This window comes from Dendropsophus ebraccatus, chromosome 8 (genome assembly GCF_027789765.1).
Source record: "Dendropsophus ebraccatus isolate aDenEbr1 chromosome 8, aDenEbr1.pat, whole genome shotgun sequence".
NCBI lineage: Eukaryota > Metazoa > Chordata > Amphibia > Anura > Hylidae > Dendropsophus > Dendropsophus ebraccatus.
This window is the reverse complement of record NC_091461.1, coordinates 57,244,494-57,376,774: the sequence shown is the minus strand read 5'-3', so window position 1 is coordinate 57,376,774 and position 132,281 is coordinate 57,244,494. Positions and strand designations below refer to the sequence as shown.

General features: G+C 43.2%; 1 protein-coding gene across 3 annotated transcripts; it reads right to left on the bottom strand.

The window, feature by feature from the left end:
• Positions 1-26,154: 26,154 nt before the first annotated feature.
• PIK3AP1 (phosphoinositide-3-kinase adaptor protein 1) lies at positions 26,155-120,089 on the bottom strand. 3 transcript variants are annotated; one of them, XM_069980481.1, is made up of 17 exons: positions 119,753-120,089; positions 92,522-92,929; positions 89,473-89,588; positions 88,779-88,923; positions 79,417-79,559; positions 78,212-78,344; positions 74,146-74,342; positions 70,171-70,357; positions 63,323-63,415; positions 60,835-61,032; positions 58,064-58,123; positions 48,543-48,748; positions 45,293-45,365; positions 39,919-40,068; positions 38,915-38,985; positions 30,249-30,355; positions 26,155-27,833 (listed from the first exon to the last, which is right to left on the bottom strand). In XM_069980481.1, exons 1-17 carry the CDS (start codon positions 119,763-119,765, stop codon positions 27,773-27,775), a joined length of 2,361 nt encoding a protein of 786 aa, XP_069836582.1. In that variant the 5' UTR covers positions 119,766-120,089; the 3' UTR covers positions 26,155-27,772. The 3 variants fall into 3 exon arrangements, with proteins under 3 accessions (XP_069836582.1, XP_069836583.1, XP_069836584.1); XM_069980482.1 differs by having other exon boundaries at positions 48,543-48,745; XM_069980483.1 differs by having other exon boundaries at positions 48,543-48,742.
• Positions 120,090-132,281: the final 12,192 nt, after the last annotated feature.

Genomic DNA, 132,281 nt, shown 5'->3' with positions numbered 1-132,281 from the left:
ATTTTTGTGTTTTTTAGGGCAAATTTAAGGTGTGATTTTTAAGGCTGGACTCTTACTGCGTTTTTGCAATCTGTTTTGTTTTTGTTCATCCGTTTTATGCAAAAAATAGATGGATAAACAGATGCATTTGTGTCCATCCATTTCCCCATTGACTTCCATTATTAAAAACTGAATCAAGACACATATGCAAAAACGTGCATATGGGTTTTTTTTTTCATCTGTTTTTGATAAAACAGATGAAAAAAAAAACCCAGTGTGAACCCAGCCTTAATTATGAGCTGTAATCCCAGAGTGATCTCGTGTATAATCACCCTTACTGACTGCATCCTAGATCCATCAATATGGTTGGACTCATACTTCTGTTCAGGAAAGTATTTTGCAGACAAAAAAAAAAACCTGCAACTATAATTTTTTTTTTTGCTTAAATCCTGCAAAATAAATGGACACCAGAAAGAAACCCAACAGACACCATTTCACCATTTAAAGGGGTAGTGCGTCAGTAAACAATTATTCACAGAATAACACACATTACAAAGTTATACAACTTTGTAATGTATGTTATGTCTGTGAATGGCCCCCTTCCCCGTGTCCCACCACCACCACCCGTGTACCCGGAAGTGTGGTGCGCTATACATACTTGTCACGTGCCGACTTGTCTCCGATCTTGTCTCCGATCTTTAGTCAGCCGAATCCCTCCGTCCGTCCTGAGTGCGGGCCGCCCTCTTCAGCATCATCAGATGCTCAGCCGCGATTGGCTGAGCACAGTTATGCTCAGCCAATCGCGGCTGAGCAGCCGATGACGCGGCAGAGGGCGGCCGGCCTCAGGACGGACGGAGGGATTCGGCCGAAGACGACATCGCTGACTGAAGATCGGAGACGAGTCGGCACGTGACAGGTATGTATAGCGCACCACACTTCCGGGTACACGGGTGGGGGTGGTGGGACACGGGGAAGGGGGCAATTCCCAGACATAACATACATTACCAAGTTGTATAACTTTGTAATGTGTGTTATTCTGTGAATAATTGTTTACCGCCGCACTACCCCTTTAAGTCAATGGGATCTGTTGGGTATTTGTACTAGTCTGTAGCACCAAATAGTTTCTCCAGCAGAGATTCTGAACAAAGCCCTGGCAAAAGTATGAATACAGCTTAAGGCCATGTTCACATGGCGTAAGACACCGGCCGTTACGCGACCCAACCGGGTCACTGAATGGCCAGTGTCAGAGAAAATCATCCTGGCTGGTACTGCAGTACCGCCCGGATAATGCTCACTGCTGCTGAATTCGGATGCAGATACATTAGTGTGCTCCCGTATCCGAATTCCCCGCTGCTCAAAATGGAGCACACGCTCCATTGTGTGAACTGACAGGTTCTCTGCGGCCGTTATTCAATGAATAGCAACCACAGAAAACTGACGTGTCAGTTTTTTTTCGGCGCCGCTAGGGATCCCGGCTGGTGTGTATACTATGTGTATACACTCTGGCCAGGATTCCCTCAGCTGCAGCACAATGTAAGTTCAGTAGTAATCACGTCCATTGTTAAAAACTGGCAACAACGGCCGTGATTAATACTGAACTTACGTTGTGTGAACACAGCTTAAGACTGCATTCATGCATCTGTGGACTTTGCTGACCTGCCTGGCATGATGTATCAATATGCTGGTAGCTGGGAAGATGTTTAAATCTTTGCGACACTGTAATGACAGGGCTGTGCGGCTCTGTCACTAAAAAACCTGCTGCTTTATAAAACATTGTTGCTTCCTAAATGGAATGTTTAGATGGCCCAGTTATTGTAAGTTCAGGACCATACAAAAGATTTTTGTCTTGTTCTTGTAGGCCCTCACTAACATCACTGTTAACTTTGAGTCCATTGTTTACAGGGGGAGATATGCGGCCAAAAGATTTTGATTTTTAGGACCCCATAATCCCAGCAATCAGCTTGAGTCTGGGCATTTGTTTATTGCGTGACTGCTGGGTTCCTTACATGCGCCACTTATCAGCCTATTCGACCAATTATTGCTTTGTGTAATAGGACCTATAGGTAAATGATTGGTGGGGGAACTGGCTCCAAGCATCTCATCTATCAATATTTTGGCAGACCCGTTGTGCACTTTATTAAAATATATGGAGCTAGTCTGTAGCAACCCAGCATGGCCACTACACTATGATGTGCTTCCAGCTCAATTCACTGTGTACACCCGGGCTTAGCATCTCTAACGAACAACCAAATGGCTGGCATGCCGTGTGCCTGAGGATAGGTAATCAATCACAAAGTTTTGGAAAACCCTTTAAATAATTGTGAAGCCAATGGATGCACATACCAAATGTGAGCTGCTCTTTGCAGGAACTTTATCTGCAGCGTGAACAATTCTGTTGTATTTTTCATCAATAAATTCACTACTTTCAGTTCAGACGGGTGAAATCCTCCATCAAATCTACAGCAAAATCTGTATGGCATGGTATACATGTGGATTGTGCAGCAGATTTGCCTCTGGTTTCCCATGAATCTAGGTGAAAAAATCTGGATGACTTTGTAGAAAAATATTTTTGCCCTGTGTGCACTCACTCTTAGGCCCCTTTCCCACATCCAATAATTTAGTCCATATTTACAGACCCATTTATTCATTTTTATGACCCCATACACATATTTGTAGGTGTTACGGATCAGTGTCGGGGCCATGGTCAATAACACCTGTGAATTAATAGGTCCAATCTAATGTGGATGGCTAGGGGTGCACATACGTAGTCTTGTCCATAGTTATCGGACCACAGCTATAGACAGCGCAAGGGATGTGTGGATCAGGCCTTATTGTGATCAATAATATGGCTATAGGGAAAAAAAGATTGGTGTGGTGCCTGTTCATACATTTAGTTTTGCTTCTGCATATATTTAGCAATAACAAGATCAAATACAAAAATATATGAAGACAGAGCCATGTAGAAGAATATGTAACCTGTATGGTTATGTCATGCAGAATACACAAGTATAAGTATAAATAAATATATTTTAAAAACTTGGGAATAGCAAAAATAATTCAATTATACAATTTTTATAATGTTATCCATTGGAAAAAAATGGCACCAATATCATATCTGTGTTGTGCCAACACTCTTTATCCCCACCCATTTGCCTGTTGGCACACGAGCATTATGCCTTACTATTCCGTATGTCCCCAACTTTGTGCGATTTCCGTCAAGCTTTGCTTGGTTGACCTCGAACAAAAATGTGGGCTGCTGAATACACAAAATGGAGGCCTGAAAGCATTATAGCACAGATTTTGTTAACATTGAAAAGCGACCTTGATGTTGACTTATTAATTCACATTTCTCCAGTTTCTCTACAGTTGCAATATCGTCAGGGTAGTCGACATTCTAGAATGCCAATCAGTCTTCAGTTCATTTTCTGTAGCACTCTTAATACATCCTTCATGATTTCAACAAAAATTCTTGTGATGTTGGCTCATAAAGAGCCTTGACAACCCATGCCTTAAAGGAGAAGTCCGGCCAAAATTTATTTTTTATATGTTATTACTGATGGAAAGTTATACAATTTTCTAATGTACATTAATTATGGGAAATGCTCATATACTGCTATTTCCCTTAATTTAGTGTATCAGGAAGTGTTAGAATTATCTCTGAAGCAGTGACGTCACGACGAATGGTGTAATTCCTATGGAGTGTCCAGCAGGGGGCCCACTTTATATAGAAGTCAATGAGTACCATTGACTTCTATATATAGTGCGCCCCTGCTGGACACTCCATTGGAATTACAATGGATGTGTATGTAAATGTAGTATACAGTGTTTTTGATTGAATACATTTATGAAATAATTTGGGGAGCAAGTGTCCTTGCTCCCCAAAGTATTCCATAAATGTAAGCAATCAATACATAACAGTAAGCCCGCCGAACCGCTGCCGCCCGCCGCTACCGCCCGCCCACCGCTCTGGACTACTGAACTACTACTCTTCCCACCTGCTCATAGCATGCGCAGGTGATGGGAGAGTAGTAGCCGGGTTATATCTCCGAGATCGCTGATGCCGCGCAGGGGGAGCCGCCTCCTGCTGCTTCCTTACTCTCTCAGAGATATAATCCGGCTACTACTCTCCCATCACCTGCACATGCTATGAGCAGGTGGGGAGAGTAGTAGTACGCCGCCGCTGCTGATGCTGCCATGCATGGGAGCCGCACATCACTGCAGCCATCATCCCCCTCCACTCCCCCCTCCTGCTGCTTCAAAGTATTTCCAAAGTATTTCATAAATGTATTCAATCAAAAACACTGTATACTACATTTACATACACATCCATTGTAATTCCAATGGAGTGTCCAACAGGGGCGCACTATATATAGAAGTCAATGGTACTCATTGACTTCTATATATATAGTGCGCCCCCTGCTGGGCACTCCATAGGAATTACACCATTCGTCTTGACGTTACTGCTTCATAGATAATTCTAACACTTCCTGATACACTAAATTAAGGGAAATAGCAGTATATGAGCATTTCCCATAATTAATGTACATTAGAAAATTGTATAACTTTCCATCAGTAATAACATATAAAAAATAAATTTTGGCCGGACTTCTCCTTTAAGAGACATGGAAAATTCCAACCGATGACGTACAGTGCCAACTGGATCTCCAGAGGCAGTGGCCTGTTTTACCACTGCCTTCACCCTGTTCACGTTGTAGTTGTGGTCCAAAGCGGCAAGCTGTGTTCTGGCCACCATGGCGTCAATGAATAAATTTCATCTTTTTATACTACATTTTAAATAAATACTATGGTATATTCCCAGCTCTCCTGAGTGGCAAAACAAATTAAGCTGTTGCATGTCCCTCAATAGATTTTTGTTCAGAATTATGCCTTTGAGCATATCCATAGCAATGCGGTCAGAGTCAATCCATATAGAGGTAGATGGATACAGCCGGTTTCTTCATTGTTACTTCCACTCCATGTATGAGCATTGGCCACATGTTTTATTTATGACACGTGTGATTTTTTTATCGGTTGAACCCATGTTGTGAGAATAGACCCCTGCTTAGTTTTGGATGCCGTAAGAAGTTTGTTGCTGACTGATTTTGAGAGATGCCACACATCAAATTGATGGTTGATGTGGGAATACGTTAGTTTACGTATCGATTCATGATGATCTGTGGCAATCATATTGATGTCCACTTCATGATCGATTAAAAAATCAATTTTTTTCTGAACAGATTTTTTCTAAGGATACTGAGATCACTGATAGACAACTTGCTCTACAGTGAAAGCACAAATTTTGTTTTAAGTGTATTCCTTTAAAGAGTATATACAATATTTGGCTGGGAAGCCAGGACTGTCCCACTGTCCATCACCAGTCAGACATACTAATGTTTGTTTTACATCCTGTATGCATTTTTTCAGTTTTTTTTGCCATTGATTGTCGATGACTGGGAACACTAACTTTTTTGTGTGTTATAATAGGTAGATTTTCCTATCAAACACATCAGTAGAATATTAAAAAAAAATTGTTTTAATTTAAAAAAAACTTTAGCCACTTTGTAAAATTGCTGCAGAAAGTAGAATGTTACCTAATGGCCTTTTTCAATACCAAGACTGCGTTTCCCATAAGTGTATTATGAGGCCATTAGCACATTTTGCATGAATGCTTAGCTATACTTTTTTTCTATATTATAATTATAATTTTTTCTTGTAGGCTATAATTGTGGCATTACATTTTCGTTGTGCTTGGGATCAGTAATAATAATTTTCTCAGACAACATTCAAAAACTAAACATTTTTCTTCTTTAGCATGACTAAGACACAGAAATGACAGCTTCAAGTTCTGTGTCTTCATCATTCTCACTAGATGCTACAAAAATTTCATCTGGGTCTATTAAAAAAATAAACACAACAATAAACATATTTTAAAAACTTGGAAATAGCAAAAATAACAATTCAATTTGACACTTTTTACAATGTTATCCATTGAAAAAAAATGGCATCAATATCATATCTGTGTTGTGCCAACACTCTTTATCCCCACCCATTTGCCTGTTGGGACACGAGCATTATGCCTTACTTTTCCGTATGTCTCCAACTTTGTGCGATTTCCGTCAAGCTTTGCTTGGTTGACCTCAAACAAAAATGTGGGCTCCTGATTACACAAAATGGAGGCCAGAAAGCATTATAGCACAGATTTTGTGAAAACTGAAAAGCGACTTTGATGTTGACTTATTAATTCACATTTCTCCGGTTTCTCTACAGTATTGGCGGGGTAATCAACATTTTAGAATGCCAATCAGTCTTCAGTTCTTTTTCTGTAGCACTCTTAATACATCCTTCATGATTTCAACAAAAACTCTTGTGATGTGGGCTCATAAAGAGCCTTGACAACCCATGCCTTAAGGGACATGGAAAATTCCACCCGGTGACGTACAGTGCCAACTGGATTTCCAGAGGCAGTGGCCTGTTATACCACTGCCTTCACCCTGTTCACGTTGTAGTTGTGGTCCAAAGCGGCAAGCTGTGTTCTGGCCACCATGGTGTCAATGAATAAATTTAATCTTTTTGTACTACATTTTAAATAAATACCATGGTATATTCTCAGCTCTCCTGAGTGGCAAAACAAATTGAGCTGTTGCATGTCCCTCAATATATTTTTGTTCAGAATTATGCCTTTGAACATATCCATAGCAATGCGGTCAGAGTCAATCCATTTTGTGTTTTTTATCACTTTCTCATGTATAGGGTGATGGATACAGCCAGTTTCTTCATCTTTACTTCCACTCCATGTATAAACATTAGACACATTGTTTTATTAATGACTTCCAATTACTCACTAATACTTCACCATTTTCTTGACAAGTTTTTGTGCAGAACCACATGTATTTTTTTATCGGTTGAACCCATGTTGTGAGAATAGACCCCTGCTTAATTTTTTTTTTCATTAGTTTACGTATAGATACATGATGATCTGTGGCGATCATTTTGATGTCCACTTCAAATTCAATAAAAATATCAGCTTTTCAAAATAGATTTTTTCTAAGGATACTTAGTTAACTGGGGGCTAACTTGTTCTACAGTAAAAGCACAAATTTTCTTTGTAGCGTAATCCATTAAAGAGTATATACAATATTTGGCCAGGACTGTCTGACTGTCCATCCATCACCAGTTAGACATACTGATGTTTGTTTTAGGTCCTGTATGCATTTTTTCTGTTTTATTTGCCATTGATAGTGGATTACTGGGAACACTAACTCTTTTTGTGTGTTAAAATGGGTTGATTTTCCAATCGAACGCATCGGTAGAATATTATAAAACTGTTTTAATTGAAAAAAAAAAAACTTTAGCCACGTAATATAATTGCTGCAGAATGTTACCGAATGGCCTTTTTCCATGCCTAGACTGCATCTTCCATAAGGGTGTTATGTGGCCATTAGCACATTTTTCATGAATGCTTAGCATACTTCCAATGATTTTTTTTTGTTTCGTTGCGCTTGTGATCAGCGCTAATAATTTTCTCGGACAACATTCAAAAACTAAAAATGTTTCTTTAGCATGACTAAGACACTCAGAAAAGACAGCTTCAAATTCTGTGTCTTCATCATCCTCATTCTCACTAGATGCTACAAAAATTTTATCTGGGTCCTCATCCTTATCAGAAAGATGAAAAGTATCATCACTGGGATCTACAACCATAGAAGATTTTCTTCTGCAGTTTCATTGATAACATGCTTTCTTCCGCTAAAATTAGTGAAACAGGGAAATGATCCAAATCAATCTGTGTAAATTCTGCACTTGTAGATGCAGTGGACTCTTTGGTCCATATTGCTTTAAATGGTGTTGAGGTTTTTGACTGGACCCCTATATCAATAATTCGAGATCTTCTAAATTTTCTTGGCTTAAGTGAAGCTCTGCTTCACTTGCTGTTTCAGTCAGGATGGAATCGGTCAGTCTTGTCCTTTTGCTTCTCGGTGAATCTTCTCCATCAATATCACTGTGTGGCAAAACAAATTGAGCTGTTGCATGTCCCTCAATAGATTTTTGTTCAGAGTTATGCCAGTGAACATATCCATAGCAGTACAATCAGAGTCAATCCATTTTGTGTTTTTTATCGCTTCCTCTTATATAGCGAGATGGATACAGCCGGTTTCTGCATGGTTACTTCCACTCTATGTATAAAGATTGGACACATTGTTTTAGTAATGACTTCCAAATACTCACTAACACTTCACCATTTTCTCAACATGTTTTTGTGCAGAACCACGTGTGATTTTTTTTATCGGTTGAACCCATGTTGTGAGAATAGACCCCTGATTAGTTTTGGATGTCATGAAAAATTTGTTGCTGATTGATTTTGATAGATGCCACACATCAAATTGATGGTTGGTGCGGGATTACTTTTTTTTCATTCGTTTACGTACAGATACATGATGATCTGTGGTGATCATATTGATGTCCACTTCAAAATCAATAAAAATATCAGCTTTTCTAAACAGATTTTTTTCTAAGGATACTGAGGTCATTGGGGGGCTAACTTGTTCTACAGTAAAAGCACAAATTTTCTTTGTAGCGTAATCCATTAAAGAGTATATACAATATTTGGCTGAGAAGCCAGGACTGTCCGACTGTCCATCACCAGTTAGACATACTGATGTTTGTTTTAGGTCCTGTATGCATTTTTTCTGTTTTATTTGCCGTTGATAGTGGATTACTGGGAACACTAACTCTTTTTGTGTGTTAAAATGGGTTGATTTTCCAATCGAACGCATCGGTAGAATATTATAAAACTGTTTTAATTAAAAAAAACTTGAGCCACTTAATATAATTGCTGCAGAAAATAGAATGTTACCTAATGGCCTTTTTTCATGCCTAGACTGCGTCTTCCATAAGGGTGTTATGTGGCCATTAGCACATTTTTCATGAATGCTTAGCATACTTCCAATGATTTTTTTCCTTGTAGGCTATAATTGTAGCATTACATTTTCATTGCGCTTGGGATCAGTGATAATAATTTTCTCAGACATTAAAAAACTAAAAAATTTTCTTTAGCATGACTAAGACACTCAGAAAAGACAGCTTCCAATTCTGTGTCTTCATCATCCTCATTCTCACTAGATGCTACAAAAATTTTATCTGGGTCCTCAAAGTATCATCACTGTGATCTACAACCATAGAAGATGTTTTTTCTGTGGTTTCATTGATAACATTCTTTCTTCCTTCAAAACTTGTGAAACGGAAATCAATCTGTAAATTCTGCACTTGTAGATGCAGTGGACTCTTTGGTCCATATTGCTTTAAATGGGGTTGAGGTATTTGACTGGACCCCTCTATCAATAATTTCAGATCTTCTTAATTTTCTTGGCTTATATGAAGCTCTGCTTCACTTGCTGTTTCACTCAGGATGGAATCAGTCAGTCTTGTCCTTTTGCTTCTCGGTGAATCTTCTCCATCAATGTCACTGTGTGGCAAAACAAATTGAGCTGTTGCATGTCCCTCAATAGATTTTTGTTCAGAATTATGCCTTTAACCCCTTGCCTCTAAAGCCTGTTTTGGCCTTAATGACCAGGCTCATTTTTCAAAATCTGACCTGTCTCACTTTATGCTCTTATAGCTCAGTGATGCTTTAACGTATGCTAGCGATTCTGAGATTGTTTTTTCGTCACATATGACACTTTATATTAGTAGCAAAATTTGGTCACTACTTTGTGTATTTTTTGTGAAAAACATCAAAATATCAAGAAAAATTTGAAAATTTTGCATTTTATGAACTTCTGAAATTCTCTGCTTCTAAAAAAGGAAGTCATAGCACATAAATTAGTTGCTAAATCACATTACCAATATGTCCTCTTTATTCTTGCATAATTTGGGAAACATATTTTACTTTTTTAGGGTGTTACGGGGCTTAGAAATTTATGAGCAAATTATCACATTTTGTGAAAATTTCCAAAACTGATTTTTTTTAGGGACCAGTTCTTTTTTTAAATGGATTTAGAAGGCTTGTATACTGGAAACCCCCATAAGTGACCCCATTTTGGAAACTAGACACCTTAAAGAATCAATTTAGGGGTATAATGAGCATTTTAACCCTACAGGGGCTGGAGGAAAGTGTTCACAATTAGGCCGTAAAAAAAATCGAAAATTAAAATTTTCAAATAATATATACGTTTAGATTAAAGTTTCTCATTTTCAAAAGGAACATGAGAAAAAAAGCATGCCAAAATTTGTAACGCAGGTTCTCCTGAATACAACGGTACCCCAGATGTGGGCGTAAACCACTGTATGGGCACACAGCCGGGCTCAGAAGTAAAGGAGCGCCAATTAGCTTTTTTAATGCAGATTTTGCTGAAGAAGTTTCTGAGCGCCAGGTGCATTTGCAGAGCCCCTGTAGTGTCCGCAGAATAGAATCCCCCCAAAAGTCACCCCATTTTCGAAAGTACACCCCTCAAAGAAATCATCTTTGGGTAGGATGAGCATTTTGACCCCACATGCATTAGAGGAAAGTATTCAAAATTAGACAGTAAAAATGAAAAACACGAATTTTTCCAATAATATGTTTGTTTAGTTTGAAATTTCTCAATTTCACGAGGAACAAGAGAAAAAAAGTACCCCAAAATTTGTAAAGAAGGTTCTCCTGAATACAACGGTACCCCATATGTGGGCGTAAACCACTGTATGGGCACACAGCAGGGCTCAGAAGAAAAGGAGCGCCAATTAGCTTTTTCAATGCAGATTTTGCTGAAGAAGTTTCTGAGCGCCAGGTGCATTTGCAGCGCCCCTGTACTGTCCGCAGAAGAGAAACCCCCCAAAAGTCACCCCATTTTGGAAAGTACACCCCTCAAAGAATTCATCTTGGGGTGTGGTGACCATTTTGACCCCACAGGTATTAGAGGAAAGTATTTAAAATTAGACAGTAAAAATGAAAAACTTGAATTTTTCCTATAATATGTTTGTTTAGTTTGAAATTTCTCAATTTCACGAGGAACAAGAGAAAAAAAGTACCCCCAAATTTGTAAAGAAGGTTCTCCTGAATACAACGGTACCCCATGTTTGGGCATAAACCACTGTATCACCACACAGCCGGGCTCAGAAAGAAGGGAGCGCCAATTAGCATTTTCAGTTCAGATTTTGCTGAAGAAGTTTCTGAGCGCCAGGTGCGTTTGCAGTGCCCCTGTAGTGTCCGCAGAAGAGAACCCCCCCAAAAGTCCACCCATTTTGGAAAGTACACCCCTCAAAGAATTCACCTTGGGGTGTGGTGACCATTTTGACCCCAAAGGTATTAGAGGAAAGTATTCAAAATAAGACAGTAAAATTGAAAAACTAGAATTTTTCCAATAATATGTTCGTTTAGTTTGAAATTTCTCAATTTCACTAGGAACAGGGGAGAAGCTGCATGCCCATATCTGTAACGCAGGTTCTCCTGAGTAGAACGGTACCCCATATGTGGGCATAAACCACTGTATGGGCACACAGCAGGGCTCAGAAGGGAAGGAGCGCCAATTAGCATTTTCAGTGCAGATTTTTCCAAAGAAGTTTCTGAGTGCCAGGTGCGTTTGCAGCGCCCCTGTAGTGTCAGAAGAATAGAACCCCAGCAAAAGTCACCCCATTTAGGAAAGTACACCCCTGAAAGAATTCATCTTGGGGTGCAGTGAGCGGTTTGACCCCACAGGTATTAGAGGAAAGTATTCAAAATAAGACAGTAAAAATGAAAAACTCGAATTTTTCCAATAATATGTTTGTTTAGTTAAAAATTTCTTAATTTCACGAGGAACAGGAGAGAAAACGTACCCCCAAAATCTGTAACGCAGCTTCTTCTAAGTAAAACGGTATCCCATATGTGGGCATAAACCTCTGTATGGGCACACAGCAGGGCTCAGAAGGAAGGGAGCGCCAATTTGCTGGAGCAAAACCGCAGCTAGTAATAGTTATTAGAATAGCGCAGTTACTAAAATACAATAAAAAATGAGATTACAGGTAATGTGGGGTGGTCAAGGGCAACCTGGGGTGGTCACGGGCAACCTGGGGTGGTTATGGGCAACCTGGGGTGGTTATGGGCAACCTGGGGTGGTTACAGAGAATCTGGGGTGGTTACGGGCAACGTGGGGTGGTTACGGGCAACGTGGGGTGGTTACGGATAAACTAAAGTGCTTATAGGTAATCTGGGATGGATACCTGTAATTTGGGGTCGTTACAGGCAATCTGGCGTGGTTACGGGCAATCTGGAGAGGGTCACTGGCAATTTGGGGTGGTTATAGGCAACGTGCGGTGGTTATAGGCAACGTGCGGTGGTCAGGGGCAACGTGCGGTGGTCAGGGGCAACGTGCGGTGGTCAGGGGCAACGTGCGGTGGTCAGGGGCAACGTGCGGTGGTTAGGGGCAACGTGCGGTGGTTAGGGGCAACGTGCGGTGGTTAGAGGCAACGTGCGGTGGTCAGAGGCAACGTGCGGTGATTAGAGGCAACGTGCGGTGGTTAAAGGCAACGTACGGTGGTTAGAGGCAACGTGCGGTGGTCAGAGGCAGCGTGCGGTGGTCAGAGGCAGCGTGCGGTGGTCAATGGCAACGTGCGGTGGTCAGAGGCAGCGTGCGGTGGTCAGGGGCAACGTGCCGTGGTCAGAGGCAACGTGCGGTGGTCAGGGGCAACGTGCGGTGGTCAGAGGCAGCGTGCGGTGGTCAGGGGCAAGCTGCGGTGGTCAGAGGCAACGTGCGGTGATTAGAGGCAACGTGCGGTGATTAGAGGCAACGTGCGGTGGTTAGAGGCAACGTGCGGTGGTTAGAGGCAACGTGCGGTGGTTAGAGGCAGCGTGCGGTGGTCAATGGCAACGTGCGGTGGTCAGGGGCAGCGTGCGGTGGTCAGGGGCAACGTGCCGTGGTCAGAGGCAACGTGCGGTGGTCAGAGGCAGCGTGCGGTAGTGACGGGCAATCTGGAGGGGGTCACTGGCAATTTGGGGTGGTTACGGTCAAGATGTGGTGGTTATGGGCAACGTGCGGTGGTTACATGTAATCTGGCGTGTTTACGGGCAACCTGCGGCGGTTACGGGCAAACTGGGGCGGATACGGGCAACCTGTGGTGGTTACGGGCAAACTGGGGCGGATACGGGCAACCTGCGGTGGTTACGGGTAATCTGGGAGTAAACCGCAATTATTACTATAATAAAAAGTGTGTTTTATTTTGTTTGTATGTTTTTCACTTTTTCACATTTACACTTTTTCAATTGTACTTTTTTCACTTTCATTTTCACTGTATTACTATGATTACTGTGATATTTTCTATCACAGTAATCATAGTTTAGTGACAGAGACCAAATTGGTCTCTGTCACTTTAAATTTTCAGAGCTAACTGCTTCTGACGCGCATGCGCACATCAGAAGCAGTCAGGACGTCGAGGAGGACGGAGCTCCAGGATCAGGTGAGTATATGGGGAAGGGGGGGTGACTGGGGGGGTGGGGGGGCGACGTGGGGGGGGGCACGGTGACAGGGGATAAAAAGTGCCGGGCAGCACTGGGAACAGGCGATCGGCGGTATATAGTATATACCGCCGATCGCCTGTTCCGGGACCCCACAGGGGGGTCCCCGATCACTGCCCCATGCTCTCCGCTACCTCCGGTGGCGGAGAGCATGGGGTTTTCATTCATTTTTTATTTCTATCGCTGCGAACAAACATCGTTTATTCGCAGCGATGGGGGCGGCCATCTTGGATTTGATGGCCGCCCGGGGAGGGGGGGGGTAGAGATCGGCCACAAGGGGGCTGATCTGAGGTCTGATTAATACTTATTTCATCTCCCCCCACCGTGGATTCAGGAAAGACAGCTTCAAATTCTGTGTCATCATTCTCATTCTTAGTAGATGCTCCAAAAATTTAAAATGAAAATGAAGTATCATCACTGGGATCTACAACCCATCAGGAGAAAATGTTTCTTCTGCAGTTTCATTGATAACATGCTCTCTTCCTCAGAAATTTGTGAAACAGGGAAATGATTTAAATTGATCTGTGTTAATTCTGCACTTGTAGATGCAGTGGACTCTTTGCTCCGTGTTGCTTTTAATGGGGTTGAGGTATTTGTCTGACAGGATCCCTCTATCAAAGATTTCAGATCTTCTAAATTGTCTTGGCTTATTTGAAGCTCTGCTTAGCTTGCTGTTTCAGTCAGAATGGAATCAGTCAGTCTTGTCCTTTTGCTTCTCGGTGAATTTTCTCCATCAATAGACTTAGAACACACATAGGGCCATTAGCCCATAAGGTCCCCCTCTATCTTATAGCGTCCCCTCCTACTGCAGGGGTTGCCAATAGTAGTAAATAGACTTAAAATTGAAGTTTTAATTGTAATAATTAATAACTCCAAAAAATGTTTTTTGTGTGCGAGTATTTAGCATGTACTCTGTGGGTAGCTTAAACGTCCTCAATATCCACAACTGATGTCAAAAGCGATAGTATCCCAGCTAATCTGGGGTGACTGTGGGGTCCGTAGGCCACCTGGGGTCACTACCCAAGATCGCTATTGAACTCAGAGGCGTGCGATGAGGCTACAGCTCACCCAACAGAGACAAAGACCACAGCAGGTGCTGTATGTTACCAAAGTCGCTGCTGTTTAAATACTGACACACTCTGCCCCCGCGACTAGTTTCGCCCTAACACGGGCGTCTTCAGGCACAAGGCAAGTGGCGGTGTGTCCTCGGTAAGCTAGCTATTTTATATGGTCAGTTCATTACATCATGGAGGGTGTGTCGACATTCAGCCAATCAGGGATCTGTACGTCATAGAGAGTGTGTCGATGTTCAGCCAATCATGAAGCTGTACGTCATCTAGTGGGCGGGCATCAAGATTTAACATCAATTATGACTCTAGTAAGTATGATTATTGTATGTATCAATAAAAGATCCACTATGTGTCAATGTAGATCGGGCCGCAACCACACTGCATACAAGCACATACAGCGCTATTGCTGCTATAGTTACTGCTGGTATTCCGGACTCACTTTGTTTACACGCAGTGCCCCGCCTCCGGTAAATACGTAGGAATGGTTCAGTGAGCGCTAATAGCGTTAGTGCATATATATGAATAATAGAGCGTGGCTAACCCCTGTGTCCCATTCCTGCGCTTACGTGATCTCCGGACATTTTGCGCAATTAGAGTAGTACATGCGTAGACTTACCTGTGCTCCATAATATTTACTTACTATCCAGATACTTTGCACAGGTGATATGATAAATGCATAGACTCTCTTTTAATTGACGTCTCTGCTCCATATAAACACTTATATGCTAGCATCGATGTAAAAATATCTCTTACTAATAATTATAGATGAGCTTAAATATGGACCGCACTATCACAGACTACAGATCTCCATATATTCTTTGCTCATATGGATATAACAATATATATATATATCAATGTGTGCCAACCTCGTACTCCACAGATACCATCACCCACCTGGAACTGCGTGTGTGTAATAATTCATAAGAACTCATACTCACAGTTTATCTAATAAAGTAAGGTATACATAGGTAAGTAGAGCCCGAAAATGCTGGAGGTAGTAACTCAAGATAAGTGTAGAGCCCGTACCTATACATCTTATTTGAGAAACAGTATTACTCCCCAATTCATCCCTCTCACATAAAAGTGTATTTCGATCGCTTTCGCGTGCCCGTTTGTAAGCTTTTTTAAGGGGTTTATTGGGATATCCTCGTTCCCGAAATCTACGTTGAAGGTTGTCACATTCCTTTTTGAAATCTGACATATTGGAGCAATTTCGTTTGGCCCTTAAGTATTGTCCAATAGGGATGCTTCTCCGCAAGGGTGTTGGATGCCAGCTATCCCAGTGAAGGAGACTGTTGGTTGATGTGGGCTTACGAAAAATGTTAGTTTGAATAGTCAGGTCATCATCAATCCTGATGGTTAGATCCAAGAAGTTGATGCACTTCTCCTGGAACTCCGAGGTGAAGAGCTTGTGAAAGTCTTGTATGTAAGGATATCTGATTCGGGTATGGTGTCACTCTTTTGCTATTCCGACCTTGCGGACTAGTACGACCTCTATTGTTTTTACGTTTTGTCCCAAACCGTCTATGTCCACCAGGCTCCGAACCAGATTCCTCTGTACCCGAGGTCTCAGATCCTGACTGGTCAGACTGTCTATAGTGTTGTTGTTGTTGTTGTTTCTTATCCTGTTGTTGTTTTTTACATGTATAAGCCTGTCCACTGTCAAAATCCTGCCAGTCCCTGATAAACTTCTGATGTTTCTTATCTTTAATTTCACTCTTGTATTGTTCTAGGTGTCTCTGTAACCTTAGTTCCAATGATACGTATTCTGGGTGAGTATTGAAAGCCCTTATTTCCACAATTTCTTTATCCAACTGTTCCTTAATTTTAATTAGGTATGCTCTTTCGTAGTCGAGTAGATACTTAATCATACGAAGAGAGCTCGCAGTTAATAGTTGTTCCCAACCTTATAGAAAAGTTGTGTCCTCTTTATGAGACTTTGGAAAGATAGAAATACGTAGACCTTGGTGTACAATATTTTTCTGCAGATAGTTTTCAAAACTCGCCACTTCCCACCACGATCTAATGTGAGACTTAAATGTCTAAGTCAAATTTTTAAATGCTCCTTGAATATCTAGATTACTTAGGGGGAGATTTTCTGTAGTAAACACTTGATTCGCTTCAACAATATATGTGTCGCTTTCAAAATTCTGAAATAGAAAGCCTGCCATGCTGCAGGCAGAACAGCATCTAGGCAAAAACGTGGATTAACCCACTTAACGAAACAACTATACATAAATCGATGTTATACAGGGGGGGGAAGAGGGTACAATAACAGACTTAGAACACACATAGGGCCGTTAGCCCAGAAGGGCCCTCTCTATCTTATAGCGTCCCCTCCTACTGCAGGGGTTGCCATTAGTAGTAAATAGACTTAAAATTTAACTTTTAATTGTAATAATTAATAACTCCAAAAAATGTGATATTTAAAACCACAGCGACTTGATGGTAACTAGTATATATTTTTTTGTGTGCGAGTATTTAGCATGTACTCTGTGGGTAGCTTAAACGTCCTCAATATCCACAACTGATGTCAAAAGCGATAGTATCCCAGCTAATCTGGGGTGACTGTGGGGTCCGTAGGCCACCTGGGGTCACTACCCAAGATCGCTATTGAACTCAGAGGCGTGCGATGAGGCTAGAACTCACCCAACAGAGACAAAGACCACAGCAGGTGCTGTATGTTACCAAAGTCGCTGCTGTTAAAATACTGACACACTCTGCCCCCGCGACTAGTTTCGCCCTAACACGGGCGTCTTCAGACACAGGGCAAGTGGCGGTGTGTCCTCGGTAAGCTAGCTATTTTATATGGTCAGTTCATTACATCATGGAGGGTGTGTCGACATTCAGCCAATCAGGGATCTGTACGTCATAGAGAGTGTGTCGATGTTCAGCCAATCATGAAGCTGTACGTCATCTAGTGGGCGGGCATCAAGATTTAACATCAATTATGACTCTAGTAAGTATGATTATTGTATGTATCAATAAAAGATCCACTATGTGTCAATGTAGATCGGGCCGCAACCACACTGCATACAAGCACATACAGCGCGATCGCTGCTAAATAACATAGTTATATAGTTACTGCTGGTATTCCGGACTCGCTTTGTTTACACGCAGTGCCCTGCCTCTGGTAAATACGTAGTAATGGTTCAGTGAGCGCTAATAGCGTTAGTGCAAATATATGAATAATAGAGCGTGGCTAACCCCTGTGTCCCATTCCTGCGCTTACGTGATCTCCGGACATTTACGTGATCTCCATTTTTTTGTGACAATATGAATCTTTACACTGATCACATTTTATTTTGGGGACGTTTTATAGACGATGTCCTGATCCTGTGGGATGGTGACCGGGAGACATTTGATGAATTTGTGAATATTTTGAACACAAATGAGATAGGGATGCTCTTCACCTCGGAGTTCCAGGAGAAGTGCATCAACTTCTTGGATCTAACCATCAGGATTGATGATGACCTGACTATTCAAACTGACATTTTTCGTAAGCCTACATCAACCAACAGTCTCCTTCACTGGGATAGCTGGCATCCAACACCCTTGCGGAGAAGCATCCCTATTGGACAATACTTAAGGGCCAAACGAAATTGCTCCAATATGTCAGATTAAAATATGTCAGGAATGTGACAACCTTCAACGTAGATTTCGGGAACGAGGATATCCCAATAAACCCCTTAAAAAAGCTTACAAACGGGCACGCGAAAGCGATCGAAATACACTTTTATGTGAGAGGGATGAATTGGGGAGTAATACTATTTCTCAAATAAGATGTATAGGTACTTATGACGGACAAAATGAAGCCGTGAGACGTATCCTACAAAGGCATTGGAGCCTACTCACCATGGATGAGGATATTAGAGAAGCTGTGGGACCACGTCCGGCAATAACTTTTCGCAGGGGCCCAAATCTGAAGGACCTCTTGGTGCACAGCCATCAACCCCACACAGTGAGATACGAGCCTACCACACAGAATGAGTGTGGCTCGTTTCCATGTGGCAATTGCTCTTTTTGCCAACTACTCCAACCACTGAATTCACTAACCCAGTGGATGGAAAAATATACCAGATTAGACAAAGAATAACATGTAGGACTAAAAACATCATTTACTGTATACGTTGTGTATGCAGTAGATTGTATGTAGGAAAAACATCACAGGAATTCAGGAGGAGGATATCCAAACATTTAAGTGCAATTCGTACAGGACAGGAGACCCCAATAGCACGTCACATTAGATGCGAGCATGCAGGCGCATGGGAACATCTACGCTTTTGGGGCATCTGTCACTTGAATTTAGGTGAACGGAAGGGAGATATAGATAAGAAGCTGTTACGTGAGGAAGCTAAATGGATATTTAGATTGTCTACACTGAGCCCTAAGGGCCTTAACGAGGGTTTCTCCTTCGCAGCATTCTTATAATACTTGATGTCGCTATTTTGACTTTCAGCTTTTCTTACATTTATTTTACATTATTTTTTCTCTAGATATGTGTTTTGGCTACGCTGTTATGAAATATGGTCATTTAGAATTGAGGTGTGGAATTGAGGTGTGTTCGTGTTGGGGATATGAGATACATCGGGCCGATTTAGTTTGGACCTATTAAATCATACAAGAAGTAAAGTCTTCCCATGCATTTTGAGTCACTATCTCCAGTAATTTGGGCTCTTTATTCGGGCTCTACACTTATCTTGAGTTACTACCTCCAGCATTTTCGGGCTCCACTTACTTATGTATACCTTACTTTATCAGATAAACTGTGAGTATGAGTTCTTATGAATTATTACACGCAGTTCCAGGTGGGTGATGGTATCTGTGGAGTACGAGGTTGGCACACATTGATGTAATATCCATATGAGCAAAGAGTATATGGAGATCTGTAGTCTGTGTTAGTGCGGTCCATATTTAAGCTCATCTAACCACCCATTTCTAATGGGAGCGTTCAGTACTCCCTGGAGGCACATACATATAATTGATAGTAAGAGATATTTTTACATCGATGCTAGCATATAAGTGTTTATATGGAGCAGAGACCTCAATTTAAAGAGAGTCTATGCATTTATCATATCACCTGTGCAAAGTATCTGGATAGTAAGTAAGTATTATGGAGCACAGGTAAGTCTACGCATGTACTACTCTAATTGCGCAAAATGTCCGGAGATCACGTAAGCGCAGGAATGGGACACAGGGGTTAGCCACGCTCTATTATTCATATATATGCACTAACGCTATTAGCGCTCACTGAACCATTCCTACGTATTTACCGGAGGCGGGGCACTGCGTGTAAACAAAGCGAGTCCGGAATACCAGCAGTAACTATATAACTATGTTAATTAGCAGCGATCGCGCTGTATGCGCTTGTATGCAGTGTGGTTGCGGCCCGATCTACATTGACACATAGTGGATCTTTTATTGATACATACAATAATCATACTTACTAGAGTCATAATTGATGTTAAATCTTGATGCCCGCCCACTAGATGACGTACAGCTTTATGATTGGCTGAACATCGACACACTCTCTATGACGTACAGATCCCTGATTGGCTGAATGTCGACACACCCTCCATGATGTAATGAACTGACCATATAAAATAGCTAGCTTACCGAGGACACACCGCCACTTGCCCTGTGTCTGAAGACGCCTGTGTTAGGGCGAAACTAGTCGCGGGGGCAGAGTGTGTCAGTATTTTAACAGCAGCGCCTTTGGTAACATACAGCACCTGCTGTGGTCTTTGTCTCTGTTGGGTGAGCTCTAGCCTCATTGCACGCCTCTGAGTTCAATAGCGATCTTGGGTAGTGACCCCAGGTGGCCTACGGACCCCACAGTCACCCCAGATTAGCTGGGATACTATCGCTTTTGACATCAGTTGTGGATATTGAGGACGTTTAAGCTACCCACAGAGTACATGCTAAATACTCGCACAAAAAAAAATATATACTAATTACCATCAAGTCGCTGTGGTTTTAAATATCACATTTTTTGGAGTTATTAATTATTACAATTAAAACTTCAATTTTAAGTCTATTTACTACTATTGGCAACCCCTGCAGTAGGAGGGGACGCTATAAGATAGAGGGGGACCTTATGGGCTAATGGCCCTATGTGTGTTCTAAGTCTGTTATTGTACCCTCTTCCCCCCCCCCCCCCCCCTGTATAGCATCGATTTATGTATAGTCTTCTCCATCAATGTCACAATCAGATTTGTCACAAACATAAACAGTATTTTGGGTCAAGTAATGAAATTGCACAAAAGAGCCCGTGGAGCCTCATTTAAGAGTCTCAAAACACAGGACTAGTCAGATATCCCTCCGGGAAGACCCAGCCAGGGGGTAGCTCCTGTAGGAAAATGACAAGGGAAAAACCAAAGCTGGGTATCCATCCACAGACAGCTGTTTCTGAGTGTTGGCCATCATCTGTGTGGAGCAGGATTCTGGCTAGGTGAGAGCAATGCCTAGTAGAGCCATGTGGGAAACAGATCACTGATCTCAGGGAAACCAGACAAAGATAACACTGTCGGCTGCCAACCAAATCCTAGGTGCATTGCTCCCTGGGAAATACCAATATGCAAATTGGTATATTCAAATCTTAAATATGCCTCATTTAAGAGTCTCAAAACTTAGGACTAGCCAGATATGCCTCCGGGAAGGACCCAGCCAAGGGGTGGCTCCTATAGGGAAACCACCAAAACCACTATATTAAGTGGCCCTATAAGTCAATGCAATGACAAGCGAAAAAAGGCCAAGTATCCATCCACAGACGGCTGTTTATGTTTGTTGGGCCTCATCATAGTGGAGCAGGATTCTACAATTGTATTGCATATATAAGTCCCTTAGAGGACTTATATATGTAATGTTCTGATTGCATATACTGATGAATGTTATGATTGGCTGGCTAGCACCGTTCCAGCCTATCAGCATTGAGATTCATTATGGGAGGGGGGTAGCCGTCAGTGTGCCCCTTGACATAGCTGCAGCTGCTGGCAGAAGTCCGCATACCGTCCTCAGTGTGTGTGTGTGTGTGGTGGGCTTGGTTTCTGTGCAGCCACTGTTCTGTCATAAAAAAGAAGCAAAGCAGCAGCTATATGAAAGGGCACACTCTTGGCTACACCACATGCAGGCACAGTATCCCTCCATCCCCATAATGAATATCAAAGCTGTTTGGAACGCTGTGCCTGCCTGTGGTGTAGCCAAGAGTGTGCCCTTTCATATAGCTGCTGCTTTGCTTCTTTTTTATTACAGAACAGTGGCTGCACAGAAACCAAGCCCCCCCCCCCCACACACACACACTGAGGACGGTATGCGGACTTCTGCCAGCAGCTGCAGCTATGTCAAGGGGCACACTGCTAGCAGGAATCTGCATACCGTCCTCAGTGTGTGTTGGGGGGTGTAGGGGGAACGCTGCGCCTGCATGTGCTGTGGCTGTCATTGTGCCTGTTCATATAGCTGCTTCTTTTCCTCTTCTTTTTGACCCCCCCCCCCCGCATCCCTACACACACACTGAGGATGGTATGCGGACTCCTGCCAGCAGCAGCTATATGAAAGGGCACACTGACGGCTACCACACATGCAGGCACAGCGTTCCTTCGTCCCTATGAGGAATCTCATTACATGCTGATTGGCTGGCTAGCTCCGTTCCAGCCTATCAGCATTGAGATTAAGTATGGGATGGGCAAACGCTGTGCCTGTAGCGTAGCCGAGAGTCTGCCCTTTCATATAGCTGCTGCTCCTCTTCTATATGGAAAAACAGTTGCCTTCACAGAAATTATGCCCCTCTGTTTCCCCCCTTCCTACTTACCCCGGTCCTGCACAGCATTGTGTGTAGCCAATGAGGCTGCAGCAGTGCTCTGCAGCCAAAAAGAAAAGGGAGAGCTAGGCATAGGCACAGTAGGAATCCCTTTAGTTGACTTCACTGGACCGGAAGAAGAGAAGATCCAGGACGTCACAGGAAAAAGATCGGGAGCAAGAGGATCACGTGACCCCCTGCGCGCGTGATGCAATCACGATGGGGCGATTCCTTCCTACTGACTATGCCTCAGCGACATGATCAGATCAGCAATCCTTTACTCTGGGCTCCAGCAGCCCTTAGTAATTAAGCACTTATTGCAGAGATCAATGCAGTACCTATGTATTGCATTAATCTTTATGAGCAATCAGTGCATTGTTTATAGAAGTCCTACAAATTACTGTTAATTTTTTTTGTTAATAAAAAATGCCATCCCATAAATGAAAGTTTAAATCACCCCTTTATCCCATATTATAAATAAAAGTAAACATATTTGCTACTGCGACATGCGTAATCATCCAAACCATTAAATTATCACATTCCTGATCTCACATGGTAAATGGCATAAGCTCAAAATTGCTGATTTTTGGTAACATCAACGTTAGAAAAATTTGAATAAAAGTTGAAAAACATGATCAAAAAGTAGCATATAAGCAATTTAACCACTAATAGAAAGTACGGATCATAGTTCAAAAAATGATACCTCAAATAGCCCCATAGACCAAAAATATATAAGTGTTATAAGGATAGCAATAGAGCCATTTTAAACACATTAGGAGGTAAGTAGTGATTGGATATTATGTTCCCCCCTGCCGTCCTACAAATTTTAAAAATGGTAAAAAAAAATAAAAATGGCAGGGGGTGGGGGGGGGGACATAATTAACAACCTATACTTACCAGTCCCTGTGCCTTTGCAGCACCATGACCTGCTCTGAACCCCCACGGGGATTCTTTATCTCTCCCCTCCTGCTAAGTCACAATCCGGTTGATGGATGTCCCGCTCAGCCAGACAGTGGCCATGGCCCAGGTGCTAGTGCAAATGTTGTGTGAAGCTGGTGGGCTCTGGTGTTTTGGGGCTACTTGATACAGTGACCAGGAGTTGCCTGGACAAACAGACACCGAACCTTTAGTAGAACGATGGTAAGGTGCAAGCGAGGGCGCGGGTGCAGTGACAAAGATGTCCTGGACTTAAACAGTGCATATCTTTACTGAAAATACCTCTGTGCAATACAAGAATAAAAACTGTTCTGGTTACCAGTGCTAGTGCAAAAAATATACTTGGCAATACTCCTTTAGAAAAACAACCAGAGGTAGAGGTAGAGCAGCCAGTGATAAGAGAGAGTGAAGACTTGCCTTGAGAGAGAGCGTGGTATAGGGGGCGAGTAGGAGCCTTCTGCCTCTCAGTATCCTGCAATGTAGCCATCCTGCAAGATAGTACAAGTCCTGGGCCTTTGTATCTAAGTGTAGCTCCCACTGAAGCATTACACCAACACCACACCAAAGAGTGTGTCAGTAAGTTGCCACAAATCTTAGTATCTTCGACTTACTGGGAATCACTTCTCTGCCTTTTCCTTAGGGGGTGACTGTCCTGAGTAAAGAATATCCCTGACTTATGCAAGGGTGTTCCTATGATGACCAGTTACCCCACCTCTTGGGTTTAGCACTGCATCCTAGCTAGTTACTTCTTAACTTAGAAAAGAGGTGAAGTCCCTGTTTAGGGCTGTGGCCTAAGCCAGGCTAAGCCAGGAACCTGTGTCTTGTCCTAGCCACTTTAGAGAGAAACTGACCTCAACTGCCCACCTGACAGGAAATCCCTACTTTATATAGAGTGGTGTGACAGGAAGTGTGTGTGAGAGAGAAGTGAAGTGTACAGAAAGTCTGTTTGATAAAACATCACATATAAGAACATAGCTTAACCTTGCTTCATATACTGCAGCCGTGCCAGGGGGAGTGAGACACCTAGTGGCTGCAGTAGAGATTGCAGCTAAAATGACTTGGTGTAACCCCTGAACAAGCTAGTTTTACCTGGGTGTGTAAAGACAAGAAGAAACACTCGTAGTGGGACACTACACAGTGACTGGGGTGGTCACTGACTGGCTATCTTCAACCGTTTCCTGGCGTATCATTACATAGTAAGAAATGGGGAGAAGATGACATCCGGCAGGGTATGGGAGCTCAGTAAGTATAGGTTGTTTATTATGCTCCCCCACCCCCTGCCAGCCCTGTAATTATTAATCTGGACAGAGTACTCCGTTAAGTTGTTTTTCTATTTTATCAAATACTTATTTCATGCAATAAAATGCAAAATAATTATATAAAAATCAAATAATGTTACTTACTGGAATTTTTTTTATAGATTCTATTTCTCACAGGTGAAGTGTACTTATGATTATTACAGACCTTTTCATTATTTGTAGGTGGGAAAACTTGCAAAACTAGAAGTGTATGGAATACTTATTTTCCCCACTGTAGGTCTCATTAGGGTCAGAAATGTAAGCCAAGGGCTGGGTGATTATGGCCTAATTCAGCATCACGATTAATTAAACATGTATCCTCGATTACAATTATTAAACAATTATTATACATGCCCCTTTTATAAGCCACCCCCCTTTTACAAGCGACAACCATCTGGGTGTGCCAAACTGCAGAATTTTTGTTTGTTATTTCTGTCTTGTTTATTTGCACTAAATATGCAAAAAAAGGGGTCAGTGGAGCCTCAATTGTGAGTCTCAAAACACAGGAAGAGCCAGATATCCTTCCAGGGAAGGAAACCTGTTGCCAAGGGGTGCCTCCTAGTGGTGAGATCACCAAACCACGCTGATACCTAGCCCCTTAAGTCCTACTTGGTTGTGAGTATTGGAACATAAATAAGGAAATACCAGGGTATAGCGACATGACAAGGGTTTTCCAAGGCAGGCATCCATCCACAGACAGCTGTTTAGGAATATTTGCCCCTCTTCAGTGTAGAGCAGGATTCTGGCAAACGGGGGCAATGAAAAATAGACCAACAAAAGACAAGAATCAATGAGCTAAGGGAGCTCAGTTAATTGCACAAAAGCAGCACTAGTGCTGCTATCCCCTGTAATCGATGGCCTCTCTGCTGCTGCCCCTATAATGGATAACCCTCTGCTGCCCACAATAAATATGCATTGCCCCCTGCTGTCCCCAATATACATGACCCCTGCTCCCCCCAATAACCATGCATAACCCCCTGCAGTGCTGCCCCCCAATATACATGGACTGGTCCCATGATGATTTTGGAATATATAAAAAGAAGAAAAAAAACTCACCTGCCACATGCTCCCCACTGGGCTGGACTGGAGGCTGCTGTAGAGAGATTGCCCTCTCTTAGTGCTCGACTCTACTCTCGGGCAGTGCATGCTTCTAACGCTGCCAGTGCCTTAGTCCCAGTCGCCTGGAGCGAAAATTGTGTGTGTGCACAATTCAGCAGTGCACTCATGTGAGTATCCAGGCCAGGGGTAGTCCATGATTTCTGAGATGTCGCTGCTGCAGCAAATTTACTCAGGGGCTCACCGGAGAAACCTCCCCTGAGTGATGTGCTGAGTTAATTTACTAATGTGGGTGGTTTGGACAACATGGGCCCCCTCCATTAATGAATTGTTAGTTTTGTAACTGTAGTTCCCTGTATTAAAGGGGATAGCCAAGATATAATATCCAATATGGCTGCTTTCTTCCAAGAACATCACCACACCTGTATTACAACTCTCTAATACACTTCTCTAAAGAGAATAGTGTTGCTGTTTCTGGTAGAAAGCAGCTATGAGTTTCTGGCCCTAGTAGAACCCCCTTAAAATAGAAATGCTGCAGTTTAGAAACACACTATATTGATTGCACCAAAAAGTTTAATATTTCTCAGGATAAAGATATAAGTATACAGTAATTAGACATATAAATATAGATACAGATAATCTGGTATATAAAACATGGTGGTTTATCCTGTTAAAGTGGTGCCAAATTAAAAAAAGAAGCTATAACCAGTTAAATTCTCTCCTCTTCCAGCACCACCGTTCTTCCATAGGCTTTGTTTACATGGCTGCAGCAATGATGTTCCGTATAACCCATGTCAAGGCTACAGCCTATCACTGGTATCAGGGGTCTTGTTTTATACACAGGGTTAGTGAAATTAAACTTCCCCAGCTCAGACAACAGAAAGCACTTCACATGATGCATTCACCATGTATTAAAAAAAAAAAAGAAAAGAAAAATTGTTCACTGTTCAAAATGTCCACTTTGACAAAAATACTCCATTTGCATGTTTTGCCCTGCTGAACGGTAGTCAGCTTTAAACACTACAACATGCTGGTGAATGCTGACCTTCAGATCTGACACTGATGCAGGTCTGTAATGGTGCATTTACACAGACAGATTTATCTGACAGATCTTTGAAGCCAAAACCAGGAACAGACTATAAACAGGGATCAGGTCATAAAGGAAAGACTGGGATCTATCCTCTATTCAAATCCATTGCTGGCTTTGGCTTCCAAAATCTGTCAGATAAATCTTTCTGTGTAAACGCACCCTAACAATAGACCTGGTCCTTGGGGAAACCTCATAACCAGAAGTTAAATGGAGTTGTTGAGAAATGGCTGATCACCTGTGCACAGTGTCGGACTGGCCCACCAGAGAACCAGAGGATCCTCCAGTGGGCCCCCAGCTTTAGAACCTATAAAAACACTGACTGACATGTTGTTTCTAACTCGTTCTTCATTGGTGGGCCCCCAGGATCATTTCCTCTGGTGGGCCCCATATACCCTGGTCCGACACTGCCTGTGCATCTGTGAAAGACTGAATATATATGCAAAAGAAATACCCTATCGGTGACTTTTTGAACAAAAATTTTTATTGAATAAATGGCAAGTACATCTTTTAAAGTACCTGTTGTTCAATTTTTCTTCTCATTTGGAGCAGCATAACACCCTCCAACAGAGTTGGGGAAATTTAATTTTGTCAAGCCTGTACTGAAGAGATCAGCGGTAATGATCAGAAGTCATGTAAACAAAGGCAGTGTAGAGGACTAAAGCAGTGGTACTGGACGTGGTGGGAAATTACATAAGTGAGTATAGCTTCTTTTTATTATAGCACAATAACAAGCAGTAGGACAATTGTTAGTTAAGTTTTGTAAACTGCTTTAACAAGAAAATGAAAATGTTGTTAATGGTAAAGTGGTAAAACACCCCTACACAAGATATCAGGTTTTCTCTATAACTTCTGGTCTTCAACATCCTGTGATCATGTGGATATCCATTTCTGAGTAGCGGATTAGTGGCCCCTCACCCTCCTTTGGATGGTTGATCCAAATTAGATGGGAAACAAATAACTGAGTTGCCTATATAGCTCCTATGGAGTCCGTTTTTTAAGTCAGTGGCAAAGATGATACATTTGACACGTTCACACCTAAAGAATCTGTAGTCTGCTGGTGCACAATATTCTCCATGCCAATTCTCAGTTTCGGCCTCTAGGTGGCACTGGAGGGACATTTCTGTCAGATGTTGCTGGAGGTGGCCTAGAATATGGAAAAAAAAAGTTATTGCACCAAAATACTAAGCGTTTCTGTTATTTTTCACAGAAAGAATAACCTTATTCTTGAACATACTAAACCCCACAAGAAAACTGGTCTAAGCAAATTAGTCAGTTTAACCCCATCCATGAGTTTTTACTTTTTAGATTTTGCTGATTAAGGCTATGTTCACACAAAGTATCAGACCGGCCGTTCCGTGACCCCGGGTACTTTTACGTAGTGTGAACATAGCCTAATAGTAATTTGTTGCTTTTTTAATATTGACTTCGGTAGGTAAAAAAAAATTCACAATAAATCCAGTTTTCCACATTTAGCTGTGGAAACATTGAAGATCTGCAACAAGCTATGCAGGTGCAGAAAAAAGCGGCTTGGCTTTGGTTAAGGGAAGTATGGCATGGCATTAGGGTAGCGCGGGAAGAAGGACCAACTTGTAGCGCAGTAGTTGGACTAAATTTAGTATACAGTGCCTTGTGAAAGTATTTGGCCTCCTTGATCTTTTAAACCTTTTGCCACATTTCTGGCTTCAAACATAAAGACATAAAATATTTTTTTTTGTAAAGAATCAACAAGTGGGACACAATGGGGAAGTGGAACATAATTTATTGGATCTTTTAAACTTTTTTAACAAATGAAAAATTGAGTGTACAAAATTATTTGTCCCCTTGGGTTAATACTTTGTAGCGCCACCTTTTGCTGCGATTACATCTGCAAGTCGATTGGGGTATGTCTCTATCAGTTTTGCACATTCAGAGACTCTTCCTTGCAAAACATTGGAACTCATTGAAGGTTGGATGAGGTTGGTTGTCTTACTGGAACTTAAATCTCTGTCCCAATTGTAGGTCTTGTGCAGTCTCCAACAGGTTTTCTTCCAGAATGGTCCTGTATTTGGCTCCCTCCATCTTTCCATGAGTTAACCATCTTCCCTGTCCCTGCTGAAGAAAAGCAGGCCCAAACCATGATGCTACCACAACCATGTTTGACAGTGAAGATGGTGTGTTCAAGGTGATGAGCTGTGTTGCTTCTATGCCAAATATATCGTTTTGCATTGTCACCAAAAAGTTTGATTTTTGATTTCATCTGATCAGAGCACCTTCTTCCACATGTTTGGTGTGTCTCCCAGGTAGCTTGTGGCAATCTTTAAATGAGACTTTTTATGGATATCTTTGAGAAATAGCTTTCTTCTTGTCACTCTTCCATAAAGCCAGATTTGTGCAGTGTATGACTGATTGTTGTCCATGGAAAGACTCACCCACCTCAGCTGTAGATCTCTGCAGTTCATCCAGAGTGATCACGGTTCTCTTAACTGCATCTCTGATCAGTCTTCTCCTTGTTCGAGATAAAAGTTTAGAGGGACGGCTGGGTCTTGGTAGATTTGCAGAGGTCTGATACTCCTTCCATTTCAATATGATTGCTTGCTAAGTGTTCTTTGAAATGTTTAAAACTTTTTGTATCAAAATCCGGCTTTATTCTTCTCCACAACAGTATCTCGGACCTGCTTGGTGTGTACCTTGCTCTTCATGATGCTCTCTGCGCTTTAAACAGAACATACATACATGTAGATTCTATTTATCATCATCAGTCAGTTAGGACAACATTGGCTCATTCAGTGATCCTCACGGAACTTCTGGAGGGAGTTTGCTGCACTGAAAGTAAAGGGGTCAAATAATATTGCACGCTCCACTTTTCAGGTTTTTGTTTGTTAAAAAATTTAAAAGATCCAATACATTTGGTTCCACTTCACGATTGTGTCCCACCTGTTTTTCATTCTTAACAAAGAACAAAAAACTCTTATCTTTATGTTTGAAGCCTGACATGTGGCAAAAGTTTGAAAAGTTCAAGGAGGCCAAATACTGTCAGAAGGCACTGTACCTGTCATTATGAATCCTCACCTGATTGGCATGTATTTACTTCTGCTGCCAGAAGATCACATGACTATAGATAGCACCATCATGGAGGATATGGTGATTTTTAGGCATTCAGCTCAAAGATCCCCAAGATTGTCATCTTTATGACATGTCAGAAGAAACACTGGGTGAAACATCTTTTTCAATTACTAATAATAAAATATTTTTTTTCATTTTCTTCACCTCTCAACTGTGTCTAGCTACCCTATTTTCTTGTAGTTCTACTGGCGCGTGGTCTCCTACCCTCGCTTAGTTACTTGTTGGTTTTAGAAAAAGGGTCTGGAGGTTGACAGTGGGTCTTTTTTCATCTATACCTACAGTTGTGACATGTCCGCTATCAATATGTGTTTTGTATCATACTATATTTAAACTCTTTTGTGTATGGAGATGATGTTGCTGATAACTGTCCATTGGTGGGAAAATGGTTTGAATAAAAAAAAAAATATATATACTGTTTTTACAGTAGCATATGATGAGTTTTATTGTGCAGAATTACCTTCTAGTGTTTCTGGGTTGCATCCTGGGTGGTCTGGGTGGGGGTGTTTCTTCTGGCAAGGAATTCCTAGGTTTAGGTTGCTGTGGATGTTCTGAGACTTCATTATCCTATATAATTAATAATAAAATCATTTTACTATAAGGTGTTTAATTCCATAATAATAGAGTCTAATGCTGGGTTTCACAGAACGATTATCATGCGAATTTGCACGATAACGATCGAATTCGAACGATAATCGTACGTGTAAACGCAGCGAACGATCGTTCCGTGTAAACAGTCGTCGCGAAAGTCCGGCCGCCCGCAGCTCGGCCCCCCGCTCATCCGCAGCCCCCTGCGCCGGCTCAATCACCACCCCTGCCGCCCGGATTGCCACCCCCACTGCTCCAATCGCCACCCCCGCAGCCGCTGCTCCGATCGCCCCCGCTGCTCTGATCGCCCCCGCCGCCCCGGCCACGAGCATACCTTACCTGCTCGGCGTAGTGGGTGTTCGAAATTCCCGGCTCCCCTCTTCAGTGCATTGATTGGCTGAAGAGGGGAGCCGGGAATTTCAAACAGCTCCTCTTCAGCCAATCAGTGCTGAAGAGGGGAGCCGGGAATTTCTAACACCCGCTACGCCGAGCAGGTAAGGTATGCTCGTGACCGGGGCAATCGGAGCGGCGTCGGCAATCGGAGCGGCGGCGGTGGGGACGATCGGAGCGGGGGTGGCGATCGAGACGGCGCAGGGGGCTGCAGATGAGCGGGGGGCCGGGCTGCGGGCGGGCGATCTTAAAACTATCGCAAAACGATTTTTCCGTACGATATATCGTACCGTCTAAACGCTGATCGTTAGATAAAAAAAATCGTTACTCCGACATTGTTAATCGTACGATCAGGTGAATTATCGCTCCGTGTAAACTTAGCATAATGGTGCGTTTACACAGAAAGATTATCTGACAGATTATCTGCCAAAGATTTGAAGCCAAATCCAGGAGTGGATTTAAAAAGAGGAGAAATCTCAGGCTTTCCTTTTGACCTGATCTCTGTTTATAGTCTGTTCCTGGCTTTGGCTTCAAATCTTTGGCAGATAATCTGTCAGATAATCTTTCTGTGTAAATGGACTGTGTAAACAGTTTTTCAGAACTGAACTGTAGCACCATTTTTAACAAAACTTCTTTTTAAGGCTAAGCTCCCTCACAGTATTTCCGCTCAGTATTTTGCAACCAAAACTAGGAGTGGATTGCAAACAGAAAGGCTATGTTCACGCACTGTTGAAATTGAGTGGATGGCCGCCATTTAACCCCTTAACGACATCGGGCGTAAACTTACGCCCTGGCGCCCTGGTACTTAGCGCATCAGGGCGTAAATTTACGCCCGATGTTTCCCCGATCGCTGCGTGTTCACACACAGCGGTCGGGGAAGATGGCCTGCTATAAATCATAGCAGGCCATCATAGCTTCTCGGCACGGGGGGTGGTTAACACCCCCCGTGCTTACGATCGCTGCTATAGGCTGATCAATTCAGATCAGCCAATAGCAGCGATCGGAACCTTTCCGGGTCATCGGTGACCCGATGACCCGGAAAAAAATGGCGGTCGGTGCTGTCCGAGGACGGCACCGACCGCCATTACTGTAAAAAGTAATGTTGATCGCCGTGCCACCGGCCCGATCGCCGTGAACGGCCGGCCGGCCGTTCACGGCGATCGGGCCGGTGGCACGGCGATCAGAGTCCCACAAAATAGTAAATACCTGCCCTGGACCCCTCAGCTAGGTAGCCGAGGGGTCCAGAGCAGGTATTTGTACATTACTCACCTGTCCCGGGCTCCTGATCGGCGTCTTCCGGGTTTGCGGCGTCCTCCGTCATTCCGTTCGGTCTTCGGGTCTTTCCGGCGGTCCTCGTCGTCTTCTTTCGGCTATTTTCGGCTCCAGCCTCGTCATTTTCCGGATTTTGCGCTCTGCTGCCCCCTAGCGGCTGATATGTGTAATACACTTATCAGCAGCTACAGGGATATTCAGAATATAGAAAAAGTGTTTTTTTTTTTCCCCCAATTTTTTTTTTTCTATTTTCCGCACCCTATCGCCGCTGAGTGTTGATTAGCATCGCACGAAAGTGCGCTGCTAATCAGCAACTCCTCCTTTTTGGCGTAGGGTGTTTTTTTTCTATATTCTACTGCCACGGTCTGCTTATAAGTGCCGCACATAAGTGCGGCATTTATCAGCAACGCCTTTGTTGCCGTAGATTTTTTTTATACTTACTGTAAAAAAAACACGTAAAAAACACTACATTACACCACACTACATTGAATAAAGTTTGACACTACACCACTACATACCCCATATACTAGTCCCCATATAAAGATGGCCCCCAGGGTGTTTTCGGTGTCAGAGGGATACGTTATTATTGCCTCCGACACCGAAACAGCCAGTGAGGATGAATGGGGGGGATCGTTCTTTCCTCCATTCATCCTCATCATCCAGTGACGTGTCTGGGGGTAGCGTAGCGTACGCTGCCCCCCAGACACGTCTTTTCCGCCAGTACCGTCCCAATAAGAGATGACGGTATGGTGTGAAATTCTACAAACTCTGTGAGAGTACCTCTGGGTACACTTACAGATTTAGGGTACGTGCATTCCGCAGCTGGCACCCGCCGGCGGACTGATGGAGGCGCATGTCTCCACCCGTGTCATAGACTCCATGTTATGCACGGGCGGATTCCGTCGTCCATCCAAAGAATGAACACGTTGGACGGAGAGCGGAATCCGCCCGTGCATAGAATGGAGTCTATGACACGGACGGAGACGTGCGCCTGCATCAGTCCGCCGGCGGGTGCCAACTGCGGAATGCACGAAGGGTTATCTGTCGCGATTCCGCAGTGTGCATGTACCCTTAGAGTGTATGTAGGAAGGAACACCCGAATCCAGCCCCAGATGCCCCCCCCCCTCCCATCCTCGGAACAAGTGGGAAGATCGTCCGGGAACTTATCTTCCCACTGCTGGATAAAGGTTACCACCACCTGTACGGGGATAACATTTATACCAGCACCCCCTCTTCCGGTCCCTCGCTGCCCGAGCTACTGTAGCTTGCGGCACGATCCGAACATATCAGAAGTAGTAATAGCGCCCTAATATTTAGCAGCCATGGAGCGGACCCAGCGCTTCTGGATATGTGGGACCCCGTATCGCACCAGGACAACATTTTCCAGGTGACGTCCCCCACACTGGAGAACAGGAGACCCCAGAAGAAGTGCAGAGTGTGGCGTAACAGGGGGATCAGGAAGGACACCATTTCCAGTGTGACGCCTGTCCTGATCCCCCCGGCCTCTGCATACTGGATCGCTCCAAGGCGCACCACACGTCACTGGGGTTCTACATTATCTAAATTCTGTCCCTTATTCCTATTTCAGGGGTCACGTTGATCCAGGGATTATTCTGATCGCCATTATGGAGTCGGGAAGGAATTTTTCCCATTGATGAGGCTACTGTCGTCTGCCTCACGAGGGTTTTTTTCCTTCCTCTGGATCAACACAGGTTGAATTTGATGGACACCTGTCATTTCCAACCTTATAAACTAATAATTGCCCTAATACCCCCAAATAAATTAGAATTGTCCCTTTTTCCCAGCTAAATAGGTATGGCCGCCATTCCCATTAGAGGATGCCATGATGCAATTACATAGCCTCTGTGCGGCCATGACAGTAGAAACCCCCCACAAGTGACCCTATTCTGGAAACTACACCCGATAAGGAATCTAACAAGGGGGACAGTGGGGATATGGCCCCCAAGTGACGGCCACATTTGGGACGTGAAAATGAAAAAAATGGTATTTTTTATTTTCTCGGCACATGTTCTACGTAAGTGCCTGTCACCAGTGGGGTCCATATGCTCACTGCACCCCTTGTTAGATTCCTTATGGGGTGTAGTTTCCAGAATGGGGTCACTTGTCGGGGGTTTCTACTGACCTGGCAGCACAGGAGCTTTGTAATTGCGACATGGCCTCCATCCTCCATTCCAGCCTCTAAATGGCGCTCTGTCCCTTTGGTGGCTTGCCCTGTGCCCATATGGCACATTATGCCCACATATGGGGTATTTTCGTAATCAGGGGAAACTACCCTACACGTTTTGTGTTAATTTTCTTTTTTAACCCCTTGTGGAAATGGAAAAAATCAAGGCTAGACCAACATTTAGTGTAATTTTTGTAAAATTTTTACTCTAAATCATTAATCTTGTCATGATTTTTTCATTTTCACAAGGGGCTAAAAGATAAAAAAAACCACTAAATGTGTAGAGCAATTTCCCCTGAGTACGGAAATACCCCACATGTGTACATAAAGCGCCATTCGGGTGCAGGGTAAGCCTCCGAAGGGAAGGAGCGCCATTTCGTTTTTGAAGGCTGGATTTGGATGGAATGGATTTTAAGGGGCCATGTTGCATTCAAAAGGCCTCTGTGTTGCCAAGACAGTTGAACCCCCCCACAAGTGACCCCATTATGGAAACTACACCCCTCAAGGAATGTAACAAGGGGTGTAGTGAGCATATGGACCCCACTGGTGACGGGCACAAATGTGGAACAATGTGGCGTGAAAATGAAATATTACATTTTTTACACTATAATGTTGGTTTAGCCTTGAATTTATCATTTTCACAAGGGGTTAAAAGAGAAAAAAAGGGAAGGAGCGCCATTTGGATTTTGGAGGTTGGATTTGGCTAGAATGGATGATGAACGCCATGTCGCATTTACAGAGCCCTCGTGCTGCCAAAACACTGGAAACCCCCCACAAGTGACCCCATTCTGGAAACTGCACCCCTCAAGGAATCTAACAAGGGGTGCAGTGAGGATATGGACCCCTTGATGACGGGCACATTTGTGCCATGAAAGTGAAAAAATGAAATTTTTTACTTTTACGTCACATTGTTCCACATTTGTGCCCGTCACCAGTGGGGTCCATATGCTCACTGTGCCCCTTGTTAGATTCCTTGAGGGGTGTAGTTTCCAGAATGGGGTCACTTGTGGGGGGTGTCCAGTGTCTTGGCAGCACGAGGGCTCTGTAAATGCGACATGGCCCTTGAAATCCTTTCCAGTGAAATTCAGCTTCCAAAAGCCAATTGGCGCTCCTTCCCTTTGGAGGCTCGTCCTGCGCCCCCTTGGCACTTTATCGCCACATGTGTGGTATTTCCGTACTCGGGAGAAACTGCGCTACACATTTTGTGTCTTTTTTTTCCTCTTATCCCTTTAAGAAAATGAAAAATTGAAGGCTAGAACAACGTTTTAGTGTAAAAAATAAATTTTTCTTTTTTCACACCATATTGTTCGGAAAATCTGTGAAGCACCTGTGGGGTCCAAATGCTCACCGCACCCCTTGTTACATTCCTTGAGGGGTGTAGTTTTCTAAATGGTGTCCCTTTAGGGGTGTTTTTTAGGTTTTGGCACCCCAGAGCCTCTGCCAACCTGAAGTGGTACAGTCAGAAATGACCAAATATAACGGAGGCGTTGAAATTCACTAGGCGCTCCTTTGTATCTGAGGCTTGTGGTTGCGTCAAATAGCGCAATAGGGCCACATATGGGGTATTTCTATAAACTGCAGAAACGGGGCAATAATTATTGGGGTGCATTTCTCTGGTAATATGTTTATAATTATGAAAAATATTGGATTACAATAAAATCTCTGCACAGAAAATTAAAATTTTCAAATTTCTTACACACTTAGCTTTTATTTCTGTGACTCCCCTAAAGGGTTAAAACACTTTATGGATATGCTTTTGCAGAGTGTGGGGGGTGCAGTTTCTGAAATGGGGTGCTTTGTGGGGCTTTCTAACATACAGGCCCCTCAAATACACTTCCCACCTGAACAGGTCCCTAAAAATATCTGATTTTGAAATTTTACTGAAAATGTGGAAATTTGCTGCTAATGTTTTAAGCTTCCTATTGTCTAAAAAAAATTAAAGATCGTTTAATAAATGCCGCCAACATAAAGTAGACATGTTGCTAATGCTATTTAATATATAATTTATGTGGTATAACCACTTTCTGTATACGCAAAAAAGTTTCAAAGTTGGAAAAATGCAGTTTTTCACATTTTTTCACATTATTTGGGTTTTTTTCATAAAGATTTGTTATGATTATCGACTCCAATTTACCAGAAATGTAAAGTACAATATGTCACGAGAAAACAATCTCAGAATCAGCCGGATAGGTAAAAGCATCCCGAAGTTATTAATGACTAAAGTGACACTGGTCATATTCATAAAATTTGTCTCTGTCATTAAGGCCATTTCAGGCTCTGTCCTTAAGGGGTTAATGGCAAATAACTGTTTTAAATTAACGCCAATTACTTGCCATTAAATGACGACCATCCACTCAATTTCAACAGTGCGTGAACATAGCCTTTCTGTTTGTTCAATCCTTTCCTGGTTATGGTTGCAAATTACCACAATACTGACCAAAAATAATGTCTGGGAACATAGCCTAAAGGTATATGTTAGGATCAGTAGAATTGCAAATGACTAAGGCTCCTTTTAAATGTGCAGATTTGTCAGCCTCAGGGGGCACAAACAAGCTATGGACAGCGAGATCGGCGCAGTGCCAAATCGAGGGGCACGGGACTGCAGGAAGTCTCCATGTACGTTGCAAGAATGATCCTTGTATCATTTGTGCAGTCCAGAAAACTGACAGCACAGAAATGTATATACCTGTGCTGTCAGTTTAAAGATCCCAACAGTCTATACTAACATCCGCACTGCTCTTGCACGTCTCCACCAGTCCGGCATTCTGCTTTATCTTCAGGCCCTGCCTCCTCCGGCTCTAAATCATTTTGGAGGAGGCGGGGCCTGGAGATACAGCCAGCGTCTGGATTGGAGGAGGCGGGGCCTGGAGATACAGCCAGCGTCTGGATTGGAGGAGACATGCCAGATCACAAGCAGCCCGGCTTGTAAGTATGCACTGCTGCTTGTGATCTTTAAACTGACAGCACAGATATATACATATACATAGCCTGTATACATAGCCTATATACATATCTGTGCTGTCAATTTTTTTATAGCATTATCGGGCACACATAACCCGGTTTACACAGGACGATCTGTGCCTGACAACGATATATTTGAAAGCCTTCCCTAAAGACCTGATCAGACGAGGAACTGACATTTTTTCTGTCCTCGGCTAAAATGTGTCGCTTTTACATGGGCCGAGGAAAGTGAAAGTGTACATTTGGACAAATAGCACGATTGCAAATAAGCAGCGTAAAAACTGTGTTGCACAATGTTCTATTGATGTGGGAGTTGAATATTAGCTACAAAGGTGCACAAGGCAAATCAACCCATTTTCTGCTTCATTGAATGGATAGGTGTTGGCATCTGCAACCGTTTCTGGAAAAACACAAGTTGGTGGTGGCAATTTTATGGCCTGGGGAATGTTTTCATAACATTCTCTGGCCTTGCTCATCCATGTGGAAGGTAGTCTGAACCATTCATTTGGATATGAATCCATCCTTGCATTTCACATATACCCAAACATTCTGATTGGAGTGGATGGGGTTTCCCATCAAGACAGTATGATGTCACATGACTAGAAATGCCTGATCTTAGTTAGAGGAGCATGACCAAGACTTCCAACTATTACCCTGACCCCTAATTTCCCAGACTTGAACCCAGCTGATCATCTGTGTCACCACCTCGGTCATCATGTTTGCTCTATGAATCCTCCCCCATGCATCCTCCAGCAACTGTGGGGTGTACTGCGGTCAGCATGGCTCCAGATACCTGTGATAACCTGCAAAGACCTTATTAAGGCAATCCTAGCCTGTCTGGCTGCTGCCCTGACTGCATGCAATGGATACTTAGCTGCTGGTCATAATGTGACTCAACTGTGTATTAAAAAGGATTCCTATGTAAGCAAGTCAAGGCTTATCAACAAGATAGGCCATCGCTTATAGATCAACCTCGAGCATGCTCGAGTCCATCCGAACCCGAGCGTTCGGCATTTGATTAGTGGTGGCTGCTGAAGTTGGATAAAGCTCAAAGCTTGTCTGGAAAACATAGATACAGCCAATGACTATATCCATGTTTTCCACATAGCCTTAGGGCTTTATCCAACTTCAGCAGCCACCGCTAATCAAATGCCGAAAGTTCGGGTTCGGATGGACTCGAGCATGCTCAAGGTTCGCTCATCTCTAATAGGCATCTAAACACTGGGAACTTTTAGGCACTGTAGTCCTATCACGTTTTTACAAGCACAATACACACAATGTACAATGAGTGCACTATAAGATGTGAATGGTAAGTCAGACATATATAATATGCCCACAGGATGTCTGACAGATGGGAATCGCACCTCTGGGACCTGTAAATTTGTGGAGAACATGCATGAATAACACTTCAACTATTCTCTATCTGGATGTGGCAGCTGGTTTTAAGGCAGGATGGGGTATGAAGAACCCCATTCTCCAGGTAGCATATATTTGATATCTGCACCTTTCAGACAATTATGGTGTATCGTGCTATAAATGTCTAAATTAGGAAATCAGCACAATACACTTTTGGTAATATTGTTTGTGATGTAGTGAAAATATGTACAAAGGAGATTATGGATTGCATATACAAGCATATAGAAGGCCTGAAAAATGACTTTTCAATTCCACATCTATTTATTTTATCATTGAAAAAATTCAATAACTTGTCCACTTATATTTATAATTACCTCATTGTCTCCTTCCATGCCGCTACTCATGCTTAGACTGCTGCGGGTGCTGGACCGGTTACTTGCACTGCCTAGATTGCATTAAAAATATTAAACACAATAAGAAAGAAATAAAAAAATATGGATGGGCTCTTACACAAAGATTGTATTTTTTGTTGTGACTCTGTACCCACAATTTGTTCCCCCTCAAACCGCTTGTACCTTCAGCTGCTTTTTAACCAAGATCTGTCCTGGGGTCCGTTTGGCAGGTGATGCAGTTATTGTCCTAAAAAACAACTTTAAAACTTGCAGCCCCGTGCCCTACGGGCGTGGCTTAGAATTTGTGTGCCCTAACCTTGCACCACCCCACCTTCCCTCCTCCCCACCCTCTTGATCATTAGGAATGCCACTGGAACATTTTTTCCTTGCTGAACATTGCACAGGTGCCTTAACGATCCAGCCCATGTGCCGTGCTGACACTGGTGGGGAATAGGAGACAATCTGCCTGGAGGATTCCTAATGATGAAGAGGGTGGGGAGGAGGGACAGAGAGGTTGTGCCAGCCTAATGCATACACAAGCTAGGCCATGCCCATTGGGCATGGAGCTGCAAATTTGAAAGTTGCTTTTTAGTACAATAACTGCATCACCTGCCCAACGGACCCCAGGACAGATCTTGGATTAAAAGAAGCTATCATAAGGTACAAGTGGTTTTGGGGGGGTCAGATTGTGGGTACAAAGTAACTTTAATGGGGGGAACAAGGAACAAACCTGAAGGTAGAAGCAGATCCCTGTAATGGGATCTCTAACTGTGTTCCTGAAGATAAAACAGGGTAAAAGCCACAATTTAACTAAACTGCAAAAACAAGGCTATATTATGCATTGAAAACATCCCAGCAAGAAAATAATGTATCACACTCTAAAAAGATAACAAATGTGACCTAGCATTGTGTCCACATTTTCTATTCCATTGGGGGTTTTCGCTATCAAGTTGACTTTGTGTGGTATACTATGGAGTGATACCTACTTGCAGTGCTAGAGGTGCTGTCTGTTTTCCAGTTTCCCCGTTTGATGTCTCTTTTTGGAGGAAGCAAACAAGATGTTGACTCATAAATTCCAAGCTCAGGCTTCATTTCTAAATTCTGACCACGTCGAATGGGCTTTGTGATTTCTAAATCTTAAAAAGAGGGAAAAAAAATAAAACATATATGATATAGATTTATAGTGATTTTATTTTATGTATACTTGTGTTATTGTGAATGGTTAGACTGTATATTCATTTGTTTGAAACTATAGACTTGCCAAGGATTTATTTAGAACTTGGTTTATAGAATCATAGTATTTTCTAATATATATGTATGTAAAATTCTGGTCACATATTTTCCTACAGCAGTGGGATAGCGTGTGTTTAAAAAGACTCTGTTAGTCCTCTATAAAGCATCCATGGGAAATATCACATTGTATCCCACATTATATCTAATAAGTAAATGGTAGTTTATTAAACTCTTAACGACTACTGGTTGTTGGATATTACATATCAGTTTTATTGCAAAGTGGACAATACATTAGCAAAATCCCTTAATATTTGCAGAAGTGCAAGGGGGGGGGGGGTTCACAGAAATATTTTTTTCTCTTTTGCAGTTGGGGGCTAGGTTCACACTATGTAACTGTGCGGCTGTATTTTTTATGCGGCTGTAAATGTGCGGATGAAACTCCGGCCGTGGGAAAAAATAGACATGCGGCTCAAAACATACGGTCATTTACTTTGAAATCTGGTTCAACTAAAAATAACAAATAAAATCTTAAGAAAGTGATGCAAACACCTCTGGATGCATCTGGGAAAGCAGGGAACACAGTTTACATGAATTGCTATTACCGGGGTTTGCGATCCTCTGCACTAATGCCGATGTCTCTCATGGTATATTGGTCTCTCATATATATATTGATTTTTTGACAGTATATTTAATTGCACAATGATGGATTCGTTAGAATTAAATTATTGAACAACGAAACTGAATTTATTTCATCGAAAAGGTGTTTTATTAATTAAATATTAATTAGTACAGGAAGCTCCATAAGCCGTTAATTCATATTGCCGGCAATAGAGCATTCTGTACTAATCATCACTTTACTTTAATGAAAACATCAAATGTTTCTTCTAATTATGTTATCACAATAGCATTATTAGAAGAAACATTTAGAATTATATGTGCGCTCAGCTGATTGGCTGATCGGCTCAGCGCACATATAATTAGCGGGTCCGCAGCACAGTGACTTCATTGTGCTGCGGACCAGCGAAGAGGACACATCGGGGTGAGTATAGAGCTCTCCCCACCCCCTCCCCAGCACTGCACCCCTCCCAGCAAGGAAGGGGGGGTCAGTTAACCCCTTCCTTGCTGGGATGGGTGCAGTCTGACATCAGTCTGGCCCCCTAGGGGTTAAGGGGGATGCAATACATCCTCCCTTAACCCCTTGGGGGCCAGACTGTAAGCAGCGATCTGTAAAGATGCTGCATACTGTAAGGTGCACAACACCGCTCACAATGATGGGTGTTGTGCTCCTGTTTGTGTGTTTTTTGTGTGTTTCTCCCTTTTTGTTTTTCAGATATCGGTATCCTGTGGATTACGTCGGATTCCGTGGACTACGTCGATGACCAGCATTTTTTTTATGTTTTTTTTTAATAAAATGGTCAATGAGGGGTGTGGGGGTGTTTTTATTTGAATAAAAATTTTATTTAACTTGTGTCTTGTCTTTATTTCTTTATAGACTTAGTAGTGGAAGCCATCTAATAGACGGAATCCATTACTAAGTTGGGGCCTAGTGTTAGCCGGTATAAAATGGCTAACACTAACCCCCTATTATTACCCCAGTACCCAATGCCACCAGGGGTACTGGGAAGAGGCGGGTGCCAGTGGTCCCGGAGCGTCAAAATTGGCGCTCCTGGACCGGGCGGCAGCAGGCTGGTAAGATTTAGGCTGGGGAGGGCCTAAACCAATGGCTCTTCCCACCCTGGTGTTACCAGGCTGCTGTCGTTTGGTTTTTAACCCAGCTGGTTATAAAAATAGGGGGGACCCTATGTGGTTTTTTTTAAAATAAATAAATAATTTTAAAAAAACAAAGACAAAATTTTTATTCAAATAAAAACACCCCCACACCCCTCATTGACCATTTTATTAAAAAAAACATTAAAAAAACGCTGGTCATCGACGTAGTCCACGGAATCCGACGTAATCCACAGGATACCGATATCTGAAAAACAAAAAGGGAGAAACACACAAAAAACACACAAACAGGAGCACAACACCCATCATTGTGAGCGGTGTTGTGCACCTTACAGTATGCAGCATCTTTACAGATCGCTGCTTACAGTCTGGCCCCCAAGGGGTTAAGGGAGGATGTATTGCATCCCCCTTAACCCCTAGGGGGCCAGACTGATGTCAGACTGCACCCATCCCAGCAAGGAAGGGGTTAACTGACCCCCCCTTCCTTGCTGGGAGGGGTGCAGTGCTGGGGAGGGGGTGGGGAGAGCTCTATACTCACCCCGATGTGTCCTCTTCGCTGGTCCGCAGCACAATGAAGTCACTGTGCTGCGGACCCGCTAATTATATGTGCGCTGAGCCGATCAGCCAATCAGCTGAGCGCACATATAATTCTAAATGTTTCTTCTAATAATGCTATTGTGATAACATAATTAAAAGAAACATTTGATGTTTTCATTAAAGTAAAGTGATGATTAGTACAGAATGCTCTATTGCCGGCAATATGAATTAACGGCTTATGGAGCTTCCTGTACTAATTAATATTTAATTAATAAAACACATTTTCGATTAAATAAATTCAGTTTCGTTGTTCAATAATTTAATTCTAACGAATCCATCATTGTGCAATTAAATATACTGTCAAAAAATCAATATATATATAAATATACATTTATTTATATATCTATTTATTTTAACAGTATATTTAATTGCAAAATGATGGATTTGTTAGAATTAAATTATTGACCAACGAAAGGGACTTTATTACAAAGAAAATGTGTTTTATTAATTTAATATATTAACTATTAGAGGCATCGGCATTCGGCATCATTGCCGGCTATTTTTGAAGTAGTCCATACGGATCGCCTGTCAATCCTCGGCCGCATGTCCAGCCGCAAACAATGGTCTTGTTCATTTTTTACGGGTCAGTTTACGATCGGGCGGTAGATTCATACATAGTGTGCACTGTGCAGCCGTATATCCTATACTTTCCTGCGTACGCATGAACCACCAAAAATACCGCCGCACAATTACAGCCGCAAATACAGCTGCACAGTTACATAGTCTGAACCTGGCCTTATGATAAACTGGCTCATTATATAGAAAAATTGGAATGTGAGGAGTTAAAGATTTCCAGAAATCTTTTACTGGGGAAGGGGTTATAAAAGAAAAACAATGTTTTCTCAGTGTGATATTTTAAGTTAACCCTTTAAGGACAGAGCCAGTTTTCTTATTTTTCACCACGATCTGTCCTTTTTTTGGTACTTTGATTGCGTATATGCGACTTTTTGATCACTTTTTATTACATTTTTCCTGGATTTGATGTAAACAAAAATGCGCAATTTTGCACTTTGGCGGGTTTTTGCTCTGGCTGTTTACCGTGCGAGATCAGGAATGCGATAATTTAATAGTTTGGGCAATTACGCACGCGGCGATACCAAATGTGTTTATTTTTTAGTTTATTTATTTTTATTTATAAAATGGGAAAAGGGGGGTGATTTAAACTTTTATTAGGGGAGGGGATTATTTATTAATAATAAACACTTTTTTCCCCCCACATACAGTAATTAGAAGCCCCCTGGGGGACTTCTATATACACAGCACTGATCTCCCATTAAGATCAATGCTGTTTATAATATAGAGCAATGATCCATCAGATCGGTGCTCTATTATACAGGTCTGCTGCAGACCACATACATGGATTGGCGAGCTGGGATCAGCTGAGTCCCGGCCGCCTCAGTACAAGTGATCTTCCCTCCGCGATCGCATCGCGGGGGGGGAGATCCCCCACTAGACACCAGGGACAGGGGACACATACAGTATTCAAATGCAGCTGTCAGCTTTGACAGCTGCATTTGAATAGTTAATTAGCCGGCTGCGGTGATCGGCCTGCGCCGGCTAATACCTGCGGTCCCTGGCTGCAGAAAGGGCTCACGCTGGGAGGCCTCTCTGATCACCTTTAACAGCCACATGACGGGTATACCCGTCATGGGTCGATAAGGGGTTAAAGGGGTTTTCCAGTGATGCTAAGCATTTTCTTTTCCTGTCTCATCTGGTCTAATTCACTAACAGCAACCTGTCGCAATTCAGCTTTATTATCTGGTAAAATGAAATTTTAGCTGTGATTGGTTGTTATGAGCAAATTACACCATATTGTGTTTTACACAGATTGATATATCTGGGCCCATACTTTTAATTTTTCACCACTTTCGAACTCCACCTTGAGCAGGCAAGTCTGGGCCACAAGCTTTTAGGTTTGGTCCGCTAAGGAAATCTAAGAATTTCCTACAGCTGGCCCTCCTTTGATTTTTATTGACCTGCCGTAGTAAACAACAGTCTACTGTCCGACTTAATTGCAAACCACACCTGAACTGGAGTCAAGAGTGGTGCTGTTTCTTAAAGAAAGTGGCCATGTTTTTCTATTCTGGATAATTTCTTTTAACCATTTATTGCTTATAGAAGTCCTCTATGGGGGCTACAAAGGTGTATAAAAAATATGCATATGTATTTTTTATACACATAAATCCATACATTAATAAAAATTTAAATCTCCCCTTTTCCAAATAAAAAAAAATAAAAACCCAAACTACTAAATTAGTACATTCCTGATCTTGCACGGGTTGCTGGAGGTTCTCTTTTTCTCTAGCCGGCATCATAGTCCACGTCAGGAGACTCTTAGGCAACATTGATGTGTCCATAGAGCGGTAGGCAATTGCACAGGCCCATTCATAGGTGACAGGTGATCCATGGCACAACTGCTGTCTGTACTGGGGCCTTTCAGAAATGTTTTATTTTTTGCACCATGAATCACAGCTCCAGCACTGATCCATAACACCTACAGGTGTGTGTACGGGGCCATAGAAATCTGTAATCTGTCCGTAATTGCAGACAGACAATATGGATGTGACAGTGCCAGGAAAGGCACACACAGACTTCAATAAATATCAAAGTTGGACGGCAAATTAGTCCAATTTTTTTATTTTGGCCCACTGTGTATTTGAGTTTGGCACTACTGATCTAGAGACTACTAATCCACATAATCTGGAGTCATTTGAGCAATGCATTCAATTATATCTAGTATGGATTATTCTCTGTGAGCTAAATACATAGACAGAAACTCCTAGAAGTCTGATGCATAATTACCTGACGATCCTTTAGTTTTTTTATTTTCATTACGTCTTCGGTTTATACTATCTCGTAATTTTTTTAAGTTTTCCTAAAACAGAGTTGAAATAAAAGTTATTTTTTTCCAGCTAGCCTTGTTTTTCTGTGCAAAAGAAAATTGTTTCTGTAGGATCCAGGCAAAGTAACAGGTAACTTCTCTCCAGCTGCTCCAGCAACAAGCTTAAAACCTTTAAGAAGTTGTCCGAGCACAGGATAGGGAACAATCAAGAGCTTGTGGGGGGTCCGACCTCCGGACCCCCTACAATCTCTGTATCGTGCCCTGGCTTCTGTGTTATAAATAGTTTTTCCTATAAAGCCGGTGGAAAGAGCCGAGTAAGCCAGAAGAAGCTGTATACATAACACAGAAGCCGGGGGCCCGATAAGGAGGTCAGACTCCCCCCAAACAACCTCTTTAAAAACCAGGCAGTGGCTATCATGACTTGCCAAGGTACATAGGGCAAGTGCAATGCCCTTCACCCCCTGGGACCCCAGTCATCTAAAATCAGCAACATTTTCAGCTGTATTTTCTAGATGCGGGTACATTTGAAAACTATGCAATATTTACCTGGTCTGCAGGTAATTATATAGGCATCTGTGGTGGGGGAAGAAGGCTAAGTGATTGCTCAACAGTCCTTGCAGCAGCTAACCAGTTGCTGCTCAAACTCTAACAGGATGATGGGCTGATATAAGGGTCCATTTATACAAAAAGATTATCTGACAGATTATCTGCCAAAGATTTGAAGCCAAAGCCAGAAACAGACTATAAACAGAGATCAGGTCATAAAGAAAAGACTGAGATTTCTTCTCTTTTCAAAACCATTCCTGGCTTTGGCTTCAAATGTTTGGCAGATAATCTGCCCGATAATCTTTCTGTGTAAATGGACCCTAAAGCCCCTATTACACTGGGCGGCAGAGAGGAGTAAACAAGGTGAGTTGGGGTGGGGGGGCTGCCCGGGTGGTCGCTATGTCGTCCAGGCAGCCCATAGCATATGGCAGCAGTCTGCTGCCGCCGCTCCTATTCCACGGAGCGACGGCAGCAGATGGTTGCTATATGAGTTGTTTGTCTCTCAACATCGCTCATGTCGGTTGATCATTGCCTTCTATTACATGAGAAGATTATCGTCCGTAACGGACGATAATTGTTCCGTGTAATAGGGCCTTAAGAGAGCGTTTAGATAACCTACTACTCTCTGACTTGTAAATGTGCTGTCTGGGTAAGCACAGCCATCACACACAGGCAATGTCAGGTAAAGAGAGAGAAAAGGATTCACAACTGCATTGGAGGGGGTATAGTTAGTATCAGTGTCAGTATAAGTACAGGGAAGAGGCAATCTCTCGGCCCTGTATTAGAAGGGTAAATGGAGGATGCTGTGCTGATACATGATAACTAGTAATGTATTACAGGGAGGGAAGTATGCATATCAGAAAAGTCATAAATATCCCATATCTCTGGCAGTTCCTATAGAAAATAAATTGGTATTGTGCACACATGACTGCTGCTTCTTTCCAATGGGAGACGTAAATAATCAACTGGAGTCAGAAAGTTATCAAGATTTGTAAATTAAAAATCTTAAACCTTTAAACACTTTATCAGCTGATGTACAGTCACCGGCCACTTTATTAGGTACACCTGTCCAACTGCACGTTACCACTTAATTTCTAATCAGCCAATCACATGGCCGCAACTCAGTGCATTTAGGCATGTAGACATGGTCAAGACAATCTCCTGCAGTTCAAACCGAGCATCAGTATAGGGAAGAAAGGTGATTTGAGGGCCTTTGAACGTGGCATGGTTGTTGGTGCCAGAAGGGCTGGTCTGAGTATTTCAGAAACTGTTGATCTACTGGGATTTTCACGCACAACCATCTCTAGGGTTTACAGAGAATGGTCCGAAAAAGAAAAAACATCCAGTGAGCGGCAGTTCTGTGGGCGGAAATGCCTTGTTGATGCCAGAGGTCAGAGGAGAATGGGCAGACTGGTTCGAGCTGATAGAAAGGCAACAGTGACTCAAATAGCCAACCATTACAAGCAAGGTAGGCAGAAGAGCATCTCTGAACGCACAGTACGTCCAACTTTGAGGCAGATGGGCTACAGCAGCAGAAGACCACCCGTTACTAGCATGGTGTACCTAATAAAGTGGCCGGTGAGTGTATATCCTGCAGAAAAATGGTTTATTCTTTCCAGTCAAACACAGTGCTCCCTGCTGCCACCTCTGTCCATGTAGAGAACTGTCTGGAGCAGTAGCAAATCCCCTTAGAAAACCTTTCCTGCTTTAAACAGTTCCTGTTACGGACAGAGGTGGCAGCAGTAAGCACTGTGTCAGTCTGGAAAGAAAATACCACTTTCTGCAGAACATACAGCAGCTGAAGGCTTGGGATTTTCAAATAAAAATAATTTACAAATTTGTATAACTTTCTGACACCAGATGGTTTAAAAAAAGATTGTGTGTGTGTGTGTGGGGGGGGGGGGTCTCAGCAGGCAGAAGGTTTCTATATTGTTACAAAACAAACTGTGTTTCCAGTATAGGACGCCCACTAGTAACCAGAGCAAAGAGAAAAAAGAACACCTTTGGCTCATCTTGTATGACATGGTTGCTCATTAATTTGAATGGGCATCATGTAATACAATATTTTCCAGAGGCACTTTTTGCAACTAAACCTGCTGCAATGATCTGGAGTATTCTGAGTAGCACAAGGAAGCAGTTCCTACAACTGAGACACCTTGCTGGTCATGTTCATAAACATTAGATAGCAGGTGGGTAAACGCTTATTTACATACACAGGTGTAACTGTGCATGAGTCTTATATAGGAAGAGGAGATTAAGCCACTGCCAGACACCTCTGGTGATGGTCTGTCGCTCACTTGAGATCAAAATCATCCAGCATGTTAAAATCCAATTGCAGGGTAGAGTCAGACTGTCTTCCTCACCCACTCTTTAGAGCAGGGGTCTCAAACTCGCGGCCCTCCAGCTGTTGCAAAACTACAACTCCCATCATGCCTGGGACAGCCAAAGCTTTGGCTGTCCCAGGCATGATGGGAATTGTAGTTTTGCAACAGCTGGAGGGCCGCGAGTTTGAGACCCCTGCTTTAGAGAGTCTACAAAAGTCCAGCATCACTTTGATGGCTGAAGGAAATATATTGCATGCACAGTCTGCTGTTCCCAGTTTTATATTATCTTCCCCAAACTTTTTATTAAGATTTCCTCTATGATATGTTGCACACTACTTGCCTGTTGATATCTGAATGAATCTGATCTTTTCTTTTGATTCAACTTCCATTCTTTAAATTCAAGGACAGCATCATCTACAGTGATCATTCCTAGTTTTACACGTTCTTGTAATGTGATTAGTTCCCGCTGGCCGGGGGTTTTCATGCCGACAAACGGGTCATAGACACTTGACTGTTGTCGGTCTCTCCTCAGACTGGCATCTGCTTCTTAAAACATAACATATAGTTTAGGACATCTCTTGAGATACTGATATTTATGGCTTGGCAGCAGCTGGTGGAATAGCAATTAGCCCCTATATAGTTCAACGATAGGAAATTTGATGTCAGCAAAGGAAAGGGATCCCATCATGTTAACAAGGCTACCCCTGCTTACTTCAATGGACACTGTGTAGCCCTACATTTCTAACCACCAAGGCTTTTATTAATGATAAAAGTATCAAGACCAGCAGCAACCAAATAATCCATCCACGTCTGTTATCATATACTGTACGTACCATTACATTTAGAATTACTGATTTAACCCCTTAAGGACAGAGCCTGAAATGGCCTTAATGACAGAGACAAATTTTATGAATATGACCAGTGTCACTTTAGTCATTAATACCTTCGGGATGCTTTTACCTATCCGGCTGATTCTGAGATTGTTTTCTCGTGACACATTGTACTTTACATTTCTGGTAAATTGGAGTCGATACTCATAACAAATCTTTATGAAAAAAAACCCAAATAATGTGAAAAAATGTGAAAAAATGCATTTTTCCAACTTTGAAACTTTTTTGCGTATACAGAAAGTGGTTATACCACATAAATTATATATTAAATAGCATTAGCAACATGTCTACTTTATGTTGGCGGCATTTATTAAACTATCTTTCATTTTTTTTAGACGATAGGAAGCTTAAAACATTAGCAGCAAATTTCCAAATTTTCAGTAAAATTTCAAAATCAGATATTTTTAGGGACCTGTTCAGGTTTAAAGTGTATTTGAGGGGCCTGTATGTTAGAAAGCCCCACAAAGCACCCCATTTCAGAAACTGCACCCCCCAAACTCTGCAAAAGCACATCCAGAAAGTGTTTTAACCCTTTAGGGGAGTCACAGAAATAAAAGCGAAGTGTGTAAGGAATTTGAAAATTTTAATTTTCTGTGCAGAGATTTTATTGTAATCCAATATTTTTCATAATTATAAACCTATTACCAGAGAAATGCACCCCAATAATTATTGCCCCGTTTCTGCAGTTTATAGAAATACCCCATATGTGACCCTATTGCGCTATTTGACGCAACCACAAGCCTCAGATATAAGGGAGCGCCTAGTGAATTTCAATGCCTCCGTTATATTTGGTCATTTCTGACTGTACCACTTCAGGTTGGCAGAGGCTCTGGGGTGCCAAAACCTAAAAAACACCCCTAAAGGGACACCATTTAGAAAACTACACCCCTCAAGGAATGTAACAAGGGGTGCGGTGAGCATCTGGACCCCACAGGTGCTTCACAGATTTTCCGAACAATATGGCGTGAAAAAAGAAAAAATTATTTTTTACACTAAAACGTTGTTCTAGCCTTCAATTTTTCATTTTCTTAAAGGGATAAGAGGCAAAAAAAGACAAAAAATGTGTAGCGCAGTTTCTCCCGAGTACAGAAATACCCCACATGTGGCAATAAAGTGCCAAGGGGGCGCAGGACGAGCCTCCAAAGGGAAGGAGCGCCAATTGGCTTTTGGAAGCTGGATTTCACTGAAAAGGATTTCAAGGGCCATGTCGCATTTACAGAGCCCTCGTGCTGCCAAGACACTGGAAACCCCCCACAAGTGATTCCATTCTGGAAACTACACCCCTCAAGGAATCTAACAAGGGGTGCAGTAAGCATATGGACCCCACTGGTGACGGGCACAAATGTGGAACAATGTGACGTGAAAGGGAAAAATTTCATTTTTTCACTTTCATGGCACAAATGTGTCCGTCATCAAGGGGTCCATATCCTCACTGCACCCCTTGTTAGATTCCCTGAGGGGTGCAGTTTCCAGAATGGGGTCACTTGTGGGGGGTTTCCAGTGTTTTGGCAGCACGAGGGCTCTGTAAATGCGACATGGCGTTCATCATCCATTCTAGCCAAATCCAACCTCCAAAATCCAAATGGCGCTCCTTCCCTTCGGAGGCTTGCCCTGCACCCACATGGCGCTTTATGTCCACATGTGGGGTATTTACGGACTCGGGGGAAATTGCTCTACACATATTGTGTGTTTTTTTTCTCTTTTAACCCCTTGTGAAAATGATAAATTCAAGGCTAAACCAACATTATAGTGTAAAAAATGTAATATTTCATTTTCACGCCACATTGTTCCACATTTGTGCCCGTCACCAGTGGGGTCCATATGCTCACTACACCCCTTGTTACATTCCTTGAGGGGTGCAGTTTCCATAATGGGGTCACTTGTGGGGGGTTTCAACTGTCTTGGCAACACAGGGGCCTTTTGAATGCAACATGGCCCCTCGAAATCCATTCCATCCAAATCCAGCCTTCAAAAACGAAATGGCGCTCCTTCCCTTCGGAGGCTTACCCTGCACCCGCATGGCGCTTTATGTCCACATGTGGGGTATTTACGGACTCGGGGGAAATTGCGCTACACATTTTGTTTTTTTTCTCCTCTTTTAACCCCTTGTGAAAATGATAAATTCAAGGCTAGACCAACATTATAGTGTAAAAAATGTAATATTTCATTTTCACGCCACATTGTTCCACATTTGTGTCCGTCACCAGTGGGGTCCATATGCTCACTACACCCCTTGTTACATTCCTTGAGGGGTGCAGTTTCCATAATGGGGTCACTTGTGGGGGGTTTCAACTGTCTTGGCAACACAGGGGCCTTTTGAATGCAACATGGCCCCTCGAAATCCATTCCATCCAAATCCAGCCTTCAAAAACCAAATGGCGCTCCGTCCCTTCGGAGGCTTACCCTGCACCCGCATGGCGCTTTATGTCCACATGTGGGGTATTTCCGTACTCAGGGGAAATTGCTCTACACATTAAATGTTTTTTTTTATCTTTTAACCCCTTGTGAAAATGAAAAAACATGACAAGATTAATAATTTAGAGTAAAAATTTTACAAAAATTACACTAAATGTTGGTCTAGCCTTGATTTTTTTCCATTTCCACAAGGGGTTAAAAAAGAAAATGAACACAAAACGTGTAGGGTAGTGTCCCCTGAGTACGAAAATACCCCACATGTGGGCATAATGTGCCATATGGGCACAGGGCAAGTCACCAAAGGGACAGAGCGCCATTTAGAGGCTGGAATGGAGGATGGAGGCCATGTCGCAATTACAAAGCTCCTGTGCTGCCAGGTCAGTAGAAACCCCCGACAAGTGACCCCATTCTGGAAACTACACCCCATAAGGAATCTAACAAGGGGTGCAGTGAGCATATGGACCCCACTGGTGACGGGCACTTACGTAGAACATGTGCCGAGAAAATAAAAAATACAATTTTTTTCATTTTCACGTCCCAAATGTGGCCGTCACCAGGGGGCCATATCCCCGCTGACCCCCTTGTTAGATTCCATATGGGGTGTAGTTTCCAGAATGGGGTCACTTGTGGGGGGTTTCTACTGTCCTGGCTGCACAGAGGCTTTGTAATTGCATCATGGCATCCTCTAATGGGAATGGCGGCCATACCTATTTAGCTGGGGAAAAGGGACAATTATTAATTTATTTGGAGGTATTAGGCCAATTATTGGTTTATAAGGTTGGAAATGACAGGTGTCCATCAAATTCAACCTGTGTTGATCCAGAGGAAGGCAAAAAACCCTCGTAATGCAGACGACAGTAGCCTCATCACAGGGGAAAAATTCCTTCCCGAATCCATAATGGCGATCAGAATAATCCCTGAATCAACGTGACCCCTGAAATAGGAATAAGGGACAGAATTTAGATAATGTAGAACCCCAGTGACGTGTGGTGCGCCTTGGAGCGATCCAGTATGCAGAGGCCGGGGCGATCAGGACAGGTGTCACACTGGAAAATGTTGTCCTTCCTGATCCCCCTGTTACCCCACACTCTGCACTTCTTCTGGGGTCTCCTGTTCTCCAGTGTGGGGGACGTCACCTGGAGATTGTTGTCCTGGTGCGATACGGGGTCCTTCATATCCAGAAGTGCTGGGTCCGCTCCATGGCTGCTAAATATTAGGGCGCTATTACTACTTCTGATATTTACGGATCGTGCCGCAAGCTACAGGGCAGCGAGGGACCGGAAGAGGGGGTGCTGGTATAAAAGTTATCCCTGTACAGGTGGTGACCTTTATCCAGCAGTGGGAAGATCAGTTCCCGGACGATCTCCCCATTAACTCCGAGGATGGGGGGGGAGGGGGCATCTGGGGGCTGGATTCGGGTGTCCCTTCCTTCATACACTCTAAGGGTACATGCACACTGCGGAATCGCGACAGATAACCCTTCTTGCATTCCACAGCTGGCACCCGCCGGCGGACTGATGCGGGCGCACGTCTCCACACGTGTCATAGACTCCATTCTATGCACGGGCGGATTCCGCTCTCCGTCCAACGTGTTCATTCTTTGGATGGACGACGGATTCCGCCCGTGCATAGAATGGAGTCTATGACACGGATAGAGACATGCGCCCGCATCAGTCCGCCGGCGGGTGCCAGCTGCGGAATGCACAAAGGGTTATCCTTCGCCATTCCGCAGTTTGCACGTACCCGAAATCTGTAAGTGTACCCTGAGGTACTCTCACAGAGTTAGTAGAATTTCACACCATACCGCCATCTCTTATTGGGACGGTACTGGCGGAAAAGACGTGTCTGGGGGGCAGCGTACGCTACGCTACCCCCAGACACGTCACTGGATGATGAGGATGAATGGAGGAAAGAAGGATCCCCCCCATTCATCCTCACTGGCTGTTTCGGTGTCGGAGGCAATAATAACGTATCCCTCTGACACCGAAAACACCCTGGGGGCCATCTTTATACGGGGATTGGTATATGGGGTATGTAGTGGTGTAGTGTCAAACTTTATTCAATGTAGTGTGGTGTAATGTAGTGTTTTTTACGTGTTTTTTTTACAGTAAGTATAAAAAAAAACCTACGCCAACAAAGGAGTTGCTGATAAATGCCGCACTTATGTGCGGCACTTATAAGCAGACCGTGGCAGTAGAATATAGAAAAAAAACACCCTACGCCAAAAAGGAGGAGTTGCTGATTAGCAGCGCACTTTCGTGCGATGCTGATCAACACTCAGCGGCGATAGGGTGCGGAAAATAGAAAAAAAAAAATTTGGGAAAAAAAAATAATTTTTTTTTATATTCTGAATATCCCTGTAGCTGCTGATAAGTGTATTACACATATCAGCCGCTAGGGGGCAGCAGAGCGCAAAATCCGGAAAATGACGAGGCTGGAGCCGAAAATAGCCGAAAGAAGACGACGAGGACCGCCGGAAAGACCCGAAGACCGAACGGAATGACGGAGGACGCCGCGAACCCGGAAGACGCCGATCAGGAGCCCGGGACAGGTGAGTAATGTACAAATACCTGCTCTGGACCCCTCGGCTCTCTAGCTGAGGGGTCCAGGGCAGGTATTTACTATTTTGCTGGACTCTGATCGCCGTGCCACCGGCCCGATCGCCGTGAACGGCCGGATGGCCGTTCACGGCGATCGGGCCGGTGGCACGGCGATCAACATTACTTTTTACAGTAATGGCGGTCGGTGCCGTCCTCGGACAGCACCGACCGCCATTTTTTTTCCGGGTCATCGGGTCACCGATGACCCGGAAAGGTTCCGATCGCCGCTATTGGCTGATCTGAATTGATCAGCCTATAGCGGCGATCGTAAGCACGGGGGGTGTTAACCACCCCCCGTGCCGTGAAGCTAAGATGGCCTGCTATACATTATAGCAGGCCATCTTCCCCGACCGCTGTGTGTGAACACGCAGCGATCGGGGAAACATCGGGCGTACCCATACGCCCGTTTGCGTTAAAGCCCAGGCAACGGGGGCGTATGGGTACGCCCGATGTCGTTAAGGGGTTAAATAGAAAAGTTTGCCAGAAACGTAAAAATAGTTATTTTGAGTGATACAGGCCTACAGTTCCTTGTAACAAAAAGGAACTAAGTTTGTACAGACGTCACCATCTAAAAATACATTTTTATCAAAAATGACTTGCAGACACAGCCCTGTTTCACAAATCTGACATGTGGCACTTAATATGAGAATAACTCTGTACCGCTTTTACTCATCAAAGCGATTCTGAGGGTGTTTTTCTGTAACACATTGTATTTTGTGTTAATAGTACATTTTTGGGCTAGATATAGGGGGAAATTTATCATTCAGTCTAACAACTGCCATCACTTTTCTGTGTACCTTTTTTTTTTTGCCTGAAATGTATCAATTCTGTGCGAAAAACTTTGTGCAATTTTTCTCACTGGTTATGAGGTGCCGAACAGCTGGACAAAATTTTTTTAATTCAAAGATTTAGGGGGACATTTATGAAACGTATGGCAGGGGCATACGCCAAGGAGAGAGGGCAGATTCACCCATTCTCCCAGGTATACCCCTGCTGTAACCCCCGCATGCCTGATGGGCGGGAAGGGGGGGGGGCTTGAGGGGGTATAGCAAGGCGGGGAGGAGGTATGGCCTCCTCCTGCACCTAAATTATCATGATTTACGCATGCTCTCAGGTATAAATCATGATCCAAATCTGCACCCCTTAATATACAAATGGGGAGGGGGGGGTGCACAAAAAAGCAAACACACATTTACAATTGTTTTTTAATGGTATTAAAATGGTACCTATGGATGTCTGTGGAGGGAAAAAAAGCCACGAAGACGGCATGCAAGGGGGAAAAAATCGCAAACAAAAAAGAATTGTAAGTATAATGGTTTATATTTGCTGATTGACTCGCTGCTAAAATCTGTGCACAGTGTTTATGCATTGAACATGGCAACATTTTTTTTTGTTTTTTTTTTGGGGGTGTGGGGGGGTGTTTGATCTATATTGTGTTTCTGTACTTCCTTGTTGAGCAGTTTCCAAAATGCAGTAATGCAGTACTGGTTCCAGAATGCATTGCTTTCCCTCAGCTGTTCATCACAGTCCTCCACCCTGCGCATTCCGTGCCCAAATCTGTTGCAGAACATCTAGGCTGTGTTCACACATTGCAGATTCATTGTGTTACTAAATTATTTGCTGTACTTTATCATTTCATTGTAGTCCCACCCACACAGCACACTGTTATCTACCTGTAACACCACACAGCACACTGTTATCTACCTGTAACACCACACAGCACACTGTATTCTCTACCTGTAACACCACACAGCACGCTGTATTCTCTACCTGTAACACCACACACCACACTGTATTCTCTACCTGTAAAACCACACAGCACACTGTATTCTCTACCTGTAACACCACACAGCACACTGTATTCTCTACCTGTAACACCACACAGCACACTGTATTCTCTACCTGTAACACCACACAGCACACTGTATTCTCTACCTGTAACACCACACAGTACACTGTATTCTCTACCTGTAACACCACACAGCACGCTGTATTCTCTACCTGTAACACCACACAGCACACTGTATTCTCCACCTGTAACACCACACAACACACTGTATTCTCTACCTGTAACACCACACAGCACGCTGTATTCTCTACCTGTAACACTACACAGCACGCTGTATTCTCTACCTGTAACACCACACAGCACGCTGTATTCTCTACCTGTAACACCACACAGCACTGTATTCTCTACCTGTAACACCACACAGCACGCTGTATTCTCTGCCTGTAACGCTGATATTGGAATAAAGTAAAGAACTAATTTTTTTTTTTTCATTTCCACGCACATATTATGATCAAGCATCTTTTATCTTTGAGGTTGAGCCCCACAATAAAGACTTTATCCCATATTATCTTACATGGGATATACTGTTTATGTCTTGTTTTTTGTCCAGGTGGGATTGGCAGTTCTGTCTCTGATCCTCTCTGCCATTTAGTATCATTTACTTGTGTTACTGCATCATTTTTGAGAATATGCTGCAGTACTGCAATGAAACTCAAACATGTGTGAACACAGCCCTAATATCACTGCAGACTTTTGCAGCAGCTGCTTCTGGCTGGTCAGAGATGGTGAATCACTCAGGGGATTGGGGGATCCAGCCAAGCCTCCTGTGACATCACACCCTGCCCCCTGTCTGCATCATCAGCCTGATCTCAGCAAACACACACAATGTGAGATAGAGGCATGGAATATTTGTCTCCTAAGGAGGGAGAGCAGTGCGAGCAGGAGACAATGTGAATTGGCACAGAGGCCATTTTTTTTCACTTCCTGGATTCCTATCAGCTACCAGTGTGGCAGAACCGTACAGATACGGTAATACATTATAAAGACACATCTATATAACCTTTAATGTATTCTTAATAGAAAACAAGTTTTCCTTATGTGGAGTTCCCCTTTAACTTGTTAAAGAATCTAAACTGCTCATAGCCCCCTATAGCACCTGGGACGCTGAGATGGAAGGTCTTACCTTAGTGCTCCCGGACGAACATTACGCCAACTTATTGTGCGGGACCAGCACAAGGAGCAAGGTAAGACACATACCTTACTTCTCAGCGTCCTGGTGCTACAGGGGCCTATCAGTAGGTTAGATTAATCTAACCTGCTGATAGTTCCCCTTTAAGCAGATCATGAAATGGGCCTCATACATAGAAAGAGTTGTACCAAGAATTGATGGTATTGCCCTTGCAATATCAATTTTTTTTTTATTTTCAATTCTTTTATGAAAGAATAGTTCATATTCATGTACCCTGCATCTCTCTAATTAAAGAACAAGGGAGAAAAAAAGAAGAAAGCGGACACCGGCGCCTCGTGTGATACCTCAATACACCAAGGATAAGGATTATGTGAGAAGGTGCTCACCTGGATGCCACTTGGACTTTGTGCATATCACCCCTCAACAGGGTACAAATCCGAATCCAGGGTCTTGTTTGGTGACAGTCCACTGTATAGGGGCCTACTACCTCTAGGGACTGCTGAGCTGACTGTACCAAAAACACAGGATACTCCCAAAATAATGGGGCCCGTGGAGAGAATAAGTGAATAAAATAAAAAGGAATTAAGGTACTCACGGTCACCGCTGTCCACATAGAGAAGTGGACGAAAGCTTAAATAAATGAATTTAATATAGTGAAAAATATATTTAATATAGCACAAATATTGATGCACTTTGTTTTATCTGATGAAGAGGACGTATGTCTTCGAAACGCAGTCATATTTGTGCTATATTAAATATATTTTTCACTATATTGAATTCATTTATTTAAGCTTTCGGCCACTTCTCTATGTGGACAGCGCTGACCGTGAGTACCTTAATTCCTTTTTATTTTATTCTCTAATTAAAGAAGGAACTAGCTACAGGATAACTTTAAGTTCTGCTTCTGTAAATCAATAGGTTAATTATACTCATATATTAGGAAGAGATATAAATCATTCTCATCACGAGAACACTCACCCTTTGAAGGTTTTGAAGATTCCACATAAACATTCTCATTCATTGTTGGCTTTGTAAAAACTAGAATAGAATAAGTATTTAGAAATATTAACTTTGCGGTTGCCATGATTACAGGGTGTAATAGGAGAATAGCAAAATGACAATACACTGCAATACATGTGTACATATGTATTGCATTTTACTCTTTAAGTGATCAAGCAATCACATAGTGAACTCCCTTAGAGGGACTAAAAAAGTAATAATTGCAGGTAAAACCGCTGCCAGGCATGAATAGTAAAATGGACATACTTTAGAATGTTAATACAGTGGTACCTTGGTTTAAGAGTAACTTGGATTAAGAGTGTTTTGACAGAAGAGCTCACAGTTTTTCAAAATTGTATCTTGGTTTAAGAGCATTTCTTTAAGAGATCCCCGTACTGGGTGGGAGGCAGAGTGGGGGAGGGGCATGGTCTACAGCACTGTACTCTGACCCAGGAAGTCTCCCTCACCTTCCAAATCATAGCAGATACACTTCAGGCTGAAGCTTGCATCAGGGGACAGGACTGTGGAGGTAATCTCTCCATAGCTGTAACCCCTCTCTCCCTGGACAGAGAGTGCTGCATGTATGTGTCCACATCCAGGGGCGGATTAACTTTACCATAGGCCCCGGGCTGTTCACCAAGCCTGCCCCCCCCCCCCCCCACCCCACTGTAACTATAGCAGCACTAGCCTGGCGTTCATAGTACAGGATAGATAATGTCATGATGTCCTGATTTGTGCAAAATTGCCATAAAAAAAAACTGTGATTTTTGCAAATCATGGCGGAAGTGTAGCCAGGAGACAGTACACCGCTGAAAGTATAAGTCTTTTTGGGTGGTCATGGGCCCCCCAGGAGCTCAGGGCCCCGGGCTGCCGCCCGAAACGCCCCTATTATAATCCACTACTGTCCACATCTGTCCTGCTCATTCCTTCATGCTCCCTGTAATCTGTCAGCCCTTGTGTTTCCAATCTCCTCCATTCCTGCTGTAATGTGCCTGCACTTACACTCTTACACACTGCTGCTATAATGTACTCAGCTATTCACACTGCTGTACAGAAAAGTTTCTGTAACTGTCCTCCTGCACAGCTCTGTGATTCTCACTTCCTAATATGTCCATGCTGAGCACACACCCCTTCCCCATTGCGGTCATGTGACCACGCAGATCTCTGACAGCAGCCCTGCTTCTCTATTCTAGTCTGTTGTACTACGCTACAGCATTATGAGGATATGCAGTTCCATCCTGTATCTACAAACTGCTGTTGTTTCTCCAGGTCTATGCACATAGTATACAGTCTACACCACATGCTGATTGCTATACTGTACAGTAACCTATAATATGACATATTCAGCTGTTTTTAAATGTTTGTTTCATTTGTTTTACATGTTATTCAGAATAAAAAAAAATATTATTTTAGGGATGGGGAACCAATTTTCTGCATTTCAATGATTTCTTATGGTAAAATTTCTTTGATTTAGGAGTGATTTGAATTACAAACTCGGCCCCTGAACGAATTATGCTCGTAATCCAAGGCACTACTGTACTGTGTAATCTGTCTGCTTCTTTGTTTTGGCAAGAATAAGTTATGGCTTATTTGTAATTAAATTCAATCCATTAGTAAGGCTGTATTGACATGATCTGTAAATTTATTCGTAATTGCTGATCTGATGATCGTCTCTTTGGCTGAGCGTTGTCTTTATTGCATGGAGCAATACTCTGCGAATTGGCCTGATCGGGCAGATTATCCATCTGTGTAATAGGACCATGATATTTCATGATACAAATAAGAGTTCTCAGTAGCTTGAGACCAATCACTGTTGTGTTTTATTCCAAGCAAAAAGTTTTCCAAACAAAAAGAAGGTATCCTCTAAAGCCAACAAACATTTCTCTGCTTCTCTTTTTTTTATAAAGTAGGCAAATAAAAACTGACATTCGTATTGTTAAATGAGGAAGTGCGTGTGAATGTCGGCTTTCAGTATCACTAACCTGAGTTTGCTTTTTGTTAGTTACAGGGAAATACTTTTTTCATAAACTTATTTTCAGTCAGCTGCTAACTAGCCTCCTTGCCTGTCAATCATCCCGCAGAGTGCGCTGACAGCACAGAGAGCCGTGACTAGTCACAGCCCAAATGACAAGTTCAAAGCTCTCCTCCTGGCTCGCGTGCAGTATTAGGCTATGTTCACACTACGTAAAAGTACGGCCGTTGTTGGCATTGGCAACAACGGCCATACTTTGTGCGGGGTGGAACAATGCCTCTACTTCAATGGGATTCCCGCCGGAGCGTATACACATCGTATACGCTCCGGCCGGGATCCCGTACAGGGCCGCAAATAACTGACATGTCAGTTTTCTGCGGCCGCAATTCAGTGAATTGCGCCCCAGAAAGACCTGTCAGTTCACACAATGAAGCGAGCGGCTCCGGCCGCTTGCTTCATAGTGTGCTGTAAGAGGTTCTGATGCGGGCAAGCGCTGATGCGCCCGCATCAAAACGATGTGCCCGGAAAGATCATCCGGCCTGTACTTAAGTACCAGTCGGGACGGTCCGGGCAGAGACCAGTCGTTCCGTGACCCGGCCGGGGTCACAGAATGGCCTGTCTCTTACGTTGTGTGAACATAGCCTTAAAATGCATTTTAACATGAAGCCCATATCCTCCCACCATGCCCTCACCATACCCCAAAATGAGAGTTAACACTGTACTGATTTACTAATAGGTAATGTATAGGTAAAAATACAAAAGTGCAGCTTAAACATACACTGTGCAATGTAAGGCGCTGTATCTGGTAGTTGGTCCGGTCTTGGAAAAGGTACAGGAGGGCGTCTCGTTGCTACTTCTGATTGTGACATTCCTTCACCAACTTTGTCATAATATGAGTCCTCCACACATGTGTCGTATAGACCCTCCCCATCACCTTCACTATAATCAACATCTTCATAATTGGCCATGCTGCTTCCTGGAGAGAGATAAACAAAAAAGTGATATATATATTAGTACCTGTCTGCACGTACAATAAGGTGTGTTCTACTGCAGTATATATACGCCACCTTCTTGTCCCATATCTCAGCTTCCTGGATATTATGGGTTCTTATGATGGACAAGGGTCAGAATACTGGGGTTTACTTCAGGGCAAGATGACCTGTGGCGATTTTTTTTCTGTTCCCAAGATATAGGGGTTTTATTAATTAATACATCTACAAATTCCAAAAAGAACCGAATTTACTGTAGAGTTTCAGGGGTGACACCCAACACTTAATACTAAACACCGATATATTTTCACCGCCCAAAAAAATTTAATGCACATGATATATTTTCATATTCATACTTAATTAACACATTATCCAAATTACATTAAAAACACCCATTAAAAACCATCCCAGGGGGTTTAGGTACTGACTGATGTGGGACAGATGGTGCTACAAAAACTGGTAAGAGATAGTGCTGCACAGATAATTAAATAGATATAATGTACATTTGAATTGAAAAAGGTAAGGTGCTAGATGCTTACATGAACATGATTAAAGCGACTCTGTACCCACAATCTGCCCCCCCCCCCCCCCCCCCCAAACCACTTGTACCTTCGGATAGCTGCTTTTAATCCAAGATCTATCCTGGATCCGTTCGGCAGGTGATGCAGTTATTGTCATAAAAACAGCTTTTAATCCTGCAGCGCTGTGTCTAACGGCCTGGGCTTACATTTGTATATGCATTAGGCTGGCACCACCTTTCCGTCCTTCCTCCTCACCCTCCTCATCATTAGGAATGCTCCAGCAACATTTACTGCTGTTTGAGCTTTGCACAGGTGTATTAACCATCCAGCCCATGTTCATTATACACACAGGTGGGGAATAGGAAGCAATCTGCCTGGAGCATTCCTAATGATGAGGAGGGAGAGGAGGAGGGACAGAGAGGTTGTGCCAGCCTAATGCATATACAAATATAAGCCCCGCCCGTTAGAAACAGCGCTGCAGGATTAAAAGTTGTTTTTATGACAATAACTGCATCCCCTGCCGAATGGACCCCAGGACAGATCTTGGATTAAAAGCAGCTATTCGAAGGTACAAGTGGTTTGGGGGGGACAGATTGTGGGTACAGAGTCGCTTTAATTTAACTTACAATTATAGAGTGATAGTACTACAATGTGCATAATAATTAAATGAACATGATGGATATAAAAAAAATTTTGGGGCGATGAAAATATATCGGTGTTTAGTATTATGGGTTTTATTAATTGCCTACAATTAATGCACATTTGTAGTACATTACACCTGTAATCAGCTTAATATTAAATCATTAGCTACAAGATCGCATTGACCTGATGAGAAAAACATCATAATGTTGTCCTCCTTATTTGTTAGCGGCTGGTGGTTGGAGCCCCAGGGACTTTAAGAGGACCTGTGAGGAGTTTTTATATCACTTTGTAGCGTCTTGTGACCTGCCTTTAGTTTCTTGATACGTCTCCAGTCCCCGATATAGGGCTTTAACTATTTAGTTGACTGCACTTTTAATTTAACTGAAAGATGGGCAGAAACTTTTTTGCAAAAGGTGTTTAAATTCTAGGCTAAGGGGGGGTGTAATTTGGAGTTTCCCTAATTGCAGCCCCTGAGCATAAACCATTACTTTAAAGTTGCTTTAAAGTTCTTATCCATCTGATAATTGTGTGAAAATGACAGATACCCACCAAATAGTAATATCCCTATATCTGGGAAGCAAGAATAGAGGGATGTAGCAAGTAATTTAAAACACTGTTCAAATCAGTGTTCAGGAAGCTGCAAGGAAATAGGTATTTCAAGATAAAATAACTTGTAAGACATAGTGGGGGTCCAACCTCTGTACCCCAATCGATCTCTGTATCGGCCCGCGGCTCCTTTGTTTTGAATAGAGCCGCAGGTACGGCATGTGACCCGTGTCTTCCTATGGAGCCGTCGGAAAGAACCGAGTACTGCACTTGACTCTTTTTGGCTCCATAAGAATAAATAGAGCCGCGGATCATGTGCCGTACCCACAGCTCTATTTAAAACAAAGGAGCTGCAGGCCGATTCAGAGATCGCCGGGGGGGGGGATGGAGGTCAGACCCACTTCAATCAGCCCCCCCCCCATCTTGGACTACCCCTTTAAATCTAAATTAATCTGAGTGGTAATCCCTAGTTTTGAACGGAGAATTATGTGTGTATTCTGCATTACTGATCGTTACAAATAGAATAGCTACAACTATATAGGTAAAAGTAACTTTTTTTACAGCTTACCTTCTAGGATTCTGCGTAACGCTGAGTCTTTCTCAATAGAAGATTCTGATTCAAACAACAGATTTTGATCTTTAAGTTGTATCATATCAGCATCTGTAAGGATCAAAAGGAACACTAAGCATAAAAATGCACCATTTCTTCCTTTATATCTTCCTCCCTTTGTACCCTATTTTTCTCATATTGAAACTTAGGCCCCGTTCCCACTGAGCAAAGGTAGCGGAATTCCGCAACGGAATTGTCCGCCGCGGAATGCCGTTAGCCTCCCGCTCATAATGGGAGGCGCGCACTCCTGCTCTGTACGCGCTGAAGAATGAACAAGATCACCTGAGCCCCCGTGCTCCTCCCCACAGCAGTGGGCCTAATAGTAAGACAACTGACTGCAACAGAAGCCTCTCCCCTCTGTCTGCAGTAGGATTCAGACATCAATAACAGGACAGATCAGCAGGATATTAACACCAGTTCTCTGCAAAATTCCTATTAGACTTTTTTGTTTCTATAAATAGGAATGATTCTTTTGGACAATTTGTTAAGTTTGCAATCTCAAAGTAAAGTTACTTTATTTTGAGATTGCATAGTGATTGCATATGGACTCCAGTACTTTTTGTACTTCATACCGTCTGCCTTGTCTCTGCCAACCTTTTGCAGCACTACAGTATAGCTTACAGAACTGGGTTCTACAGACTATCTACTGGGACCTCTTCATTGAGGGTATATGCATAAAGGCCAAGGGGGTTAAAGATAAGCACTAAATCTGTCCACCTATCTCTACCTCTACAATAGACCTATCACACAAGGCACCACCTCTAGCCTGTTTATTCTGAGATAGTTTTTTCGTGACATATTCCTCTTTATGTTTGTGGTATACTTTGGTTGATACACTCAGTAGTTTTTTTGTAAAAAAAAAAAAAACATTTGCACAAAAATTAGAAAAATTTACAATCCTTTATATTCAATATTCTCTTTTACTGAGAAAAAAAGTTATGCCACATTAAGGCTGGGTTCACACTACGTATATTTCAGTCAGTATTGTGGTCCTCATATTGCAACCAAAACCAGGAGTGAATTAAAAACACAGAAAGGATCTGTTCACACAATGTTGTAATTGAGTGGATGGCCGCCATTTAATGGCAAATATTTGCTGTTATTTTAAAACAACGGCTGTTATATTGAAATAATGGCAGTTATTTACTGTTATATGGCGGCCATCCACTCAATTTCAACATTGTGTGAACAGATCCTTTCTGTGTTTTTAATCCACTCCTGGTTTTGGTTGCAATACTTACTGAAATATACTGACTGAAATATACATAGTGTGAACCCAGCCTCAGGCTGCGTTCACACTACATATATTTCAGTCAGTATTGCAACCAAAACCAGGAGTGGATTAAAAACACAGAAAGGCTCTGTTCAAACAATGGTGAAATTGAGTGGATGGCCGCCATATTACAGTAAATAACTGCCATTATTTCAATACAACAGCTTTTGTTCTAAAATAACAGCAAATATTTGCCATTAAATGGCGGCCATCCACTCAATTACAACATTGTGTGAACAGATCCTTTCTGTGAACGCAGCCTAACTAATTATTACTGCAACTTCTACGACATGCCTACTTTTGGTGAACGTCCTTTTACTTGTTAGGATGTTAGAGGGCTTCGAAATTTTGCTGCGATTCTTCACATTTTCAGAAAAATGTCAAATTCTTATTTTATTAGGGACCAGTTCAGTTCTGAAGTGGATTTGTGGGGCCTGTATGTTAGTTACCCCCATAAATCCCTCCACTGTAAAAACTGCACCCCTCAAAGTATTCAAAGTAACATTTCATAAGTTTATTAACCCTTTAGGTGTTTCGCAGAAATTTAAGCAAGTTTGGAGGAGAAACTTAAAATTTTCATTTGTTGGGAGGATATTCCATTTTAATCCTTTTTTAATCAAGTCTCACGCACAAAATCCGCAGCTAATCCGCAATACACGTATTATTCTTATTATTATTAATACGTGTATTGCGGATTAGCTGCGGATTTCGTGTGTGAGACTCCCGGCGGACCCGTCCATGTGAATTTACCCTAACACAGCAAATACTAACTAAAAATGGAACTCAATATTTATTCCCCATATTCCAATGTTTCTAGAAATCCCCCATATTTGGCCTTAGTGCATTACCTGACCATGACAGAAGCCTTGTGTATTTTTTTTTTTTTTTTTTCGTATTTCAGGTTTTTTATAGCCATTATATAATGTCACAGAGGCCTTGCAGTGCCAAAATATTTGTGTAAGACGGGTTGATGTTTCCATCTGTTCCATTCTGGGGGGGAATGTGACACCCTGATCATTTTTTATTTAATTTTTTATGAGATGGTACGAATAAAAAACACAATTTAGCAGCTGGTTTTCCACATTTTTTTTGTAAGCCGTTTACTATACGTCACATATGACATGTTCTTGTTATTCATCAGGTCGGTACTATTACAGTGATATCCATTTTATATAGCTTTTGTTATAGTTTATGGCATATGGCCTCCTCCTGCTGCTCGATCTCATTTAGGGACAGAGGGGGGAGGCAGGGAAAGCATGACGTTTGGGAAACGTCATGTTGCAGGAACTACCTACTTTACATGACGTTTCCCAAAATTCATTTTGCGGCAAGGGGTTAAAGTGAATGTACCATCAGGTACATCGCTTAGGGTCTTTTATATGAATAGATTGGTGCCGGTGTGGCCCTTTTTTTGAACAGCCTGGCATGAAGCTCGGGGGTGGGCCCACCAGACCCCAGTGTGACGATCTCCCCTCTGTAATGCATCTCCATTACAATCAATGGAGCCGCATCGGAGAGAAGAGGGGGTTAAATCACACTGGGGGTCGGCGATTCCATCCCCAGTGCGGTTCACTTCAGGTGCAATCAAAGTTCTATGGAATTGACTGCACCACAGATCATGGCAGCAATATGCCAGATCACTGTGTTTAAAAGAAAAACAGCAAGCTTGCTCAAAATGGCAAGTTACTAACTGACCCCTGTTTTTTACAGCTGACTATGAACAAAAATCAAGGACTTCCATTTCCATTCTTGGCAAACGTGAGTCTGTTGTAGCCCATTGCGGACATTCCTTGGCATGTAAATAACACATAGTGATTAGTCAAAATGGCCAAAATATGCAGTTTCTGACACTTGTAGTTTTATGTGTATGGCCAGCCTTACAGAATATAAAGAATCTGCTGCTATTGACTTGGTGCCAGGTACCCCAGAAGTTATATAGAGCCCATGCCTTGGTGTCTGAAGGCAAAACATGAGAAAGAGCTACACTATTTTGGGAAAGTGGTAATGTTAGGTATAGTTGGTGTGTGTGTGTGTGTGTATACTTGACAATAAATTTGAAGTCTTAACTGTGTATGACAGATCTGTATGTGTACTATGTAACTGTGAAAATTATTACTATCATAATACTTAGAAAAGGCAAAGAATGTGGCAGAGCTGGTCCTTACCGTAACTTCAAAACACATGAAGAAGCAAATGTGTTACCTAAAAGTTCATTTCTATTACCTAACTGAATTTCTATATCTTGTGTGAATAAAGTACTCTTGCAAATTGCAAATTCTTGTTGATACTTCGGGGGGGGGGGGGGGGGGGATTTGGGGGATTTATCAAGTAAAAAGGTAAAATGGGAAAATGCGAATAAATTTTCACATCATGCCCGTTGCACCAGAGGTAGCGAGGAGGGTGTGGGAAAGGGGCGGAACCGTAAAGGCTGATATTGGACAAATACGGAAGATAATCGATTTATGCAATAGGGATTTTAGTGCACAAGTAACGTTTTTCATTTATTAAAATTTTTCACCACTCGCTCTGCTTCACTATGCAGTTGCAGCAGTTCTACTGCCATAGGCAACTTCCCCAGTTATAGGCTATGTTCATTTAAATAGTGTGCGACCATGGCCATAAATTGCATTAGAATAGACATCAGGGGAGGCTCAGTATCGCTAACATGGCATACAGCAGTGTTAGTGATATCTTACTGTGCTGGGACCAGAGCTTCTGAAGTCCTGCAGTTCCTAACACAGCCACTGGTGAAAGCAGAGGGTTAGTGTTTCCCCTTACTACTGTCAGTCAATGAAACCATTAAAATAATAATAATAAAGTTATATTAAGTAACATAATTATGTTTAGGCATCATTCACCACTGTTTAGGCATCTGTTAGGACATACCTAGGTTACGCTCTAGTAGCAGTTATTGTCCTAACAACTTTTAAACTTGCAGCCCTGTGTCAAATTGGCATGGCCTAGAGTACCCATGCCATAGGATTGCGACACCCCTCTGTCCTTCCTCCCTGCCTTTCTCATCATTAGGAATGTCCCTGGAACAATTTCTCTTATTTATCACCTGTGTGAACACTGCCCATGAGCTGGATCGTTAAGGCACCTGTGCAGTGTTCTGACAGGTGATGAATAGAAAAAATGGTGAAGAGGGTTGGGAGGAGGGACGGATGGGCATCGCAATTCTAGGGCATGGGTACTATAGGCCACGCCAATTTGACACAGGGCTGCAAGTTTAAAAGTTGTTCTTAAAGACAATAACTGCATCACCTGCCGAACGGACCCCAGGACAGATCTTGGATTAAAAGCAGCTGTCTGACGGTACAAGCAGTTTGGAGGGGATCAGATTGTGAGTACAAAGTCGCGTTAAAAACACATCAGTGTGAAAGGGTGTCAACTCAAACTCACAGTCACCAGTAGTTCTACTGCTCACAATCCAAACACATATGTGGAAGCACACCCTAATGGTCCTTTTAGTAGGAACGATTATCGTTCCAATTTGCACGATAACGATCGCATTTGAGCGATAATCGTTGCGTGTAAACATAGCGAACGATCAAGCGACGAGCGAGAAATCGTTCATTTTGATCTTTCAATATGTTCTCAAATCGTTGTTGATCGTTCGCAAAAAAATTCACAGATTGTTCCGCGTCTTTCAACGATTTCACCTATGTGTGAGATAGGCTTAAGCGATCGCAAAACGATTTTTCCGTACGATGTATCGTTCCGTCTAAACGCTGATCATTATAAAAAACACATAGTTCATTCAACATCGTTAATTGTGCGATCGGGCGAATTATCGCTCCGTCTAAAAGGACCATAAGACTTACTGCAGGCCTGCAAAGATTGCCACAATGAGTATAAACTCTCGCCTTGACACTTGTATGGATGATATACACATGCAGGGTAAGGTTTTCTAAACCTTTTCCATAAGACATTGTCCATGGGGTGAAATGTATCAATGTATGCTGGGGCAAACTTTGTGAAGTATGCCCTGTCCTCCTAATTTCTGTGACTGGCCTGCGGCAGCCACAGGTCTGCAGGATTTACTGAAGGGCATGCACCTCTTAGTAAATCCGGTGTGGGGCATGGGGGCGATGCTTTATTTCAGATTGGTGTACAGCTATGCCAGTCTAGATAAGGCCCACCCCCCCCATGTTTGTATTCATGTAAATATGCAGGGTTGGTTCACAAAAAAAAAATTAATCAACTGGTGCCAGAGATTTGTAGTTTACTTCTATTTAAAAAAAATTTTTTCCAGTACTTATCAGCTGATGTATGTCCTGCAGGGTGTGGTATATTATTTCCCGTCTGGAGAGCAGAGAGGTTTTTCTGTAAAGATTTGCTACTGCTCTGGACAGTTCCCGACATGGACAGAGGTGTCAGCAGAGAGCATTGTGCCAGACTACGAAGAATACACCACTTCCTGTAGGACATACAGCAGCTGATAAGTACTGGAAAACTTTTTTTTAAAATAGAAGTAAATTACAAATCTCTTACACTTTCTGTGCCCAGTTGATTTGAAAGAAAAAATATTTGGGTGAACTACTATTTTATGCCCCATCTCTTTCCTGAACATCTGAGTTAATATAAAATACCAATGTGCGTACACAATTGAATGGATTCTTCAAGATTGCCTAGAAAGTCTACAGTAAAATTAACATAAATGAAAACATTAGTCTATTGTAAAAGGGACCAGTCCCGTGCCATTAATTTACTCAGATACATGTTAACTACATTAACCATTGCATACCTGGAACACTCCTTTATAATGTCAGCTAATGCACATACACACACACAGATAATGTATTAGTTGGGTTCCTGTTGAAGATCCTGGGAAAAATTGCTTTGCAAAATGTGCTTCCAGAAACTCCTGTCATATCTGTAGATACATTTTACTTAAAGGGAATATGTCATCAGAGTTTTTGGTGAAGTTTTATATAACTTTAAATTTTTTAATCTATATTATAAAACAATCCTGAAATCTTGAAGTTTTCATTCTCACCACTGGGGCTGAAACTAAGCTGAGACTTCCTGTTGTGTCTGTAGTGATAGGAGGAGGCTGCTGTAAAGTGGTCTGTACAGCATTACAGCATCATGTGACACCAGTTGATAGGGGGAGAAAATAGCAGCTCCATGTAGAATGACCTCTTCAAAGGTCACAGAGTATGCTCAGTAATATTTTACATTCATCTCAAGGGGACAGAGTCTGATTATTTGTCATCTATGTCCATGAGTCTTGCTGTAAAGCATGCCACTAAATGCTGTTAAAAACAGCCAAGGCAAGATGGCTGTTTTTTAACTTAACTTTTTGTACATTGTTAAATGTACAAAAAGTGAAATAAAAAAAACTATAGTCAGAAAATAGAAACAGATTGGAATAAAAGAACTTTTTGTATCTGATTCTAATTAAAATAAAATTTAGGTGATACATTCCCTTTAAAATGTTTCCCATTTAATAACTGTAGTTGAAGGTTTTTATTTGAATGTACAGTAGGTAGTTTGCTGCAAAAATCTATAGAAATGTATTAGCACTTACAGGTTTCTTCATTGTCTTCTGGGCTCTCTCTGCCCTTCATAGGTAGATATATGTCCATATCAGGCTGCATCGTACATTTCATCAGCAGGTCAGCGGACAGCTTTGCCATTGGCTCATATATACTTTCATCCTCATTATCATGCATTAGTTCCTCCTTAAAATGACTTCTCAACATGTCACTAGTTTCCTTTGGTGCATAAAACATAAAAAGTATTGAATCATAACATATAATACAATACCTTGCTAATATAATGGCTTAGGTTTATATTTATTTCCAAAAGCTTAAAGGACAACTCCAGCGGGACCCCCCCCCCCAAAAACAAAAAAAACACAGACACCATACTCACCATCCCTCTGGTGACGATCGCCACTCCATTCGCCCGCCGTCCGCCTCACCGTCACCGCCGTCCGCCGTCCAGCGATGTCTCTGATTTCCGGGTCCTGGGGATGGAAAAGGCTGCCAGTGCGCTTGCGCACCGGCAGCCTTTTCATTGGCTGGAGCGCATCACATGGCTTCCAGCAACCTCAGCCAATCAGGGCTGACAAAGCTGGAAGCCATGTGATGCGCTCCAGCCAATGAAAAGGCTGCTGGTGTGCATGTGCACCAGCAGCCTTTTCCGTCCCATTCACTCTCTATGAAGACGCCGAGGAGGAAGAAGACCCGGACCGCCCCCCGGCTCTGACGTCGTCGTCACCAGATGCCGCCCGGGAGAAGAGGACCGTGACGATCGTAATAGGTAATGTATATATTCTTTAACTTCCGGGCGGGGGGGTCGGGGGTCTGAAAGTGGGGGAAGGGGGCCAGACCGGGTATTTAACCACATTACAAAGTTATATAACTTTGTAATGTGTGTTAAATAAGCTAAAAAAAATTTTTTGTGGGAGTTGTCCTTTAAAGTCTTTAAAGCACATGTACCATCAGGTAAAGCAATTTTCTTTTACATTACCCAAAAGCTGCCCAGTTTGTTTGCTCTGCGCTGTTTTCGTCTTGTGCACCAGCCCGTCTCTATGCACTGGAGGCAGGCCTAGCGCCCCCAGTGTGACAATATCTCCTCCCTGACTTGGCCCTGTTGATTCTAATAAAGATGCATCTCAGAGGGGAGGGGATATCATCACACTGGGAGGCACAGAGCCTGCCTCCAATGCATAGAGCTGGACCATAGCACAAAATGAAAATGGCATTGAGCGCGGGAATAGGGCGGTGTTTTGAAAAAAGGACCACACCGTTGGGATCCTCGAGCCATCGCCAACAGGGTATATGAACTCCTTCCCGCATCAGGGCATAACTGTACGTCCTGATGCGGGAGGGGGTGTTCAGAGGGGGGCCACGGATGACCCTTTATTGGCAATGTTCAACGCAGAACATATTGATTATAATGGAGGAGATTTATAAAACTGTCCTTGTTGCCCATAGTAACCGGGTAGATGATGTTTCACCTGCAGTGTCCATGTGACTGTACATACATTTGTATATGATGAAAAGTGTAGTTTCCAAAAACTCTGCACAACTATATTTCCCTTACGTCCTCAGCAGCAGCACAAATGGGGAAGATCCTATCTTCCTGCAATGGTAGGACAGATGGTACCAATAAAAGAAGACTGATTAGGAGCCCTATAAGAAGGCCATACAGACCCCTCCTCCTTGTGTTTCTTTCTGTCCTCCTGTGGGACAGGTGGTAGGAGAGGGAAGCAGGCTCAGGCCTATGTTTGTGTCTGACTTTCCTTTCCAATGATTCTTCCTTTCCACATGGTCGCCTGTTCGAAGCTTGACTGCCATCAACAAGATGGAAATTGATATGCTGTCAAAGTGGTGACCACTCTTCTGCAGTCCAGAGCCACAACTGTCTACAGAACCTACCTGAGGGTAAAGAAGCCTGGTGGGTGAAAGTCTCTTCCACATTTCCATTGTTACAATCCATTACTCCTGCCAATACGGGAGAGAAGGAGCTTCATCCCTTAGATGTGGGAAGGGCTTGGAGCATGTATATTGAACGGACAAACTCCTTCAGGTAATCTAACCTTTTGTTTTTATCCTTTGCAGGGAAAAACAAAGGATGCAAGTCATCCAAAGCTTCTCTGTCCATATGGATAAGGGAAGTAAGTACCTGATGCAATCAAGGCACATTCAATGAGGTCAATATCATCCACATGGGCTGAAAAAAGATCTGTACCCTTGGAACAAATATGCAGGACTGCTTCATGGTCGTCCGTCGTTACCTTTGTCAAGCACTATAGACTAGATATTCACGAGTCTGATCAACCAGTTTTTGGCTCAGCCATTCTGTCTTCTGTAATGTAATGTCCCTCCCTAGTCTGTTTTCATAGCTTGCTATATCCCCATTTGTGCTGCTGCTGAGGACGTAAGGGAAAGGATAATTTTTTACTCACCGTAAATTTTCTTTCCTGTAGTCCGAAGCAGCAGCACAGACTTCCCGCCCTGATTTAAACAAACTATTATTTATGCAGCATAACTTGATTGTTTCAATGCCTTATTAACTAAGATTTTATTATGAGTTTTTAATTTTTTGGTCGTTAGAATTGACACAAGGAGGAGGGGTCTGTATGGCCTTCTTATAGGGCTCCTAATCAGTCTTCTTTTATTGGTACCATCTGTCCTACCATTGCAGGAAGATAGCATCTTCCCCATTTGTGCTGCTGCTTCGGACTACAGGAAAGAAAATTTACGGTGAGTAAAAAATTATCCTATATATTTTATTTTTATTTTTTTATAATACAATATATCATATTTATAATTTTTTAAAATTTATATTAGACTTTGATTTACATTTAATAAAAATCGTGTAGCTATGGGAGTTGTAGTTGAAAAGTCACAATTTCTTTGCATTAAGGCTCAGTAATTAAACCTACAATGAATGTATAAGTGAAAAAATGTATTAAAAAAGAAAAGGAAATACAGGATGGAGACAACGTCTGCAGCTTCGGCTCGACTGCCCCTTTGCCTTGAGTGGCCCCTCAATGTTCTGGACACAGGTGGAGGACATTGTCTCCATTCAAAAGGGCATCCCTGTGATACTGAGGTAGTTTGGACGCCACTACTCGAAGGCCTACACAAGGAATGGAGATTTCCCTGAACCTAGACCCGGAGTGGGCAAACTATATATTCTTGTAAGTTTTGGTTTTAGGGCGCCAAAAACATTATTTTTGTGAATATTTTTTTCGCATCTGCGGCACCTTCGCCAGTGGGGTGGAGAGGGGGCGTTACGGGGGGTGCGGCTGCACACAGAGGGGGCGCATTTATCATTTTCTCCGTGGAAAAATCATACTGAAACCTACGCCAGCTCTGGGCTGGCGTAGGTTTCAAAGTTTCCGCACAGACAGGCTCTGTGCCATCGGGATTTATGTAGAGGCAATGCACCTCTACATAAATCCCCAGAGCTCCGGAGCTGCGGGAACATTTTTAAGCCCTGCGTAAAAAACGCCGGACTTCATAAATCTCCCCCATAGTATACACTCCGGCCGGGATTCTTAGCTGCAGCAGGAAAAACTGACATGTCAGTTTTGTGCGGACGCTATTCATAGAATAGTGGACGCACAGAACTGTCAGTTCGCACAATAGAGATTGCGGCTCCGGCCGCACTTCCCATTGTGTGCTATGGTGAATTGGAATGCGGGCACACACAGATGCGCCCACATCCCAATTTAGCACAAATGAAGTTCATCCTACCGATACGGGATGATCTTCACTGACACCGGCCGCTCTGTGGCACCGGACGTTCTGTCACAGCTGGTGTCTTACATTGTGTGAACCCGGACTAAATCAGCATCTACATGTTAAGCAAGAAAACATTTATTAATTCGCTTCCTGCATACTAATGTCTCAGGGTTGCCAAGTTGTTAAAGTCATATGGAATCCACCATCTGACTTAGCTAGACAGTTATATTTGGAACATGACATTCTAAATATAATTTAATAATCATTTCAAAACCTTATGCTCTGAAGTAAAGGGTGCTTACCACATATTCATCTATAAATTGCCGCAGGTCCATATACCCATACTTCTCTGCAATGTTGTTTGGGAAATCCCCATTTTTATTAGCCACACTGTAAGCCTGTAAAGCTCCAGGGCAAGTAAGAAGAAGAGCTGTCAATTTTTTTAGCCCATATTTTGCGGAGAAGTGCAGGAGTGTTGGCAATTCTTCATCTCGTTGGTCTGAAATGAAACATAGGTTATTTTTTTCTATAGTGTTCTGTAGCTGACACATAGATGGATCAAAGTACAAGAATCAAACTAAATACAATATCCGCATGGAGTTTCTATGTTTTCCTTATGCTTATCTGCAAAGCGGATATATAGTAATGCATAGTGAAATGTTACTTCGCTTCCCATAAAACCTGGTTATATCACACTATGGGGAGATTTATTAAGAGTAAGAAATCGCTAGTCAAAAATACAGTACTTTAAGATCATCATGCATATGGAACACCTCCATCTGCTATGTACTCAAGTACCAGTAACTCTAATATTGCTCTGAGCACTGTGCATCAAAATGTCAGAATAAAGAGCTACAAGAAATCACACAAGTGCACACAAACCAGGGGGAATCACTCCTGATGCAGCACCCAGAACAGAGGGAAAGTCGGTGGATGAGTTTCATTACCTCATACCTGTTAATTTAATGCAACTTACATAATATTAATATTTTTCCTTTTCCAGCATGTGCGTATCCCAGTGCACAAAGTAGGTTTCATAAAGGTATGGTGTGATGAGTTTGCTTTGAAAGAACTTGTCTTCCTTGTTTTTTTTAAACACAGACTACATATGATAACATAAATAATAATAATAATAATAATAATAATATTAATAATAAAAACATCTCTAAAAAAAAATCCCTAAAAGGGAACCTGTCACCCCCCGTGCCGGGGTGACAGGCTCCCGACCCCCCGTTAGAGCCCCATATACTCACCTAATCCCGCCGGGTCCCGCTTCTGGAGGAGGTCGGGTGACGGAGATCTCAGCCGCTGCAGCCCGGCGCGCGCGCTGAGAGATGAGTCCAACGCTCATAGAGAATGACGGAGCGCTGGACTCTCCTGTCATTCTCTATGGGTGTTGGACTCATCTCTCAGCGCGCGCGCCGGGCTGCAGCGGCTGAGATCTCCGTCACCCGACCACCTCCAGAAGCGGGACCCGGCGGGATTAGGTAAGTATATGGGGCTCTAACGGGGGGTCGGGAGCCTGTCACCCCGGCACGGGGGGTGACAGGTTCCCTTAAAATCCGTCCCTTCCTTACTGGGAATCTGCTAAAACTCTCATTGTTGCTCTCATTCATTCCTATCTAGACTACTGCAATTCCTTATTAATTGGCCTTCCCTTCTCTAAAATTTCCCCTCTCCAGTCTATTCTTAATTCAGCAGCCAGGCTCATCTCCCTGTCCAACCGCTACACCGATGCCTGCCCCCTGTGCCAGTCACTACATTGGCTCCCTATTAAGCAAAGAATACAATACAAACTCCTCCAGCTCACCCATAAAGCTCTTGTTAGGGCCACGGCGGCGTCCCGCGCTCCGGACCGCCGCCGTGACTCCTCACCCAGTTCTGCAGCAGCCGGTGTCCACATGCAGGGACCAGGCGCTGCGGCTACTTCGGCCCAGGAGGGCGCCTCACCTTGCCTCGTTCCTGCCCGTCACTGTGCCGGCCGGCGGGGACGCGTGCGCGCCGGCTGTCTCAGATTTAAAGGGGCAGTGCGCTCCTAATTGGTTTTAGTGTCAATCACTCCCCTATAAGTTCCAGCCCTGCCCCCTCCCAGGTTTGGAGCCTCTACATGCTTCCCATAGTGTTTGGCCCAGCTCCCTGTTGTTCCTGACCTCAGTCCTTGTTCCTAGTCCCTGTCCTCAGTCCCGGTCCCTAGTCCCTGTCCGCTGCTTACCCATTGTTCCTGAGTGCTGCCTTCCACCTGCGGTTACGCCTTCAGACCTTTGCCTGCATTACCATCTGCCTACTGCTCCTGCCACGCCTCGCCTGCTGTCACTAGCAACCAAGCCAGGGGTAGCGGCCTGGGGGTCGCCTGCCGCAGCAAGTCCATCCCGCCTTGCGGCGGGCTCTGGTGAAAACCAGCGGCCCCTTAGACTCCGCTCCCTGGTGCGGTTATCACCATCGCTAGTGACAGTTCAGTGGATCCACGACTCCAGGCGTTACAGCTCTCCACAGTGCTGCACCTCCCTATATCTCCTCCCTCGTCTCTGTCTACCGTCCTACCTGTGCCTTAGGGTACTATTACACGGAACGATAATCAGCCCGATTTGGCCGATTATCACTCCATGTAATAAATACAACGATCAGCCGATGACAATGATCATCGGCTGATCGTTGATATAGGTTCTGACTTATTTTCGTCGGGCGCCGACCGCTTTGTGTAATAACGGTGCGCGGCCGGCGACTGACGATATACATTACCTATACACGTTCCAGGGCTGCTCCTGCAGTCTTCTCCCCGGGTCCCGCTCGCTCTAGCTTCAGAACGGCCTGTCAGCTGACAGGCCGCCCGGCCAATCACAGGCCGTGGCGGTCCAGGCCTGTGTTTGGCTGAGCGGCCTGTCAGCTGACAGGCCACTCTGAAGCTAGAGCGCGCGGGACCTGTGGAGAAGCGGACCGCAGAGGCAGCCCTGGAGCGTGGATAGGTAATGTATGTAGTTTAAACAAGGGCTGCAAGGACATCGGTAACAATGTCCCTGCAGCCCTTGTTTAACGATTATCGGGCCGTGTAATAGGTCCAGTAAACGAGCGACGATCTAGCAGATCGCTGCTCGTTTACAGGTATTATTGGGCCCCCATCGGCCCGTGTAATACCACCCTTACATCCTGCTAATGACCTATACCTAACCTCCTCCTTAATCCGCACATCTCACTCCTGTTTTCAGGACTTCAGTGGCTGCACCAGTTCTATGGAATGCATTACCCAAGACTGTCAGACCTCCAATACCCAAAGCTTCAAACGTGCCCTCAATACACATCTTTTCAAACAGGACTATCAGTTTCCCTAATCTGATCCCCCCCACACACATATACAAGCACTTAGACCTGTAGCATAGTGGCAAGGATTGAGGGTGCCCTCACACCTACCGACTCACAGCGTTAATAACGCTGCAAGTTGGCTAGGTCCTGGCAGATCACTGTCATTACATACACGCAGTGGTCTGAACGACCTCTGCGTGTATGTAAATCTCCCGGCCGCTTAACCCCTTCTGATGCCGCCCGCCTCCCGCTCTGTATACATTACCTGTCCTTGCTGCACGGCTTCCTGCTCTCCCGCCCGGCCAATCAGTGGCTGCGGCAGGGCAACACACTGATTGGCCGGGACTCCGTGGAGCGAGGAGGTATGTATACAGAGTGGAGCGGAAGGTGGTCGGCATGAGAAGGGGTTAAGCGGCCGGCAGATTTACCTACACGCAGCGGTTGTTCAGACCACTGCGTGTATGTAATGACAGTGATCTGCCAGGACCTAGCCGACTTGCAGCGTTATTAACGCTGCGAGTCGGTAGGTGTGAAGGCACCCTGAGGGTAGATTAGTATTGTTTTGTATAATTTATTTAGTCCAGCCTAGCCACACTGAAGCCTAATTTAGACGTTCAGTAACTTTTCAGGTCGGCATATAGGTCCGCTAGTCGTACTCCGTGATCCGTGAATTGCATCTGTATCCGCATCTACATCTGCCAAAATGTTGAACTGGTAAAAAAAAACAAAAAACTACTTTGCTTATATTTGATTTGTGTTTTTACCGGATGTCAACAAAAAATATGGATCCCATAGACTTCTATTGGCTAATCAGTTCCCCAATCACACTATTACTAGGACATGTCCTATTTTTTCACAAAACGGATTGCAAATTCGTGGAAAAGCAGAATGTGTGTGTAGCACAATAGAAATCAATAGGCACTAAGTTGATCAATGATTGGAGATCCACAATCATGGACAACTTTGCTGGACGAGTGAATGAGGCCTTATTACTGGTGGTGTCACAATACCTAGACATTGCATGAATTACATTCACATGATTGACATATAGTTATGTCAGTGTTGACTCACTTGCACTAAAATTCTCTTCTTCTATCTGGTTAATTCCAAAGAGGTGTAGGCCACTGGCAGGAATGTTGCTTTTTAGTGATTCTGTCAACATTTTGTCAAGGGCATCTCTGTCATATGGCATAATTTTGAAAGCCTGTAAAATATATGATAGAAATATTACTCAAACGACCTATTGTTTAAAGGACAAGTGCCATGAAAAACTTTTTCCCAGTAATTGAAGCACATTACAAAGTTATATAACTCTGTAATATGCTTCAATCACCTATCTGTCTCCCTTCCCTATCTTTTCCCCCCTCCACCCCCCACCAGGAAGTGTCCTAACTTACACAGACCTAATGACTGTCGTCACCGTCACCAAGCTCTTCTCTCAGCTCCTTCTCCTGTTACACTAGCCTCCCCCTCCCCTGCCTTGTCAGGTGATTCAGCTTGCTCAGCTCCCATTGGCTGAACAACTGCAAGCCATCACTTGGACTGGGGAGGGGCTGCTGATGACTCATCCTCACAAGAAGGAGCTGCCTGGTGACGGTGACGGCAGTCATTAGGTCTGTGTGAGTTAGGACACTTCCTGGTGGGGGGTGGAGGGGGGAAAAGACAGGGAAGGGAGGCAGATAGGTGATTGAAGCATATTACAGAGTTATATAACTTTGTAATGTGCTTTAATTACTGGGAAAAAGTTTTTCATGGCACTTGTCCTTTAAATAAAAAAATTTAAAATAATTTTTGGTGGAATTTAAAAAAAAAAAATTCCATTCAACTTTCATTCTCAGCACTAGGTCTTAAACTAAGCCAAGCCTTTCTGATCTTTCCATTGTGATAGGAGGAGGCTGCTGTAAAGTGATCTTTACAGAAATACAGTGGCAGGTGACACCAGTAGATAAATAGCATCAGTATAAGATAAAAGCAGCTCCCTGTGGAATAACCTCTTCAGAGGTCACAGAGTATATACAGTAATTTTTCACATTTATCTCAAGGGGATTGATTGGTACTGAGCTAAAAAACCACACCAAAAACTTAGGACAAGAGTGGAGCTGTTTTTGGAAGAAAGCAGACAACAGTTGAACTGTGTAATTTTGGTGAAACCGCTGCAGCACCGCCTCAGTACTGCAAAGAAGCAGCAACATGTGTGAACACAGCCTTATGGTAGTTTAAAAATGACCTCCTACTGACACAATCAATGATTTGGCTTATGTATTGAATTTTCTCACCTGACACATAAATTCAATAGGATTACTTGCACAATCAAGTAAAGTGCTTATTTCTTCCATGTCAGTGAAGTAAGATATCTTGGCTTCGCATAACACTAGATCTCCAGAAAATACTTTCAGAAATACCAATCCAGATGGTAGATCTATGACAACCAACAGTATAGTTATTAAATATCAAGAATAGACATACAGTGATTTAAAATTAATATAAAAACTATAGAGCATTTTATATAGCAAATTACTAGGATACTGACAGTGAACTGGTAAGTGCATGTAATATGGATTCACAGTCTTCTAGAGAGGAAACTAACTAGCTCCAAACTACAGGCATCCGATAGTGCCTAGAATACTGATGAAAAGCATCCCAAACATTTTAATGGGTTATTCAACGATTGTAACCATAGGATAGGTTAAAGGTATCTAACTCCAGCAGTCAGACCCCCACTAATCATGAGAATAGAGGACCCTTGTCTCCCAAAGGATTGGAGCAGTAACCTGCTGGTGACACCAGTCAATAGAGATTTCAATATATGAGGCACATGGCTTAATTTACCCTGTTCCTGTGGAATGATCTCTTGAAAGTTCACAGAGCATGCTCAGAAACCTTTCCTATTTGTGCAAATGGAAAAGCTCCTGCTTCTTGTTGCCTGTGTCCATAGGGCTTGTTGTAAAGCCAATTTCTAAATTATATTACACACAGCTTGGGCAAGATGGCTGCCCCCATAATCCCCATTGAGGGATATTGGATCACATAAATGTACAACAGTTACACAAAAGTGATCTCTATAAATTATGCCAAGGTTGAATCAATGTTATTTCTGAATAAGGCCCGGGCTTCATATTATAAAGTCAGTCATATTTAGAAGAATATAGCATTGCCTAAAATACTACACATGAGAGACAGTACCTGCACTACCTTTTTGGCATGGCTTCTACTGGGACGCAAGCGGGGGCTGGGTTCACACTATGTATATTTCAGGCTGTATTTGGTCCTCATGTCAGGTCCTCATAGCAACCAAAACCAGGAGTGGATTGAAAACCCAGAAAGGATCTGTTCACACAATGTTGAAATTGAGTGGATGGCCGCCATATAACGGTAAATAACTTCCATTATTTCAATATAACAGCCGTTGTTTTAAAATAACAGCAAATATTTGCCATTAAATGACGGCCATCCACTCAATTACAACATTATGTGAACATAGCCTTTCTGTGTTTTCAATCCACTCCTTGTTTTGGTTGCTATACAGCCTCAAACATACAGCCTCAAATATACGTAGTGTGAACCCAGCCTAAGGTTGCATACAAAAAATGCTGAACAGGGTGCTCCTCGTGGATATATAGTCACTCATAAGTAAATATCAAATGTAAAGAAGAAAACTGGAGGTACATGGGTATCGGGCCCGGACGCCAACCACTCGTCAGCACAAGCTATTACAGCTGTTTTTCGCGCATGCACGCTTCCTCGAAAGGCCCTCCTCCCGCAGGTCTCTGGTAAAACACCTTCTCTGACGTGCATGGAAGGAGCGTTACAAAATTTGATTCGTGAACAACTTCAATAATAAAAACTAAAGTTAAAAACATTAGAAAGTATGGTAACACCATGTAATTTACAAGAACATTTGTAATTCTATCTTATCATTTAGACCACTATTTCCTTGGGCTTCATGTGCTAGCCTGTTACTATCCTGTCCTACAGTATTCACTATTCTTTTTATACCTGTAAAACTAATGGTGGTTTTACACAGAGCGATAATTCGCCCAATCGCACGATTAACGATTTTGAATGAACAATTTTTTTTTTTTATAATGATCGGCGTTTAGACGGAACGATACATCGTACGGGATATTTGCTCGTCGCTTGAACGTTCGCTGCATTTACACATACGATTATCGTTCCAATTCGACCGTTATCGTGCAAATTCGAACTACACATTTTTCCGTGTAAAACCACCATAAGACATTTATTGTCTTCATTATGTTGCTCTATAACATGTTTAATTAATCTTGTTGCCATTTTTTTTGTTTTTAATTGAATAGATGTGTTCATAGAATCTAAGGTCAATGGATCTCATTGTTTTGCCGATGTAGAACATTCCACATCTGCATACAGAAATAGCAGTCTAAATGATAAGATAGAATTACAAATGTTCTTGTAAATTACATGGTGTTGCAGCACTTTGTAATGTTTTTAACTTTAGTTTTTATTATTGAAGTTGTTCACAACTCAAATTTTGTAACGCCCCTTCCATGCACGTCAGAGAAGGTATTTTACCTGAGACCTGCGAGAGTAGCACCATCTGATGAAGCGCGCATGCGCGCGAAACAGCTGTGATAGCTTGTGCTGACGAGTGGTTGGCGTTCAGGCCCGATACCTATGTACCTGCTAGAATCTTAAAGTGTCACTGTCGTTAAAATTTTTATTGCAGAAATCAATAATACAGGCAATTTTAAGAAACTTTGTAATTGGTTTTATTAACAGAAAAATGTATTTTTATCATGAAAAAGCAGTTTGAAGCTCTCCCTCTGTCTTTATGGTTTTCCTATAGAGAGAGAGAAAGTAGAGGCAGCAAAACAGGACAACAAAGAGTTAATTTACATTCACATTACAGGCTCTCTCCTCTGCAGTCACCACTGACCTCTCTGACCTCTGAATAGGGCTCTGAATAGCACCCCCGCTGTGTAATCCTTTGTTCTCGGCTCTCTGCTGCCCTTCCTCGCTCCTTCCTCCTCCCCCTCCCCTCTTCATAGAACAGACAGATTCGACTGATGAAAAAACAGTCAAGATTTCCTGATTCTGAGCAGTGGGTGACAAAGGAGAGGAGGGGGGGGGGGGCTGGGAAAAGGCTTTTTACATGCAGATAATGGCATATTTTCCTAATAAACTCAGTTTAAACAAAGTTTCTTAAAATCGCCTGGACTATTGATTTCTGCAAAAAAAAAAATTAACGACAGTGACTCTTTAACCCCTTAAGGACGGAGCCAATTTTCGTTTTTGTGTTTTCGTTTTTCCTCTTTGTGTTTAAAAGGCCATAGCACTTGCATTTTTCCACCTAGAGACCCACATGAGCCCTTATTTTTTTCGTCACTAATTGTATTTTGCAATGACAGGCTGAATTTTTGCATAAAGTACACTGCGAAACCAGGATGAACAAAAAAACGTATTTTTTTTAATTTGTTTTTTTGTTTTGTTTTTACGCCATTCGCCCTGGGGTAAAACTGATTTGTTATGCATGTTCCTTAAGTCGTTATGATTACAAAGATATATAACATGTATAACTTTTATTGTATCTGATGGCCTGTAAAAAATTCAAACCATTGTTAACAAATATATGTTCCTTAAATTTGCTCCATTCCCACACTTATAACGCTTTTATCCTTTGGTCTATGGGGCTGTGTGAGGTGTCATTTTTTGCGCCATGATGTGTTCTTTCTATCGGCACCTTGATTGCGCATATGCGAGTTTTTGATCACTTTTTATAAAAAAGATTCTGGATTTGATGCGACCAAAAATTTTGCACTTTGGGATTTTTTTGCGCTTACGCCATTTACCGTGCGAGATCAGGAATGTGATTAATTAATAGTTTGGGCGATTATGTACGTGGCGATACCAAACATGTTTATTTACTTTTATTTAAAACATGGGAAAAGGGGGGGTGATTCAGACTTTTATTAGGGGAGGGGGCTTTTTACTAATAACAACACTTTGGGGGACTTCTAGTATAAGTGCATTGATCAATGAGATTGGCACTCAGATGCTCTCGGCTGCTGCAGCCGAAAGCAACCGAGTGCCAAGCTGGGATCAGCACCATTTTGGAGCTGACACCTGGATGTGTGGATCCACCCCAGTAGACACCAGGGAAGTGCTGGATCCGGTAATCGGATGCAGCTGTCATCTTTGACAGCTGCATCTGATTACTGTTTTAGCGGGCACGGCGATCGGACCGTGCCCGCTAATACACGCGGCACCTGGGACCGCGGCGGTTCAGATCGGGGTTGCCGCGCAGCCCCGCTCTGAACACCTCTAGGGGACATCCCTAAGAGGTTAAAGATTTTCGTATGGAATAAAGCTTGCATGAAAATACCGTGAGTGCCCTCCAGTTTTCTTCTTTACATTGAGCATTGCCTAAAATATGTACATGTAGCAAAGACGATTCTATTCATCATTTTGCTACCAACATCTATTTTATGTACTGGAAAAATAGCTATTTCAGATTGAAGCTAAAGTGATCCCAAACTTGTTTTACCACATTGTTTAGTATTAATAAAAATGTGTAGCTGCCAAGTTACAAAGAATTCAACCAAATTCCCTTGCATTTGTATTTTCTGAAGTCTATAAACATGCAAACTACATCGGCTTGGGTAGAAATTTACTACCACAGTTTCCTCTTCCTGTCTATACTGCAGACAAGCAGTCTTATAATATAATTTTTCTCAGGGGCTTCTATGAAAATGTTCCCTTCCAATGTTAATTTTCAGTATGCAGCACACACCACAATTTTTCTCATGCAATATAATGTTGGCATTATTAAGAAATATCATTAATTATTCACCAATTTACTATGTACAGTATCAAAGAAAAAAGAGCTATTACACTTTGCCTGCTTATAATGGGATTTAAAAAATTGTCTTTTATTATAAATATTTTTATCATATATTTTGTTACCATGTGCTTCTACAGTTAGATAGGACTCTACTCAATGCACTACTGTTGAACTGGATTCCAAAAAAAGTTTGGTAGTAAGACAGTTTAAGGCTATGTTCCCACTTTGGGAACATGTTAGGCAAAGGCGGCCAACTTGTTATATAGACAGCCCCTAATATTGATCATGATCTTTATTAGTGGCCATCTATATAACAACATGACTACTAGGGATGGTCCGAAACTGCCAAAGTTCAGGTTTGTATGAACCCGAACGCTCGGCATCAGATGCCCGCTGTCTGCCCGCTCCGTGCAGCCTATGGCTATGGCTGTATCCCAGTTTTCCAGGCGGTCCTCCCGCTGTATCCACCCTCTCCACGGAGAGGGCAGACAGCGGGAATCATTGCCAAGAGTTCGGGTTCGTACGAACCTGAACCGAATTTGGTTCGGACCATCCCTAATGGCTACCTTTGCCCGATATATTTTCAAAGTGGAAACATAGCCTATGGTAATAGTCTTATAACCATACTTTCTTTCTTTAATCCAGTTCAACAGTGGTGCATTGAGTCCCGATGCCTGAAGTGAAAAATAATTTCCACCACTCCAAAGCGACTATGTATCCACCAACCTATACCACCAAATCGCTAGTACCATCCGTTTCATGAGAGTAAATCCTTACTGGTCGTGTCTTTTAAAATGCGCCTGGTGCCATGGTTAGAGAAAAAAATAATCTTTTAATCTGTAGCAAGCAAGTTAAACGGGTGTGACCTGGAGTGTCTTTGCCCTAGGTCTGCAACACCTCTCCTTTCTTCCTCCCCACCCTCCTTATCATTAGGAATGCCGCCAGGCAGGATTTCTATCCATCACTTACCTAAACTGCACCTGTGTCGCTACAGCACAGGTGCAGTTTCGACAAGTAATGAATAGGAGAAATCCTGCCTAATGATAAGGAGGGTGGGGAGGAAGAAAGGAGAGGTGTCGCAGACCTGGGGAAAAGACACTGTAGGCCAAAACCAGTTTGACATGCCTGCTTGTTCACAGTATCGTGGATCATTGGTAAGTTTTGACCAGAAAACCCCTTTAAAGAGAACCTATCACCTAAAAATCACTGTCCCTATTATTAAAGGTCCTCTCTCCCTAAGTCTATTCCTGAAGATACAGACTGCCTTTGCAGTCTGTATCTTATTCTTTACCTAATCCTCTTCTTCGGTGTAGTAATGCCGGGGCGCCGCCATCTTGATGACGTCACGCTGGAACGCACGTGCGTTCCAGCGGTGCGTTCCAGCGTGACATCGTCAAGATGGCGGCGGCCGGCATTACTGCACCGGAACAAAGGAGTAGGTAAAGTATAAGATACAGACTGCAAATGCAGTCTGTATCTTTATGAAGTCTATTTATGAAGATACAGACTGCATTTGCAGGCTGTATCTTATACTTTACCTAATCCACTTGTTCCGGTGGAGCAAGGCCGGTGCTGCCATCTTGATGACGTCACTTTGCGTTCCACCGCTGGAACGCAAGTGACGTATTCAAGATGGCGGAGGCTGGCCTTGCTGTACCGAACAAGAGGATGAGGTAAAGTATAAGATACTGCAAAGGCAGTCTGTATCTTCATTTTATCTATTTATGAAGATACAGACTGCCTTTGCAGTCTGTATCTTATACTTTACCCAATCCTCTTGTCCGCTGCCGGCCTCCGCCATCTTAATTTAGTCACTTGCGTTCCAGCGGTGGAATGCAAAGTGACGTCATCAATATGGCGGCGCCCCCGGCATTGCTGCCACTCTGCATGACGGGAGCTTCCTGTCTCGCGCCGGCTCTTTTGAAAAGAGTCGGCGCGAGACAGGAAAGTAAAGTGTGTATATCTCAAAAACACAGCTATAAAAATAATTAAGTGTATTTGCGAATATTAATAAAATTTACATTTACAGCTAATTAGCAAAAAAAAAATTTTTTTAATTTCGGCCATGATTGGTTCTCTTTAAGGCTGGGTTCACACACAGTATATTTCAGGCAGTATTTGGTCCTCATGTTAAATCCTCATAGCACCCAAAACCAGGAGTGGATTGAAAACACAGAAAGGATCTGTTCACATAATGTTGTAATTGAGTGGATGGCCGCCATTTAATGGCAAATATTTGCTGTTATTTTAAAACAATGGCTGTTATATTGAAATAATGGCCGTTATTTACCGTTATATGGCGGCCATCCACTCAATTTCAACATTGTGTGAACAGATCCTTTCTGTGTTTTTAATCCACTCCTGGTTTTGCTTGCCATGAGGATCTGACATGAGGACCAAATACTGCCTGAAACATACTGTGTGTGAACCCAGCCTAAATCTACGCTCTTTTTTAAAACTGAAATGTTTTCAGAGTCACTAGTCACAGGCAGCATGATCTTTGTGACAGGTTCCCTTTAAGAGCAGGTGGGTATATACAGTATTTGTAAATGTGCAACTATGTGTATAGAGAGAGAGAATGTATATGTATAGAGATACAGGGGGACATATACCATTGTTTTCTCCCTGGCGTATGCCCCTACTCCCTGACATATGCGATCGGTATCCTTTGCTCGCCGGATGGGTGGGCAGGGGGGAGGGGGTGCAGCCAGCTTTACTAAGTGGCGTGAGGAGTCATAATGAAAGTCTGTGAGCCCGACTCAATTTACTCTATTCAGTGGCGAGCGGACCATGCAGAAGTGCGATCTTCTGGCTCGCTCTCACGATTGGTCTGGGTCTAAACACTTAGACCCGGACCGAATAAAACTTTTTACATGTCTCTCTGACATGTCAAAGGTTTTTTATAATGACAGGTAGACTTTAGCTATGTTAGTTGAGATAGGAATAGCCCTTTAACAATGAGTTAGTAAACTTATAAGTCCCATGTACTTGTAAACTTATAAGGCCCATGTACAAGTATCCTGCTAGATCAGCATGTGTGTTTATTCATTATGCTTCTATAAAATGCAGGTCACTGTTAGAAAAATAAAAAGTGTTAAAGGGAATCTGTCAGCTCCTGGGCCCTACCTGAGGTGCTAACAGTGTGCTGTAGCTGGCAGCCCCCAGTAAGCATGGTGCCTTTTTGGTAATTTTCCGTGCAGCAGATTATGTACAATCTTATGTTTCCTACTGTACTAAAGAGTCACAGAGCAGTTGTTCGTGCCACACTCTGGCATGCCTCCTTCTCCCTCTTCATGAATAATCAATGCTGCCCGGCCTCCTGCTCGCTTAGCTGTTAAATTACAGATCAGTCCTCTGTAGGCAGTTTATGTCTGAAAGAAACACTAAGGTATAATTGAATCCCTTCTCCCTAATGTGTTGGAGCTGTAGTCAAGGGGTATCTCACATGTCTAGAGACCTGCCAGCAGTTCATTCTCTGGTTCGAATTCCCTGATGGAAATTAAATAGAGATCTTTTTTTTCCCCTTCTCATTACTGTATCATTTTTAAGGCTATGTTCACACACAGTATTTTTACTCAGTATTTTGCAACCGAAACCAGAAGTGGATTGAGAACACAGAAAGGCTATGTTCTCACACTGTTGAAATTGAGCGGATGGCCGCCATTTAATGGCAAATATTGGACGTTGTTTTAAAATAACAGTAATTATTTGCTATTAAATGGCAGCCATCCACTCAGTTTCAACAGTGTGTGAACATAGCATTTCTGTGTTTTCAATCCACTTCTGGTTTTGGTTGCAAAATACTGACCAAAATACTGAGCAAAAATACTGTGTGTGAACATAGCCTTAAAAATTATATAATAATAAGAAAGAAAAAAAGACCTATTTAATTTCCATCAGGGGAGTTGAACCAGAGAATGAACTGCTGGCAGACATAACCTGTCTACAGAGGACTGATCTGCAATCTGACATCTGAGCGAGCAGGAGTCCGGGCAACATTGATTATTCATGGACAGGGAGGAGGATGCATGCCAGAGTGTGGCACGAACAACTGCTCTGTGACTCTTTAGTACAATAGGAGACATAAGATTGTACATAATCCGCTGCACGGAAAATTACCAAAAAAGCACCATGCTCACTGTGGGGCAGCCAGCTACAGCGCACTGTCAGCACCGCAGGTAGGGCCCAGGAGCTGACAGATTCCCTTTAAGGATTTGGAGCAAGGAATTAGACTGTTTAGAACATTCCTGGGTATTCCTATGTTCCACAGCTCTTTATACTTGCCCACTGATTAGGCTGGGTTCACACTGAGTTTTTCCTATCCGTTTGACATATATCTTTTATGGAAAAAATGGATGCAATTGTGTGTCATCCGTTTGTACTTCCATTATTTAAAAAAACAGATCGAAACGGATGCCTTTTTTTTCTACATTCACAAAAATAGTGTTGACTACTTTTTTCTGTCCGTTAAAAGTAACCAATTAAAAACGGATACGTTAAACGGATAGGAAAAATGCCGTGTGAACCCAGCCTTAACTGTAAGGCTATGTTCATACCACGTAAAACTACGGCTGGGCCCCGCCGTTTCGTGACCCAGCCGGGGTCACGGAACGGCCGGGTGTTTACGTAATGTGAACATAGTCTAAACTTGTAAACTCACAGGCTCTAAGTTGCATGATGCCAGAATATGGCAGCCAATTAGCACATGTTTGCCAACAAACCTGTGCACTGATTGGCTGCTGCATTCTCTCCACGTGTGGTTGAGAACCTACGCCACCTGTATTTGTGTTGCGTATTTAAGCGTAAAATAAGTCTTACCTGGAGCATCTATTGATAACATGTATTCATTTTCCAGAGTTGCAGGTAAACGTATAGAAGGACCATTCATAGGGCTAAAATAAACTTCATTTTTAATTCGACTGTCCAGTTTGCACTTAAAAATTAGGTATATTGCTGTCTTTACCTGTAAAACACAATAATCAAGATCACTGAGGAAAAGGATATGTGGCTTATAAAGAGATGTATTGTTTTATTGTTTGTTCTTTTTAGCATAAAGGTCTATTTAGCATAAAGGTCTATTTAGCATAAAGGTCTTATTACAGGGAAAGATTATGTACCAAATCAGGCAGATATCTCAGAGCCAGCGATCAGCCAACAAACAAGCAAATATTCGCTTATTGGCTAATCACTGTCTTTCAGCATGTTAAAAGATAATCTTCCACTAGCCGCACATCTCTCCATTCATGGCTAGCAGGTTATTAAAAACATAATGTCAATAAAAATCTACCAACAAACAATCTGGAATAACCTACTGTGATCAAGGCTCAAAGCGGGCCAAAACGCGCCTAGCATTTTTCTGCGTTATTTGTATGTATTTGTATTTGTATTTTATGGAATTAACACAATAAATACCGGATTATATTGGACTGCTGGAATACGTTTCTTTTATTCAATCTGGAATAACCTACAATATTTTATACTAAATATGAAAAAAAAAAAAAGTCGCACAAACCCCACAACGTATCCGATCCGGCTGTATGGTCAATAGATTTCCAGTAACCGCTGGTACAGACAAATGTTCTTTGTCGCTTTCAGCATCCGTGTCACTGACAGAGCCACATCCAGAATCTGTAAGGAATTCATGCCAAGAGATGAAAAAGATAAGCACTTATAGGTTATCTGACCATTGTAAGCATGATACCACACTCACAGGAAGGAAAAACAGATGAGGCCTGTAGGCAAAGTAACCCTCACCAAATAATTAAAGTGTCCTTCTTTCTTGTACACAGTTGTAGGGAAGCCTTGAGAATATTTTTGGCTGGTGGGCCAATATTAGCAGTATAATTATTAACACAGGCATTGCAAAATGTCACTTATGGCCATTGTAAGAATTGTGTTAGCAGTGATCATATGATTATTAGTACCATAGTTTACACAATAGCTAAATCATACTTTCTTACAGACTTCTCAAGTCCCGAGATTCAACTTTTTCAAGGTCATCATGCCCAATCCATTTGTAAACACTATAACAAATATCTAAAAATCACATTTTATAATGTGATTGCTATAGTGGCATATTAGTAAAGCTCTTATGGGTAGCCCTGTGGATTTCATATCCCAATGTCAGGGATTCTGAACCACAGGGACATAAACTTCTTTCTACAGTGTCTTCTATCATCTTGTTTACCTTCTCAATAAACAGACTGTTGAGATAACTGTTGGCTGAACGAGCTCAGCACCTTTTTATGAGTATGGGCAGTTTACAAAGTCTTTAGCTTAAAGTGTTACTGTCGTTATAACTATAACCTTTATAGTTTTAGAACCACATATGCTCCCATCCAGACTTCTTTTTCAGGGAAAGACCTGCATGGTTCAGCAAGACTAAATACCAATGCTAAATACCATACTCATCTATTACAACAAACAATAGCATTGCTTCACAGAAGAAGAGTCTGGGTGCTGAACTGGCTGTCCTGCAATCTAGACTAATAGAAAACATTTGGTGCATTGTAAAATGAAACTCTGACAAAGAAGACCCAGGACCATTGAGCAGCTAAAATTGTCAGACGAGATTGAGACAACAATCCTCTCCCACAACTGCTGGACTCCACACGTCAAGGACAGAGTGTTATATAAAGTGTACCTGTCATTATATAAAAAAAAAATTATCGATCCAGGCCTGAGTGTTCAGGCCCATACTAATCGTGAGAACAAGCCAGGAGAAGATGGCACTAAACGCGATCCTCTCCTGGCTCTGTATCACGTGATGAATGGGGCTCCAAATGTAAGTCTATGGGGTCTGATTCTTTTTACTGACACAAGGGGAGAGGTCCTCTCCTCGCTGGTTCTCATGATCGGTAAGGGTCTGAACAATCAGATCCAGACCAATCAAAAGTGATGTGACATCATCAACATCTAGGCCCCAACGCCTTCACAGCCATTGGAATGAGTCAACCCAATCCAAAGGTTGTGGAGGGGTGGGGCCTAGACGCTGATGATGTAACAGAGGGGCGGGGCAATACCTGATGTGAGGCACTGTTCACCAACAATAACATGCACTTTTAAGGTGAAAGACCATCAAGAAATCCTTTATACATTAAGATATGAAATGTCCAGAGTGTAAGCTTAAAAATGGTGCTGAGTAAGGATGGTCCGAACCTGATGAGGTGCTGAGAACTAATTTATGGATGGGGGTGACAATATCTATGTTTAATGTTTAACATCTAATATCGGTTCTATGTTCTGTTGTGAATAAAATATGGGTCTATAAGATGTGTAAATCATTGTATTGTGTTTTTATTACCATTTTACACATTTCCCCAAATTCCTGAAATTGGGGTTGTACATTTGAAAAGAGAGACAATGTAATGTAGGTCATGGATGTTTACACGCATGATTAAGTGCTAGTTGAAAAGTACATTTCAAAAGTCCAAGTTCAAAAGAATGTTTACACAAAAGATACAGGAAATAGGGACACAAAAAGAAAATAACACTGCTCATAGCAATGTAGTGAATGTACTAGGAGGGCGCAGTATCTTATATGGGGGGAGTGTTATTGGTTTCTAAGAAACATGAAGTCCTGTAAGACAAACTGGGGGTGCGGCTAATGTGACCAGTAGATGCTTGTAGCATCTAAAGGATGAGCTTAACATTACATTGACAATGTGTAAGGGGGTAGTTCAGAATGTAATGACTAAACACAGAAGTGCAACAGGGGTGCAATAACATAGCAAGTACACTGTCAGAATAAGAAAGCATATACTGTCAGCAGCGGATATGCAAAGATTGTGAGAGTTGCTAGGGCAATCACAGGATGTTAATTGTATTTGACCTCATAAGACTAAAGAAGGCTGCTTAAGGTATTCACATAGACCCGGAATACAGGTAGTCTTAAAAGATCAATGTATTGGTCACTATTAGATATTTTAGGAGAAGGAAGAAAAGAGGAGCATGAAAAAAACAACAAATAAACGAAACAGTATAGGGAAAAGCTATCCACTATCCTACCCCCTTTTGACGTGGCCAGCATCTTTCCTAGAAGTTTAGCTGACCACAGACATCTACTGCTACAACACTAAGGCCCTATTACACCAAGAGATTATCTGACAGATTTTTTAAAGCCAAAGCCAGGAATGGATTTGAAAAGAGGAGAAATCTCAGTCTTTCCTTTATGACGGGTTCTCTGTTTATAGTCTATTCCTGGTTTTGGCTCAAAAATCTGTCAGATAATCTGTTGGTGTAATAGGGCCATGAGGAAGACAGAAGGCTGAGAAGAAACCCTACAGTATTTACATCATGTTTTTGGACAAATCTTGAACTATACATTGGCAATTGGTCAAACGGAATGCCAACATATAGTCTGATGTGCCATTCGCTTTAAAAGATGAAACATATTCTAATTGTGAGCATGGGAAATTGATTGAACATAGGTACAAGCATACTGTCTCATTGCCCTGAAACAAGATGGCAATTGGGCAGTCTATGGGGGAATTCATCAATGCTTTCACCAGAAACATAAGACCATTTGCTATTATCCACATATAAAATAGAATGCCACATACCTTCTGAAATGGTCTCCATAACAGTGCTAATATATAGGTCGGAATCATCTTCGGAGGAGAGTATCTTCCATTTTGGCCAGTCTTCAAATAAAAAGGTAAAATCTTCATTGTCCATGACCATACAGAACAGCACAATCACTTTCTTTGGTGACTTTAAAACTTTCCTTAAGCTTTCCAAAACCTCTGGATTGTTAAATGTTTTCTCCAAATCTTCAGAGAGAATAATAAGAATACATCTACAAGTCTGAAATGCCTTCATGCTTTTCTTTGTTAAAGGGCTATCCTCATGGAGTTCATAAGATTCGATAGCAAGATGTTGGACTTGATGGTTTGTGGCAAAGAGGCGAAAAAAATATTCACACCATGGACATGCATCATGCCCATGAAGTATTAGCAGGTCACAGATCCCTGTAGAATAACAAGAGAAATTGTTTATATAGGTAGTGCTAGAAGCTGTACATTGACAATTGTTTATCGGAGTGTGTAAAGATATGGAAACCAATTCCAAAATTGCTACACTATGTAGGACATACAGCAGCTGATAAATACTGGATGTCCTGTAGAAAGTGGTGTATCCTCTCCAGTCTGGCACAGTGCTCTCTGCTGCCACCTCTGTCAGTGACAAGAACAGTCCAGAGCAGCAGCAAATCCCCATAGAAAACCTCTCTTGCTCTCCAGACTGGAAAGAATACCACTTTCTGCAGGACATACAGCAGCTGATAGGTACTGGAAGAATTAAGATTTTTTAATAGAAGTCAATTACAAAACCCTGGCACTTTTTGGCACCAGTTGATTTGCTGAACTATCCCTTGAACAGCTGATGAAGATTGTTCTTATTGTATAATGGCAATACTATCTATGATTGACTTTTCAAGAATAACTTTCAGTCGGTGGGGGTCCAAGCACTGGGATCCCCACAATCACAAGAACAGGTGATGAAGCAGGAGCTGAGCATTCTCAGTGGGGTGTCAGTAGTTAAACCTCCATTGCCCTATCCTCTTGTCTCAGCAAGGATGGCTCAGTGGTTACCATTGTTTTTCTGCAGCGCTGGGGTTGTGGGCAACTTCTGTATGTAATTGGTATGTTCTTCCTGTGTTTGTGTGGGTTTCTTCAGGGTATTATAGTTTCCTACCACACTCCAAAAACATACTGATAGGTTAATATAGAATTTAAATTATATAAGTCTCAATGAGGACATGGACCAATGGAAATTATGACATTTGTTGTAAAGTGCCACAGAATATGCCAATGCAATACAAATAAAGAAAATGTTTATGATGACAATGATTACATTACAATGATTATGGTTACATAGCAACAGACACTGTTAAACTGATGGCCGCCGGGGCAGCATTCAGGACGTTCCTGCAGCCGATACCTCTATTCTTTTTTAACAATTGATTTGCAGGGACTGTTGGATGTGCCCCCAATCAATTAACCATTCACCACAATGTAAAGTGCGGCCACCGTCCGACTTTATATTGTGTGAACAGCTATTATTTCCTGATGTTGTTCATTGAACAGCGTCCTTAAAGGGGTTATCCAGCGCTACAAAAACATGCCCACTTTCCCCCACTGTTGTCCCCAGTTTGGGTGGGGTTTTAAACTCAATTCCATTGAAGCAAATGGAGCTTAATTGCAAACCGCACCTGAACTGGAGACAAAAGTAGGGGGAAAACGGCCATGTTTTTGTAGTGCTGGATAACCCCTTTAAATATTAGGCATGTACATTATTATAACGCCCTTTTTAAAGATTGGACGTTAAAATAACGCTGTGTGAACACTTTAATGCAATGCCACCCCTGCAGTAAAGAACAGATGCTCATTCCATTGCAATCAGCGTCCGTTCTTTACAGAAAAATAATGTTGTGTGAGCCTTATTTGCAAAAGGAGGTACTTTAAGTCACAAGAGCCCACTCCAAACAAAAAAACTGAAACCGAAACAAATAAACACTTTCTTGTTAGAAACATTAAGAATAAGTACAATCTAAAGAAAAACACACCAAGTGCTTACTTTCAATATGTGGTGTAGGCAAAAGTCGACATCTATAATATAATAGCTTCTTCCAAAAGGCACTGGTGTTTGAAGAAGGCCACATCATTGGGTCAAAAAGCTTAGAATACACCATAAGGCTGGGTTCACACTACGTATATTTCAGTCAGTATTGTGGTCCTCATATTGCAACCAAAACCAGGAGTGGATTAAAAACACAGAAAGGATCTGTTCACACAATGTTGAAATTGAGTGGATCGCCGCCATATAACAGTAAAAAACTGCCATTATTTCAATATAAGAGCAGTTGTTCTAAAATAACAGCAAATATTTGCCATTAAATGGCGGCTATCCACTCAATTTTAACATTGTGTGAACAGATCCTTTCTGTGTTTTTAATCCACTCCTGGTTTTGGTTGCAATACTGACTGAGATATACGTAGTGTGAACGCAGCCCCATTATGTAATGCCTCCTAAATGCCGATATGCCTGTTATCTCCACTTGTAGCAAAGGACAGTTTAATGTTGTGCATCCAAATGGTTGGACAGTAAAAGGTGCACAAAGGCAAACCTCTGCATCGGTCGATTGTTAGATCCATTTTGTACTGCAAGTGAAATCAGACATCACATACCAAGCATAGAATGTTAAACAGTTTCTACAGAAACCATCAGAAGGCACTTGTGCTACAAGCCAACCCTGGGCTACAAGCCAAACATCCAGCTACAGGCTCTCCACTGACCACTGTTCTCAAAGGCTATGAAGGTGCAGAGCAAGAGGGCAAATCATGTAAATCATGTGGGCAACAGCATAAAGAGGCCTTCACAAGGAAACATTACACGGTCCTGCTCCCAAGATTATGGTGTGGGGTGGCATAATATAAGGTAGATTAGACCCATCCAGTCTTCATTCCAGGTACACTAACAGTGTTACATTGTTATGGTCATGGAACTAGTGGTACAGTCCTTTCTTCAAAGTGTTTCAGGAGCAATCTTTAAACACCACAATGCCAGGCCAGATCTTACTGATGCAGCCTGAGAGGCCAAAACACGTTACCATGGCTAACAGCATCTCTGGACTTATCTGCCATCCAGCAGACAACAAGTGCAAAACATTCTTCAGGCAACTATTAATAAATGAATGTTTTAGAAAAAAAAAAACATCTTCTCTAAATCCAACACTATACAGTGATCCCTCAACTTAAAATGGCCTCAAGATACAGTATTTTCAACATACAATGTTCCTTTCTGCACCATCATAATTTGAGACCAGAATCAACATACAATGCTACAAACAGTCCAGATCTGCGGAACATGTTAAAAAAAAAAAGCTGATTGATCAAAGAAAGTGGCCATTTTACTGGTAAAATCCCAGTATTAGTGAAGTGCATGCACTGGTTGGCTGTCTGGTAACTCCTCTCTACAGTATAGTGTGATACTACATCTCCTGTACTGCTGTGTGTGTCTAGTATCTCCTCTATACAGTACAGTGTGATACTACATGTCCTGTGCTGCTGTGTGTGTCTAGTATCTCCTCTCTACAGTACAGTGCTAAGGCTATGTTCACACTACGTAAGTTTACGGCCGTAGCGCGTTCCGTGAATAAGCGGCCGGAGACTTACGTAGTTTGCGTATAATGGAAAGTATACGAAGTACGGCTGCGCAGTTCACACTACGTACGAACTTACGCCCGGATCGTACGCGCCGGCGTAAAAAATGAACCAGACCATTGTTTGCGGACGAGAATGCCGTAACTTACGCCCGTAGCGTTACATGCGGTCCCGTACGTAGTGGTGATTTCTTCATTTTTGCAGCTTTTTGTGCCGATCCAAAAGGTTCTGTGGGGTGTCCGGGGCTAGGCGAAGATTTCCAAGTAAAAGACCGCTGTCAGATCGCTACGTAGGGCGCTCGGGAAGCGTAAGTAGACTTCGGGCGTAAGTTTGCGCTCTGTACGTAGCCGGCCGCAAGTAGCGTAAATCCCCGGCCGGAGTTTACCGCGTAAATGTCCGGCTGCGAAAATATGCGGCCGGACATATACGCAGTGTGACCCTGTGACCCTGTGTGACCTGTACAGGACCTGAAAAAGCTTCTGTCTTCTACATAGAAAGTAATCTACAGCTTCCAGTATCTTTCTGACTGTTGTATGTAAGGAATTGCTTTATCCATATTAGTTAGCTGCCTATTTTCCTTTAAATTTTCTTTTTTTTCTCATTTTCTGGGATTTAGAACCAATTACCAGTTTTCCATAGAGTTTTGGTCTCAACATACAATGGTTTCAACATACAATGATCGTCCTGCAATGAATTAATATTGTATGTTGAGGGACCACTGTACCTTTTACATAAGGGTGATTGAACTGATTTTCTAACTTTAAGATTGATAAGACTTTACCATTTGCCAACTGTGGATAAAACAGTTCAGCTTTGAATGTTAGTTGCAAACTTAATATGGTACACGTGTGGTTTTTTACTCTGCCTATAATTCTTATCTCACCAGACGTTGCTCATACAGAAAAGCTTACCTGTTTGGCTATGTTCACACAACGTTCTTTTTTAGTAAAGAACGGACGCTGATTGCAGTTGCCTCAGGGTCCATTCTTTACTGCACGGGCGGCATTGCATTGAAGTCAATGCAATGCCGCCCGCTGTGTTCATACATCTTTATCCTAATGCCCGATCTTTAGAACGGGCGTTAGAATAATGTGCCTGTCAATTATCAACAAACATCAGCTGTTCACACAATGCAATGTGCAATGTCCACATTGCATTGGAGTGAATGGCTTATTGATTTGCAGGCACAGTCGCACTCATGCTTTTACGCCCTGCTCCAGGGCTGTAACTCCAGCGTAAATCGCCACCTTCCGCACACCCAGACACCAGACACCCACTTGGCCACGAACACTGTCTGTTCGCTGGCCAACAGAAACACGAAACTTCGCTGAGTCTGGACCCACCAGTCACTGTCATACACGTGACCCATCGACCGCTGCCAGACACACATCCATGAAGCACGCACACGGAAGTTTGCTATGTTGGGACCCTCCAGCTGTTGTCATACACGTGACCCACCAGCCGCTGCCAGACACCCAAACACAACATACATACACAACTTTGCTGCCACCACCCTATCGATTACGTTACTGGGGAGACAGGGAACCCCAAGAGTGTTCCACTCGTAAGCAGACACACCCACACGGTAGAGTAAGACAATCGGTCATACACATGCACTCTTCACGGAGCTAACTAGTTTGTTGAGGCTACAAAACAAACCATCAAACTTTTAGGTTTAATGCATTAAAATGGACAGTACTTGGTTACAAAAAGAAGGTTAACCCCTTCACGTCAGCCATCTGTATATATACGTTCCTATTGCACATGCCCCGTGCAGTAGGAATGTACATATACGTTCCTGACTGACAGGGGCTTTGTGATGAGAATGGGATCGCTGCAAGGACAGCGATCCCGCTCTCATCTGTGTACAGCACCGGAGATAATGAGGATCAGCAGCGATTCCGCAGTTGACCCCCATTAACGGCGGTCACTAATGGGCCGGTGCCACCGCTGTATTTCATCTCCCCCCACCGTGAATCCACGGTGGGGGGAGATGAAATAAGTGAAAATCAGACCCCAGATCAGCCCCCTAGTGCCCCAGTCACTAACCCCCCCTCCCGCGGCGGCCATCGGATCCAAGATGGCCGCCGCGATCACTGTGAACAGACTAATGTCTGTTCACAGTGATCAAAAAAGAAAAATGAATGAAAGCCCCATGCTCTCCGCCACCGGAGGTAGCGGAGAGCATGGGGCAGTCATCGGGACCCCCCCTGTGGGGTCCCGGTACAAGCGATCAGCGGTATATACTATATACCGCTGATCGCTTGTGCCATGTGCCGCCGGCACTTTTTATCCCCTGTCACCATGAATGATTGGTGACAGGGGATAAAAAGTGATGTCCCCCCCACCCCCCAAGTCGCCCCCCACCCCCCCTGTCACCCCCGTCCCCCAGTCACCCCCCCCCCCCTTCCCCATATACTCACCTGCTCCTGGAGCTCCTTCCTCTTCCGTGTCCTGGCTGGTTATGAAGTGTGCATGCGCTCCACAACCAGCCAAGCTCTGAAAATTTTAAGTGACAGAGACAAATTTGGTCTCTGTCACTGAACTATGATTACTGTGATAGAAAATATCACAGTAATCATAGTAATACAGTGAACATGAATGTATAAAGTACAAAAAGTGACAAACATACAAAAAAATAAAACACACACTTTTTATTATAGTAATAATTACAGTTTACTCCCAAATTACCCCTAACCCCCCCCAGATTACCCGTAACCACCGCAGGTTGCCCGTAACCACCGCACGTTGCCCATAACCACCCCAGGTTGTCCGTAATCACGTCAGATTGCACGTAACCCCCCAGATTACCCGCAACCACCGCACGTTGCCCATAACCACCGCACGTTGCCCGTAACCACCGCAGGTTGCCCGTAACCACCGCACGTTGCAAGTAACCACCGCACATTGCCAGTAACCACCGCACGTTGCCAGTGACCCCCTCCAGATTGTCCGTTATCACCCCAGATTGCCTGTAACCACCCCAAATTACATGTAACCACCCCAGATTAGCTATAAGCACTTCACTCTATCCGTAACAATTCTAGATTGTCTGTAACCCCCCCAGGTTGCCCGTAACCACCCCAGGTTGCCCGTAATCATGCCAGATTACATGTAACCCCCCAGATTGCACGCAACCACCGCAGGTTGCCTCTGACCACCGCACCTTGCCTCTGACCACCGCACGTCGCCTCTGACCACCGCACGTCGCCTCTGACCACCGCACGTCGCCTTTGACCACCGCACGTCGCCTATGACCACCGCACGTCGCCTATGACCACCGCACGTCGCCTATGACCACCGCACCTTGCATCTGACCACCGCACCTTGCCTCTGAACACTGCACCTTGCCTCTAACCACCCCAAATTGCCAGTGACCCCCTCCAGATTGCCCGTAACCACGCCAGATTACAGGTACCCACCTCTGATTACCTATTAGCACTTCAGTTTATCCGTGACCACAGCAGGTTGCCTGTAACCACCTCAGATTGTCTGTAACCACCCCAGATTGTCCGTAACCACCCCAGATTGTCCGTAACCACCCCAGATTGTCCGTAACCACCCCACGTTGCCTGTAACCACAGCAGGTTGTCCGTATTCACCCCACGTTGCCCGTAACCACCCCAGGTTGCCTCTAACCACCCCAGGTTGCCTCTAACCACACCAGGTTGCCTGTAACCACCCCAGGTTGTCGTAACCACAGCAGGTTGCCTGTGACCACCCCATGTTGACCGTATCCACCCCAGATTATCCATAACCACCCCAGATTACCCGTAACCACCTCAGACTGCCCGTAACCACCCCAGATTACCCGTAATCACCCCAGACTGCCCGTAACCACCTCAGACTGCCCGTAACCACCTCTAGATTACCCGGAACCACCCCAGACTGTCCGTAACCACCCCACATTACCTGTAATCTAATTTTTTTTATTGTATTTTAGTAACTGCGCTATTCTTATAACTGTTACTAGCTGCGGTTTTGCTCCAGCAAATTGGCGCTCCTTCCCTTCTGAGCCCTGCTGTGTGCCCATACAGTGGTTTATGCCCACATATGGGGTACCGTTGTACTCAGGAGAACCTGCGTTACAGATTTTGGGGTACGTTTTTTCTCCTGTTCCTTGTGAAATTTAGAAATTTCAAACTAAACCAACATATTTTTGGAAAAATTCAAGTTTTTCATTTTTACTGGCCAATTTTGAATACTTTCCTCTAATACCTGTGGGGCCAAAATGCTCATCCTACCCCAAGATGAATTCTTTGAGGGGTGTACTTTCCGAAATGGGGTGACTTTTGGGGGGATTCTATTCTGTAGATATTACAGGGGCTCTGCAAACGCACCTGGTGCTCAGAAACTTCTTCAGAAAAATCTGCAGAGAAAATGCTAATTGGCGCTCCTTCCCTTCTGAGCCCCGCTGTGTGCCCATACAGTGGTTTATGCCCACATATGGGGTACCGTTCTACTCAGAAGAACCTGCGTTACAGATTTTGGGGTGAATTTTCTCTCCTGTTCCTCGTGAAATTGAGAAATTTCAAACTAAAGGAACATATTATTGGAAAAATTCAAGTTTTTCATTTTTACTGTCTACTTTTGAATACTTTCCTCTAATACCTGTGGGGTCAAAATGCTCACCACACACCAAGATGAATTCTTTGAGGGGTGCACTTTCCGAAATGGGGTGACTTATGGCGAGATTTTACTCCGCTGGCACTACAGGGGCACTGCAAACCCACCTGGCGCTCTGGAACTTCTTCAGCAAAATCTGCATTGAAAAAGCTTATTGGCGCTCCTTCCCTTCTGAGCCCTGATGTGTGCCCATACAGTGGTTTATACCGACATATGAGGTACCTTTTTACTCAGGAGAACCTGCGTTACAAATTTTGGGGTACTTTTTTTCTCTTGTTCCTCGTGAAATTGAGAAATTTCAAACTAAAGGAACATATTATTGGAAAAATTCGAGTTTTTCATTTTTACTGTCTACTTTTGAATACTTTCCTCTAATACCTGTGGGGTCAAAATGCTCACCACACCCCAAAATGAATTCTTTGAGGGGTGCACTTTCCAAAATGGGGTGACTTATGGCGAGATTTTACTCTGCGGACACTACAGGGGCTCTGCAAACACACCTGGCGCTCAGAAACTTCTTCAGCAAAATCTGCATTGAAAAAGCTAATTGGCGCTCCTTTCCTTCTGAGCCCTGCTGTGTGCCCATGCAGTGGTTTATGCTCACATATGAGGTACCTTTTTACTCAAGAGAACCTGTGTTACAAATTTTGGGGTACTTTTTTTCTCTTTTTCCTCGTGAAATTGAAAAATTTCAAACTAAACGAACATATTATTGGAAAAAATTTGAGTTTTTCATTTTTACTGTCTAATTTTGAATATTTTTGTCTAACACCTGTGGGGTCAAATTGCTCATCCTACCCGAAGATGAATTCTTTGAGGGGTGTACTTTCCAAAATGGGGTGATTTATGGGTTTTTTTCTCTCTGCTGACACTACAGGGGCTCTGCAAATGCACCTGGCGCTTGGAAACTTCTTCAGCAAAATCTGCAATGGAAAAGCTAATTGGCGCTCCTTCCCTTCTGAGCCCCGCTGTGTGCCCATGCAGTGGTTTACGCCCACATATGGGGTACTGTAGTACTCAAGAGAACCCGTGTTACAAATTTTGGGGTGCTTTTTCTCTCATGTTCCTTTTGAAAATGAGAAACTTTAATCTAAATGTATATATTATTGGAAAATTTAAATTTTTCATTTTTTTACGGCCTAATGGTGAATACTTTCCTCCAGCCCCTGTAGGGTTAAAATGCTCATTATACCCCTAGATTAATTCTTTAAGGTGTCTAGTTTCCAAAATGGGGTCACTTATGGGGGTTTCCAGTATACAAATCTCCTAAATCAACTTAAAATAAGAACTGGTCCCTAAAAAAATCAGTTTTGGAAACTTTCACGAAAATGTGGTAATTTGCTGATAAATTTCTAAGCCCCGTAACACCCTAAAAAAGTAAAATATGTTTATGAAATGAAGCCAGAATAAAGAGGACATATTGGTAATGTGACTTAGTAACTAATTTATGTAATACAACTTTCTTTTTTTAGAAGCAGAGAATTTCAAAGTTCATAAAATGCTAATTTTTTCAATTTTTCATGATATTTTGATGTTTTTCACAAAAAACACACAAAGTAGTGACCAAATTTTGCCACTAATATAAAGTGCCATATGTGACGAAAAAACAATCTCAGAATCGCTAGCATACGTTAAAGCATCACTGAGCTATAAGCGCATAAAGTGAGATAGGTCAGATTTTGAAAAATGAGCCTGGTCTTTTAGGTGCAAATAGGCTTGGTCTTGAAGGGGTTAACAAAAGACATACAGACACTGCAAACAATGAAAACAAAAAGGATAAAATAAGAAAGTTCAAATACTTTGCACAGGGATGCGTTGTATAGGTTCTTCTTTCCCAGGGGATTTGGGCTTAGAAAGTGGTGCACAAACCATTTTGATTGGATTCCCAACTTTGTGACAATTACTTGTTTCCTAGGTCTCACTTTTATGTAAGACCTGAAAGGGTTGGCCTAAGGGACGTCACCTGACATCTCTCACTCTGCCCCTCTGGGCAAGGGAAATTTTGGCAGCACATCTATGACATCTATGTTCACACTGCAGGTTGCACGCTGCTTGTGGCTTAAGTACAGACAAAAAACAAAAGGTGCAACAGCAACCCACAGGTGTAAGGGCTTACCGTATTCAACATTAGCCACAATCTAGCCAATCTAGCCACAATCTACTCCACCATCTCCTTTACAGCTCCGTGCTTATTGCCCCTTGCAGAGAGCCTTTTAATCTTTTACAAAGGGTAAACAGATGGCCTGACTCCAAGCTAAGGGTACTATTACACCGAACGATAGTCGGCCAAATTGGCCCGATTCGGCCGATTATCGCTCCATGTAATAAATACAACGATCAGCCGATGACAGCGATCATCGGCTGATCGTTGATATAGGTTTGGACCTATTTTCGTCAGGCGCCGACCGCGCACCGCTACGTGTAATAGCGGTGCATGGCCGGCGACTGACGATATACATTACCTATCCACGCTCCAGGGCTGCTGCTGCGGTCTTCTTCTCCCCGGGTCCTGTGCGCTCTAGCTTCAGAGTGGACTGTCAGCTGACAGGCCGCGGCGGTCCCGGCCTGTGATTGGCTGAGCGGCCTGTCAGCTGACAGGCCACTCTGAAGTTAGAGCGCACGGGACCCGTGGAAAAGAAGACCACAGCAGCAGTCCTGGAACGTGGATAGGTAATGTATATAGTTAAGCAAGGGCTACAAGGACATCAGTAACAATGTCCCTGCAGCCCTTGTTTAACGATTATCGGGCTGTTTAATAGGGCCAGTAAACGAGCGACGATCTAGCAGATGGCTGCTCGTTTACAGGTATTATCGGGCCCCCATCGGCCCATGTAATACCACCCTAATCAATAAGTCCATATCATTAACTTGGATCAGCTATGGGCCTGCTCAATCTATAAAATATCAATTACGATCAATAAAATATCCACTGCATCAATACATATAAAACACACCACACATAAAACCACTTTGCATATTTATGAATAGGGACAGGGCTGTCCATATTCCTCCCAGGAGGGTTGAATACAAATGTATGGAATTAATGCAAGTTGATCAAAACCTTTAAATATGTTTAAGGGCTAAATAAGGTTCAGGAGGTAAGTGTTTTCATAAGAAATAGAACACAAGAACAAGAGGACACAGTGAGAGGTTAGTTGGGGTAAAGATCAAGAGCAACATGAAAAAATATTACTTTACTGAAAGAGTAGTAGATGGTTGGAACAAATGTCCAGCAGATGTGGTAGGTAAATCTACAATAAATGAATGTAAACCTGCCTGGGATATATATATCCTAAGATAATAAGGGATATAAATTGAAAATAAAATAAAAGATAAAATAAAACAAAGATACAAAAAACATGGTGGAATTAAATAACAAAACGAAGAAAGAAAGGAAAAGAGTTATGGCGTGACTTTTATTTAGCGACTATTTGGTCCCGATCACATATGACCCAAAACCACATGAAAGGATAAACTGAAAGGTGGATGACATGCCCTATTTTAGTGTCTGCACCAAAATGTGTTTATCCTATTTCTCGTTCTTGCTGGGCTCTAGGGTGACATTGTTGTCCTGCTGTAGGAAAGCATCCTTTATAGCATAACATTCAGTTTTATGCACCCAGAGTAACAAGAGAACAGTTTCTCTTTCAGTGACTTCCTGTCATAAAGAATGAAGGAAAGATCACCTTATGGCTCCCGTTTTGTGTCTCCGTAAACGGACCTCAAAGGCAGCAGAAAGCAAAGCTTGTCCTAGTTCATCCAGGTGCAGGTGTGGAGGAGTGTAAATCTGTGGCAAAGAGTACTGGGGCTGTAACATTGAGGTGCTGTGACTGTCACCTTATGGGGTGCTATGGCCATTACTTAAAGCGACTCTGTACTCACAATCTGACCCCCCAAACCACTTGTGCCTTTGGATAACTGCTTTTAATCCAAGATCTGTCCTGCGGTCCGTTCGCCAGGTGATGCAGTTATTGTCATAAAGATAACTCTGTATCCTCCAGCGCTGTGTCTAACGGCCGGGGCTTAGATTTGTATATGCATTAGGCTGGCACATCCTCTCTGTCCTTCCTCCCCATCCCTCCTCCTCACTAGGAATGCTCCAGGCAGATTGCTTCCTATTCCCCACCTGTGTGTATAATGAACATGGGCTGGATCGTTAATACACTTGTGCAAAGCTCAAACAGCAGTAAATGTTCCTGGATCATTCCTAATGATGAGGAGGGTGGTGAGGAAGGACGGAGAGGTGGTGCCAGCCTAATGCATATACAAATGTAAGCCCCGGTCGTTAGACACAGAGCTGCTGGATTAAAACTTGTTTTTATGACAATAACTGCATCCCCTGCTGAAAGGACCCCAGGACAGATCTTGGATTAAAAGCAGCTATCTGAAGGTACAAGTGGTTTGGGGGGGACAAATTGTGGGCACAGAGTCGCTTTAAAGGGCTGTAGGGTGGTCTTACATTCGAGAAAAGTGGCTGACCTTCAGTAGTTGTTACTTCAAGGGACACTCTGGCTATCTTTATAAGACACAGTTCTATAGTTCAATGGTACTGCCTGCATTCAGCCAGGGCCAGAACAAGGAGCTGGCATACACAGTGTCTTGTGCCTCTTCTGTAAATCTTATGCTGCAGCAAAGCAGATTTCTGCAAGGGGAAATAGGAAAGCCTTGACCTCTTTAAAGGTTTTTTTCTTATCTATTGGGATCTTGTTTGGCTTTTTGTTGGTTTTGTATTCTGTCAGTATATGTTTTAACACTTACTGACAGAATACAAAACCAACAAGCAGTGCTGTATAGATGAGCTATGGATGTAGGTATGTTTTTTTTTTTAAACCTCAGCTAAATGTAATGTTCAACCCTTCAATGGGGGAACAAACAGTTCTGCAGGAAATCACCAATTTGCTTTGCTCTTTTGGGGTTTGGGAAGAAGTAATTTGAGTTGAATTTTATTTTAAGAAGGAATCTTCAGGACACTCGTAAGTATGCAAATTATATTTTTCCTTTTACCTAGCCGACCTATTCTAAACAAGATGACCTACAATGTTGGACATGATTGACTAAATAGAAAGAACGGTTTATCAGCCTGCATGTTTTTGGTAGTATTGTGGTTTAACATGTAACACCTTGGCTGTTGTTAAACGCTTATCACTTGTAGGTGGTAGTATGTAGAACAGGATGCAATGGGGGTGGATAGCTATGTGATAAAACTTGTATAATTGTGAATATTAAGGCTAGGTTCACATGCACAATAAAATAATGTGCCACATAAAAGGCTATGGGAAAATGTATTTTACTGTGTGTGAACCTAGCCTTAAAGGAGAAGTCCAGCGGATTATAAAATCCTGCACCCAGCAGGGGGGGAATTGATTACAAGCACTACCTCTCCCCGTGCCCGTGGTGAGCGGCGGGACCAGCTACAGTACCCCCGCCGGAAGGCATTTTCCCCCAAGTTGGGATGATGTCACGACTCGGGAGAAAAAAGGCCTCTCCTGGCTCATGGACTAACCGCTCAGCCAATCAGTGACTGGAGCAGCCTCTCGCCTCAGTCACTAACTGGCTGAGTAGCCAGTCCATCGGCCGGGTCGTGATGTGTCAGGTATTTATTTGTTCATTGCTAACCTATTTAGGGAATTAGAAGTACATGTGATCCCTGATACACAAAAGGTTCAATTTCCATCAGATTCGAGCTGCAAAGATTGTGCTTTACTTAATCCTGAAAATTTGCACTTTTCATTCTGACCACTAAGCCTAAAGTTTGAGAGTTCATGTTCTGTGCAGATTACAGTAATAGGTAACACCAGTAGATAATACATCTATTCACAATGGGAGAGGATTGGAGCTCAATCTCCCCTGCTATTTGAATGACATGCACAGGTCACAAAGCAATCCCAGAATTATATCCAATTTTAGTGAATAGCCTTTTGCTACCATAACTATGGGGTTTGCTATAAAGTACAGTGGTGCCTTGGATTACGAGCATAATTCGTTCCGGGACTGTGCTTGTAATCCAAATCCACTTTTATACCAAAGCAAATTTTCCCATAAGTAATCAGTGATATGCAGACAATTGGTTCCAAGCCCCCAAAATAATGATTTATTATTCTGAATAACATGTGAAACAGATGAAACAAACATTCAGAAACAGCAGAATATGTGATTTTATAAGTTACTGTACAGGAGAGGATGGGAAACACAAGGGCTAACAGAGACTGCAGGGAGCATGAAGGAATGAGCAGGACAGATGTGGGCACATACATGCAGCACTCTGTCTGGGGAGAGAGGGGTTACAGCTATGGAGAGATTACCTCCACAGTCCTGTCCCCTGATGTGAGCCCCAGCCTGAAGTGAATCTGCTATGATTTGGAAGGTGAGGGAGACTTCCTGGGTCACATTACAGTGCTGTAGACCCCGCTGTGCAGACCATGCCCCTCCCCCACTCCCCCTCCCACCCAGTGCAGGGAGCTCTTAAACCAAAGCAATGCTCTTAAACCAAGTCACAATTTTGAAAAACTGGGAGCTCTTAAACCAAAACGTTCTCAATCCAAGTTACTCTTAAACCAAGGTACCACTGTGTATCTATAAATGTTGGTAAGAAAAAAAAAACAGCAAGACAAGATGTGAGGAACAGGTCATGGACACACAGAATACACAGACTAGGTGAAGCCCTGACCCTGCTCCCACCAACTGTCCCTGCCTTATGGGAACCCGACTCCCTAACAGGCCGGCCCCAACCTGAAGACTGCAACTGCTATAGAATCAGTGCAAACACACAACATAGACAAGACAAACGAAATACACAGTAATAGAGAGGTCAGCAAGCCAGGTCAATAACTATCAGGCAATGAAGTACAAAGTCAGTGGTCAGAGGGATAGTCAGGAGAACAAGAGCCAAGGTCTAGTAACAAGGTTTTAGACAAAGTAAATAGCAAGAGATAGCTAGCTTAGTCCCTCCAAATAAAGGCTATAGCAGGCAACTAGAACATGGTGGGGGTAGTAGTTACATAGGGGATGAAGTCCTGTACCAAGAAAGAGATTGAAGCCGGGACTCCAGAACCAAATCTGACTGTCAGAAAAAGCCTGTCAGTCAGGAATCAAGTGCAAGGTGATAAATGGCTCAGGACGAGCGCTACTGCAGCTGATGCCAGCTCCTGACGCTGTCTTTAATCAGTAAAAAATCAAATCAAGGTGACACATTCACTTTAAGGGTGCGTTCACACCTACAGGATCCGTAGCAGATCTGCAAAAGATCCGCAGCAGATTTGATGATGCAGATTTGATGCTGTGTTCAGTTATTTAAATGAAATCTGCTGCGGATCTGCAGCAGAAAATACGCTGCGGATCCGGTAAGTGTGAACGTACCCTAAGGGGTTGTTATTATAGAGCATGGTTCAGTACCACCTATCATTTCTGAAAGTGACTAACAAGCTAGAAAAGGTTAGGGATCTCGGTTAGACAGTGACTACATTCCATGTCACTCATCATACAGCATTCCACAAAGAAGTTCATACACGTAGTCTAACAAGGGGGGGCTCATGCAATATCATGTAATATCTGAATAGGAAGTGCTTTTTTTACAGCGACATAAAGTATACTATTATAAACACATATGCTGTATGTGGCACAGAAATCTCACAGTTCATCCTCATGACGTCAATGAATGACTGAAAATAGGGAACTTCAGTATCATTCACTTATGTAATCCACTGAGGGAAAATGAGAGTGGTGAAACTGTAAAAACTGAAATTTCAGCAGGGGAAATCCTGGGAAATTTTATTAAAACAAATCTCTCCAGAAGCATGCTGTCATTCCAGCTGTATAGGGGGTATGGTTAGCACAATAGTTCGGCATCAAATATATACTGTAAACTAAGAGCTACACTTTAGTCAAACAGGGCAGTGTATGACATGAAAAATGTTAGCCACGTAGGATGAGATAATGTAAAGTAGGCGGTAGACATTGGCAACATTCTTCAACATTTAGTACACATAAACATAAAAAGCTAGGTGATCTAAGTTCAGCTCATAATAAACTCTGTGGTTCCTGGTCTTGCAGCTGTAATAAATTGTATTTAGAGATGAGTAAATCAGATTTATTTTGCTTTTAGTGGATAGGGGACAAGTAAGGTTTAATCGGAAAACCCCTTTAAGTGATTGTTATACAATTAGAGATGAGTAAATCAGATTCGTTTTGCTTCGTATGAAGAAAACTGATCTGTGCTCATCTCCCCAGGCTGCTGGCCTCATGCAGAGAGAGGATACCGCCCAAGGACCACCTGGAAAACATGGATACAGGTATGGCTGTATCCATGGTTTCCAGGTGGTCCGGGGCGTTATCCTCCTTCTGCAGGGCCTGAGAGATACAAGCGCATATCAGTTTTCTTCATATGAAGCAAAACTAATCTGATTTGTTCATCTCTAATTGTATACAAATCACTTAAAGGGGTTTTCCGATTAAAACGTACTCGTCCCCTATCCACATGTTAGGGGACAAGTAAGAGACTATTGGGGGTCTGACCTCTGAGCTCCCCCAACGATCTCCAGATCGGACCCCGGCTCCTTTGTTTTGAATAGAGCCAAGCGTTGGACATGACCCACAGCTCTTTTCATCCTCTATGGAGCCGCTGGAAAGAGTTGAATACAGCACTCACTGAGGGGGGGCACTGAGGTCAGACCCCCTGAGATCTCTTACTTCTCCCCTATCCTGTGTATAGGGGACAAGTAAGTTTTAATCAGAGAACCCCTTTAATAGAAGCCTTACCTTGAGCTTATTTACTTAGGTATTGCATCTCTGTTTTCAAAGGACAGGGCTGGCCTTAGAAGTGTGCAACCTGTGCAACCTGTGCAACCAAACAGGGCGCATCACCCGATCATTTAAAAGAGGGAACCATTGGGTGAACCAGGCAGTGCCCTCTTTTTAATGTCAGACTGGCCTACTAGAGGACAAGAAGATCCTCTAATGTGCCACGAAGTCTACATGGCCATCCAGGGAATCCAGGACACAGGTCCCGGATTCCCGCGTGAGCATCCCATTCAATTGTGTGTGCTCAGGCAGCCAGAACTTCTGACACAGGCAGCATCTCTGACGCAATGTCTGTGCTGGAAGATAGAAGCAGAGATGAGCGGGATGAGAGATGCTGCTGTGGTGGAGCGTTCTTGTTTCTGGTGTGCACAGAGGGGCAATACTAGGGGGGGGGGACTTCACAGGGGGCCACTGCTATGAGGGGACCATTACTATAAGGCAGGGGTGGGGAACCTACGGCCCGCGGGCCGCATCCGGCCCCTGAGACCTCCCGATGCGGCCCGCGGCTCCCCTGTAATGCGCGCTGCTCTGGAAGAGGAAGGAGCCAGCGCACACAGCATCCTCCTGTGTCTATGCCGGCTTCTTCCCCAGCAGAGCAGCGCGTCTTCAGTCTCCTGCGGGCCGTGCGTGATGACGTCAATTCATCGCGCGCCGCCTGCAGGAGAAGACCGGCACAGAGGACCTGGGACATGAGAGGACGTGGGAGAGAAGAGGACCTGGACAGCGTGGGAACGGAGGTAAGGTGAGTGGGATGTTTATTTTTTTTATTTGGGGGTTAAATAGGCTACCAGGGACATGACAGATGGGGGTTAACTAGTCCACCAGGGACATGACTGATGGGGGTTAACTAGGCTGCCAGGGACATGCCTGATGGGGGTTAACTAGTCCACCAGGGACATGACTGATGGGGGTTAACTAGTCCACCAGGGACATGACTGATGGGGGTTAACTAGTCCACCAGGGACATGACTGATGGGGGTTAACTAGTCCACCAGGGACATGACTGATGGCGGTTATTCAGGCTACCAGGGACATGACTGATGGGGGTTAACTAGTCCACCAGGGACATGACTGATGGGGGTTAACTAGTCCACCAGGGACATGCCTCATGGGGGTTAACTAGTCCACCAGGGACATGACTGATGGGGGTTAACTAGTCCACCAGGGACATGACTGATGGGGGTTAACTAGTCCACCAGGGACATGACTGATGGGGGTTAACTAGTCCACCAGGGACATGACTGATGGGGGTTAACTAGTCCACCAGGGACATGACTGATGGGGGTTAACTAGTCCACCAGGGACATGACTGATGGGGGTTATTTAGGCTACCAGGGACATGACTGATGGGGGTTAACTAGTCCACCAGGGACATGACTGATGGGGGTTAACTAGTCCACCAGGGACATGACTGATGGGGGTTATTTAGGCTACCAGGGACATGACTGATGGGGGTTATTTAGGCTACCAGGGACATGACTGATGGGGGTTAACTAGGCTACCAGGGACATGACTGATAGGGGGTTATTTAGGCTACCAGGGACATGACTTGGCTAGACTAGACTACAAGGGGCATCACTGGGGGTTAACTACAATAGCAGGGGCATCACTGGGGATTAACTACAATAGCAGGGGCACTAGGGGAACAATACTTTGCCCTGGGTGCTGCAAACCCACGCTACTAATTGCCGCGCATGGTATGCGGCCCTCAAATGATTTTATTAATGCCCGACCGGCCCTCGACATGGAAAAGGTTCCCCACCCCTGCTATAAGGGGAGCACATGAGGGCATTGCTATAAAGGGCTATTACTAAAAGGAGAGTACACGGGGGGCATTACTAAGAGGGGGTACACAGGGACCATTGCTACAAGGGAATTGCACAAAGGGCCATTATTATAGGGGATTGAACAGAGTGGTGGGCATCTACTATAGGGGACTGGGCAGAGAGGGGGTCTCTACCATGGAGAATACATAGAACATAGGCATCTACTATGAGGATTACACAGGGAGCCATATACTAAAGGGGGCTGCATGGGTGGCATTTACTATAAGGGACTGGACAGACAGGGGTGTCTTTACTATGGGGACTGGACAGAGAAGGAGGTCTATACTATGGGGGTATCTACTATGGGCACTGCACAAAGGGGTCCATTACCATAGGGGACTGCACTGAGGGGGCCATCAACTATAGGGGACAAGACAGAAAGTGGGACACCTACTATATAGAGGCTTCACAGAGGGGCCAAACTACTATATAGGGGCACAGGGGATCTAACTACTATATGTGTTAGAGCAAGGAGCCTAAATTCTGGACAGAGGATTCATGGTCAGGAGAAGACTTCAAGATGGCCCAGGCTGGATGGAGAGAAAAAGGAAAAGTGTAGAACTCTGATCAGAGAATACGCTCCCTGTGAGTGACTGGATGTAACTGCACTCTCAAGGTCTATAGTGGTAGTGATAGTAGTCATGGTGTGGCGGTATTATTTAGGTATTATATAGTATTATCATTGGTAATGTCCTTCTGTTTTGTTCATTAGTACTATGGAAGCAATATGTAATCACTGTATGGTGGTAATAATGTTATATCATAACTATGTATGTATTGGGGCACTTTGAGGACATTATACTGTGTGGACAATTAGGGTGGGTTCACATTAAGGAATTCTCGCGGATAAACTCCACGGAATTCCGTCGGCTGTATGCACGCTTTTCTGCCGGCTCCATAGACACAATTCCATGGTCCGGCTGATTACACATTCCGCCGAAAGAACTGACATGTCAATTCTTTCAGCGGAATGCCGAATCAGCCGGCCCATAGAATGGTGTCTATGGAGCCGGCGGAAAGGCACGCGTCCGTGAGCGCATACAGCCGGGGGAATTCAGCGGAGTTTATCCGTGAGAATTCCTCAATGTGAACCCACCCTTACAGTGTGTTCTTCAAGGGGTTAATGCGGGCACTAAAAAAAACTAGTAGTGCACTGCCTACATATACATGAGAGCACTTTGAGTACATTCTGGCCTCATATCCTGTTGATAAGGATAGGCAAGGACAGCAAAAACTAATAGAGTAATATCACAAATATTGATGATATACTGCCTACACAGTGATCAATCTGTGCTGTATAGAATGATAGATCAATGTCTGGTTAGTATTGTATCAATTACATTTTATCACTTTATTAAATTCTGATCAACATGGGTTCATATTGTCATCTACACAGTCAAGTCACATTATTATGACCACCAGATATCCAGAGTCACAAAAACATTCATCTAACCATAACGCTGCCACCACCAACCTGGGTCCTTTCAGCAATGGTCGCAGGGTGTTTGTTCTCTGATGTTTCTTACCTTATACACCAATGTCCATCCATTCAATGAAAATTTATGTGAAAGTGTAAGTATTTTCTGCCAAATCAACCTTGTTAGGGAGGTGCAGTGACTAGAGATGAGCAAAACAGATTCAATTTGCTTTGTACGAAGCAAAGCTGATTGGCGCTCATATCCCTAAGGCTGCCAGCTCGGTGCACAGGTGGGATAATGCGTGGGGGACCACCTGGAAAATGCCTGGAAAACATGGAATCAGTGACCATCAGTCTGCTTCGTAGCCCCAAACGCAGTAGGGTTCTTTGGAGGTAAACTGCTCTACTGTAATGTGTCTGTCCAACCTTGCACACCTTCGTTGCCAACATTCACTTCTTACATCCATGGAAAGTGGTGCTCCACAGTTTCCACGCCGCTATTTGTCCACTTATAATACACTTTCACCACAGCAGCACATGGACAAATCACAAACCGTCCAAAGTATATGAGGAAAAGAAGTTGCACTCACCAAAGCTGTCTTCACAATCTTTTATTTTTTCATACTAGAAAACCGGACATAGTGTGGACATATAGGGGGAGATTTATTAAACTGGTGTAAAGTAGAATTGTGTTAGTCGCCCCTAGCAACAAATCAGATTCCCCCTTTAATTTTTTTAAAGAATCTGTGAGGAAAGAAAAGAGGAATCTGATTGGTTGTTAGGGGCAACTGAGCCAATTCTACTTTACACCAGTTTGATAAATCTCCCCCATAGTTAGCAGATGCTAACAAACGGAGTGCTCACAGACTGTTTCGCGCACACATGCGCTTCAACGTTACGTTGCCCCTGTGGTGCCGCTATTTCCTTCTTTTCTTCTTTTTGTATTGTTTTTAGATCACAAACTGTGTTTTACAGATACCGCCACTCTTGATATGAAAGCCAATAATCATCCATTTTTGCAGTGATAAATTGTCCCTCTTACTCATGACAGCAACGAGGAATTTATGTGCAGGCAATCTATCACACACCTTATATACCTACCAAGTCAGCTCACGACACATGACTTCTTTCATGAGCTTAATGAAGCCTGAAGTCAAAAGTAGGAAGTGGTCATAATAACGTGTGTATCTATTCTGTGTTGTATAAAGGTTAATGTATGTAAATGAACAGTTGATAATATAATAAGATCAATTAAAGGGTTTCCTGTTTGTTTTACTACTAAAATAAAATCATATCCAGTTTATCTGCCGTAGTTAGATAGTAAAGACTATCCGTGACACATGCAATTTGCATATGATTTGCTTTATTAAATCCACCAATTCTTGTTGTGGGATTTTTATTTGCATTATATGAACATCAATTAGACAAACTATACTGACTATCTAGGAATGGGTAACATGGGTATAGGTTTTTTAGCTGTAATTTTTAAAAAAATTATATTTTAGAATTATTGTATGACAACCATAGGTATTCCACTATATTATTCCACTTAGTAGTTATACTTGGATGTGGCCTGCAAGTTCTTTTTCAGGGGTTATCAGCTGAATGAACATTTGCAGGAAAGTTTATTCCCGATAACTGACTCATGTATTGTTTCTCTATACCTTCTCTTTCCACATGGCATCACATTATAATGTTTGCTTTGGAACGTTGTATATTTCCATAAAGGAATCTATTGTGTAAAATCAGTATATATTTTATTAATGATTGATAGTCTGCCACATAATATGGCTGGGAATTTTATTCTGTTTCCTCAGCGTTTTCTAAAATAGCTATGACTATGACGATTCCGGGATTACTGAAGAAGAGGTCATTGTCTAATGTCTATTCATTCACAGCACGCCATGAAAAAGAAAGCATTGTTTCCTGGTCTGTAATATGATGTATACCTGCAAGTCATGTAACTTAAATAGCAAAGGGAATAATGTGAAGTTAAAGTAAATGCAACAGTTGGTAAGTATATACTTCAAGACAGCAGTCAAGGAAATATGTGTTTACCTAGAACAGCTATGGAAGCTTATGTGAATTTCTTGGGCCTTCGTTTTAGTTTTTTTAGCTGGCCATTGCTTAATTCTATTACGTTTCTACTAAAGGTGGGTTCACATTGAGAAATCCACACAGAGAAGCTCCAGCGGATTCCGTCCCTGCTCGCGGCAGCGTGCATATCCACCTGTGTCATAGACTCCATTCTATGCACAGGCGGATTCCGTCATCCACCGAAAGCATTGACATGTCAATTAATTTGGCGGACAGTGGAATCCGCCTGTGCATAGAGTAGAGTCTATGACACAGGCGGATATGCGCGCTGCCGCAAGCAGGGACGAGCGTGTGAACCCAACCTTATTCTAATACATTTCTTTTGGGGTTATCTCAAGATTTAAAGTTATCACTAGAAGTGGGTGACTGATTCAGCACAACACAAAGTCGGTCCAGATTTCACAAAGTTTGGATTTCTAAGAATCACAGCTTTTTATGGCTTGTTACTGTTATATTTTGTCCCCACTCCTGTAACCTGCATGGAGGTAAGTGGTGATGCTGTATGCATCTTAGCTTCTAGTCAATACATTCTCTAGCCCAAGCACTATACACCTGTCCCATGCTCACAATGTCCCAGACAGGGGCATTAACAAAACAGGAATCCCTTCCCCTGGATGGATGGAATCTGATCTGAATAAAATCTAATGGTGCTTTTACAGAGAGAGATTTATCTGACAGATCTTTGAAGCCAAAGCCAGGAACAGACTATAAACAGAGAACAGGTCATAAAGGAAAGACTGAGAATTCGCCTCCTTTCATATCCTGGCTTTGGCTTCAAAAATCTGTCAGATAAATCTCTCTGTGTAAATGCACCATTACACACAGGATAGGTAATTACTAACTGATTAGTTGGGATCTGTCTCCATTCACTACTCATTGAACTTATGAACATACAGCTACTCTGTGGTTTATCCAGCGAAACAAAAACATGGCCACTTTTGCACCCCTCTTGTCTCCAGTTTAGGTGCAGGTTTTGAAACTCAGTTCCATTGAAGTAAATGGAGTTTAATTGCAAACCACACCTGAGATGGAGACAAAAGTAGTACAAAAGTTGCCATGTTTTTGTAATGCTGGATAACCCTTTTAAAGTGACTGTACCCCCAGACCCAGGCTGAAGCACTGGAGGCGGGCCGACCCACCCCCAGTGGGAAGAAACCCCAGCCCCTTCATGACGTGACTCCATTAGAATCAATGGAACCCTATCATAGAGGGGCTAGGGTTTCCTCCCACTAAGGGTGGGTCGGCCCGACTCCAGTGCTTCAGCCTGGGCCTGGGATTGGTGGCCTAGCATGTTTTCTGCTCCATCCATTTACTTGGGGGGAGCCCTGCTTTCGTGATCATGGGAGTCCCAGCTTGTTATCCCCTATCCTGAATAAGTAATGTCTTTAAATCTTTATACATTGTGTGCATTAGACATCTGTCATTTTATTGACTTCAATGCATTGCAATGAAGTCAATTACATCGAAGCAATAATGAATGTCTTTTGAAATAGAAAAGCGGATGCCTTCTTTTTTTTTTTTTTTTTTACTTAATGTAAACATAGCCAGTATGCTGTGCATTGGTTACAGTGGTTTTTACATGTGCGTTTTCTCTATCTGTAATGAGTATGTTTCATGTATAGTTCCTCTTTCACACAAAGCCCTTTTTACTTTTTTTCCCTCTATTTATGGGCGCCCATGCTGGTTTAACCACTTCATACTTGACTCTAGGGCAGAAACGCTGCAGATTTTTTGCAGCCAAATCTACTATATTTTTAATCTGCAATGGCAAACTTACACCAAACCATGTGGATTTTGGTGTGGATGTATTGTGGATTTGCTATTGCAGTTTTTACCCACAATATGTGGATACTATTTCTAAGACCTTCATCCACAATGATGCTGCTGTAACTAATGGAGATATATGGAGCAATATAGTAATTGGGTGCAACAAGAAAAAGGCAACAAAATTATCAGAAATATTAGTTAGTTATAGGTAAAAGCAGAGAACGACGGCTGTAGCTGTTAAGGAAGTAGTCAAAGTAAATTGCCGCACGCATTAGATATTGCAGTACATATACAGGCTCAGCAAGTCCGTTTATTATATGTCTATTAGGGAGTTTGGCAAGATAGCTGACATATTATCTGTGGTAGCTGAAGAGTGTAGTGTTTGCTCTGTAATATGGGGACTACTTCTCTAATTTCCTAATACTAACTGTACCCAAGCTGACTGCAAGAGGAAGACATGGCACATGATAGATACAATAGTTATTACAGCCTAATATATTGTATTTATTAAAAAAAAAAATTATTTATGGCTATCGTCTACCCATTTCAGATCATCTTAAGGTTATAGGATGCTATTTGTCCTGTGTTGACCTGCTTGTTTGGATTGCCTTATGTTGGCCTCTTATTGCATTGCTTTAACCCTGCACTGCAACACACAGCAGCTTATAGTATTTCTTTAAATTATAAAGAGGCAATACAACACCAGCCACCTGAAGACACAAGATACGTTTTCATCTAACATTATTCTTGACATTTCTATTGCAGGGCTTATGGCATTCAACAAATTTATTCCAGGATCACACACTGTAAGACACAGAACGGCCGGTGTCTGTGAAGATCATCCCGGCTGCTTCTGCAGTACCGGCTGGATGAACTTCAATTCTATTAAATTGGGATGCAAGCACATCCAAGTGCGCCCACATCCCAATTCACTATTGCACACAATGGAAGTGCGGCTGGAGTGCGCTTTCCATTGTGTGAACGGCCAGTGTCAGTTTTTCGGATGGGATTACCTCTGACTGCAGAGCAACACAAAATTCCTATTAATCACGGCCATTGTTACAATGGCCTTAATTAATAGAAATGTCATGTTGTGTCAACGTAGACTTAATATGGCAGACTGAACCATTACTGAGCCAGCACTGTTCGTTCACTACAATCTGGCATGTACTGGGTAGATGAGATGAGCTGCTACAAGTAATTCAAGCTTTCAAGGTTGCCCTCAGCCAATAGCTCTTGGTTTTATGTAAATAAAACTTTATCATTGTATCAAGAAAGATTATGGAACTTAATGTTCTTGTTGTCAATAGATGAAAACATTAATCATCATAACACCCGTAGCACTCCTTATTGAGAAGTAGATATGAATCTATCCGGTGTAAATAATTCTCTGTGAGCTTAAGCAGTTGTCCAAACCGTTACCCATGATTTATCAGTGTAGGTAAGATATATCAGCCAGGAGTGCATGCTTATTCCAGCTACTTAGCAATCTGTTTTCTAGCATTAGGACCCAGAGACCATCTCCTTCTCTGGGCGGCTAATATCAGGAAGCTGTGGTAGGGTATATCAATATCCATCCCAGCTGTGCAGTTATAGTAACACAAGTGGATTTCCACCAGAGTGGGGATATAATACTGTCAGCGTCCCTGGCATTTATAACAAAAAAAATTTGGCTGCTTTCTGGCAAACAGTACTGGTAAACAGATGTATTAGCACATGTAAATGTCTCCTCTATTGAATAATTGTGATAGTATTGCTTTAAAATTGTTTTATGAACACAGCAGAAATAAAAAGAAAAAGAAAAAAACTATATAAAAATAATGTACCCCTGCTGATACGACATCATAGTCAATGGCATATGCTAAATATGGACATACTGGGTATCGATCAAATTACAGTATTTTAAAAGTTTTTTCCATTTTTTTCAATAGTTTTCATTTATTCTTTTTCTAATTTATTATTTATACATGTTTGGGATAACAGAAGGATAAACATGTCATGTGACCATCATACAAGTTAAGTTAACACTGTCCATGCATCTAACAGATAACTTTATTAGCAACATGGCAATATTGGCTGCCATGTTACTGACACAAGCCGTCATGTAACCAATCATCTAGTGGCAGACAGCTATTATTATTACTCTACTTTCCAGTTATCCCATGTATGTATTCTTTCTGGTGAGCCAGCATATGTATGCAATGTAGCCCAATTGGTTTCTAAATGCCAGGTTATGACATGCTGTGTTGGTAGTCACAGGACTGACATCATGTTTAGTCCTATTCAGTTAGCCCACGGATGCAATACACATCACTGATCACTTTACCAGACAGAGATCAATTACATTACTAAAGTTATAGGAGAAGAATTTTAAATATGTACATATTGTATGATTTCTTATTCCCTAAAAACATAATTAAAAAAGAATAGAACACCCTTTTAATCGGCACCGTCCTTCAAATAAAAAAAAACTTTAGGGACATGCCAAAAGTTTAGATCTGTTGGGGTCTGGGTATTTATACTACCACCGATTTCTATAACCAGTATGGAAAAGTATTTGCTAAATGCTTCCTCCCTCCATTTGTATTTCCATAGTACATCCATGCAGCAGGACAAGGAGATGAAGGAAGAAGTGTTCAGCCGCATGCTTCTCTCTGCTCTGAACACCCAAACGCCAACTGATCAAAACTTTTGACATGTCTCTAAGACACCATAAGGCTTTTTTTTACATCTGTATTGTACAGTAGGTTCCATTTGGAGCCTTCACAGCAGAGTCAGTCAAAAACCCAGGACAAAATAACGCAGCATGCAGCACTATATTGTCCAGTAAAATACCAGACACTGTGATGAAAATTTCATAGACCCCCATTACAAGGAATTTAGTCCATCAGGCACCATAGGTTGGCATATAAGGGATCTGGTACCATCATTAAATTCATTGTGCCGCTCCTATAATAAAGCGGACTAACAGAAACCATGATGGAAGACTCTGAGTGCGCTCTACAGCTGCTTGAGCTGAATGAAGAAAGAGGAACTTTTGAAGGAGGAAATATATGTTTTTTATAGAGAAAGATTTTACAGTAAACGAAACAAAGTACATACCCCTGGATGCCATTTTGGAAATTAAAGAAAAATCTTATCCTTTCAGATGAACTTCAGCAGTCTTCAAGGTGACATAATAATTATCCGTCTAGTAGCCCCAAGTTTAAACACCGTCATCCTGAATCTTCTCAGCCGTCCATGTGATGCTTGTGTTCGTCTCCTTGTATTATCCCAGTTCCACGTGCAGCGAGGCCCAGTCCAGTAGGGAGCCTATAACTGTGCAGGGTCTTGCTGGAGGAGAGTCAGTGGAATCTGGTATTGAAATGAAGCGCAGGCACCTGTTCTCAGTGCGAGCACATAGTTGTTACTGTAATACAGTACATAGTACACTTCCTGATTTTAACTCGTCCAATACTTCCTGCATTGAGACTCATAGGCAGCAGTGACAAACAAATTCTAAGCACAGCCCCCTCACCAAGAGAGCTGGAATTTCACCGACTGTTGATGGCCAAGTTTCGTTGGTACAGAAGACTAAACAAACCAGTATCGTTATATAGTCTCCAGTGAATCGAATACAAGAATAAAAGTAGAATTCAGGGCATTTCCCCATGAAATCAAAAAGAGGTATTCATCAGCAGTGCTTCAGGGGAGAATATGGTGTCACAATGAAGCGTTATATGGTGGCACATAATGTGATTCTGTATAGTGTGTACATCCGAGCTAACCTTTATGACTTCCCATAAATCGTATGGATAGCAGTTTCGCTTTTATGCAATTCCTTTATAGGAGTTCATCAATGTTGTAAAAATAAAGCAAATACAGTGGTGCCTTGAATTATGAGTATAATTCGTTCCGGGACCATGCTTGTAATCCAAATCATTCTAAAGCCAAAGCAAAAATTTCCCATAATTCCCATCATTGAAATGTAGACAATTGGTTCCACACCCCAAAAATAATCATTTTTTTAAATTCTGAATAACATGTAAAACAAATTATACAAACATTTAGAAACATCTGAATGTCATAGGTTACTGTACAGTATAGTAATCAGCATGTGGAGTATAATGTATAGTAACTGCATAAACCTGAAAAATAATAGCAGCAGTTTGTAGATACAGGATGGAACTGTAGATTCCCATAATTAGGGACGCTCTTAGGGGTGTGCGAGCAGTGCAGCCACACAGGACGCTGTGCACTCCCAGCAGGAAGGGGGCGCCACCTGCCTCCGATCCTCCTTTAATCTGTGCAGAAACTTTTTTCAGTGTAACTGCTCCTGTTACACACATAGGAAACATAATCAGAGGAGGTTGCAGAAGGAAGAGAGTCCCGGAAGGAAGGAGAGGAGGGCTTACTTTAAGTGCCTGTGTCTCTCTCTCTAGGGCAGGGGTCCCCAAACTACAGCTAGCGGGCCACCTGCGGCCCCCTGAGGCCATTTACCCGACCCCCCTCTCGGCACAGCAGCCTTGCTGAGAGACAGCAAGGTGAAAGCTCCTCTCCCCCGACATGTCACTGCAGTCTGGCACCATCCCCCACAGCATCTCCCAGCCCACAGATGCCCTAACCCCTGCCCCCCTTCCCATGGAGACGGATGAGCAGTGTGATCCTAAGCTCCACCTCCTCATGGGCAGAGACATCCTCCACTGCTACTTCTGTGTGGGTGAGTATGCATCTGTCTGTGTGTATGTCTGTGCATTAGTGGAGTGAGTGTGTGTGTGTTAGTGCTCATGTGTGGCTGAGGTAGAACAACAACTCCCAGCATGATCCTCTGTGGCTGTGATAGCACAACAACTCCCAGCATGATCCTGTGGCTGTGATAGAACTACAACTCCCAGCATGCTTATGTGTGACTGTGGTAGAAATATAACTCCTAGCATGCTCCTGTATGGCTTTGGTAGAACTACAACTCTCAGCATGATCCTGTGTGGCTGTGGTAGACAGGGCCAAGACAAAGGGTAGGCAGGGGTAGGCGATGGCTAGGGTGCCATCTGGTGGTTAATTACAGGGGGGAACGATTCACTCATCCGGCCTACGCCTCTGCGCAGCAGCCTTGCTAAGACACAGCAAAGAGAAAGCTCCTTTCCCCCAAGCATGTCCCTGCAGCCTGGCACCATCCCCCACACCCCACAGCCTCTCCGAGCCAACAACCCCCGCCCCCTCCCGACAGAGACAGATGAAGAGTATGATCCTCTGCCCAGGGAGAGTGTCACCCTTCACTGCTACTGCTGTGTGGGTGAGTATATGGGTGTGTGTGTGTGTGTGTGTGTGTGTGTGTTAGTGGAATGTGTGTGTGCTAATGGAGTGTGTGTGTGTTAGTGGAATGTGTGTGTGCTAATGGAGTGTGTGTGTGTGTGTGTTAGTGCTCATATATGGCTGAGGTAAAACTACAACTCCCAACATGCTCCTGTGTGGCTGTTATAGAACTACGACTCCCAGCACGATCCTGTCTGGCCTTAGTAGAACAACAACATCCAGCATGCACCTGTGTGGCTGTGGTAGAACTACAATTCCCAGCATCCTCCCGTGTGGCTGTGGTAGAACTGCAACTCTCAGCATGCTCCTGTGTGTATTTGGTGAAACAACAACTCCCAGCATGCTCCTGTGTGGCTGAGGTAGAACTGCAACTCCAAGCATGCTCCTGAGTGGCTGTGATAGAACAACAATTCCCAGCATGTGCCTGTGTGGCTGTGGTAGAACTACAACTCACAGCATGATCCTGTATGGCTGTGGTAGAACTACAACTCCCAACATGATCCTCTGTGACTGTGGTAGAACTACAATTCCCAGCATGATCTTGGGGCTCTGGTAGAACTACAGCTCCCGGCATGCTCCTATGTGGCTGTGGTAGAATTACAACTCCCAGCATGATCCTGTGGCTGTGGTAGAACTACAACTCCCAGCATGATCATGTGGCTGTGGTAGAACTACAACTTCCAACATGATCCTGTGTGGCTGTGGTAGAACTACAGCTCCTAGCATGCTTCTGTGTGGCTGTGGTGGAACTACAACTCCACCATCCTAAACCACCCTCAATTCTCCTCCCCTGGACCAGAGACAGATGAGCAGTATGATCCTCCACTCCACCTCCTCCTCATGGGCAGAGACAGTGTCTCGGTGTGGAAGCCATTGGCACCATCCTCCAGCTGCAATAGCTTTCCGCGGACCAGATATAGCAGCAGCATACAGTCCAGCCCTACACTGGTCTAAAAGAACAGAGAACTGGCCCCCTGTGTAAAAAGTTTAGGCAATCCTTCTCTAGGGTATATATGTGCCTACTTGTATGTGTATATGTGACTGTATGTGTGTCTGTGTTAGCAGGATGTGTATACTGTGTGCCTGTATGTGTCTGTGTAAACAGTATATACAGTGTGTGTCTGTATGCAGTGTCGGACTGGGGTACCTTGGGCCCACCAGGGAAATTGATTCTTGGGGCCCACCCAACATACGCAGACATAATTAGCGCCAAACCTTCCACGTTACTTTGCATAGAGCTGCGTATGTGACCAGCAATGCTAGTGCAGTGCCAGTCACTTATACAGTTGTTACTGATTTATGCAGTTGTGGTAAAACTGCACCATTTATGTAGAAACTTCAATGAAATTCCAACAATATTGCTGTAAAAACACATCAAAAATGTCACGTGTGAACACAGCCTTAGAAACATAGAAGATGAAGGAGAAAATGATGTAGTCTGCTTTTCTATTACAATCTCCAGCAGAAGAGACACATTTTTTAAAAATCTGTTTATAGAAGTCACAGATCAGTAAATTACTTCTAATGAAAAATCTTCAGTCTTCCAGTACTTATCAGCTGCTGTATGTCCTGCAGGAAGTGGTGTATTCTCTCCAGTCTGACACTCTCTGATGCCACCTCTGTCCATGTCAGGAACTGTCCAGAGAAGCAGCAAATCCCCATGGAAAACCTTTCCTGGACAGTTCCTGACATGGACAGAGGTGGCAGCAGAGAGCACTGTGTCAGTCTAGAGAGAATACACCACTTCCTGCAGAACATACAGCAGCTGGTAAGTATTGGAAGACTGGAGACTTTTAATTAGAATATACAAATTCGTATAACTTTCTCACACCTGTTAATTTGGAAAAAATATTTTTCACCAGAGTACCCCTTTAATGTCAATACAAAATGTCAGACAGACATGATTAAAAGTTTAATTGGTGTCAGGACTGAGACACCCAACACCCAAGTCTAATGGTGCATTTACACAGAAAGATTACCTGACAGATTATCTGCTCAAGATTTGAAGCCAAAGCCAGGAACAGACTATAAACAGAGATCAGGTCATAAAGGAAAGACTTCCTCTTTTCAAATCCATTTCTGGCTTTGACAGATTATCTGCCAAAGATTTGAAGCCAGATAATCTTTCTGTGTAAATGGACCCTAAGGAGCCTGGTTGCAATCTGGGCCATATAATAACATGTACTATATCGTATGGGTTCTGCTGATTACAGGAAACGAGCTTCATATAATATAGTGGAGACTGTGACCTGTAATCAGCCGGACTGCGCACAGGGTCTGGGAGTGATGCTTCACCTGGCTGTTACTATCATAGAGAGACCCCAACCAAGCTAAACCTCTCATATGTCAAAAGTTCCTTCAAATAACAGTTAACACTTTAAAGACTGCAAATATTCATAATGAATGGCTGAGCAGGTTGTCAGTGAGTCAGGACCAGGAGAAGCAGATGGGAGTGCACCAGAGGAAAAGGAGCGGGAAGCATGGTGTCTTAGGCTATGTTCCCATACTGTATTTTTGCTCAGTATTTTGCAACCAAAACCAGGAATGGATTGAAAACACAGAAAGGCTATGTTCACACTGTTGAAATTTAGTAGATGGCCGTGATTTTATGACAAATAATGACCATTATTTCATAACGGCTGATGTTTTAAAATAACACCAATTATTTACCATTTAATGGCGGCCATCCACTAAATTTCAACATTGTGTGAACATAGCCTCTGTGTTTTCAATCCACTCCTGGTTTTGGTTGCAAAATACTGAGCAAAAATACAGTGTGTGAACATAGCCTTAGGCCGGGTTCACACTACATATAATACCAGCCGTTTTGTGACGCAGCCAGGTCACAGAATGGCCTGTGTTACTGGAGATCATCCCGGCCGGTACTGCAGTACTGGCCGGATGATCTTCACTTCTGCTGAATTCGGATGCAGGTGCACCAGTGTGCGGCCGCATCCGAATTCACCACTGCACACTATGGAGCCTGCGGCCGGAGTTGCGCGCTCCATTGTGTGAACTGACATATCTTGTGCGGCTGCTATTCAATGAATAGCGGCTGCAGAAAACTGACATTTCAACACAACGTATGTTTTGCATAAATCACGGCTGTTGTTGCAAATTGCAACAACAGCTGTGATTTATGCAAAACATACGTTGTGTGAACATGGCTTTAAGATCAGCATCGGAGACAGCACCAAAGTAGTAAAAAATCTTGTGACTTTATTAACTCCCTCTTGTGCAACATTTTGGCTTTACTCTAGGCTTTCTCAGGGCTAAAACCGAAACACTGCGCTAGAGCAGGGATGGGGAACCTTCGGCCCTCCAGCTGTTGCAAAACTACAATTCCCATCATGCCTGGACAGCCAAAGCTGGACAGCCATGTCCAGGCATGATGGGAATTGTAGTTTTGCAACAGCTGGAGGGGCCGAAGGTTCCCCTATCTCTGCGCTAGAGGGTGTGAATAAAGTCACAAGATTTTTTACTACTTTAGTGCTGCCTCTGCTGCTGCTCCGGAGGGGGTGCAGTCAGATGAGGGGGGGCATAATCCTACCTATCACTGATACTGCTGCTGCTCCGGAGGGGGTGCAGTCTGGTGAGGGGGGGCATAATCCTACCTATCACTGATACTGCTGCTCCGGAGGGGGTGCAGTCTGGTGAGGGGGGGCATAATCCTACCTATCACTGATACTGCTGCTCCGGAGGGGGTGCAGTCTGGTGAGGGGGGGCATAATCCTACCTATCACTGATACTGCTGCTGCTCCGGAGGGGGTGCAGTCTGGTGAGGGGGGGCATAATCCTACCTATCACTGATACTGCTGCTGCTCCGGAGGGGGTGCAGTCTGGTGAGGGGGGGCATAATCCTACCTATCACTGATACTGCTGCTCCGGAGGGGGTGCAGTCTGGTGAGGGGGGGCATAATCCTACCTATCACTGATACTACTGCTGCTCCGGAGGGGGTGCAGTCTGGTGAGGGGGGGCATAATCCTACCTATCACTGATACTGCTGCTGCTCCGGAGGGGGTGCAGTCAGATGAGGGGGGGCATAATCCTACCTATCACTGATACTGCTGCTGCTCCGGAGGGGGTGCAGTCAGATGAGGGGGGGCATAATCCTACCTATCACTGATACTGCTGCTGCTCTGGAGGGGGTGCAGTCTGGTGAGGGGGGCATTATACTACTTGTGCCTGATACTGCGGCTTTTTTGAGTCAGTACAATGGTTGAGAAGAAGTTTTCACTCTGGAGGTCCCAGTTGTGCAGGAGATCCGTGAGGCTTAGGCGCTTATCAGCTGATTCAGGATTCTCACATCACAGATGATAGGAGTTGTAGTAGACGTAGCAGTAAGACTTAAATCAATGGATAATGTGTTTCTAAGGGAACCCTCAATTGATCTTATGATCTCATCTGATGAAACGCGTCATCCATTGATTAAAGTCTTACTGTTATAGCAACTACAACACCTATCATCTTTGATATGAGAATCCTAAATCAGCTGATCAGAGCCTAAGGGCCCTATTCCACAGGAGCGATAATCGGCCGAATTGGCCCGATTCGACCCGAATTGGCTGATCGTTCATCAATGTTCAGACCTAAAATAGACGTTCGCCACCAGCGCATCGCTACGGTTGAATAGCGCTGCGTGGCGGTGACTGACAATTTCAGCAGCATCATACATTACCTGTCCGGGCCGCAGATCTTCTTCTCCCGGTGCTGCGTGGCAGCGTCGGCTTCGGAGCGGGGCTATCTGAACTGACAGAGCGCTCAGCCAATCACTGGCCGGAAACGCGGCGGCCAGTGATTGGCTGAGCGGTCTGTCAGTTTAGAAAGCTCTGCTCCGAAGCCGATGCTGCCGCGCGGGACTGGGGGAAAAAGATCTGCGGCCCGGACAGGTAATGTATGAAACAAGGGCTGCAAGGACATTGGTAACAATGTCCTTGCAGCCCTTGTTTCATGAGCATCGGGCCGTGTAATAGGCCCAGTAAACGAGCGCCGATCTAGCAGATCGGCGCTCGTTTACATGGTTGCTCGGCCTGTGGAATAGGGCCCTAAGCCTCATGGATCTCCTGCACAACTGGGCCTCCAGAGTATGAACTTTTTCTTATCACATACATACAGTATACATATATACACAAATATACATACTGCAGACACACACACTGTATACATATATACACAAATAGACATACTGCAGACACACACACTGTATACATATATACACAAATAGACATACTGCAGACACACACACTGTATACATATATACACAAATAGACATACTGCAGACATACACACTGTATACATATATACACAAATAGACATACTGCAGACATACATACTGTATACTGTATACATATATACACAAATAGACATACTGCAGACATACACACTGTATACATATATACACAAATAGACATACTGCAGACATACATACTGTATACTGTATACATATATACACAAATAGACATACTGCAGACATACATACTGTATACATATATACACAAATAGACATACTGCAGACATACATACTGTATACTGTATACATATATACACAAATAGACATACTGCAGACACACACACTGTATACATATATACACAAATAGACATACTGCCTAACATGCAGACATAACACACATATGTACATCTAATCATACTAACACACACAGACTCATGACAGACACACAAACATAGATACACAGATACAAAAGCATATATAAAACATCTATAGAACTACATTACATAATATACACTATATACATGGTAGATGCACACAGGCATAGGCACATTACATAGACACATATATAACACTCACACGCATAAGCACATGACATAGATGTACAGACACACACAGATGACAAAGATGGACAAATACACACACACACACACACACACTCACATGTTCAGCAGGGCAGGAGGCTTCCGTCTTCTTGTCTCCATCTTCTCTTCTCCCAGCCAGGCCGGGCAGCCTGCAGCCTCTCCCCATCTCCTGTGCACCGACTGCACATAGCAACAGGAGAGTCACATGATTGCAGAGGGGAGGGGGATGGAGGAGCCTGCTGCTGCTGCTCTCGGCATCTTGTGACAGGCAGGAAGAGGGCAGCGCTGAGGCCCGGAGCTGATGTAAGGGAGTCAGGTGAGCAGGGGGAGGGGAGGGCCCATGATTACAGAGAGAACGGGCCCTGATGCCGTGCTGAACTCACCCAGCAGTGTGGGAGCTCCCGATATAAGGCAGGCCCCTGGGAGGCCCCTCTCTGGCTCAGGGGCAGGGCCCAGCAAGAGGGAGGAGGGGGTGGGGCCCACCGGGGGATCCCCCGGCTCCCCAGTGGCCCAGTCCGAGGCTGTCTGTATGTGTATATGTGACTATGTCTGTGTAAGCAGTATATACGCTGTGTGCCTGTGTAAGCAGTATATAAAGTGTTTGCCTCTGTAAGCAGTATATACACTGTGTGCCTGTGTAAGCAGTATATAAAGTGTGTGTCTGCGTAAGCAGTGTATACAGTGTGTATATGAGTGTCTGTATGTATGCGTATATGTGCCTGAATGTATTCTGAATGTATGTCTGTGCTTGTGCGTATGTATGTGTACATATGTGACTATGTGTGTGTGTGTGTGTGTATATATGTGTCTGTAAGGCCTCTTCAGCTTCCTCACATCCCCAGCCTATCCCCAGCCTAGCTGTTGGAGTCTATGTGCCATGAGATGCAATGGTGGCACACTTGTAAACTTTACAGCTTCTCTAGTGACATCTCTTCACAGTTTCTCTGGCGATCTGTCATGCCCTCTCTCCGCAGTTCTAGTGTACATCAGTAAAACTTTAATATTGTAATAAAATATTATTGGGAAACCTAAGGACTTCTTTGGGATGTGACACATAGTAGTCCTGAGTGGCTGGCAGTCGGAGGAGATTAGGACCCTATAAATTAAAGTTGCTGGCTGCCCAGTAGAATTAGAGTCCGTGAAGTCTCGGTTGCGAGTCTCAAAACACGGGATAGCCAGATACCTCTAGCCTGTTGCCAACGGGGTGCCTCCATGATGGGTAGAGCACCACACCACCCTGATAAATAGCCCCTTAAGTCCCACTCGGTTGCGAGTATTGGAACATAAATAGGGAAATACCAGGGTGTCCCCTTTTTGTCAATGTCTAACTCAAGGTACGAGTATTGCGATCATGACAAGGGCTTGCCAAGGCAGGCCTCCATCCACAGACAGCCGTTTCGGGGTATTTGCCCCTCGTCAGTGTGGAGGAGGATTCTGCCTAGTTGTGGCAATGAAAAATCAACCAACAAAACACAGTAATGCATCTCCATCAGTGGAGACTTTTGATTGAGTACTTCATTGGAGTTATTTTTCACTGTTCTCCTTGAGTTCAGTGATTACTGTGTTTTGTGGGTTGCCGAGTAGAATTCTCAGTGCTGAGAGAAGAGATGACAGATCTTGTGCGATGAGACACGGAAGTAGCTGGAGAAACTATAATAAGAATATAAAAGAATATTCTAGAATAGAGAAGCAAGGCTGCTGTCAGAGCTCTGTGTGGTCACATGACAGCAATAACGAAAAGGATATGTTCAGCATGGACCAATAAGGAGGAGACAATAACAAAGCTGTGCAGGAGAAAAGTGACAGAAAACTTTCTATACAGCAGTGTGAATGGCTAAGTGTAAGTACAGGCACATTATAGCAGCAGTGAGTATAGCTGAGTGTAAGTACAGGCACATTATAGCAGTAATGGAGAGAATGGGAAACAGAAGAACTGACAGAAACTGCAGGAAGCATGAAGGAATGAGCAGGACATATGTGCACACAGTATAGCAGCACTCTCTGTCCCTGGAGAGAGGGGTTACAGCTATGAAGAGTTTACTTCCACAGTCCTGTCCCCTGATGCAAGCCCCAGCCTGAAGTGGATCTGCTCTGATTTGGAAGGTGAGGGAGACTTCCTGGGTCAGTGTAGAGTGCTGTAGACCCCACTATGCAGACCTCCCCCACTCCCCCTACCACAAAGTACGGGGAGCTCTCAAACCAATGCAATGCTCTTAAACCAAGTTACAGTTTTTAAAAACTGTGAGCTCTTCTTGCAAAACACTCTCAATCCAAGTTACTCTTAAACCGAGGTACCACTGTACATTGTTTAAAGTGTAACTATAATTTCTTGCTGGCGGCAGGATACGCTGTTAGAATTCTGCAGCTGGCATGTCTGTTCTGCCTCGCCCCAAGGACGGAATTCATCCAGTAGCACTGTTGACTGCATTGTGAGTGTATACAGTCAATGGCACTGCCAGATGAATTCCGTCCTCAGCGTAAGCCTGAACAATTACAGATTATGCAACTCTCTCAGAAAGTTCTCTGTTTATAAACAGTAAATGCAAGCATTCACATCAAATTTAATGCCTAGAATTGGTTACGACCTAGCAGCCTTGTAACGCCAGCGGTCGGCATCTGCTGACGTGCAACAAGACTACACACTCACCAACGCCTTGTCTGGTTCTCTGCTTCACCTCCCTGCTGTCTGCCTTGGGCTTCTTCCACTGGTCACACTCTTTAGCTGCTTTTACCATGGCTGCAGTTCCTGCTCTGGCTTAAAGGGCTAGTGTGTGCTTCTCTAATGTGTCCTCCATCTAAATCTGACTTTATGGAAAGGTAATCATTGTTTCTGAAATCCCAAAATGTCAACCAAAATAAGAATTTTTTTTTAAAGAATAATGATGAGATTATTCATACAAATAAAAGCAATTCCTTTGTATCTGTGTTTTCCAGGACTCCAAATTTTGGGGGCAATCAGTGGAGACTCGTAAATGAGTACTCCATTGAATTTTTTCACTATTCTCCCTGAGTTCAGTGATTGTTGTGTTTTGTTGGTCTATTTTTTATTGCCCCCGGTAGCCAGAATCCTACTCCACACTGACGAGGGGCAAATACCCCGAAACTGCAGTCTGTGGATGGATGCCTGCCTTGGTAACCCTTGTCTAATGTCGTTATACTCGCCACAGAGTTAGACTTTGACTTACAGGGGCCACCCTGGTGTTTCCCTATTTAGGTCCCAAAGCTTGCAACAGAGTGAGGACCTGAGGTACTATGTATCAGGGTGGCTTGGTGCTCTCTCCACTAGGAGGCACCCCATTGGCAATGGGCTTCCTTCTCTGGAGAGAGGGATATCTGGCTATTCCCGTGTTTTGAGACTCGTAACTGAGGCTCCACGGACCCCTTCTTTGCATATTCAAATTTTGCAGGGGGCAATCAGTGGAGACTCGTAAATGAGTACTCCATTGGATTTTTCCGCTGTTCTCCCCGAGTTTAGTGCTTGTTGTGTTTTGTTATGACCTAGCAGCTTTGTAATGCCAGCGGTCGGCATCTGCTGACGTGCAACAAGACTACACACTCACCAATGCCGTGTCTGGTTCTCATTGTTTCTGAAATAGCAAAATCCCAAAAAGTCAACCAAAATAAGAAAAAATTAATTTTGAAGAATAATGATGAGATTATTCATACAAATAAAAGCAATTCCTTTGTATCTGTGTTTTCCAGGACTCCTTAAGGTGACATCCAACTTCTCTGGCTAACGGGAGGCAAGTATTTGAGTTCAGAGAAATTTACCAAATTTGAACAGTTCAGCAAGTCCGCTCAACACTATTTATGAATTATTAAAATGAGACTGGCTACCCCTTAGTATACAATATTTGTATCTGCCCTGTTTCAGCCCATATGCATTTTTATAGAAGAACAGGCATAGCCCAGCATGAGTGTCCCATGTGGAGTGTCATGATAGCCAGGCTTAAAGCGAATGTACAATCAGGTACTGCCCATGCATAGAACGGCGCAGACGTTGGGAAGCTGGTGCCATAGTCTTTCTTTTGAACCGCGGCCCGGTTCCCTTGTATGGGACTGTTCTATTCATGGGCTCCGCGCCGAGGCTAAAGCACTGGAGGCGGGCCGGCCTGCCTCCAGGTGGAGGAAACCCCTGCCCCTGTATGATGCAGCTCCGCAACACGGTTTCCTCCCACTGGGGGAGGGTCGGCCCACATCCAGTGCTTCATTCCTGGCCCGGTGCCCGTGAATAGAATGGCGCCATACACGGGAACCGGTCCGCAGTTCAAAAAAAGGACCGTGGCACGGGCTTGTGCACCTAATGGTACATTCGCTTTAAGCTACATAATAGCTATAATATTTCCCCTGTTGCCACAGTCAGTAGCAACTGTTCCATCTGGTTTCAGAGAGGAAGGCTCCCTCTGTCACCCTTCGGCACCCTTTGTGAAGGACCACACATCTGCCATGTTTTTACTCATATGAGGTTTTATCAGTTTTCCTTTAACACTTTAAATAGGCTAGTCACTAAGGGGGTCAATGACTTCA

Coding starts and splice junctions, on each gene's coding strand:
- PIK3AP1 (XM_069980481.1), bottom strand. Junction 88,924..89,472: donor CGGATCGGATACGTTGTGGG/GTTTGTGCGACT, acceptor TGTGTTTTACAG/GTAAAGACAGCAATATACCT. Junction 30,356..38,914: donor GCATGGAAGGAGACAATGAG/GTAATTATAAAT, acceptor TTAATTATATAG/GATAATGAAGTCTCAGAACA.